Genomic DNA, 144,179 nt, shown 5'->3' on the forward strand with positions numbered 1-144,179 from the left:
ATTAATTTACCAAAAGAGTCGATGGATAGTGTGAAATAGCTCCGAAAAGCTGCCAACCCGAATGAGCTTCCAAATTACTATAAAACACGAAAAATAACACGAAGTAAGCATTTAAGCTTAGTAAGTTCGTATAACAAACAAATTAACATACCATTTAATCACATTTAAGGTAAGCATACAAAATATATCCAAACCAATTTGGCCAAAATCCTGAACACATATCCGCAACAAACATGTTAGTCATGTAATTCAACCACTATTCAAATTCCACATACATGTAACATCTATACCATGTATCCATATATCATATATAAATCATTTCCATGTAATTCATGTAAACACCTCCTATTGAACTCTATAAACTCGTAATAGAACTATGCCCGTTGAACCATTTAGAATACCATTGGATACGCAAGTAGTACACACGAGGTGTACTAAACTGTAATTCGTCAATTCATATACATGTATGCTCATACGAGTTATGAATCGGTATGCTCTCACGAGCTGTGAATCAGTCGACTCATATGAGCTGAGAATCGGTAAGCTCTCATGAGCTACAAATCGATAAGCTCATACGAGCTGTGGTATGTCCACAACACATGCAGGACCTTAACCAAATCGGTACCGCTAATGACATGTCATATGTATCCTGCAAATTCTTAAGCTTCAATCAGGCTCGGTAATTCTCGGATATGCGATCGGTATTTATACATGGCAATTATACAAGTAACATACATATAATTTAATTTAAAACATATAAATATACAATTTAATTACACGAACTTACCTCGACGAGTGTACGTAGATATGGAGGCAACTAATCTGATATTTTCTCTTTGCCTTGATCTAACTCTGTACAAGGTCTGACAGGATCTATACGAATGAATTTAACTCATTTCAATATAATTCTCATTCAATTTAATCCAACATGGAATTTTGGCAAAATTACCATTTTGCCCTATACTTTTAATTCCTTTGTAATTTAGTCCCTAGGCTCAAAAAAATAAAATTCATACAATTTAATCCTTACTCAAGCCTAGCAAATTTTTATACATATTAATAGCAGCCCATATATTTCAAAAAATTCACAAATTTTACCATAAATTTATCACCTTTTCAATTCAGCCACTAATTGATGATTTCACCAAAATTCTCTTTACAAAAGTTGTTTATCTAACAACAAACATTCATTTTCTATCATCAAACTTCAAAACTCAAGCATTTTCATCAATAGCAAAACCCTAATACTATAATAGTTTTGCAAATTAATCCCTGGGCTAGCTAGATTAAGCTACAATAATCCCGAAACATAGAAATCATCAAAAAAGGAACAAAAATACATACCTAATTGAGCAAAATAAGTTTGCCTAAATTTCAAGCTTCCATGACTAGGTTTTTTTTTTTTGGTGGAAGATGATGATAATAGATGATAACAGTTCATTTTATTTTATTTATCATAACTTTAATCTCTAATTTCTAAAATTAACCTTAATAATTCATTCAATTTCCAATAATGACTACTCATGCTTATCCACTACCAACTTTAATGGCTAATTACTATATAAGGACCTCCAATTTAAAATTATATAGCTATTTAATACCATTAGCTATTAGAACTCAACTTTTACACTTTACTTAATTTAGTCCTTTTATCAAATTATTTATAAACGGTAAAATTTCTTAACGAAATTTTTATATGGTGTTTCTATCATATTGTAGCCCATAAAATAATAATAAAATAATTTTTTTGATTTTATATTTGTGGTCCCGAAACCACTGTTCCGATTTCACTAAAAACGGGTTGTTACAACTCTCTCCCTAAAGGAATTTTCGTCCCCGAAAATCCTACTAGTAAAGAGATTCGGATATTGCTTTCTCATAGTTTCCTCAGGTTTCTAGGTAGCTTCTTCTATTCCGTGTCGCTGCCAGAGAACTTATGCTAAAGCTACGTTTTTATTTTTTAATTTTTTCACCTCTCGTGCCAGAATTCTGATCAGTTCTTCACTGTATGTCATATCAGGTTAAATCTCGACATCTGTTGAGGAGATAACATGTGATGGGTCAGATCGGTACCGTTGTAACATAGACACGTGAAAAACATTATGAATCTTTTCTAGTTCTGACGGTAAAGCTAATCTATACGCAACAGGTCTGATTCTCTCAGTAATCTCATATGGCCCGATAAATTGCGGACTTAGCTTTCCTTTACGATCGAACCGAAGAACTTTTTTCCAGGGTGAAACTTTCAAAAATACCCTGTCACCGACTTGAAATTTTATTTCTTTACATTTAAGATTTGCATAAGATTTCTGACGATCTGAAGCTGCTTTTAAGCTATCTTGGATCACTTTCACTTTTTCCTCAGTTTCACGAATCAAATCAACCCCGTGTATTTTTTTCTTACTAAGCTCAATCCACTATAATAGAGTTCGGCATTTGAACCATACAAAGCCTCAAACGGTGTCATCTTTATGCTCGACTAAAAACTATTATTATACGCAAATTCGACTAATGGTCGAAAACTATTATTATACGCAAATTCGACTAATGGTCGAAAACTATTATTATATGCAAATTCGACTAGTGGTAAGTATTTCTCCCAGTTACCTTCAAACTCTAAAACACAACATTGAAGCATATCTTCAAGAATCTGAATCACACACTCGGAATGACCATCGATCTGAGGGTGAAATGCGGTGCTAAAATGTAATCGCGTATCCAGACCTTCCTGTAACTTTCTCCAGAATCTCGATGTGAACCGCGGATCTCTATTCGAAATAATGGAGACTGATACTCCATGTAATTTAACAATCTCCGAAATATATAACTCAGCTAATCTTTCAAGTGAGAAATCTATAAGTACCAGAATAAAATGTGCAAATTTCATCAAATGATCGACGATAACCCAAACGGCATCTTTCTTTTTCGGAGATAGGGGTAACCCTGATATAAATTCTATAATAACTCTATCCCATTTCCACTCCGGTATCATTACTGGCTGTAACAGTCCCCAAGGTACCTGATGTTCAGCTCTAACTTGCTGACATATCAAACATCTAGATACAAAATTAGAAATGTCACGTTTTATTCTTAGCCACCAGTACATCTGTTTCAAATCATTGTACATTTTATTACTCCCCGAATGAACAAACAAGCTACCACTATAAGCTTCGTGCAAAATTTTTTGTATAAGTTCTGGATTCTTTGGTACACAAACTCTACCTCTGAATAACAAAAAATCATCAGGTTCTATCTAAAATTCTGAATCAGAAGTCAACTCACTCTGTACCAGTTTAGCTAACATCTTACTATCATATTTCTAAGGTTCGCAGATTTATTGTAAAAATGTTGGTGTAGCTTTTAACTCGACTAAAATTGAGCCATCATCAGATAGCAATAGTCGGGTATTCATCGCTCGCAGAACAAACAAGGACTTTCTACTCAAAGCATCAGCCACTAGGTTTGCTTTTCCCAGATGATAATCAATAATTAACTCATTATCTTTCAAAAGTTCGAGCCATCTACGTTGTCTTAGATTCAAATCTTTCTACGACATCAGATACTTTAAACTCTTGTGATCGGTAAATATATGACATTTTTCACCGAACAAATGGTGTCGCCAAATTTTCAATGCAAAGACAATAGCTTCCAACTCTAAGTCATGTGTCGAATAGTTCTTTTCATGTGGCTTTAATTGTCTGGAAGTATAAGCTATTACTTTACCTTCTTGCATCAAAACACAGCCCAATCCGTTCAATGACGTATCACTGAAAATCACAAATTCATTACCCGATTCAGGCTGAACCAAAACTAGTGTTTTGGTCAACAAGGCTTTCAACTGGTTACAACTTTGCTGACATTTATCAGACCATTCAAACTTCCCATCTTTCTGTAATAGCCGTGTCATCGGTGTAACTATCATCGAAAATCCTTTTACAAATCTCCAGTAATAACCAACTGTAAACTGAAAAATATATAAGATTTTTCCTATATAATTCATCACATTTTTACTTAAATTTATTGTTAAAACCAAGTAATTGTTTAATAAATTGATGAAATATGAGAAAATATGAAATTAGGACATAAAATTATTAAAAGGTGATTTTATACTTTATTATACAGTTTTCATGCACAAAATGGCTTAATTTATATTAATTTGGGCATATTATATTTTTAAGCTATAAAGTGGGTCATGCATTATTAAATAATAAAATATAAAGTTATATTTAATAATTAATTTTTAATATTTCATTAATAAATTGGGTTTTAATTAATTAAGTAAATTGATTAATTAAAGTGGTTAAATTATATTATTTGATCCTCTAAACTATCTACTATTTTTGGACAGGTCTGAGAGTTTTCTTCTAATTGCAAAACCGTCCAAATTGGGGACCAAGTCAACCTAATTTTTGGCTAGACATAGATGTCATAAACCATTTTTTGGTTTAATTATACAAAGTCATTGAAGAGTTAAAGAAATCGGTGATTTTCCCGAAGATTTGCTGATGACCGAGTCTCAGTCCCGAGTTATTGTGGCACTCAAATTGACCAAAAATCAAGGAAAAATCAGTCACCTTTCCTCAATTCATAGCTAGCCACTCTTGGAGGAAGTTTCAAAGGATGGACACTCCTACTTTTAGCAAACTAGTTCCCTTGCCTCACCTATAAATAAGAGCTCATTTCTCACTTTTTCAATCATCCATCATCCTATCATCTCTCACTCATTCGTCATTCTCTCAACTCTTTTAGCTATCTTTCCCCTTAACCATCCTTGCGTAAGGATTTTAGCAATTATGCTTCTTAAAGAACCCTTGTTTGACCACCTTGGAGAGCGATACGCAAAGAAGCAAAGGAGCCTTGTCAGTCAGAGTCTTGGGTGAAAGCCACTCTGAATTGGGTTTAATCTTTCTTTTCTTTAAATTTAATTTAAATATATTTGCTATGTGTTCTTTGTTTTTATTTACAACAATGATAGCTTAAATTTATTTAATCTAGGATGATTATTTTGATTAAATAATATTTATTTGATTCATGCTTATAATGTTTGTGCCTCAATCGATCATGTTTTCAATTAAAATAAAGTATGTATTTCGTTCATATGTGATTGAAATGTACCTGAATTAGTTGAGCGATCCTAACCAGATGACGGCTAATGGATGCATAATTGAAATGTGCATGCTCAATTTAGATCCTAACCCGATTGAATTGTAGGTTGCATAACAACTTTAACCAAGCTCTGTTATCTACATTGTTTTTTAGATTTGTATGATTAAATTGTTTCAAACCTAACACGTCCCTATTACCTCACACGAATGCTAAGAAACCCTTAGTAAATAAGGATCAGTAAAATGCGTATTTACTAAGTAAAGGATTCCAAAAGGACCTAATGTGGTTTCCAAATTCATGAAAGATCAAGTTGCCATGAAATGTTTTTCCGAATGTTATTAAGCATGTTGATAATAAATTGAGTTTAATTAAAGTAATTGTCCTAGTTTATTTATGTTATAATTGTTGCAAATTGTGTTTAATTTACTAAAATCTATTTCATTCATATAGTTTGCATACTTAGGATAATTTGCATTAAGGATCATTGCATTTAGTTTAATATATTTTAATCACCACTTCTCAACTATATTGTGTTTTTATTTATCAAATTGTTAATATAATTTTACAAGTGACTTAGCACAAATACAATCCCTGTGGAGACTATAACTCGATACTTACTTATTGTTGACACCAATTTTTTGATAAAACGTGGTCAACTTAGATTTTGAAAATGAAAACGAAAATGGGAGTCACCACTGATCCTTTTTGATGAGGTGTGATCGGGTCACCTCGAAAAGTGGTTGTTTTTAATAAACAATTTAATTTTAATAAAACAACGATTTTGGTCCACGAAATTTAAAAAAATGGGTTCAGGAGTCGGTTACGTATGAGGAAGGATTAGCACCCTCATAACGCCCAAAAATTGGTACCTAGTTGATTAATTAATGTCTTTATGTCGAAAATGAAAGTTTGAAAAGATTTTGAAATACGATCCTCTTTTATTAACATGGACTTTAAAACACTTTAATTAAATCAAAATGATTGCTAAAGATTCTCTCGTCTCGATATATTGGAGTATCACATCCCGTGAGTTAGGACATGATACTTTGAATTCCCGAGCACGAGTTTGTCTTTAACTTCTAATGAAATTTCAAGTATTTTGAAACTCAAAAGGATATTTGGCCATTTAGGTTTAACGAGAAAATCGAAACCCCGTAAGTTAGGGCACGATTCTTCGAATTTCCTAAAACGCGAGATATTGCCTTATTTTAAAATTTTCCTTTTTTGAATAATGACAAGTGCAACACTTGAACGAGGTGTATTTGTTTTGTGATAAATAAAATGGTTCATTATATGTATACAAATCAAACGCAATTTTCAACGTGATGAAACGAAACGGGATAATAACATAGCACACATTCAATTTATGAAAAAATGTAAATAAACAAATTATAACGTTCATAATGATAATGACCACACCACATGCATCATTTTAACATACCCATATTGATAATCCAAGTAAACGAAACGAAATAATAGGAAACAATTCTACGTAACTAATAGTCTAAAAGAAGTAATTTACAAGAACTTTTCAAAATAAATGATAAAAGATTTCAAATAAACAATATATAAGAACTTAAAATGAACAATAAAAGGTTAAAAATAAAAATAAATAACAAGAATAATGTATAAAACAATTTTTAAATTAAAGATAATATAGAAAAATTTTAAAAGATAATATATATATGATAGTTTGAACTAAATAGTATACTATAAAAATACTAGATAACAACTTAAAGTAAATAATATATATATAATTTAAAATAATAATAATAAAAGAACCCCCTTTTTAAAACGAAAATAAATAAGTTAAATGATCTAAGGACGAGATTAAAAACGAAATAAAATCCGGGGGGTTTAAATTGTAAAAAAATAAAAGAGGATTGTTGGGGACCGAAATGAAACACGCGCCAGGAACAAGGGACCGATCGCGCAATATTTCCAGTACCAAAACGCGGCGTTCAGCGCGGATTAAAATGAAACCACCAGAAAGTTTTGTGACCGCAATGTAAATAAAAAAAGGGGACCTAATTGCGCTATGTTGCAAAAGCAGAGGGGCTGAACATGCAATTAGCCCCTCCAAGCAAAAACACGCAAATCTGCTACTGGGTCGGGTCGCATACGCGGGTCAGACGTGAAACGACGTCGTTTTGGCCATTGTTGCCTAAACCCAAAGCGGCGTCATTTTATTCACAATATAAATGCTAAAAAAGAAAAAACGGTTTAACCCGTTTTTTAAAAAAACAGAGAGCTCAAACACTCTCTCTCTTGTAGCGCCAAATTCGACCGATAGTGCCGTCACCTGCGCCGTCGTGAGCCTGCCGTAGGTGGTGGTCAGAAGCGACACGGAGGTCACCTTTTGGCCCGTTTCTCAAACGCCCGAAGGCTTAGGCTTCTGGCCCTAAGACCGCAGGAAAAATAAGCCTTTCTAGCTCCCCTCCGGTTCTGATTTCAGCGGCCAAGATGGCTTCGATGACAGAGAGAGAGACTCCGGCAATGGACAGTGACGCCGAGGTAAGCTTTTTGCTTTTTTTTTTAGATATACAAAAATGAAAAAAAATAATGCTAAAACAAATTTAAATATTTTAACTGAGAATCAAGATTTCACCTTTTATTTTTTTGCTTTTTATTTCTTAATAATCGTAAAAAAGGAAGAAGTGTTATAGTACCCCTATTCGGTTTTTATAACCGATTTCAAGAAAAAACTTTAAACTTCCATTTTGTTGTTTTCGATTTATTTTTCCGCTCTTGTCCCTTCGTGTGTTGTTTTTTTCTATTTGGTTTTTTTCCGTTGCGTGTTGCCTTGGTTTTGCAGGTGTCAGACGCGTGGACAGTCGGTGATTGGCGAGTCTCGAGCGGCGGTGACGTGCAGTGCAGGGAGCGTATGCGGCGCTAGTGGCTTAGGGCTAGGATTTCTTTGGTGAAAAATTTTAGTTTGTGGGCTTGAGTTTGGGCTTAGGGTTAATAATTGGGCTTGGGTTGTTGTTTGGATTTGTAACTGGGTTTGGGCTTTCGAGTTTTGGGCCCTGGGGAAAATGGCTATTACAGCTGCCCCTCTTTGTTCATTATCGTGTAACGAGAATGGAGCAAAGACCTTAAAAGAGCCAATTTTGCTCGGCCTTGCCTAGTCTTGACTTATTTGGGTGCTTCTCTTCTTCAAGTAGCCTCATTCCAGCCCACTGCGTCTTGTTGCTTGGATCCACTTCACGGTATCTTTAGAGAGATATGACTTCAATCTACTCTACTGCAACTCCGTGGGGATGAGATTTGTGGTTTTAGTCTACTCCACTGCAACTTCAGGGAGATAAGACTTATTGCTTTACCCTGCTCCACTGCGACTTCAGGAAGATAAGGTTCGATTCAATAAGACTCGCTATCTACAGTCTGCTCCACTACAACTTTAGGGAGATAAGGCTTGTTATGATAGACTTAATCCAACCTACTGCGACTTTGAAGGTATAAGATTCATCGTTTTAATCCGCCCCACTGCAACTTCAGGGAGATAGGATTAGTAACTTCAATCTGCTCCACTGCAATTTCAGAGAGATAAGATTGGTATCTTCAACCTGCTCCACTCCAACTTCAGGGAGATAAGGTTTGTTATGGTGTGATCTGCTCTACTACAACTTTAGAGAGATAAGATCTGTGATTTTAATTCGCTCCACTGCAACTTCCGAGAGATAGGATTGGTTTCTTTTGTCTACTCTACTGCAACTTCAGGGAGATAAGATTGGATGCGATCTGCTCTACTGTAACTTCAGAGAGATAAGATCTGTGGTTTTAATCCGCTCTACTGCAACTTCAGGGAGATAGGATTGATTTCTTTTGTCTGCTCCACTGCAACTTCAGGGAGATAAGACTGGATGCGATCTGCTCTACTGCAACTTCAGAGAGATAAGATCTGTGGTTTTAATATGCTCCACTGCAACTTCCGAAAGATAGGATTGGTTTCTTTTGTCTGCTCCACTGTAACTTCAGAGAGATAAGACTGGATACGATCTTCTCTACTGCAACTTCAGAGAGATAAGATCTATGGTTTTAATCCGCTCCACTGCAACTTCAAGGAGATAGGAGTGGATGCGATCTGCTCTACTGCAACCTCAGAGAGATAAGATCTGTGGTGTATGGCTTCAATCTTTTAAAATGCAATGTCAGGGGAAGCAAGATTCACCGTCGTAGCTTCAATCTATTCCACTGCGAACTCAGGGAGGTAAGATTCATAGTCGTGGCTTCAATCTTTTAAATTGCAATATCGGGGAAGCAAGATTCACCGGCGTAGCTTCAATCTGCTCCACTGCACCGCTAGGGAAGTAAGATTCACCGTTGTGGCTTCAATCTTTTAAAATGCAATGTCGAGGGAAGCAAGATTCACCGTCGTAGCTTCAATCTGCTCTACTGCACCGCCAGGGAAGTAAGATTCGCCGTTGCGGCTTCAATCTTTTTAATTGCGATGTCGGGGAACAAGATTCGCCGTTGTAGCTTCAATCTGTTCCACTGCACCGCCAGGGAAGTAAGATTCACCATTGCGGCTTCAATCTTTTTAACCGTAATGCCAAAAAGATAGGACTGGTGTCTTCGATCTGCTTCACTGCCAATACAGGAAGACAAGATCTACCATCTTCAGTCTGCTCCACTGCGAACTCAGGGAGATAAGACTGGATATGATGACTTCAATCCATCCCACTGCAACTTCAGGGGTATGGGTAACTTCATTGATCTGTTCTCTGGGGAACATGACCTGCAAAATCCATTTCATGGACCTATTTATGCCTAGTGTTTAGGATGTCATGATTAGAATGAATCAAATGCTCCTAACTAGATGTGTATGTATGATATTTGTTGAATGTCATGAGAATGATCCCTTTTTAATGCTTAGGTTGTCATTCCTCATTGTTCATCAAGGTTTTATCACCGATATTTTCTTGTTCAGCTGGTATCTTTAACAGAAAAACCAAAGAAATAGTCGCAATTTAGACTATTCTTTCTCCAATGCTTCTAACCTTTAAGTTGGTTAGTTCTAAACAGTAGCCCTGCTTCAGGTCCTTGTACTATTTAGAAGCTTCTAGAGTAATATACAAAACTTCTTTTGCTTGAATATTATTAGTCCAGTAATCATTATTTCAAAGAAAAATGCTTGAAAACGATTATCAAAATAGATAAGATGAAATTTTGTTGAGAGCAAATGCTCGAAATGAATGAATCAATCAAGATAGCAAATTTTTCTAGAATACAAAATGAGAATAAATTAATCAATATGGTGTATTTTGTTAAAAATACAAAAAATGAATAAAATGGAAATAGGTGCCCTAGATATCGTAGCATGAGCTTCTCTGCCCCAAACTTCTTGATGACCCTTTTGAACCTGATATGTGTTTAGAAGTCCTAGAAGACTTTGTTGATGCCCCAAGATATAGCATCTCTCCTTCTTATTAATTCAGGGAGGACAAGACTACCGCATGCCCCACATTCAATAAAAATTTGAACTGCCTATTCTTGGGTTTTCAATTCAAAACCCCTTTGGTCTCAAGGCGCCCTTTGCGGGTTTTCACCTTGGCCTCTCCTTTTTTGTTTTTTTTAGGTGAAGTACTTCTTCACTGAATCTGAATTCACAGGATTAGGTAGGCTTTTCCAGTCCATCCCAGTCAATATCGATGCTTTCTCAAATAAGGCCTTCTACATAAGGTCATTTCCAGTTTGGCATCCACTTTCTTCTGAAGTCATTTTGTATTGTAACACCCCTTACCCGTATTCCTTAACGGAATAGAGTATGAAGTATTACTAAATTTTTTTTAAAAAAATTCGGCAGCATTTCTGCTTATTTTTACATAAAACCCCCTGCAAGTTTTCAAAACACAATTTCAAACGATTTCAACATTTCAACCAATTGCAGATATATATGTGTATACACAATTAATCCATTAATAAACCCCAACCTATTAAACCGAACAATATTGTATATACATATTTATACCACATTACATAAAGTCGTCTATACATGCCATGTTTCCAAAGTATTAATTGCAAAATACCCAAAAAGTTGATGATAGTGTGGATGATTATCTGACGTCGTCCAAGTTCTGAGATGATTGATGTCACTATAATCAAGGGAAAATAAAAATGAGTAAGCATATAGCTTAGTAAGTAAACATATGACCAATAAATAAATTCCTCACATGATTACATAGTAACATAATTTTAATCACACATAAATTTCATTATTTGTTCAATTTCCAGTAAGCTGTTTTTCTGCGTCATGGTCACTAATTTACTTCTATCTGGAGCTATAGGGAAAAAATTAAGTTCCGTAAAATTTCCCCAAAACTAGATTCATATACCTTTCCACCATAAAATTTTAAAAAATTTTGGTTTGTCCAATTAGTACAGTTTATTCTCTAAAGATTCCCATGTTTCACTGCTCGACAGTTATGACCTCTTCTTACTAAAATTTACTTAACTCCCTGTACAGAATTCAAAAAATGTTCTCGATTGTTTATATTAAAAATAGACTTATTAAGGAATCCAAACATATAAATTTCAGGCCATAATTATTTATGGTGATTTTTCAACCTCTAATTCATTTTCCACCATTTATGGTGATTTTTCAAAGTTTCCCAGTTGTTATTATTCAAAACAGTTTTGTATTTAAATTGTTCTTTTGTATTTTTGATATTTCCTCCCATCTTACATATGGGTTGATTAAGTATCAAACCCAATATTCCTCCCATAAACTTGTCCACCATCTATAAATATTCACCTTTCCAATTTCCTCGTCGAACACTCGGAATGTTATCCGTTATCGGTGGATTCAGCACTTAGCAACCACCAATCAGTCAGGGAATCAGCACTTAGCAACCCCTTTCACATTTAAGATACGGTGGGATCAGTACTTAGCAACCACCAGTGATTCGGGGAATCAGCACTTAGCAACCCCTCGGGGGAATCAGCACTTAGCAACCCCCTTCACATTTAAGATACGATGGAATCAGCACTTAGCAACCCCTTTCACATTTAAGATACGGTGGAATCAGCACTTAGCAACCACCAATGAATCGGGGAATCAACACTTAGCAACCCCTTGGGGAATCAGCACTTAGCAAACCCCTCTATATTCAATGTAATCTGGCCTATTCCGAGTGCTCAACCGGAAACCGTGTTTTTCAACACTTTACCACCTTTCCCAACTTAACCACACTTTTAGAATCTTTGCCAAATATTTATTCTGTGTTCAAATAAATCTCAACATATACCAAATAATATAAAAAATATGCATTATTTCACATGTTTACTTACCTCGGTGCAAAATATCATAATTTTGCAATTTACTCCACTATCTTCTCTTTTCCCCGTCTGAGGTAATCTTCTCGTCTTTCTTGATCTATAATAGCAAATTTAACTCATTTAATGCTCAAATTTAATAAAATAGTCCTCCACCCAACTTTTTGAAAAATTACAATTTTGCCCCCAATCTTTTGTATATTTACACTTTTGTCCCTAAGCTCAGAAATTAAATTTCATCTCTTATTATTATGTTTTACAACATGCTGAACACTTTTCCATTCTATGGCAACATCAAATTCTCACTCTAACACATACTTTTGAACATTAACTATTTTTACCGATCATGTCAATTTACCCGTTTTCGTTTAAAATCGCTTAGCAAAAGTTGTTTAACATAATTTCTAGCTTCATGTTCCACCATAAAACAGAAAAATAAACACTTTTCACCTATGGGATTTTTTCCAAATATAAACCCTAGGTTAAATTATTGCTAGAATAAGCTAAATTAAGCTACCGGGACTAAAAAACGTAAAGAACATTAAAAACGGGGCTTGGAATCACTTACTATTGAGCTTGGAAGCTTAAAAACCCTAACTATGGTTTCCCCCTTGCTGATTTCATTTACCATGGAGAAGATGAGCACATCTTGCCATCTTTTTCCCTTTTTAATTCTTTTTTTACTAAATGACTAAAATGCCCCCATTTAAAAAAATCTATTTCACCCATTTCTTATGTCTATTTTTTTCCATCAATTAACTAATGGTCTAATTACCATATAAGGACTACCAATTTATAATTTCATAACAATTAGACATTTCTAACATGTAGAACTCAACTTTTGCACTTTTTACAATTTAGTCCTTTTGACTAAATTGAGTGCCCAAACGTCGAAATTTTTGAACGAAATTTTTATGAAATTTTTCCGTGAAATTGTAGATTATAAAAATATAATAATAATAATATTTTCCCTCGTCAGATTTGTGGTCCCGAAACCACTGTTCTGACTAGGCCAAAAATCGGGTTATTACATATATAGGAAGGATCTTCTTCGATATTAGGTCCCCCTTATAGAATTCTCTAGGGCGAACCTTTTTTGGTGAGCTCGCATCATTTTCTTTTGGTACATTTGATCATGACGGATAGCTTTCAACCTTTTTTCCTCAATCAACTTTAACTGATCATATCGGGCCTGGATCCATTCTGCTTCATCCAACTTCAGCTCTGACAAGACTCGAAGGGTAGGAATATCAACTTCGATGGGTAAAACTGCCTCTATTCCATATACCAATGAGAAATGAGTTGCCCCGGTAGAGGTTTTTTTTCTTTTTTATTTTCTTTTTTGTTTTTTTGTTTTTTGCTTTTTTGCTTTTTTGCTCTCTTTTTTTGCCTCCACTATACCGTTCATTTTGGGGCGACATGGTGTTAATCTTGAACAGACTGCAAACTTCTGATGTGGTGCCGTTGTTCAAATTCAATACATGGTCTAATATGATCCCTTTTTGGCATTCCATACTAACATATGATTTTCAAGAATTTGCTGACTGCTAGCTTTGTGATATTGGCATATGAAGCAGCTTCCACCCACCTAGTGAAGTAATCGATGACCACAAAGATGACTCGATGACCACCAGAAGCTTTTGGTGAGATCAGCTCAATGACCTCCATGCCCTACATAGAGAAAGGCCATGGAAAAGTCATAACATGAATAGATAAAGGAGGCACATAAATATTGCCTCCATAAATTTGGCACTTATGACATTTCTTGGTATAACTGATGGAATCCTCTTCCATGGTGGACCAGCAGTACCCATATCTCATGATTTACTTGGCCATTGCAAAATCAATGTATGTGTTCCTCAGACACCATTATGGACCTTTTCCAATATTTCTTAGCCTCAACAGTGTCCACACGTCTTAGTAGCTCAGGCATATCTCGATCATGCGAAAATATCCTTAAATTCTTGAAGTAACTCAATGGTGTCTCGCTTTGTCTTTGCAGTGATACATACTCCAATCTTCACCTCTTTCTTTTCTCCTAAGCTCACAATTTCCACCTAATTTTTTGTAAAGTAGGATCTGTTTTTCGACTTGCTCTACCATCCTTAATAAATTAGGAGATAAGCTACAGTCTCGATCATCTTCAAAGTCCTGAGGTTCCTCTGGACACACATCTTGCTCAAAAGGAGATTCTGAGTCAATAGTAGTGTCGCTCATATCATTGATATCTAGAGACTTGTTATAGGAACGAAAAAAGACTCAAAGAACCAATGAATCAAAGGGAAATTATCTGTGTGGTATGAATATGGATGAAATGGGAGGAATAAAAAAATGTTTGCCAAAACAAGACACAAAGATGCATTTCGTTGAAATAAAAAATAGTGGACATGTGCCTTTTTCACAAAAGGATTTTCTATTGCTCCTAGGCTTAGAGCAATAAGAGCGTTCCAAATATTACTCTGAAATGTTCCTAAAAATTACAAGAATCTCCTCCATAGTCCCGTTGTTCAAAATGCCTCTAGGGATGTAGAAACAAATTCCTGACGGTTTTTGTTTTTTTTTTCAATTCCTTCTTCAAAGGCACAAACATCTTTACCTTTCCATACCATCAATATCTTCAAAGAATTAATTCTTTATCATCTATCTAGCTTTGTACTAGAGTTCTAAACTCAATGCACTTTTGGATTTTAGGAAATTTATTGTATGTAATGAAATGTAATGTTAATGAATGAAAAGATGCATGCAATGAAATGCAATGCAGATGCATGAATGCAAAAATAGACGTTGATTCTTGATTCAATTCTATTAGAACAACTTTAATAGAAAACAAATCTCTTTACATAAAATGGATATTTACATATACGACCTCGACCTAACACTCGAAGTAGAGACATCGATCATTTTCTTCAAATCCATATGTTAAGATTGAATCTCGAAAACTCTTCAAAAGGGGCACCTCCTCTATCTCCTTTTTGTTTGATCTGAGCTGCGACCCACTGTTCACTCATCCTCATGATGCTCATTGGCTTCTTTAAGAAAGTTCGCGTTAGCGGCTCTCGAATTGTCTTCGTCAGCTTGAGTCTTTGGGCAATGAGGCAAAGTCGTGTACTCATTCACCAGACTATCACTTCTTCCATCGTTACGTTTTCTCAGACCATATTCGGACGACCGCATAGTCTTCTATTTTATCAAGAAACTCATTTTCTTATGACAAGCTCTCTATTTAGATACTGAACTTGAATCAACACCTCTTTTATGATGAAATTCCAATGCAATCATAACTAAAACAAAACGAAATAGGTTAGTACAAAAGTAAGCAATAAAGAAACGAATTGGGCAACTACTCGGGAGATCACTAGAGTTTGGTGTAATTTTTCCTAAGGCGGGCAACTAAGGCTCACTATATGCAGTTCGACTCTAAAGTAAAGGTACCTGAACCGGCAGATTCCTCGATCCTCACCCATTATAGGCTCATACGGACTGAGTTCAGTTCAGGGGAATACATTTCCCTATGGCTGTACGGAGATGAAAATCTCACGAAGACATAGGGCCAGATGTATCCCGAAAGCGATTCACTATCCTGCGCAGAGGTGAAGACCTCACGAAGGAAATAGCTTCTCACTCCCACTTAAAAGGAAATAATTAAGCGGTTATGTAATGCAACATGCAGAAACATATCAAAATTCTAAACCAATAGAGTAATTACAAACCGAAGTAATGATAATCGTAACAAAAACAAACAAAATACAACAAAATTATCGTAAATTTAAACCAAGTTTTCGAGTGACCTCGGCATTCGGTGTGGTTCTACCTAGGGTTGGCTCTTAAGGCTTATTATATGTGGTTCGGTTGTAAAGTAAGGGTACCTGAACTAGCAGATTCCTCGATCCTCACCCGACTGAGTTCAGTTCAGGGGAATACATTTCCCCATGGCCATGCGGAGATGAAAATCTCACAAATACATAGGTACGGATGTATCCCGGAAGCGATTCACTATCCCATGTGGAGGTAAAAACCTCACGAAGGCGTAGCTTCTGACTCCCTCCTAAAAGGTGTGACCCTCGGTCATGCAATGCAATGTGCAGAAATATCAAAAGGCTAGAATAAAAAAAAGTAAACATATTAAAGACCACAAAAATGACGGACAAAATGTAATGAAAGAATTGTTCATTTAAACCAAATTCTTAATTTTCGATAAAAAGAAAAAAAATTAATCAACTCGTGGCTTTACTCTCTTTTTACATCCCCAGTGGAGTCGCCAAGTTGTTGACGCTATTTTTTTGATAAAACGGGGTCAACTTAGATTTTGAAAATAAAAACAAAAATGGGAGTCGCCACCGATCCTTTTTGATGAGGTGTGATCGAGTCACCTCGAAAAGTGGTTGTTTTTAATAAACAATTTAATTTTAATTAAACAACGATTTTGGTCCACGAAATTTAAAAAAATGGGTTCGGGAGTCAGTTACGTATGAGGAAGGATTAGCACCCTCATAACGCCTAAAAATTAGTACCTAGTTGATTAATTAATGTCTTTATGTCGAAAATAAAAGTTTGAAAAGATTTTGAAATACGATCCAGTTTTATTAACATTGACTTTAAAACACTTTAATTAAATCAAATGATTGCTAAAGATTCTCTCGTCTCGATATGTTGGAGTATCACATCCCGTGAGTTAGGACATGTTACTTTGAATTCCTGAGCACGAGTTTGTCTTTAAATTCTAATGAAATTTCAAGTATTTTGAAACTCAAAAGGATATTTGGCCATTTAGGTTTAATGAGAAAATTGAAACCCCGTAAGTTAGGGCATGATTCTTCGAATTTCCTAAAACGCGAGATATTGCCTTATATTAAAATTTTCCTTTTTTGAATAATGACAAGTGCAACACTTGAACGATGTGTATTTGTTTGGTTCATTATATGTATACAAATCAAACGCAATTTTCAAAGTGATGAAACGAAACAGGATAATAACATAGCACACATTCAATTTATGAAAAAATGTAAATAAACAAGTTATGCCGTTCGTAATGATAATGACCACACCACATGCATCATTTTAACATACCCATATTGATAATCCAAGTAAACGAAACGAAACAATAGGAAACAATTCTACGTAACTAATAGTCTAAAATAAGTAATTTACAAGAACTTTTCAAAATAAATGATAAAATATTTCAAATAAAAATATATAAGAACTTAAAATGAACAATAAAAGGTTAAAATCAAAAATAAATAACAAATAATGTATAAAACAATTTTAAATAAAGATAATATAGAAAAATTTTAAAAGATAATATATATATGATAGTTTGAACTAAATAGTATACTATAAAAATACTAGATAACAACTTAAAGTAAATAATATATATCAAATTTAAAATAATAATAATAATAAAAGAACCCCCTTTTTAAAAAGAAAATAAATAAGTTAAATGATCTAAGGACGAGATTAAAAACGAAATAAAATTCGGTGGGTTTAAATTGTAAATAAATAAAAGAGGATTGCTGGGGAAAGAAATGAAACACGCGCCAGGAACAAGGGACTGATCGCGCAATATTTCTAGCACCAAAACGCGGCGTTCAGCGCAGATTAAAATGAAACCACCAGAAAGTTTTGTGGCCGCAATGTAAATCAAAAACGGGACCTGATTGCGCTATGTTGCAAAAACAGAGGGGCTGAAAATGCAATTAGCCCCTCCAAGCAAAAACACGCGGATCTGCTACTGGGTCGGGTCCCATGCGCGGGTCAGACGTGAAACGACGCCGTTTTGGCCATTGTTTCCTAGACCCAAAACGGCGTTGTTTTATTCACAATATAAATGCCAAAAAAATAAATAAAAAAATAGTTTAACCCATATTTTTTTAAAAAAAAAACAGAGAGCTCAAACACTCCCTCTCTCGCAACCCCAAATTCGACTGATAGTGCCGTCACCTGCGCCGCCGTGACCCCACTGTAAGTGGTGGTCGGAAGCGACACGGAGGTCACCTTTTGGCCGGTTTTGTCAAACGCCCGAAGGCTTAGGCTTCTGGGCCCTAAGACCGTAAGAAAAAGAAGCCTTCTTGGCCCCCCTTCGGTCCCGATTTCAGTGACCAAGATGGCTCCGGTGATGGAGAGAGGGACTCCGGCGATGGACAGTGACGCCGAGGTAAGCTTTTTGCTTTTTTGTTTTCACATATACAAAAAGGAAAATAAAAATAATGCTAAAACAAATTTAAATAATTTAACCGAGAATCAAGATTTCACCTTTTATTTCTTTGCTTTTTATTTCTTAATAATCGTAAAAAAGGAAGAAGTGTTACAGTGCCCCTATTCGGTGTTTATAACCGATTTCAAAAAAAAATTTAAACTTCTATTTTGTTGTTTTTGATTTGTTTTTCCGCTCTTTTCCCTTCGTGTGTTGTTTTTTTTCTATTTGGCTTTTTTCTGTAGCCTGTTGCCTTGGTTTTGCAGGTGTCAGATGCGTGGATGGCCGACGATTGGCGAGTCTCAAGTGGCGGTGACGTGCAGTGCAGAGAGCGCATGTGGCACTAGTGGTTTAGGGCTAAGGTTTCTTTGCTGAAAAATTTTAGTTTGTGGGCTTTAGTTTGGTATTAGGGTTAATAATTGGGCTTGGGTTGTTGTTTGGATTTGTAACTGGGTTTGGGCTTCCGAGTTTTGGGCCCCGGGCAAAATGACTATTACATTTATTACTTGATAACGACTGTGTACACTTACACAAACCCCAGCATTACACCAGCTAATCCCAGAAAACTTCTGACTTCAGATACGTTTTTTGGTGGTTTCCAGTTAACAATCGTTGAAATTTTATTCGGATCAACTTTGATGCCTTCAGCCGATACTATGTGTCCCAGAAAACCAAATTTCCAAAGCCAAAAATCACATTTGTTAAATTTAGCAAATAGTTATTTATCTTGAAAAGTTTGCAGAACAATTCTCAGATGCTCGGCATGTTCAGTCTCATTTCGAAAATATATCAGAACATCATCAATAAATACCACAGCAAATCTATCTAAATACGGTCTGAAAATTGTATTCATCAAATCCATAAATACTGCAGGTACGTTAGTTAAATCAAATGGCATCACAAGAAATTCATAATGTTTAAACCTAGTTCTGAATGTCGTTTTCGGCACATCTGAATCTTTCACTCGTAACTGATAATAGTCAGAATGAAGATCAGTCTTTGAGAACACTGCGACACCTTTCAACTTATCAAACAAATCATCAATACGAGGCAATGGATATTTATTCTTGATTGTAACTTTGTTAAGCTGACGATAGTCAATGCATAATCTCATCAATCCGTCCTTTTTCTTAACAAAAAGAACCGATACACCCCAAGGTGAAAAACTAGGTCGAGCAAAACCTCTATCAGTCAACTCTTGTAACTGTGCTTTCAACACTTTTAACTCTGTAGGGGCCATTTTGTATGGTGCTATCAATATCGGTGTTGTTCCCAGTATAAGTTCTATAGCAAATTCGACTTCTCTGACTGGCGGTAATGCAGGTAACTCCTCTGGAAACACATTAGGATACTCGCAAACCTCTGGCACTGATTCAGGCTTCGACTCAGGCACTTGGGTATCCAATACATAAGCAAGGTAAGCATTACAACCTTTTCTCACATATTTCTGAGCTGACATTGCTGATATCACAATAGGCAACCCATTCAATTTATTTAATTTAATATGAAGCATCTCACTATTCTAACATTTCAATATGATAAGCTTTCGTTTACAATTTACCACAGCATCATGCAGAGTTAGCCAAGTCATGCCTAAAATCACATTGAATGCATCGAACGGTAATAGCATCAAATCACCCAGAAAATTATAACCCTGAGTCATTAACGGACAGTTCTTGCAAACCTTATCAAGTAACACATACTGGCCTAGAGGGTTTGATACTTTAACCACGAATTTAGTGGACTCAATTAGTAAATTTTTACTAGACACTAAATTCGTACAAACATATAAATGAGCCGATCCGGGATCAATTAAATCAGTTACATCAGTATCAATAATAGAGAACGTACCGGTAATAACATCTAGCACAGAAGCGTCTTCGTGTGCACGAATATCATAAGCCCTAGCTGATATTTGTGCCTCAGACATTACACTAGAGTCTTTTGTCACACTACGGCTACCAGTTACATTTCCAGGATTAGGAGGTGGTCTACTTCTCGCAGCTGTGTTGCTTGGCCTCAAATTTTGAATATTATATTTCTCATATTTCTCTGGGCAATCTCTAAGATAGTGGTCCAATGAACTACATCTGAAACATGCTCCGCTCTTCATTCGACACACACCATAATATGGCTTGTTACAGTGCTTGCACTTGAGTCTGGTGTTTCTAGCATTACCCACACTAGCTACAAATGTAGCCTAAGATTTAGGACTAGAGCGTCGGGTACCTCTGTCTCTACTGGAGTATCCCATAGAAGTAGTAGAATGGTAGTGATGTTTTTTAGATTTCTTCGATGCTGACTGGTATCACTTTCCCGTCAATCTCTTGCTTGAATCTCTGGCTTCAGTCTCAGCATGTCTTTTCTCTTTGCTCAACTCTTCAGCTTTATATGCCCGATCAACTAGTACAACAAATTCTTTCAACTCGAGGACCCCAGCTAATAGTTTTATATCTTTGTTTAAGCCATCTTCAAATCGCTTACACATTGCAGTCTTAGTCGGAATACATTCTCGAGCATATTTGCTCAATCGAACAAATTCTCGTTCATATTCAGACACTATCATACGACCCTATTTAAGTTCTAAAAACTCTTTACGTTTCTGGTCGAGAAACCTCTGACTAATGTATTTCTTGCGAAACTCAGTTTGAAAGAATTCCCAAATAATCCTTTCTTTCGGCACTATAGAAGTCAATGTATTCCACCACTGGTAAGCTGAATCTTTTAATAGAGATATCGCACACTTAAGACATTCAGCCGGTGAACAAGATAATTCATCAAGAACTCTGATAGTATTCTCTAACCAGAATTTAGCTCTCTCAGGATCATTATCGGCAGTAGCTCAGAATTCTTTGGTACTATACTTATAGATCTTATCAACAGGAGGCTTACCAACTCTGATAGGTTTCGTACTTTGAGGAATAGCGGGAACTGGTTGAGGAACAGGAGGGGGTAGAGGTTGTTGAGCAATCGGATTCGTTCATACAAACTCGGTGAACCACTCATTCATCATCTGCAAAAAGGCTTCTTTAGCCTCTCCTTCCTGGCCTCAAATACGGGCCTCGTACCATTTGAAGCTACTCCTTGAACAGAGGCTTGAGCGTCACTCTCTACTTCATCGGAATTAGCTCAGTTAGATGTCATTGCTATATAAAAACATGTTTTAAAACGGTCAGGGGATATCCCACTATCGCAGGTTATATAATGGTATGTATAGCTTGACTCGTATACGTTACGTTCAGTCTGAGAATCGACTAAACCGTAGCTCTGATACCAATAAATATAAACTTTTAACCCGTATCCATCACCAAAAAAGGGTTATTGAACATTACCAAAATTTACAGATCAAATAAATAGACATTTCATATCATATAACATTCATGTCAGAAACCAATTGAAATAAAACATATTGTCCCTTATACGAGCCCTCGGGGCCCGAAATACATGTTAGAACAAGTTGGGACTAAATCGGGTATTCAAAGAATTTTTTAGAAAACATTGAAATTTTCAAAGCTGCAAGGGTCACACGGCCGTGTGGCCAGACCGTGAAATTCACACGGCCAAGAGACACGCCCATATCTTAGGCCATGTGGACATTTGAAATAGGGACACACGGTCGTGTTCGTACCTGTGTAACTCTCTGACTTGGGATACACGGCCAAGCCACATGACCGTGTGCTAGGCCGTGTGAGCATACTAACTTGCATTCTTCAGAAGATACATAGGACACACAGCCGTGCCACTTAGTCGTGTGTCACACACGGCTGAGACACAAGTATGGATGAAAATAGACCATTTTCCAAGCCATATTTCTCACCCAATTTGACACCTACCTAAACATGACATATTGCACACCAACAAGCCATAACAAGGCATTCGAAACAAGCTAAAAATCAAGTCTTAAACATGTATTATCACCACATACAACCAATATGCCCTTAGGCACCTCAAATGACAACTTAAAAACATGTCAACCAAGTACCCAAACATACGTAAATAACCAAATATATATATGTATAATCCCAAATAGTACCAAATATACCATTCTAACAAACATCAATATGATAATACCACATAAATATATACATCAAAATATACCAAACACAAGTCATTTAAGTGGCTAATCTCAAAAAAACACTTATATGCCAACATTGGCCAAATTAACCTATACATGCCATTATAACCAATATTAATTTACCAAAAGAACCAAAAGAGCCAATGGATAGTGTGAAATAGCTCCGACAAGCTTCCAACCCGAGCGAGCTTCTAAATTACTATAAAACACTGAAAATAACATGTAGTAAGCATTTAAGCTTAGTAAGTTCGTATAACAACCAAATTAACTTACCATTTAATCACATTTAAGGTAAGCATACAAAATATATCCAAACCAATTTGGCCAAAAGCGTAAACACATATCTGCAACAACCATGTTAGTTATGTAATTAAACCACTATTCAAATTCCACATACATGTAACACCTATACCATTTATCCATATATCATATATAAATCATTTCCATGTAAATCATGTAAATACCTCATATTGAACTCTATAAACTCGTAATAGAACTATGCCCGTTGAACCATTTAGAATATCATTGGATACGCAGGTAGTACACACAAGGTGTACTGAACTGTAATTCATCAATTCATATACATGTATGCTCAAACGAGCTATGAATCGGTATGCTCTCACGAGCTGTGAATCGGTAAGCTCATACGAGCTGAGAATCGATAAGCTCTCACGAGCTGCAAATCGGTAAGCTCATACGAGCTGTGGTGTGTCTGCAACACATGCAGGACCTTAACCAAATCGGTAACCCTAATAACATGTCATTTGTATCTTGCGTATTCCTAAGGTTCCAACGGGACTCAATAATCGTCGGATATGCAATCGGTATTTATACATGGCAATTATACAAATCACATACATATAATTCAATTTAAAACATATAAATATACAATTTAATTACATGAACTTACCTCACGGGTGTACGTAGATATGGAGGTAACTAATCCGGTATTTTCTCTTTGCCTCGATCTAACTCCATACGAGGTCTGACGGGATCTATACGAATGAGTTTAACTCATTTCAATATAATTCTCATTAAATTTAATCCAACATGGAATTTTGGAAAAATTACCATTTTGCCCTATAGTTTTAATTCATTTGTAATTTAGTCCCTAAGCTCAAAAAAATGAAATGCATACAATTTAATCCTTACTCAAGCCTAGCCAATTTTTATACATATTAATAGCAGCCCATATATTTCACAAAATTCACAAATTTTACCAAAAATTTATCACCTATTTCAATTTAGCCACTAATTTATGATTTCACCAAAATTCTCTTTACAAAAGTTGTTTATCTAACTACAACCATTCATTTTCTATCATCAAACTTCAAAACTCAAGCATTTTCATCAACAGAAAAACTCTAATACTATAAAAATTTTACAAATTAATCATCGGGCTAGCTAGATTAAGCTACAACGATCCCGGAAACATAGAAATCATCAAAAACAAAACAAAAATACATACCTAATTGAGTAAAATAAGCTTGCCTAAATTTCAACCTTCCATGGCTAGGTTTTTTTTTTAACTTTGGTGGAAGATGATGATAATAGATGATAATAGTTTATTTTATTTATCATATCCTTAATCACTAATTTCCAAAATTAACCTTAGTAATTCATTCAATTTCCACTAATGACTACTCATGCTTATCCACTAACAACTTTAATGGCTAATTACTACATAAGGACCTCCAATTTAAAATTTTATTGCTATTTAATACCTTTAGCTATTAGAACTCAACTTTTGCACTTTACAAAATTTAGTCCCTTTTATCAAATTAAGTATGTAAACGGTAAAATTTCTTAACGAAATTTTTATAAGGTATTTCTATCATGCTGTAGCCCATAAAATAATAAAATAAATTTTTTGACTTCATATTTGTTATCCCGAAACTACTATTTCGATTCCACTGAAAATGGGTTGTTACAATATATGCTCTATAGGCTCAAAAACTCACAAAAAGTTATGGTTTTGATGTCAAACTTGCAAATTCAAACTTTCAAGATAATTCTTCAATTTAGGGACACAACCTAAAATATGATTTCTTAAAAACAACTTATCATACTTGACTCTCTCATGTCTTAAAGATTGAATCAACTTATGCACAAACATCCAGAAATAAATCCAAACAACATCAATAAAAGTTCTAAATTTTAAAACAATTCACTCTAATGGCGGGTATGAGAAAATTACTTAAACACAACAAATAATTCAAAGATTTTATCACAAATATAAACAACCTCCCCACGCTTAAGATGTACATTGCCCTCAATGTACAAACAGATATAAGTACAGAATAATCACAATATCAAAAAGAAGGAGAACTAAAACTGCCCTGAATATGGACGAGATCTCCAGAATAGAGAAAACCAAAAGTGTGAGCAAATCTAAATGTAGTGCATGTTTCCGAGCAACTAATAAAAAGAAAACCACAAATAAATAAAAAGATTTAGAGGTTACAAACTCGAATAAAAACCACCATCAAAATAAGAAAAATAAAAACATAGTTCAAAATAAAAATAAACTAAAGAAGTCTAGCAAATGAAAATAAAACAACCGAAAATAAAAATAGAAGTTCAACTATAAATAAAATAAATAAAATGAAAGTTGATCAGTGATCGTCATCGTGAGATGCGTCGAGAACGTAAGACGCAGGATCAGTAGGAGAAATATGAATATACTGACATATCTGCTACACAGTTGCATCAATGCTGTCAAATCGCTCAAAGCATCATTGCTCGAAACGGGTGAATCATTCAGAAAGATCATTGAGTGTAACAGTAGAAGCAGCGATAGGGTGACTCAGAGAAGGAGAACGAGGTGGATCCTCATGGTGAAAAGGATCATCGTCGGGAAAGTCCCTATGCTCACTCTGAGGGTCAGAATGAAATAATCTGTATCGAGAAGGACTCATGTCACGCTGTCCCTCGATCATTCTTATGTGACTCATAATTGATAAACCTTGCGGGGTCATCTGTCTAACCAATGTAAGTGAGGATGACTGTACCGGAGAATCAATGAGGCCAAAATGTTGTACAACACGAGTCACATAAGGGCCCAAACAGATAGGACCATTCCTATTGCAATCAGACTGATGGAAAAACGATAGGACAATGAAGTAGCAAGATCGAAAGTGCGTTGCATCGTCATGCTCCAAAGAAAATAAGCATTGAATGTACCAACGAATTCGGTGCTCTCCTTCCAACCAGTCAACGTATGTACCAAGATAACATGAATATAGTGTAATGGCGTCCCACTAGCAGCAAGTTCTGTCCAGCCTAAAGATGGTGAATGATGGATGTGTCGGTATAAGGTGAGGAACCCCTCGACACTCATGAACTCCTCAAAATAAAGTCTAAAGGCAACTTTGAAATTTGAAACACTCGGATAACGTGCCATACCACTAAGTCGAAAAGAAATAGTGCGTGGTTCATCATGTCTCGACATCACATGCTGCAGAATAAATGTCAAACAAAACTCTACTGTAAGCTCCAAGTAAGTGGGCTCGACGATAGAAAAGAATGTCCCAAGAAGATGTCACGATCAGGGCGCACACTCTATCGACTAAGTGTATTATCTGTAATGCCTCCCAGTCTATGCAATGCTCTAAACCCAATGGTCTCCGCCTAGGAAGTTGATAGAGGTCCTCATGAGGGCCTAGTGGAAACCGCAGGCAAGAATGGCATGTGTCGGCGGATGGGCCTAAGGATGATGTCACGTCTAGAGTTTCCTGCTTTTTCGAAGTGTAGAAGGCGGCACTGCGTGTATTTGGCATTATGTGCTTGAAAAAAATATAACGACCCAATATCAGAGAAACAGTAAAATATGCACCACTAATGAATATAGCAGAAAAAAAAATAGGTCAACATGCAGAGATTAAAACATAGCAACAGGAATAATCACAATACGGAAACCAAAATATAATACTAATAGAGCAATAACCTACTCCTAAAACGACAAGGAAAAAAAAACAAAACAGAATAAAACAAAAACTCTACTAATATTAAACTACAACTGTTAAACTAATAATATTATTATTCTAATGAATTAAGGAAAAGCAAACCACAACTAATGATAATAAACAAAACAATAATATTAATAATAAAACTATATTAAGCACAATGATAATAATAAACATAAGAAGAAGAATAAAAAGAAAAACCTAACAATAACAATAATAATAAATAATAAATAAATAAAATAAGAAGGGGAGCCAAATAGTGGGGGAACGACGATGAGCGGTCGATGGTGATCGACATCAGAGGACGAATGGCGACGAGGCGCTGGTTGAAAATGGCTGGAAATAAATACTATGAGGGTTGAAAAATGGGGATAGGGTAAGAGAATAAGGGATGGGTCGATGGGCTATGGTGTTCAGTGGCTCGGGTGTAGATTAAGAGAGGATGCAGTAGTGAGTATGGAGGGGATAGGGTTGTGGTTGGTCAGAACGGTGAGGGGGTAGGGAAAGGAAAGGAAAGGTGGGGAGGGAGATGTTCAATCGGTGGTGCAAAAGGAGAAGGGAGAATGGAGCAACGAGGGGCGAGGGGCGAGGGGAAAGGATAAGGGAGAAGGATGAGTTCGGAGATAGGGAGGAAAGTTGAGGGGGAAGGACGGGGGAGGGGGGTTTGAGCGACGATGAAAATGAGTAGGGAAAGGAGATCGACGAAGAGGGGTTTTGACTTGGTTAGGGGAGGAACGGCGGTTGGTAGATGAGGAAGAAGACAAAACAAAAATAAATAAATAGGATTTTTAAGGGGGCACGGTCATGTGAGGGCCTGTGTTGGGCCACACGATTGTGTCACACGGCCGTATGTGCACTCTCAACCCGTGTGTTAATTAAAAATTTAATAAAGATGAAGCTCAGTCTCAATACGGCCTGAGGCATGCCCGTGTGTCCAAGCCGTGTGTCACACACGATCGTGTGTTAGGCAGCCTGTGATCATCTTTCGCTTCTCACACGCCCGTGTGTGACGCTGTGTGAAGAATACGGTCTCACACACTCCAATGTGGAAAGCCTTGTGTTTCACACAACCGTGCCTTCCTCCTATGTAACTCACTGTTTTGAAATGAAATTGAAAAATATACTCCAATATGGACACGACCTAAGGCATGCCCGTGTGTACAAATCGTATGTCACACACGGTCGTGTCGCCGGGCCTTGTGGAACATCTTAGATCGCGTAACAATCGAAACCTGGAATAATTACGTCCCAATATATATACAACCCAGGACACGCCCGTATGTCCAAGCCATGCGACCCACACAGCCATGTCTTTGTTACTATGTGTGTCGCAAAAACTTTGGAAAAAAATTAGCTTCGGTATGCATACAGCCTGGGACACGGTCATGTGTCCCAGCCGTGTCGCCAACCCATGTGTACCACTCTCAACCGTGTGGTTCACCTTTTTTAAAAAGAAAACTAAACATGTAACAAAATTAAGGGAATTAACAAAATTGAAACACTCAGGTTGCCTCTCAAGAAGCGCTTATTTCAAGTCGAAGCTCGACTTTCCCTTTTTGCCCACGACTGATTCAGATTTTAGAGTCGGAGCTCCTCTCTCTCGATATTAACACCTCTAATATAATATTTGAGTCGATGACCGTTTACCTTAAGTCGTATTCAGGATGTGTTACCTCTATTGTACCATAGAGAAAATTAGTTTTTACCATATAAGGACCTAACCATCTCAATTTTAGCTTTCCTGGAAACAATTTAAGCCTTAAATTATATAAAAGCACTTGATCTCCAACTGTAAATTATTTGGGCTGCTTTAAACGAGCGTCATGGCATTTTTTGTTTCTTTTTGTATAATTTCAAGCTCTCGTAAGCATTTGCTCGTCATTCGTCTAACTCATTTAATTACAACAGTCACTTATCACCTGCAAGTTTAGGAACAAAATTCAAAAATTTTATTGCCCAATATACTTTATGTTTGAGTTCTAGTGGTATGTGATAGCTCTTCCCATAAACAAGTTTGTATGGGGATGTTCCTATAGGTGTTTTGTACGTAGTCCTATAAGCCCATAAAGCGTCATCTAATTTTAAAGCCCAATTATTTATATTGGTCTCTACGATCTTTTTTTGGATGCGTTTCAGTTCTTGATTCGACACTTCAACTTGCCCATTAGTTTGAGGATGATAAGGGATAGTTGTTCTATGATGTACACCATATTTCTTAAAAATCTTATCAAATTGAGTGTTACAAAAATGTGTACCCCTATTGCTAATAACTGCTCGAGGTGTTCCAAAATGAGTGAATAGTTTCTTAAGAAATGTAACAGGTCGTTTTCAGTTAAATCGGAACAATGGTTTGGGGACCACAAATTCGATGAGTAAATTATTATTTTACTATTATTTCAATTCCTATGGAATGCTAGAAAGGTCGTATAAAAACTTTGTTAAGAAATTATGACATTTGCATGCTTAATTACATAAAAAGGATTAAATCGTAAAAGGTACAAAAGTGGAGTCCTAGTATCTAAAGGTGTTAAATAGCAATGAAACTTCAATGTGAGTGAATTAAATGGTAATTAGACCACTTAATATGTTAGTGGACTTCTATGGACATAGAATTAAGTGTTTTTAAAGTTAAAAATGAAGGTTAATTTGGTAAATTAATAAATAAGTTAAAGTAAAATAATACAAACAATTGTATCATCTTCCTAAACAACCTTCTTCACCAAAATTAAGAAAGAAAAACCTTCATTTTGTACCTTGAAGGTTCAGCTATGTCCAAGTATTGCATGTAAGTGATTTTTTATCCTGTTTTTAATGATTTCTATGTTTTTGAACTCGTTGTAGCTTAAACTAGCTATCCCGAAGGTTAATTTGCAAAACTGTTAAAGATTTAGGGTTTTTCCATGAATATTCTTGCATGATTCTTGATATTTTATGAAAGATTATGAATCCTTGTTAATAAATAAACAAGTTTTGTAAAGTGATTTTTGATGAAATTGTCATTTAGGGACTTATTGGTAAAAATGATAAAAGTTCATGGTGAAATTGTGAAATGATGGTTTGTATGAATTGATATAGGTCCCTGGTGGATTCAGCTAGCATGAGTTGAGGATTAAAATGCTTATATTTCAATTTATGAGCTTAACGACTAAATTGTAAAAAGTTAAAATGTTAGGGGCAAAATGGTAATTTTGTAAAAAATGAAATATAGACTGAATTGAATAATAGAAGTATTAAATGGATTGAATTTGCCTATTTAGATCAAGATAGACCTCATATGGATTTAGATCGAGGAAAAGCTAAAGCCTCATATTAGTTTATCTCGTTCCTACGTCTTTGTCATCAAGGTAAGTTCGTATGATTAAATATCGTTTTAATATTATAATGAGTTATATGTTAATGTGTTAATAGTCATGTAACCAAATGATGTATATCCAACGATGTCACGACGATTATCGAGCCCCGTTTGAACCTTAAGAATTCGTAGGATACAAATGACATGTCATTAGGGTTTTCATCTTTCGAGTGTTGGTCTTGAATGTCCTACTGATGGCTGAGGTCCTGCATTTGTTGCAGATACTCCACAACTCGTGTGAGCAGCATCGTGTAGCTTACGTTTTGACCCATAACTCATGCAAGCAGACCCATTTCACATCTCGTGTAAGCAATAATGTAAATGAAAGTTTATGATTATATGTTTTGCACACTTCATGTGAGCTTTCTGAGTATCCGATGATATTCTAAATAGTTCATCGAGCATGAAAAAAGGAAAGAAACGATAAGTGTGCAAATTAACTAAACCATGTATTATGAAAAGGATTAAAATGGTAAGCTTCAATGGAAGTATACTTATGTTTATGAAAATGATGAGTTCAAATGAAATATGTTCATGTATAATGACTTACCTTATGTTAATTCAAGTGAATTATGTTTGAATGCACTGACATGTATTGATAATGGTGTTTAGGCTTGTGCCAGGCTTGTGGTTGGATTATGTTGTGCTTAATCTTAATGTTATATATTAAAATGGTAAGTTATGTTCATGGTTTACTAACTTACTAAGCATTATGTGCTTATGTAGTTTTCTTCCTTATGTTTTTTTTATAATCAAAAGCTCGATCAATTTGGAAGTTTGTCGGAGATCTATCACACTATCCCGCGAATATATCGGTAGTTTTTGATGTTTTGGCCAAGGTTATAATGGCATGTATAAGTGGACTTGTGTTTGATTTTTAGTTGAATGCTTAGATGTTGATTTCGGTATGTATAAGTTGGTTGTTCTGATACCATTTTGATGATGGTTGAATTGTGTCAATTTGGAAAATATGATGCATGAATGGTATGGCTCAAATGGTAATTTTATGTTAAAGTGATATAGATCAAGTTATGATATGTTTTGAGATGGAAATGAACTAGATGATTATGAATGACATGTGGTCAAGTATATGTATATGTTTAGATAAATTTGTATGTTTGCATGTGAGGTGCCTTGTATGGCATATTGCTTGAATGGATTTGGTCATTTCATGCATGTTTTGGTAAGGTTTTGATGCTTTGGCCATGTACACAAAAATGTTTTTAGGTACATCCTTGATTTGCTGATGGAATGGCTTGATTTTGGCCAATTTCATGTCCACACGGCCTGAGACACGGGTGTAAGACTCAACCGTGTGTGACACACGGCCAGGTGACAAGGTCGTGTCCCCTGTAGGTTTTAATGCATGCAAGTTAGGCTGTTACACAGCCTAGCAGACGAGCGTATGGAGCCATTTTGAGAGTTATACGACCTGGCACACGGCGTGTGGCTTGGCCATGTGACCCAACTCAGAGAGTTACACGGGTGAGGACACGGCCTAGCCACAAGTCCATATGACCCCTACAGTCTAAATTTTCTAATTTTTCTTTTAACTTTCCAAATGTTTCTAATTTAGTCCCGAATTGTTTTTAGGGCCTCGATGGCTCAATTTAGGGACGATATGTACATGAATGAATGTTTTATATCATGTTATGTCAATGTATAAAATGTACGATTTAATGTTCAAATTGTACGGTAATTCTCCGTAACACTATTTTGACGACGGATACAGGTTACGGGTGTTACAGGAAATCTAACGACCACCCTAGCATCATTAGTTGGTAAAGCTTGAGCTTCAACCCATTTCGATACATAATCAACTGCTACCTGTATGTATTTATTACCATAAGAAGTAGGGAACGGTCCAATAAAATCAATACCCCAAATTTCAAAAATTTCACAAGAACGCATATGAGTTTGAGGCATTCCATCACATTTGGAAATATTACCTGTTCTTTGGCATCTATCACAAGAAGTGACATACCTGTTAGCATCTTTTAATAGTGTGGGCCAATAAAAACTTGATTCAAGTGCTTTATATGCTGTCCTAATCTCACTGTAATGTCCTCCTGTCGGTCCCAAATAATAATTTATTCACTTCTAGTTTCGAAACACACCTTTGAATTACCTGATCTGCACACACACGAAAAAGAAAAGGATCATCCCAAAAATAGTTTTTCACATCAACAAAGAATCACTTCTTTTGATGATGAGTCAACCCTTTTGGTAAGATGTTAACAACCAAATAATTCGTGATATTTGCAAACCAAAGGCCTTCAGAATCGGTTATAGCAAAGAGTCGTTCTTCAAGAAATGAGTCATTTATCTCCTCCTCATTAAGCTATTTAAGATGGGGGTTCTCGAGTCTCGAAAGGTGGTCTACTGCAAGATTTTTAGCCCCTTTCTTATCTTTAATATCCAAATCGAATTTCTGTAATAACAAAATCCACCTTATAAGTTGATGTTTTGCATCCAGTTTAGTGAAAAGGTAGCAAAGAGCGGAGTGGTCAGTGTACACAACTTTAGACAGTATTAAATAAGGTCTAAATTTATCAAATGTAAAAATTACAGCTAGCAATTCTTTTTTGGTAGTGGTGTAATTATCTTGTGCGTCTGTCAAAGTTTTGCTAGCATAATAAATTGGCTGAAAATTCTTGTCTCTTTATTGTCCAAGAACTGCACCTACTGCAAAATCATTTCAACACACATTAATAAAAAAGGTAAATTCCAATCAGGTGCGACAATAATTGGGGCATTAATTAACTTTTCCTTAAGAACATTAAATGCCTCTAAACATTTATGACTGAAATTGAATGGCACATCTTTTTTCTAGCAAATTAGTTAAAAGCTTATCTATTTTAGAAAAATCTTTGATAAATCTTCTATAGAATCCAACATGTCCTAAGAAACTTCTAATAACTTAACTAAATTAGGGGGAGGTAACTTTTCGATAGTTTCCATTTTCACTTTATCACCTCGATCTCTTTACTAAAAATTTTATGGTCTAAAACAATCCCTTCTTGAACCATGAAGTGACATTTTTCCCAATTAAGCACAAGCTTCGTTTCCTCACACCTCATCAAAGCTCATTTTAAATTATTAAGGTAAAGATGGAAAGAATTACCTAATACCAAGAAGTCATCCATAAATACCTCCATAATGTCTTCTACAAGTTCATCAAAGATGGCTAACATGCAATACTGAAAAGTAGTAGGAGCATTACATAATCCAAAAAGCATTCTTCGGTAAGCAAACGTACCATATGGACATGTAAATGTCATTTTCTCTTGATCCTTCAGAGCTATTGGAATTTAGAAGTAGCCAGAAAGCCCATCTAGGAAGCAATAATTCATGCGACTAGATAATCTGTCTAACATTTTATCTACAAACGGTAGAGAAAATGGTCATTTCTTGTAGCATCGTTCAACTTCCAATAATCAATACAAACTCTCCATCCCATGACTGTTCTTGTTGGAATCAACTCATTCTTCTCTTAGCCACAACAGTCATGCGTCCTTTCTTAGGAATAACCTGTACAGGACTCATCCAAGTACTATCAGAAATAGGATAAATAACTCCAACATCTAGAAGTTTAATTACCTCAACCTTGACAACTTCCTTCTTGTTGGGATTTAGCCTCCTTTGAGTTTGCACACATAGTTTATTCTCATCTTCAATTAAAATTTTATAGGTTCAAAAAGAAGGGTTGATCCCTCTAATGTCTGAAATTTTCTAGGCTATAGCTCTTTTGTGTTCCTTTAACACTTGCAGTAACTCATCTTTCTCATTAGGCTTTAAATCTGAAGTAATAATCACAGAAAATGTAGAATTTTTCCCAAAGAATGCATACTCCAAATGGTTTGGAAATTGTTTCAGTTCCAATTTGGGAGGTTCTTCAATAGAGGGCTTCAATTTCAGTTCTTTACTTACCTCAATAGCTGCTTAATTTTTCTGTCTTAGTAGAGACTCATTAGTATCTAGGTCAATTTTCATCTCATTTATCACAGCATTATCTCTATCGACCTCTTCTCCTTGAACAAAACACAGTTCCAACATGTCCTTATTAATAATTTCCTGCAAACAATCTTGAATAGCATGATCAATAAAATCGATAAATAACAGGAATCATCTTACTTTTTAAAAAATAGCATGGCATCATAAATTTGAAAAATGATCTCATCATCACCCACCCTAAGCACAAGTTTACCATTACTCACATCAATTATAGCTCTAGCAGTGGCTAAAAAAGGTCAACCTAAAATTAAAGGCACCTCAATGTCCTCATCCATGTTAAATATAACAAAATCAATAGGGAATATGAATTTATCTACTTTCACAAGTACATCTTCAATAATACCCCTAGGATATTTAACAAATCTGTCAGCTAATTGAATACTCATCCTAATGGGTTTTGTTCCCCAAGACCAAGTTGCTTGAACATTTTACAAGGCATCAAATTAATATTAGCACCCAAATGAGCCAATGTTTTTTCAATGTTTAAACTACCAATAAAACAATGAATAGTAAAACTTTCTGGGTCTTTCAGCTTGGTGGGCAATTTATTTTGGAGAATGGCTGAACACTCCTCACTGAGTTCCATAGTGGATAGCTCTTCAAACTTCCTTTTATTTGTAAAAAGCTCCTCTAAAAAATTTTACATATGTGGACATCTATGAAAGAGCTTCAACAAAAGGTAAGTTAATATGTAATTGTTTAAAAAGTTCAAGAAATTTACCAAATTGTTCATCCATGCGGTCTTTCTTCAACTTTGCTGGGTATGGTATCGGTGGTTTGTATTCTTTAAGTACCGGTGTTTTAATTTTTTCAATTTTTTCCATCCCATCATCTTTCTTATCAGTTTCTTATTTCAGCTTATTTTCGAGTTCAGACAACTCTTTCCCATTCCTTAATGTAACTGCTTTAACATGCTCTTTGGGTTGGGTTCAGTGTTACTAGGTAGTTACCTTATTGTCTTTCCGAAACCAGTTTAGCAAGCTGCCCAATCTGATTTTCGAGCCCATAAATTGATGCTTACTTATTTTTCAAAGTTGTCTCGGTGTTTTGAAATTAAGTTTCTAATGCCAAAATAAATTTGGCTAACATCTCTTCAAGGTTCAATTTTTCTTTCTTGCTAATAAAGTTGCTGGAAACCTGGAGGGGGTTGTGACGTTTGATTTCCTTGACCACCCCATGAGAAATTTGGATGGTTTCTCCAACTTGCATTATACATATTGCTATAGGGATTATTTTGAGATCTAGAATTATTACCCATAAAGTCCACTTGCTTATGCTCCATGTTAGACTTGAAGGGTGAATATTCTGAATTAAGCATCCCTGCTTCATTCGCATCGCACTGCATCACCGAATTCACCTGTTTAGACAAATTTAAACCATCAATTTCCTTACCAAGACCTTCAACCTGATTACCTAGCATAGAAACTGCATCAATATCAAAAACTCTGGCTGCCTTACAAGTTTTACTCTCGTAACTTGCCACTAATAATTATTCAGTGCCATCTCCTCAATAAATTCTTGAGTTGCCTCAGGTGTTTTGTTCTTTAAAGTTTTACCAACTGTTGTATCAATCATATGTCTAGTCGAGGGGTTCAAACCATTGTAAAAAGTTTGAACTTAGAGCCACAAAGGTAATCCATGGTGAGGACACCTTCTCAACAAATCCTTGAATAACTCTCTCATGTATCATGAAGAGTCTCAATATCAAACTGAACAAAAGAAGAGATTTCATTCATCAACTTAGTTGTTTTAGCCGGTAGAAAATATTTTAACAAAAAATTTTCAGTCATCTGCGCCCAAGTAGTGATAGAACCTTGTGGTAAAGAGTTTAACCACAGTTTTGCCTTAATTCTCAATGAGAATGGGAACAACTGTAAGCATATGGCATCATTAGTAATGCCATTGATCTTGAAAGTGTCGCAAATCTTAAGAAGTTAGTCCAATGAGCATTCGGACCTTCATCTTACAAACCATCAAACTGAGCATATTGTTGCACCATTTGAATTGTGCTCGGTTTGATCCCAAAGTTGTTTGCATTAACAGTCGGCCTAACAATAGTCGATTCAACTCCAATCAAAGTGGTCTTAACACAATCATCCATGGTATGAGGGGCAGGACCTGCAAGAGGTAGCTAATTATTTTGATTATGACTCATCTCTACAATAATATTCTTTTCCTCGTGATTGTCTACTGTACTCTATTGATTTTCCCTTGCTTCTCTAATCTCTTTACGATTTTTGCGAGCAATTCTTTCAATCTCACTATAAAAAATTATTGGTTCCAATGGGTTTCCTCTAGTTATAAACCAAAAGAACCTGTCAAAATCAAACAAAAATATTAAAAATATAAAAATTAAATTAAAAATAAATAAAATAAAAAATGGCTAAATTAATAAAAATAAAGCTTTTCTAATATTTCAGTCCCTGGCAACCACGCCAAAAACTTGATGTCCACGAAACCAACTAAAAATATGACAAAGGCAAGTGCATCTATCGATAAATAGTATAGCTACGGTGAGCAAATATACCATTCCCACGAGGACTAAAAGTACTAGTAATTACCGTCTTTCTATTATTTAACCGACAAATTAAAGTGATTGAATTAAACCCAAATTAACTAAATTAATTAACTAAGAACTCGGCAAAGAACAAATCAGAAAAATAATTGAATAATAACCAAGAAGCGAAACAATACCCAAGAAAGAATCCACCTAGACTGCATCTATCATTATCAATCTGAATTAAACAATTTATTCACTTAATATCTTGATCCGTAGAAATCCCTAAATTATACTAATATCTCTCTTCAAGACTAAGAGCAACTGACTTTAGGTTGATTAATTGAAATTTCTTTCTAATTAAAGCACTATTATCGCATTAACTCGATCTATGAATTCCCCTATTAGATTTGACTCTAATTCGGTAGATTTATGTCTTCCTATTTCTCGGATTGCATGCAACTCCACTCAATTATGCTAGATCTACTCTAAACAGGGTCTATTCCTCCTCTAAATTTAGCACATTAAACATGAATTAATAATCCAAAAATATTAAATCCAGAATTAAACACACATAACTAAGAACAAGATTCAAGTATTTATTGCGCCAAACAGAAATCAAAAGACAGAATGCATCATAGGGTTCATCTTCCCTAAGTATTTAGAAAATTAGTTTATAATCGCGAATAAAAACATCTCAAAGTCAGTATAACCACAAAAAATAAGAAAACTCATAATAAACTTCAAAGAAATCAAAAGGAGATCTTTAATCTTGGTGAAAATATGCTTCAGAGTCGACTTCAATGGCGTTTTTCGAGTTATTTTCTTCAATCTTCTCCGACGGCCTCCTTTCCTATATTTGGTATTTATAGTTCTTAAAATGCCGAAAAGACTTAAAGATTGCGTTTTTCTACATGTCCGGAGTGCAAATTGCGAAATCCACACGGTCTGGCACATGGTTGTGTGACAGCCCGTGTGGCTCACAAGACCGTATGCCCAGCCCGTGTAGGAAGACCTAGCCCGTGTGGCTCCTGAAATCTGCTCCAATTGTTTGATTTTTGCTTCGTTTTTACTCATTTTGCTCCCTAATGCTCTTCTAAGTATAGAAACACGAATTTAAAGAATTAAGAACATAAAATTCACCATTTTGCATTGATTAATCACCCAAAAACACATTAAGAATTGGATTAAAGTATCTTACTTTTGACACTTATCATCGGACAAAATTGAAAATTTAGTTTACTTAAAAAGTTGAAAATTAAGTCTCACTTTTTATTTAAAAATATTAATCCAATTGTTAGAATCATAAATGTTTTTTTTGTCAAAATTTGTTAACTTGAATTTTGTCAAAATTTTTGAAATTTTGATCAAACTACCCTCATATGATATGATATATGATTGGCTGAAAATAAATATGTTAAATTAAAAATTTTGATAGAAACTACTAATAACAATAACAAATAAACCAGGATTTTAAAAGTAAAAAATAAAAAAGATTAAATTTTAACTTTTTAACTTGCAGGATCTCAAATTTTATACAAATACATAGTCTAACAGAACATTTTAACCTTTATTATTCTTCCTTAAATTTAAAAATAACTTAATTGTTGTTTTCCAGGATCCCAAATACAACCACTGCAAAAATTTTTTTTATTTTCTATCTTATTTTAAAAAATGATTTTCATATTTTATTTTTGAAAATGAAAATCAAATGTAATGCATAGAACTTAAAAGTTTGATAATGAAAATATGTATACTCGTTTTTCTAGAAATAAAATAGAATAATTTTACATTGATTCGAATTACGATATTCGATTAAATATTTGAGAAATTGTTGAAAACAAGAATATTTTTATGTTTATATATTTAAACAAAGGTAAATTATTTTTCTCATTTACCTAAAATAAAATTTATTTATTAAAATAATAATTTTATAAATAAAATAATATATAAAACAATTTAAAGTGAAAAAAAATACCATGAACAACACTCACAGATTCAACCGACCTTTTCCTTTCTTTAATATGCGGTTAGATAAAACACTACAGCCTGAAATCCCCAAGTTAAAAAAGTCGAGAATAGATGTCTTTAAAGAAGCATGATGGAATACATAGATGAAGACAAAAAGTTGGGACACTAATTACGTTAAAGGCTATGAGCCTATATTGACTCTAGTGATTGTGGTTAAGATAGTTCCCATACAATTATATGTATTTTAATTATTAAATTTCATGTAAAAAAGAGAAATGAGTTCAATTTTTTTTATATAATTTTGTACGTATTTTATAAAACATTATGATTAAATATTTTTTATATTTTAAAGTTTTAATTTATTCTAAAAATTTTAAAACAAAAATTAAAACACTCTAATAGTTGGATAACTATTTCTATAATTTGACCCTTTTTTTCCAAATATGCTGCATGAAATTAAAATGCTGGATTCGCCGTGATGCAGAAACAAGGAGGGAGGATTCACCATCAATGTCAACCACTAGTACTAATGATCACGATTGAAGAAGCACTTTAAATCTTTATTCAAGGGTGCTAATCTCTTTACTCTCCACCCTCCACATGGGGCACATTTGACAGATTTCCATTACTACAATCATTCTTCAATGTTACAGAGCTTTGTACCTCTCCTACCAAGTTGTTTCAGCTTTGTTTCTTTGGCTGACTCCGCTCTGCAACATCTTAATACAACAGTGGACAAAAATGCAACTACAACAATAAAACCCACACAATAACGCAACATATGCCACAGCATATTTGTCTCAACAGTAAACCAACTACATGCCTAAAATAATATTTTACCGAATTGCAAGCTCGCCTAATAACATTCATACCTTGTCCCGAGATTGATGTGAAAATACCCGATATTATACTACATATTCAAGTATCTATTGAACCATGGAGCCTCAAGCCTAGAAAGACTCAAAAATGTCCAAAACTATGCTATTCTGACTCCGACATTATATTCAATCTTTTCCAATTTTTTTCATGTATATGGAGAGCTTAAAAGGTCCATATCTCAGGTCAGATCCATGCTCGAAGACAGAAAAGAAGCTCCGAGCAACACAGCTTGAAAGAATTCCATAACCCAAAACTAAACTATTCACTTGGGGTAGAATTTTTTGCGTCCAGGAACATTATTTAAAAAAGTAACTGCAACATTGCCAGTGAGGAATAATTTTATATGAAACTATAAAATAGAATTAAAGTCCATTCTTTCCAGTAAACATGATCCTGATATTTCCTTTTTCCAAGTAGACATAAGTAATGCGTTCATAAATTGTAGTAGAAGGGACTCTGCTTTGCAACCCAGCTAATGGATATAAAACTACCAACAAAAGGCAGATGTTGGTCCTCAGGACAAACTAGTTAAATCCTATTAATTGACCACAAGCACTACTCACTACTCATTCATGAATCACTACACGATATTTCAGTGGAATGTTGAAACCATAAGTGTGTGCTTGTACATATACACGCATTTATACACACAAAATCTCCTCTATAGGCATGTCATTCAAGCTCCATCCTAGAAACTATCACATAGGTCATCCATGCATTAAAAAGAGAACACTTCTATTTACAGAAAAGGCATGGAAGAGTATGCCACCAAATGAAAATAGATCAGATTGGTTCCAACCATATAAGACAGAGAGAACAGGAGGTGACAGAACATAATTCAGACATAAATTTATCCTTACTATTCCATAAGTTTTGACAAACTGTTGAGGGAAAACACAGAATTCTTGATTCACTTATATAATGCATTTCATTATAATTACACAGAATCAAATGCAGCTTAAAGGAAAAATATAGAATTCCTTGTTGAGTCACTTATTTCACTGCATTTCATTCCAATTACATAGACTGAAATGCATATTAATGACATGATAATAAAACAACAAAAAATGCTAAGTACCACAAAAGATACAAACATTAAAGTTAAGTAGCGGACAAGTTAATAGAAGAAATAAAAATATTATTAAGAGAAAAAGGCAATCTAAGATATTGTAACAGGCCAAAGTTTGTACAGTACCTCTACTGAGCCTGAAGAAACAACTAACTGGAAGTTACATAAAATCCACAATACGAAGGTAACCTCCTCAACCTGCTTGCTTTGAGACTGCAGTGACATTCGCAGATATGTCATAAACTATTCCAGAGCTAATTACAGCTTGAATCTCTCAGACCATAATTGAAACATAATAAAATGGAAATAGAAAATTATGCATTAACTTTCACATCTCTAGGGGATGTGTCAATAGCTGAACAATTTGCATTCAACAGGTATAATAGAATCAACGAAGTAAAAATAGTGGAGTTGATATATATAAGAAAGTCAACTAAAGGCTAAAAATCATCGAGTTCAAAATTAGCAATACTAAAAAAATTAACCAATCTCTTTAACTCATGGACCTAGCATCACTGCTTAACCTTGCTGAACTCAAATTACTTACAAAAGCGTAAATTGAATGAAATCAGCATCCCTGCCATAACTCATTTCCTTCTATTATTCCGTTCATTTTATTTTCTGTGGCTGTGGTTAGAGGGAATAAGCATCATTTTTTTCCCCAGAAAAACAAAGGCCAACTTAAGCATCAAAACAGATCAAATTGTTCATCCATGGAACAGCACAAGCTCTACCGTTTGGTATAATCAGATAACGGGAAAAAAACTATATGTTCTTTTACTTTATTAGCAATAGATACCTTCCTCTGATAAGTTGTCCAGTCATAGACAGTTACTAGAGTCAATTGAACTGTAAAACTGGGTTGACAAATCAACACATGAATAATGAAATTAAAAACTTATGAAAAATAGTACAGAAGCCAACTCCTTTGACAACAATAAATAGAGTTTAATACACTTTTTTCCAAACGAAAAGCAAACACAAGCACAAAATAACAAATCTTGAACAAGTCCATAGGGAAGAGAGGAATCATTTGCACATCTCAGCTACTAAAATTTTCTTCCCAACTCGAGAAAATAGTATTCTATGAAACCATAAACATGAACATTATCCAAGCGGCAATTTTTTATCATGGGAACCCCCTACAGCATCCCCAATAAAGTTACAAATAAGAACTCCATATGAAAATGAGAAAAATAAAAACCAATAATATAAATAAGACGGCACCACTTTCTTGTGTACTGCAGAGGAAATCCCTCAAGGATGGACAATATAACTAACCCCATAAAGCCATTCCAGAGATACTGGATTAATAAATTACCTTTGGCGTACAATGGTTACTATCAATATCTTCGTCAATGAAAAGCAAAGAACGTCCCCTCCACACCAACCGTCTCTTGCAAACACAATGTAAATATTAAAACATGGAAAAGAGTGGGAAGAAATCCAATATTATTTTAATATTCAAAACTAGCTATAAAGGGAGAGTTTACATCATTGTTCTAATAAAAATATGTTACACAAGTTTCAGCTGAAACTGATTTCTAAAAGAAGAAAGGCTGATATGCCACACCTTGCAATACCAGCGGTGTCAGATGCATTTCTATATCAAGATCAAAGCTGGAAAACAAATTAACCTGCGAAACATCTGGTTCACATGAAGAGGCAAACACTATCTCCGACCAAATCAACAAGCAAAGGTTGCAACTTCGTTGAATGCAAGTCCCTCACCTCAATTAAGGCCATTTAACAATAATGTGAAAAACTAAAACATGAACATTAAATGGCACTGATGGATGAACTTTCTCTCAGCAAAACAAACCACCAGTCCCAAATTCCCCTTGCTGCAACTCCTTTCTACATTGCTCTTCCAAAGGATCTGGACTCTTCAACATTCTTCTCATGCGCCTAAGCATGATAATAAAAGCCCTTATTTATTACTTTAACAATAAGTTGAAACAAATTTACTTATATAATATAGCACTTGTGATGTTTTTCTTGTTTCTGTCGCTCAATACCTGTCTTGAGCATGCTGAGCAGGGAAAGTGGGCATGAAAGCTTTGGTCTTGGGAAGAGGAACTTCGCGAAACCACTCATGGTTTAGAGCAGCTTCAGCTGTAATACGCTGAAAGCAATATCACAAGGCTCAATTAATCACCCACACGAATAATGATAAGGTAACCAAAATATTTATGCAAGCCAAACGATTTACCTTCTCAGGGTCATAAGTTAGAAGTTTATTCAGTAAGTCAAATCCTGCATCAGAGAGAACAGGTGTTCCTGTGAATGATGTTGCTGGAAATTTCTTGCGCAATAGATTATACCTGAAAGGAAAATATCAGTAATTAATACAAACAAAAATAAATGCAGTGTTACTGAACTGTCACCAATGGAGGCCAGAAAGCCAGTCCAGAATCACCCAAAGCTGGAAGCCTGGGAAAACAGTAGGAAAAATAAGAAGACCTGAATATTACACACAACTGAATCTAAAATCAAATTGTAAAAGATCTAATACTTACTGATGCTTGACAAAATTGACCTTGACTCCAGGCAACATAGAAAAACCAGGCCATATTGTCTCATTTGGCGTGCCAAGAGTTCTGAAAATCTGCAATCAGTAAAAAGCAACATAACTAATCCAAGATCATTAAACACCATTGGAAGATTAAGTTTGAACCATTTCAGCAAGAATAGGGTCTAATGTTAATGATTAATGAAATACAAGGCCAGCTAATGCAATTTACCTTGTCAAGTTGATCAAATTCAGTTTTCCCGTTGAAAAGTGGTTCTTTTGATAGTAGTTCAGCCATAATACAACCCAAAGACCACATGTCAATTGCAGTGGAATATTGTCTTGCTCCCAAAAGAAGTTCAGGGGCCCTGCAAAATCAGCACTACTTGGATCACGAAAAAGCTAAAAGCTCAGATAACTAATCAGGCACACTTGAGAGAAAATGGCAACGCAAAAGTAAAGCCTTAAGCCTTATAAGTTACGTCAATACATGCAAGCATCAACGGCAAATGGGGTTCATTCTTTTAGCAAAAAAAAAGTGAAGTTCAAATCATATTTTATCAGTCAACATAAACATAACAAACATTGAGGTATATGTATTCAACTTTGAATCAGATAAGCATAACAAAATTTAACCAAGCAGGGATGTTTTTACCAATAATCCACAGTTGCCAACCCAAATGCACAATTCAGAGTTACTTTCCAAACACCCAATTGCAAACAACAAATGAAAATAAAAATATGAAAGACGAAAGATCTCTGGTACATTATTTTATTAGAAAAATGAGGATTTAACTGTGACAACTGACATTATGGAAAGCAATCAATGGCATACATAATGCACCACTCACCTGTACCAAAGAGTAACAACCAAATGAGTATATGGTTTTAATGGGCTTCCATATTGACGAGCCAACCCAAAATCACAAATCTTCAATTCACCTTGGTTATTTAAAAGAAGATTAGATGTCTTCAAGTCCCGATGGAGAACCCAGTTATCATGAAGATACTTGACACCCTCCAGCAGCTGAAGCATCAGGCATTTAACTTCACTTTGGCTAAACGGTTGTTTCATCGTCTCCATCAGCCCTTTCAGATCATGTTCCATGTATTCCATCACCATAAAAATGCTATCAAGGTTACTCCCTACAACTACTTCTTTAACATCTACAATTGATGGATGATGAAATGAAAGAAGAATATTTATTTCCCTCAGAGAGGTCAAAGGAAAACCTTCTCTTTCTTTCTCCATCTTTACCTTCTTCAACGCCACAATTTCCCCAGTTTTCTTGTCCTTAGCTCTATATACAACACCATAAGTACCTTCATCTATCTTGTTTAGCCTCTCAAATTCGTCAACATTTCTGCATCCCTGAAGCATGTTTACACTTCTTAAAGGAGGAGCTGAAGGTTCAGGTGTCCCACGTGAATTAGTCTCATTCTCAGATTCTGTATCAGACTGGCTAAGACTGCCGTCATTTCTATCACGTTTAATGTCAATCACCATCAAGTCATCATTCTCTGAATCATTACCAGGGTAATCATCCCCACTTCTGGACTTGGAACGAGCACCTTGTTCATCAGATTCAGATGATCTGGCTCTAATTCCCTCAGAGCCCTCCCTCTTCAGTTCCCCAAGCTCTGGAGTAGCTGACTTATTCCGTAATCTGTTGTGAGATAATTCTAAAAGGGGCAACTTTTTTCTCCTTTTAGGGATTTCCTCATCTTCTAAAATTTCACCCTCGTCACCTGGAGAGTTATCACCTGCTGCCCATCTAGAGGAAGATATATGTCGAGCCGGCACATAATCCTCATCTTCTAGATGCCTAGCATCCTGAAAATTAACATGCTCCTTTGGTGGTGAAAAATCCAAATCCTCTGGAGACTGCAGTGCAGAGTATCCAACAGGTCCATCAGCTAGAACTGGTGAAGGAGAATGTGGTTTCTGGCTTTTATTTTCTATAACAAAAGATGTCTGTACAGCCTTACCAGATATGCTGTTAGGTGACTTGTGGTAAGCTTTTGGCCGTGGTGGTGGATGATGAACGACTGAAACTACAGGTGAATTCTTACTTTTGGACATACTTACATCCTTGTCACTTCTATCCCACACAATAGGTGAAAACTTCCTCTTCCTCCCCACAGGAGATAAAGCCCCATTCTCCATTACCTTCTCAACCTCACTATCTTTAACCACCGACTCAGACTCAATGGCATCCTCTGATCCACTCTCACTAGACAATTCACCAGGCTCCTTGTCTACCACCCTAAGAGAGAATTCACGTCGCCTGAGGCCATGACTACCACCACCACTACTATTACCACCAGAATCACTTCTACTCGAAGAGGAACGATACCCACCATTTATCACGTCCCTCTCTTTAATATCTTTCTGTCTAGCCCTAGCTCTATCTCTAGCTTCCCATAATCGAGCCCTTGCAACATCACGGCTACCATTCCTAGATAACTCATACTCCCTAGAATTAGGAAATTCCTGCCTTGTCATCTCAAAATCAGAGTCTCTGTCTCTAAACTTGGAATCACTATATCCCCCATGTCTCCCAGCAGCCATGTAGAAATTTCAAAAACACCTAATTCCCAATTCAATAAATTCCCGCTATTTTGTTTACTTATAAACCCTAAACCCTTGAGGTAACCACGTTCAGGCCCAAATCGAGAGAGAGATAGAGAATTTAACCCCAGATTCTAGGGTAATAACCAATACGAAATTAACCAATAAAATAAAAGCAGTAAAGCAAACTTAAATAACCAAACAAAAAAGTATCAGATTCTCGATTCGCGGTATGTAGCTCGAAAATTTTAGGGGGAAATAATTGTAGAAATTAAAGCAAAAGATGAAGAGAATAAACCCTAGAAATATTGGTGAAAAATCGAGCGATGCACGGATTTCTTTTCGATCTCCCGACGCAATTAAGAGAATTAAGAGTGGCTAGGGCTTACCGATAGAGACGAAAAATAAAATTAGTAACAGGAATTGAGAGATAAAGTCGACGATCCCAGTTGCGAGATATACAAAAAAAGAGAGCCTTAGAAAATAGAAACCGTGAGATACCGAGAAGAGAGCGAAGGCTTGAAGCCTTTACGGAACCAAACGGTGTGTTTTATTCTTTTTAAAATATTGAACCCTGCCTTAAAACATCACCTTCGAGAAGGAATAACGTATTTGAAGATAGAAAACCAAAAAAAAGGTTCATTTTTAGTTATATCCAAGTGTACTCCTTTTTTAGTTATCAAACTATGTAGTATGTACCAACTTTTCATTTTTTTTCTCCATTATTTTTGTTTTATCATTCGTTGTTAAATTTTAATAAAAATAATTATATTTTTTAATTGATATAATAATACATTTAAATTTATCTTTTATATTTACAAATTTTATCAATTTAGCCTATAAACATATCAAAAGTTGAAATCTAAAATCAGAAAATGTTGTTCACAAAGCTCAAGCAAAATTAGGAGTTAATGTCTATTTTTTTAATTAGGAGTTTAGGGTAATTTTTAAAAATTTAAGAAAATAGATCGTTTTTGAGAGAGTGTCCTTTAAGTTGTATTTTTAATTTTTTAATATAATTAATTTCTTTGGTTAGATATTTAAAGGTTAGTAGTTTTATCCTTTAAATCTCAAATTTGATTCTTCTCTCACTCACATTCATATTTTTTATTTCATTTTGTTTTAAGCTTTTTATATTTTTAATTAATATTTTTAACATATTAACTCATTTGGTTAAATGCTTAAATATTAATCATTTCAACCTTTAAACCTAAGTTCGGTTCCCTCTTTTAAACACATTTGTAATTTTTATTTCATGTTCTTTTAAGCTTTTTATTTTTAATTAATAAATTTATTGTTTTTAATTAATAATTCTTTTATTCATAAAATAAAATTATTATTAAAAATATGATTATTTTTGGTAAATATAATTTTTATATGTGTAATATTTATTTTGCAATCTATATAATAAGTGTAGTAAATTTTAGTATTATATATTTTTGTATGTGTATTTAAAATATTTCACTTATAAACATAATGATATTTGAAGTAATTATTTGAAATATTTCATATATAAAAATATTTGAAATATCATACTCACAATGTAGATGAAAAAGCAATGATATTTGAAATATTTTACATATAAAAACAATAATTATTTCATTTTATAATATTAGAAATCACCATACCCACAATATAGGTGGAGAAAATAAATATTTGACATATAAATACTATATATAAATAAAAATATATTAAAAATTAGTTGATGTTTATATTATATATAAAGGAATTATTAATTTCAAATATTTTAACATAATTATATATGTAAAATATATTTTTTATTATATAATTACATATTTATTATTTGATTTTATGATAAAAGAGTTATTAATTAAAAGATTAATAAAAACAATAAATTTATTTTCCTAAATTAAAAATCAACATAAAAACCAAATTAAAAAAATCGACTTTCCCCAAAGCTCAACCATAAAAATTCAAGAATCGTCTTTAAAAGTTTCATCTATCATTTTTACTCTAAAATGCTGCTTTTCTTTAGAGAGGCTGTAAGCTTGGAATTCAGGTACTTTAACATTTGTATTTATTTATTTTAGCTTATCTGTAATTGTTATCTCAAAGATTCTGTTAGAAAAAACATTGCCTTTCTTTGGAGAAGTTGTAACCTTTATTTGTGTTTTTAAGGCTAAATTTATGGTTTTTGTTACTTACTTATGTATGTTTTTATATATGAGTGCTGTTTGGTTATTGTAACTTGGCTTCTTTACTTGTATATTATAAAATAAAATAAAAAATACTTAAATGGTATATCAAACAAATTATGTATCGAAATGGTACATCCAAGCAAGTGGAGGGTGGTGCATAGGCGGCACCACCCTAAAAACTTGACATGTTTTACTGCAAAAAATATATATAAAATTGGAAATGTCATCTAAATATGCGCACCAAAAGGAATATAGGTCAATTACGACCCGTATACGACCAAAACCCGACCCATCCAAACCCACTGTCGACCCACTGTCATTGATGGGACAGGACAACTGGTGAAGCCTTAGAGAAAGCCGGCACACCCACTAGTCATGCCCATTTCACAAGCGGCACGGGTTGGTGATGCCAACCTCATAGACGACACACCTCTGGCTCCTACACCAATGGCAGTGATGGGACGGGACTATGCCTATGACTTGTGTTTTGGGAACCATTATAAGGTCCCCAATGTCTCATTTTGGCCGGAAGGGAAAAGAAATTTGAAGAAGAGAAGAAGAAGAAGAAGAAGAGCGGGAATGGGAAAAAGAAAAAAAAAAGAGAAACAGAATAGAGAGAGGGAAGGTGAAAGAGAAGCAAAAAAAATAAATAGAAAAGGAAAGGAGAAATTGTGTTTAGGGTTTAGAAAGATTTGGTGTTAGAAAAAATCATAAAAGGTAAATTTTTTTATTTAGTAATTTTTTTTGTTATAAATAAATGTTAATTTGTTTTTGTTGTTATTGTTGATTTATTTTAGATTTAATTTTTAATTTTATTTTGTAAGGTATTATTTGGTTAAAAAGAGCTATTAAGGTATGTTTGTATTTATTTTATATTTTCATTCATTCATAAGTTATTTTTAATGTTTATTGAAGTAAAAAGCCTATTTATGTTATGTATGAAGATTTTTTTATGTAATTTATTTGTTATGTTTGTTTTAGGTTTATTAGATTTATTTTTATGTAATTTATTTGGCATGTTATTTTTATTATTTTAATATAAAATTTTTATTTTTATGTACGTAAAAGATGAGACCATTGAGATGGAATTTGTGAATATGACCATTGAGTTGGAATTTATGAGATAAATTAGGAATAATAGTTTATATGTTCTAATTTTTTAGATTTTATAATTAGGAATAAGAGTTTATGTTTTAAATTTTATTTTATGTTTTTACAATATCCTTTTTATTCTATCTCCGCTCAGTTTTTGTTGTCTTACATTTATAATTTATACATCTCCTTTATACATGAAAACTACATCAAAATAAAAGTGTAAATCCCATTTTATCTACCTATGCAAACTTGAATTTGATTTTTTTCCATAAATTGGTAATTGGTTAAGCTCGAGAGAGGGTATGCCCAATTTTATTTTCAACCAAATTCAAATGAGACTCGTAGTTAATCATTAAAGGATACATAATTTTGAAAAAAATATTTTATTATATTAATTGTCATTTTTGTTTTAATTATATGTAAATATAAAGAAAATATCGGATAGTCTTTCCTACAAGAAAAGGTTCATTTATTGTAGTGGAAGACAATCAATCAGTTCCGCGATGAAAATGAACTAGTTAATAAGTTCGAATAAAAAATTCAAATAATTTGTTTTTCTTTTAAGTTCTAGTGTCACGGGGCAAGACCTTTCGTCTCGCAAACCGTGTGGCCTTAGGCGATCCGTTTGCTCCAAACTCGCCTAAGTCAGCCTTTACGCCCATAAGTGAGGATTCCTTAGAACTCCTCCAAGGCACCAATTTGTATAGCGGAAGCGATTGTGCCAAAAGAAGCTACAAAATAACAACGGAAAGAGCGCTCGCAAAGTGTTTGAGTAAATGCTCTCAATTCTTATTCACAAAGAATAATGAAACAATTCAGGAGTGAGTACAAATGAGGGGGAGGCTCTCTATTTATAGTTGAGCTCCCCCAAAACTGACGGTCAAGATACAATTACATCGACGGACGAGATTAATCCATATCCCTTAATTTTAGGGATTTACAAGATATGCCTTATCAAATCTAATCTAATCTTTACAATATATGATTCTCTCTATCTTCTAAGATTAGTTACCATATTAGCCTAAGTTGCCATCTCTTCGCTATTGGGCCAACCAGGCTTTAATCTGACAGGCTTCTCAAATATCTCTTTGAATCGGGCCAGTTCTCGTGGGCCAAATGATCCCCATCTAAGCAATAGACCCCCATTGGATGCATTTGGTGCGATGGTCACGGGCTTTGAACTGCGACCCGTGACACTAGGACATCCTATGATTTATACCATACTTTTTTGGGGGGAATTCTTTATTTTTTTTATCAATGTATCTAACTTATTGTAAATAGAAATTATTTTAATATGTAATAATAAATAATAATTGATATTGTAATAGGCCAACTTAGCCCAGACTCAAAAAAAAAATAACAAACCCAAAATAATAAAACAAAGTCCAAGTCTAGTCCAAAATTATATCATTTGGCTCGGTCGGAATGGCCCATTACTTGAAAAGGTTGAAGATCCATCCACAAGCTTGACGCATATAGAAACATAATCTTCAAGGATATGCAATCTTAGATATGATATGCAATCTTAGAAGATATGATTTTGTAATCTTAGAGATTTAATTTGTACATACCCTTTAATCTTAGCCGTTGATGTAATTGATCTGTACCGTTGAATTTGAGGAAGCTCAACTATAAATAGAGGCCTCTCTCTTCATTGTAAAACACTGGAGTTTGGAGCAATAATAATTCTTAAGAGCATTCAATCAAATTTCTCCCTCTATTGCGTTCTTATTTTCTGTGGCTTGTTCTTATTTTGTTCTTCGTTCATCTTCGTTTCTTTTTAAGTTGCTTTCATTTGAGTTGGATTTTGGTGGAGGAATTTCGTTGAATCTTCATATTGTGAGAGTTAGGCTGACTTAAGCGTTTTTTTTAACCTTTTTTATTTATCCATTTAATTGTTTAATCATTAATTATTCTTTTACTTTTATTCATTTATTTATCCATCAAGTTTTTTATTTACATATTATTCATTCATTTAGTCATTCTTATCATTCTTTTATTTTCTTCCATTAATTATATACTTTATTTGCTTTTAATATTATGTCACACTTGTTGTTTATTTTTTAAAAATTCGTGTTATAAATCATCCATTTTAAATTGTTGATTATTTGCTTTAATTTTTTTCCATATATTATCAATTGCAAATTTTTTTATACTATCTGTAATACCCGATTTTGGCCCGGGTCTAAAATGCCCAAATTACAAGCAGGCCTCTGTGGCCCAAAATGAGATAAAACAAAGGCCCAAATACAGTGGCCCAAAATAGATTCAGGAAACCCTAGGGTTTCAGGGGTGAACTCGCGCCGCAAGCCAAGCCTCGCCCTCCGAATCTCCCGTGATCGTGCCTACACAACAAAGGAAAGAAACAAAGCAAGATAAGGCAAAAAATCTAAAATCAAATCAAGCGAGATCTTGGAAGATTTACATTTATTTTTCTTTATTTTTCTTCTTGTTACACGATTGTTATAAAAGCAATCTTAAAACACTGTAAAACAGATGGGATTTTTGAAAAAATAAATAAAAAAGAGAGCTATTATTCACAGCAAAATCCCGAGAGTCTAATACGAATAGCAAATCGATCTAAAGGTTGATACTTGTAACTTTGATTTATTTTCTTCTGTTATATTTATTTTTTTAAGCGAATAAAACGAAGTAAGGGGAAAGAAGAGGAAATTACCTGGGTCTTCAGATCCGCGTGAAAAAGAGCCGAAAAGCCCTTTAGGGTGAGGTTCCGACCATCGTTCACGGTGGGAGCATGGCGGAGATTAGGCGGCTGAAACAGGGTATAAAACCCTAGCAGAGAAAGTAGAGAGTTTTAGTTTTTATTTTTTATTTTTTTTATTTTTCTCTAGTTACAAATGATTTTTTTTTTAAAAAATCAGTTTAAATAAAGATACCAAAACGACGCCGTTTACTAAGGCAGGATCCGCGCATTGACCCGACCCGCGAGCAGGATCCGCGCGTTCCTGCCCTTAAAGGGTAATTTGCGCAGTTGGTCCTCCCTTCTCGCTGTGTTGTTTAATTAAGTTTTTTTTCTTTTTTTTAAATTGGGCACAAAAATTTTACCATTATGGCATTTTAGCCCACGTTGCTACGCAGCGTTTTGGGAGGCGAAGTATTTTCCAACCTAGCCCCCATATAATTCGCATGTTGTAGTTTAATCCCCCATTTTATTTTAATTTCATTTGTTCCCTAGTAATTCTGTTTTAGTTGCAATTTAATCCCTTTTGTATTTGTGCTTTTACTAATTAATTTAATAATATTATTATTATTATTTATTAATCCTATTATTATTTGTACTATTATTGTTATGATTATTTTCATTATTTCTTCTTATCAATTTACTTAAATTTCATGCGCATAGCTTTATCTTACTATGTGTTTTTTTATATTACTATTATATGTCATTATTTAATTTTATAATATATTTTTCCTATTCCTTTTATATATTTGCCTCCAAATATGGTATATCTTCAACGATTTTGGTTTTTTATTCATTTAAATATATTTCTATATTTTAATAGATTTATATAATAATATTTTTACGATACCATGCTTTGTATATATACATGATTGATATTAAATTATTCTTGTTATAAATTATAGATTTCATTTTGTCTTATTACCATATATAACTTTCCTCTTAAAAAAACTATTTTATTATATTTTACCTATTTTAATGTATTTCGTTTACATCAAATATTTTACATATATTTTGTATATTATTATTAAGCCTTCTACTTTTTAAATATACGTATTTTACATATATCACTTATTTTATTTTCTTCCTATATAATGTTTAGTTAACGGTTTATCAAGATATTATTATTTCACGTAGGGTTTATTTCTTTTGAAAAATAGCTTTTAATTCATTACCTTTCGATTGCCAATATGGTGCAAGATTGTTGTACTTGTTATTGCGATATTATTACACACATTCAATATCATTACATCATCTTCTTATTCAAATTTAAAAAATAGAAATTATCAAAATTGAGATAATGCTCGTATTTAGGATTTTTAAGGAAATTGAGCCCTAACGTATTGGGTTCCGATTTTCTTCGTTAAATCTAACGATCGAGAGTTGCTCATTAATCATAAAAAAAATAAAATGAAAAGCTTGTTGTTGGGAATTTAATATGTTGTGTCCTAACGTATTGGATGTGATGTATTGTTTTCTCGAAATGAAGATTTTTTCTAAAAAATAATAAAGGAAATATTCCGAGTTTGGGATTTTGGAGGAATTGTGCCCTAACGTATTGGGCCGCGATTTCTTAAATCTTGAATAAATGGATATTCTTTTAAATTTTTATTACACGAGTATTCTGGCCTAATTCATTTTTGAGGAAATTAGAATGTCGTGCCCTAACGCATTGGGTGTGGCATTTTCTTTCTCTGAAATAATAATGGTCCTAATACGTAACGTTTTTTAAGTTTTTGCTAAGGATTATATTTTTCAAATTCTCGACATTAAGACATTAATTAATTAACTAGGTACCAATTTTTGGGCGTAATGAGGGTGCTAATCCTTCCTCATACGTGAATCGACTCCGGACCCGTTTTCTAAAATTAAGTAGACCAAAGTCGTTTTTAGGTGACCCAATCACACCTTAATAAAAGATTGGTGGCGACTCCCAATTTTTCCAAATTTTCATCGAAAACTAATTTTTTTCCAATAAAATAAAAAATGGTTTCGACACTATCTATTTTATATACCATTTATTTTTAAGATGTTTTGTGTATAACTTGTTCTAAATTCCTTATTACGATATTTATTTTAAACTCATTTATATATTATTACTTTATATATTACCTATTTTCATTTTTTATATATTATTTATTCTAAACTTATACATATATTACCTACTTTTTTATATATATAATTTATTTAATGATTTGTATATTGTTGATTTCAAATTTCTTTTCCTTATTATTCATTTTCAAATTCATTATTTTTAAATTTGTTTACATTTTATTTTGCCTTATATTTTTTATACTCTTTGTTTTAAATTCATTGGTCTTTGATTATTGATGCTAGTATTTAAATAATTGTCATTATTTTTATAAATTGTTTATTTGTATTTTCATATTGCCTTTTTTTATCAAAGTTTTTACGCATCATTTTAATATTGCGTCAATTTTCCCAAATTTTAAAAAAGAAAACTTTTAAAAATAAGGCAATATTCGATACTTTGGAGCTTTGAGAAAATCGTGCTCTAACTTACTGGGTTTCGATTTTTTTGATCCAAATAACCGAATATCCTTTTTAAACTTTAATGCATGAGACAAGCTTAATTTCGAGGGTTAAAATGCCGTGTTCTAACTTACTGGATGTGACATCTTATTACTTCGGGACAAGGAGGTCTTAACATCAAATTCAATTTATTCAGGTTTTTAAAGAGGATTGTATTTTACAATCTTTTCAAATTTTCGACATTAGGATGTTAATTAATCAATTAGGTACCAATTTTTGGGCATTACGATGGTGCTAATCCTTCCTCATACGTAACCGACTCTCGAGCCCGTTTTCTCGAATTTTGTAGACCAAAATCATTATTTTAATAAATCAAAATTTTTTATTAAAATGATTAATCTCAAGGTGACCCGATCACACCTCGAAAAAAGATTGGTGGTGACTCTATTTTCGCTATAAAAGTCGACCGCGTTTTTTAAAATAAAAATGGTTTCGACAGCTATTTTCAGAAAAATATTACTATAATGAAAAAAAAAGAATTCTTTTGTTTTTCATTTTAGTAACTCGGCAAGATCATTTGATTACTTCTAACATCGAAATTTGAATATTTTTGAAATAGTTGCGAAAGATTAAAAAATTAAGAATAGAAAATTCCAGTTAACTTTGTAATCTCTCTATTTTTTTTATTGCTCCTTTTCAATCAAAAGAGATAAGAGCCAGTGAATCAGAAACGATTAATTAAGAAAGAATAACAAAAAAAGTTTTTATGGAGCATGCTTATCAATATTCATGGATCATACCTTTTGTTCCACTTCCCATTCCTATTTTAAAAGGAATGGGACTCCTACTTTTTCCGACGGAAACAAAAAATCTTCGTCGTATGTGGGCTTTTCCCAATATTTTATTGTTAAGTATAGTTATGATTTTTTCGCTCGATCCGTCTATTCAAGAAATAAATGGAAGTTCTATCATCAATATGTATGGTCTTGGACCATTAATAATGATTTTCTTCGAGTTTGGCTACTTTATTGATTCACTTACCTCTATTATGTCAATATTAATCACTCTTGTTGGAATTTTTGTTCTTATTTATAGTGACAATTATATGTCTCATGATGAAGGATATTTGAGATTTTTGCTTATATGAGTTTGTTCAATACTTCAATGTTGGGATTAGTTACTAGTTCGAATTTGATATAAATTTATATTTTTTGGGAATTAGTTGGAATGTGTTCTTATCTATTAATAGGTTTTTGGTTCACACGACCCGCTGCGGCAAATACTTGTCAAAAAGCGTTTGTAACTAATCGGATAGGCAATTTTGGTTTATTATTAGGAATCTTAGGTTTTTATTGGATAATTGGAAGTTTCGAATTTCAAGATTTGTTCGAAATATTTAATAACTTGATTTATAATAATGAGATTCATTTTTTATGTGTTACTTTATGTGCCTCTTTATTATTTGTTGGCGCAGTTGCTAAATCTGTACAATTTCCTCTTCATATATGGTTACCTGATGCCATGGAGGGGCCTACTCCTATTTCGACTCTTATACATGCTCCACTATGGTAGCTACGGGAATTTTTCTTGTGTCCCGCCTACTTCCTCTTTTTATAGTTATATCTTACATAATGAATCTAATATCTTTTATAGGTATAATAACGATATTATTAGAGGCTACTTTAGCCCTTGCTCAAAAAGATATTAAGAGGGGTTTAGCCTCTTCTACAATGTCTCAACTGGGTTATATGATGTTAGCTCTAGGTATGGGGTCTTATTGAACCGCTTTATTTCATTTGATTACTCATGCTTATTCGAAAGCATTGCTGTTTTTAGCATTCGGATTGATTATTCATTCCATGGAAGCTATTGTTGGATATTCTCCAGAGAAAAGCTAGAATATGGTTTTTATGGGCGGTTTAAGAAAGCACATGCCCATTACCCAAATTGCTTTTTTAGTAGGTACACTTTCTCTTTGTGGTATTCCACCCCGTGCTTGTTTTTGGTCCAAAGATGAAATTCTTAGTGACAGTTGGTTGTAAAGGACATTTAAACATTCATTTTCAAAAATATAGTGGCAAAAAAAGTAGCTCTTTCTATTTAATAAAACTATTGGGTAAAGAAGAACAAAAAATAATTAACAGAAATTTTCATTTATTTCCTTTATTAACATTAACAATGAATAAGAACGAGTAGCCATATACAATTGGTGGAAAAAAGAAGCTCTTATTACTATTACAATTTTGGCTACAAGAAGGCTTTTCTTATCCTCATGAATCGATAATACTATGCTATTTCCTATGCTTATATTGCTTCTATTTACTTTATTTGTTGGAGCTATAGCAATTCCTTTTAATCAAGAAGGAATGCATTAGGATATATTATCAAAATTATTAACTCAATCTATAAATCTTTTACATCAAAATTCAAATGATTTTGAGGATTCGTATCAATTTTTAAAAATGCAACTTTTTCAATGAATATAGCTTGTTTGAATATTTACAACATTCCTTTTATATAAACCTTTTATTCATCTTTACAAAATTTAAACTTTCTAATTGTGAAAAGGGTCCTAAAAGAATTTTATTGGATAAAATGATATATTTTATATATGATTGGTCATATAATCGTGGTTACATAAATATGTTTTCTTCATCCTTAACAAAAGGTAGAAGAGGATTGGCAGAACTAACTTATTTTTTTGATAGGCGAGTAATCGATGGAATTACAAACGGAGTAGGCATTACAAGTTTTTTTGTGGAAGAAAGTGTAAAATATCTAGGGGGAAGTCGCATCTCATTTTATCTATTATTGTATTTATTTTATGTATTAATTTTTTTAGTAATTTACTACTTTATTTTATTTTAATTTTATGCAATTTATATATTAATGTTATATTTATAGATTTTCATTTTTATTTTTAGAATATTTAAAAATTATTATTATATAATTCAAATAATAATAAAATTTAATATTTAATTAAAATATTTTATCCGTACGTAACGAATTTAATTGATTATCGTCATGTATAAGGATATTAGATTCCCTAGTATAAAAGATTTTAAAATCATCATTAACCTCCCTTTTTTCTTTTCTATTTCTGGATTATTATATGATGATTTTTAAACTTTCCATATACATATATAGAAATAGAAAAGGATAGACTAGAATCGACATCTCTTATGTCATGTCAATGACAATATAAAAATGGAATTGAGATTTGGATGGAATATAATGAAATAAAGCCACTTTGAGGTTCCCTATGAAATGAGGCATGGAACGGTGCCATTACGAAGAAGTTCTAGGGGTTACGAAGGAAACTTCGAGTTCATAGTGGTTATAGTTGAGAACAGGAATTGAACTCTATGAGATTTAATCTCTCGTTGCTTCTCAGTAGCTCAGCAATAGAGCAGTCGATTGTTAACTGACTGGTCGTAGGTTCGAATCCTAGCAGTCGATTGTTAACTGACTGGTTGTAGGTTCGAATCCTACTTGAGGAGATTTGATTCATTCTGAATTAAAGAATTTAGAATGTCAGAATGAAAGGGTTCGCTTTGACTGTTAAGAGCAGGTAACTCGTTCCCTGTGTCTTTGTTTCTATTACATTCTATCTCACCGTATCACATTCTGTTCTGCTATATTTGAGAATCACCGTCAATACCTCAGTGTAGGTGTCCGAGATAATCCTTTGCTCTATAGTCCCAGGGCTATTTATAACTAGCCAATTAAGAATTCTCAAATGGACTAGTACTAGCAAATGCCTCAAATATGCAGTCATCGATTTTCCCGAGAGGCCACAATTACCGCAAGTAAATACATTAATTTAATGACGAGGAGCGCATTTTTTATATGCTACTAATACTTGTACTTGTTCTGCTATTCTGCCCAAGCCTGGCTGAGGAAGATTTACGGGGAGTAAAACAAAAAAATATGTTTATTTTATTTTGTTTTGGTCGGTAATACTATATAAAAATATAAAACAGAAAAGTAAATATACGATAAATAATAAATAAAATGCCACTCCATTTCGACAAAAGACTCACCCCCAAGTTCCATAGCTTTGGGTCCGCTATCCCGATCATGATTTTCCTACCCCTAGAGGGAAAGGTCCTTCCCTTTTGGGCCGATTGTGGGCGAGGAGGGATGCAAACCCCCGACACTGTGGTTCGTAGCCACGTGCTCTAATCCTCTGAGCTATAGGCCCTACCTCGTCTCCATTGGATCTGTTCCTAAGAGTACCCTAAAAAAGGAACCTTTTCTCTCCCCAGCCATTTTGGGTTAAGAAGTTGTGAAAGTGCCTTTCTCTCTATAAGAACGGTGCATTCCAAAGTGTGAAGTGGGAGAGAGGGGATTTCATAATTGGGGTTTTGAATAAGACGACCTTTTCATTTTTCATTCTTATTACTTTTTTCAATATGAAAAAGTAATAAGAATGAGAGGTGTTAAGCTTTTTATCATCCTGGCATCGAGCTATTTTGCCACAGGACCTCTCCTACAGTATTGTCACCATAGTAGAATTTAACCACCAAGTTCGGGATGGATAGGTGTTGTTCCTCTACGCCTAGGACACCAAAATATTGAACCATGAATGAAGAAAGGCATGCGAGAAAAGGAAAAGCATATTGGCTAGTGATTATGATACCCCAATTCTTGACTAGAGTAGACACCAAAAGCCTCCGCCCTTCCATCCTATGGATAGATAGAAAGGGAGGGTAGAGCTGTTGGTTTTTTCATGTTGTCAAATAGTTGAACAATAAATTTTTTGTGTTGTCAAAGAGTTGAACAATGAAAATAGATGGCGAGTGCCTGATCAAATTGATCGGGTCAAGTAGGAACAAGTTCAAGTCTACCGATCTATTAGGATGCCTCAGCTGTATACATCACTGCACTTCCACTTGACACCTATCATAATGATAAAAGGCTCGACTCACTGTGACCTTCTCTTGAATTTTCAAAACTTCTGTCACTCGATCTCTGCAGGTAAAGAGGACCCATTGCCGTCTCGGCTGTGCTACGGGAGGCTTTGGGAAGTTGAAATAGGAGAGCACTCATCTTGGGGTGGGCTTACTACTTAGATGCTTTCAGCAGTTATTCCCTTTGTACTTGGCTACCCCGCGTTACCGTACGCACGATAACTGGTACACCATAGGTGCGTCCTTCTCGGTCCTCTCGTACTAGGAAAATGTCCTCTTAATGCTCTAACGCCCATACCGGATATGGACCGAATTGTCTCACGACGTTCTGAACCCAGCTCACCTATCGCTTTAATGGGCGAACAACCCAACCCTTGGAATATACTACAGCTCCAGTTGGCGAAGAGCCGACATCAATGTGCCAAACCTTCCAGTAGATGTGAGCTATTGGGAAAGATCAGCCTATTATCCCTAGAGTAACTTTTATCCGTCGAACGACGACCCTTCCACTTGGCACCGTCGGATCACTAAGGCCAACTTTCGTCCTTGCTCGATGGATGGGTCTTGCAATCAAGCTCCCTTCTGCCTTTACACTCAATGCCCAATCTCCGTCTGGCCCAAGGAAACCTTTGCACGTCTCCGTTACCTTTTGAGAGGCCTACGCCCTATAGAAACTATCTACCTAAGACTGTCCATTGGCTCGTAGGTCCTGACACAAGGTTAGAATTCTAGCTCTTCCAGAGTGGTATCTCACTGATGGCTCGGGCCCCCCGGAAGGAGGCATTCTTCGCCTTCCACCTAAGCTACGCAGGAAAAGCCTAAAGCAAATCCCATGGAACAGTGTAGCTTCATAAAGTCTTTCTGTCTAAGTGCAGGTAGTCCAAATCTTCACAGACATTTCTATTTCACCGAGTTTTCTCCAAGATAGTGCCTAGATCGTTACACCTTTTGTGCGACTCGAAACTTACCCGACAAAGAATTTTGCTACCTTAGGACCGTTATTGTTACGATTGCCGTTCACCAGGGCTTCGGTTGTCGGCTACCTTGTCATCAGGTCACCAACTTCCTTAACCTTCCAGTATTGGGCAGGTGTCAGCCCCCATACATGGTCTTACGACTTTGCGAAGACCTGTGTTTTTGGTAAACAGTCACCCGGGCCTGGTCACTGCGACCCTTTTGTGAGGAGGCACCCTTTCTTCCGAAGTTACAGGGCTATTTTGCCGAGTTCCTTATAGATAGTTGTCTCATGCCTCTAGGTATTCTCTACCTATCCACCTGTGTCGATTTTGGGTATAGGTACCTTTTTGTTGAAGGTCGTTTGAACTTTTCCTAGGAGTATAGCATGGGTTACTTCAGCGCCGTAGCACCTGGTACTCGAACATTGGCTCAAGGCATTTTCTCTACCCCTTCTTACCTTGAAAAAGTAGGGGCACATTGCTCCTTGAACCGATAACCATCTTTCGGCTAACCTAGCCTCCTCCGTCTTTTAGGTCCAACAAGGGGTAGTACAGGAATATTCACCTGTTCTCCATCGACTACGCCTTTCGGCCTGATCTTAGGCTCTGACTCACCCTCTGTAGACGAGCCTTGAGGAGGAACCCTTGGGTTTTCGGGGGCATTGGATTCTCACCAATGTTTGTGTTGCTCAATCTGACATTCTTGCTTCCACTTCGTCTACTTCTGCTCATGCAGATGCTTCCCCCTAAGGCGAAACGTTCCCCTACTTGTACATTTTTACATCTCATAGCTTCGGTAGATCACTTAGCCCCGTTCATCTTCAACACAAGAGTGTTCGATCAGTGAGCTATTACGCACTCTTTCAAGAGTGGCTGCTTCTAGGAAAACCTCTTGGCTGCCTCTGCACCCCTACCTCCTTTATCACTGAGTGATCATTCAGGGGCCTTAGCTGGTGATTTGGGCTGTTACCTTCTCGACGATGAAGCTTATCCCCTATTGTCTCACTGGCCGACCTCAACCCCTATTATTTTGAGGTTATATCTAGTATTTAGAGTTTACCTCGATTTGGTACCGCTCTCGCAGCCCGCACCAAAACAGTGCTTTACCCCTAGAAATCCAGTCAACTACTACGCCTCAATACATTTTGGGGGAAACCAGCTAGCTTTGGGTTTTAGTGGCATTTCACTTCTAACCATAACTCATCCGCTGATTATTCAACATCAGTCAGTTCAAACCTCCATTTAGTTTCACCCAAGCTTCATCTTGGTCATGGAAAGATCACCCAGGTTCGGGTCCATAAGTAGTGACAATTGCCCTATGAAGGTTCGCTTTCACTACGGCTCTGGTGGGTTCCCTTAACCAAGCCATTGTCTATGAGTCACCGGCTCATTCTTCAATAGGCACGCGTTCAGAGCCCTGGGCTCCTCCTACTGCTTGGGAGCTTACAATTTCATGTTCTATTTCACTCTCCGATGGGGGTTCTTTTCACCCTTCCTTCACGGTACTACTTCGCTATCGATCACCTAGGAGTATTTAGTCTTACAAGGTAGTCCTTGCTGATTTATACGGGATTCCACGTGCCCCATGCTACTTGGGTTAGAGCGTAAGCTAGTGATGCTTTCGGCTATTGGACTATCGCCATCTAGGGTTCGGCACTTCACCGCTTCGCCTAGTAGCACGACGCTTTTATTGCTCTCCCACAACCCCGTCTTCACGGTTTAGGCTACTCCCATTTTGCTAGCCGCTACTACAGGAATCGCTTTTGCTTTCTTTTCCTTCTGCTAGTAAGATGTTTCAGTTCGCCAAGTTGTCTCTTGTCTGCCCATGGATTCAGCTGCAATTTGAAAGGTTGACCTATTCGGGAATCTCCAGATCTACACTTATTTTTAACTCCCCGAAGCATTTCGTCGCTTACTACACCCTTTCTCGTCTTTGCGTGCCTAAGTATCCACCATAAGCCTTTCCTTGTTTTAACATCGGCCTTAACTTTACTTTACTTTAATTTAAGGTTATGCCATCATAAGGTGCTGCTAAATGAAATAGAAGGATCTTATCAACGTCCATGAATGATAAATCATAGATGGAACTAACTACTGAATTGAAAAAATTGGGTACTATCATACAGCTTTATTTCGGCTAAATTTACGAGTTGGAGATAAGTAAACTCAAACAACTGACATCCGCCACAGGGTAAACCACTATCTCTAAGGTCCTCGACTGATTCTACCGTAGAGGCTAACGATAGACAATAACTCTCCCCCGAACACAGCTTACAACTTTCATCGTACTGTGCTCTCCAAAGAGTAACTCTTCTCAAAATCTTAAAAGGTGCTGAGTTGGAATCCCATTCTAACTAAGGATTCTTGTGGTTCTAGAGGATCCTGCTACAGGAAAACCAAGAACGGCAGAGAGCTTTCCCTCCTCCGACTCTTTGGACTTAAGAATGCTAGTTTTAAGAATGAGTGATTTCCCTTCTTCGACCTTTATTGCCCAACCTAAGAGCGGATAGCTAAAGTATTCCACTTATTGAACAGGGTTTTATGATTGGCCCGTGACCTCTAGATACCGAAGGCATCCTTGGGGTGCTCTCGTAGTTCCTACGGAGTGGAAACGATGGGGTTGGTCCATGGATTTTCCTTCATTTCGCCTCATTTCACTCAAAAGGTTGAAGGGAGATAGTGCATCAAGCTGTTCGCGAGGGCCAACTTGATTCTTTTCCCCAGGGATCCCAGATGGGGAAACCTAGAGGACTCGCCGACTCTAACTACCGTCCATGTACGATCCATACTAGATTTGACAAACCGCCCATTCTACCTCTTCTACGTTTTTGACAGCCCATCTGTGTCTCAATAGAGTCTTTCAGTGGCATGTTTTGGTCCTCTTCTCCATTACTTAGAAAAAGTGAGCCACTGGTTCAGGTACAAGATACTATCATTACCGCCTGGACAATTAAACATCCAACCCGTAGTCGCAACGACCCAATTGTAAGAGTGGGGCTCTACCAACTGAACTATATCCCCCGAGCCAAGTGGAGCATGCTTAAAGGAGTAAGATGCTTCTTTTATTCATTTCCTTGGCGCAGCTGGGCCATCTTGGACTTGAACCAGAGACCTCATCCGTGAAGTAAATCATCGCACCTACGGTTCAACCAATTGGGAGAGAATCAATAGATTCCTTTTCAGGAGTGATTCATCTATCCCGAATGCAACATACAACTCTCCATTGTACTGCACTCTCCAAGTGTGCTTGTTCCCCCATTCTTCCTTACCATGGCAAGTATTTGTGAAATAAGAAATAACTCCAATGAGAAGAACAAAAAAAAGAGCGTCTAGAGACCATTTTGGCCCAACCCTAAACACTCTAAGATCCTTTTTCGAACCTGCTCCCATTTTAAGTCAAGAGATAAATAAATATACACATCCTATTGCATTGATCGGGGGAGTTCGTAGTGACTAAGAGGGTCGAAGACCAAGAAGTAAATTATTTACCAGCCAAACATTCTTCTTACGGCTAAATCCGATCTCCTGGTCCCTGCGAAAAGGAAAACAAATTTCACGTTCTTCCTTTCGGGAAAGGAGGATTAGGAAAATCCTATTGATTGTAGCTTTCTCCAAACCTCCGGGAAAAGTATGAAAAAAAGGCTTGAATGGTACGATCCCTCCGTCACCCCAGAATGAAAGAGGCGATCTCATAGTTCTTGGTCTATAAAGATACGTTGTTAGGTCATTTTCCCATTGAGGCCGAACCTAAACTTGTACTCGAGAGATAGCTGTCCATACACTGATAAGGGATATATGGATTATCGAGAAGAGAGGAGCTGTAATGGTCCCCTCAGACCGCCTAGATCCCACGAGTGAATAGAAAGTTGGATATACATTGAATCTCACATGAATCGCCCCATCTATCCCCCTGAGGAGAAGTTTGGTTTCAAACTTAGATTCGAACAGGAGAAGTACGCCATGCTAATGTGCTTTGGATGATCCACATCTCAAGGTCAAGCGCTGATGCGCACATTAAACTATCCATGTGGTTGTGAGCCCTCACAACCCAGGTAGAACGACGAAATTATCAGGGGCTCATTCTATCACTGAGCTAATAGCCCGTCGTGTGGGCCTCCCACTGGGGCCCGCTATGCCAAAAGTGAGAGAAACCCCATCCATCTATTTCATTTTTAAGCCCCTATGTCACCACATGGGAGGGACCCGAAAGCGTAAAAGGGGATCCTATCAACTTGTTCCGATCTAGGATAATAAGCTCATGGGATTGGTCTTACTTCACCGTCGAGAAACGAAAAAAAGCTTCTATCTTCAAGTTTAATTCAGACGTAGCTTGCTTCTTTTTAGGTGTGAAGTAGTGTCAAATCAAAGTACCCAACAAGCATTAGCACTCATTTAAAAGAAGGTGATCCAGCCACATTTTCCAGTACGACTACCTTGTTACGACTTCACTCTAGTCACTAGCCCTGCCTTCGACATCCCCCTCTTTGCGGTTAAGGTAACGACTTCGGGCATGACCAGCTCCTATAGTGTGACAGGTGGTGTGTACAAGGCCCAGGAACGAATTCACGGCTGTATGGCTGACCGGCGATTACTAGCGATTCCGGCTTCATGCAGATGAGTTGCAGCCTCCAATCCAAACTGAGGACGGGTTTTTGGAGTTAGCTTACCCTCACGAGATTGCGACCCTTTGACCCGTTCATTGTAGCACATGTGTCGCCCAAGGCATAAGGGGCATGATGACTTGACGTTATCCTCACCTTCCTCTGGCTTATCACCAGCAGTCTGCTCAAAGTTCCCAAATCAATGGTGGCAACTAAACACGAGGGATACGTTCGTTGCGAGACTTAACCCAACACCTTACGGCATGAGAGCAGCCATGCACCACATGTGTCCACGTTCTTGAAAGTACCCCTCTCTTTCAAGAGGAGTGTGATATGTCAAGCCCTGGTAAGGTTCTTCGCTTTACATCGAATTAAACTACATGTTCCACCACTTATGCGGGCCCCCATCAATTCTTTTGAGTTTTATTCTTGCGAACGTACTCCCCAGGCGGGATACTTAACGCATTAGCTACAGCACTGCACGGGTCTATACGCACAGCGCCTAGTATCCATCGTTTACAGCTAGGACTACTGAGGTATCAATGTCAATGTCGGCCCAGCAAAGTGCTTTCGCCGCTGGTGTTCTTTTCGATCTCTATGTATTTCATCGTTCCACCAGATATTCTCTCTGCCTCTACCATACTCCAGCTTGGTAGTTTCCACCGCTTGTCCAGGGTTGAGCCCTAGGATTTGATGGCAGACTTAAAAAGTCACCTACAAACGCTTTATGCCCAATTATTCCAGATAACGCTTTCATCATCTGTATTACCGCGGCTGCTGGCATTGATTTAGCCGATGCTTATTCCCTAGATACCGTCATTACTTCTTCTCTGGAAAAAGAAGTTCACGACCTGTTGGCCTTCTAACTCTACGCGGTATTGCTCTGTCAAGCTTTCGCCTATTGCAAAAAATTCCCCACTACTGCCTCCCCTAGGAGTCTGGGCCGTGTCTCAGTCCTAGTGTAGTTGATCATCCTCTCGGACCAACTACTGATCATCGCCTTGGTAAGCTATTGCCTCACCAACTAGCTAATGAAACGTGAGACTCTCATCGGGCGAATTCCTCCTTTTACTCCTCAGCCTACGGGGTATTCGCAGTCGTTTCCAATTGTTGTTCCCCTCCCAAGCGTAGGTTCTTATGCGTTACTCACCCGTCCGCCACTGGAAACACCACTTCCCGTTCGACTTGCATGTGTTAAGCATGCCGCCAGTGTTCATCCTAAGCCAGGATCGATCTCTCCATGAGATTCATAGTTGCATTACTTATAGCTTCCTTGTTTGTAGACAAAGCCAGTTCAGAATTGTCTTTCATTCTAAGGCATAACTTGTATCCATGCACTTCATATTCGCCTGGACATCGCTCCTAGAAATATAGCCATCCCTACCCCCTCATGTCAATCCCACGAGCCTCTTATCCATTCTTATTCGATCATGACAGAGGGAAACGCAAAATAGAAAAACTCACATTGGGTTTAGAGATAATCAGGCTCGAACTGATGACTTCAACCACGTCAAGATGGCACTCTACCGTTGAGTTATATCCCTTCCCTGGCCCTATCAAGAAATAGAACTGACTAATCCTAAGTCAAAGGATCGAGAAACTCAACAACGCCACTATTCTTAAACAACTTAGAGCTAGGCTTTCCTTTCGCACTATTACGGATACGAAAATAATGGAAAAAGTTAGATTTAATTGTCAACTGCTCCTATCAGAAATAGCAGTAACTACGGATTTGAGCCATATACACATGGTTTCATAAAACCATATGATTCTTCTGATCTAAATCAAGCAGGTTTTACATGAAGAAGGTTTGCCTCAGCAAGTTCTACTCGATACGAGTAAGAGAAACGGTATTCTTAAAAAAATAGAGAAATCAAAACTAAGTCAAGATGATACGGATCAACACCTTCTTCTTGCGCCAAAGATCTTACCATTTTCGAAGGAACTGGAGTTACATCTATTTTCCAATTCCATTCAAGAGTTCTTATGTGTTTCACAACCCTCTAAAAGCCTAAAATTTTGACAAATTTCTTTTCTTTTCTTAGGAACACATACAAGATTCGTCCCTACAAACAGGATAATGGTAACCCCGCGATTAATTACATCATTTATAAAGTTCATAGTAATAGAAATACATGTCTTACCGAAATAGAATTTCTAACTTGCTATCCTCTTGCTTAGCAGGCAAGGATTTACCTCCGTGGAAAAGATGATTCATTCGGATCCGCATGAAATCCCAACTCTATTGCATTACCATAGCCCGTGTTGTATATTTGAAAGTGGTTGACCTCCTTGCTTCTCTCATGGTACAATCCTCTTTCCACTGAACCCCCTTTGTCCTCGGTCCATAGAGACAAAATAGAATGTAGGACTAGGAATGGCGCCAACAGTTAATCACGGAAGAAAAGACTCACTGAGTTAGGATCACTAACTGATACTAATCTAATACTAATAGATTAGAATACTAATCTAATACTAATAGAATAGAAAAAATATAATAGAAAATTCTAATATAATAGAAAGAAAAAGAACTGTCTTTTCTGTATACTTTCCCCGATTCCGTTGCTACCGCGGGATTTATGCAATCGATCGGATCATATAGATATCCCTTCAACACAACATAAGTCGTTGAAAGGATCTCGGAGACTCACCAAAGTACGAAAGCCAAGATCTTTGAAAAAATGGATTCCTATTCGATGAGTGCATAACCACATGGATAAGCTCACACTAACCCATCAATTTGGGATCCAACTCGGGATTTGCCTTGGGGGTATCAGTAAGGAAATGAAATGTAATAATATTGATTCACATAGGAGGAAAAGGTTCTCTATTTATTCAAATGTTGTACCTATGGGATAGGGATAGAGAAAGAGGAAAAACTGAATATTTCACATAGTGTTTTTGATCAAAAAATTAATCTGATTTATTTTGTACCCTTCGCTCAATGAGAAAATGGGTCATATTCTATAAGATCAAACCTATGAGACTTAGGGAATGATGGAAGGGAATAAAATTTTAAAAAAATAAATAAATAATAGGGGAAAAATAATATAAATAATAAATAAGTAAATAAAAATGAAGTAGAAGAACTCAGATTCCAAATGAACAAATTCAAACTTGAAAAGTATCTTTCTGATTCTTGAAGAATGAGGGGAAAGGGATTGATCGAGAAAGATCTCTTGTTCTTATTATAAGATCGTATGATTGGATTCGCAGAAGTTTGGTAAAAAAAATCTTCTATTTTGAAAATAATCAAAAATGGAAAGTGTTCAATTAGAACATGAAAACGTGATTGAATTTCTCCTAGTTACTCTTCGGGACAGAGTGGAAGAAGGAAGGAGATTCTCGAATGAGGAAAATGACCCAATGACTTCGAAAGAATTGAACAAGGATCCGTATGAGGTGAAAATCTCATGTAAGGTTCTATAGAGTGGTAGTAAGGGTGACTTATCTGTCAACTTTCCACTATCACCCCCAAAAAACCAAACTCTGCCTTACGTAAAGTTGCCAGAGTACGATTAATTGGGTTTGAAATCACTGCTTATATACCTGGTATTAGCCATAATTCACAAGAACTTTCTGTAGTTTTAGTAAAAGGGGGAAGAGTTAAGGATTTACCCGGTGTGAGATATCACATTATTCGAGGAACCTTAAATGCTGTCGGAGTAAAAGATTGTCAACAAGGGCGTTCTAGTGCGTTGTAAATTCTTATCCAAGACTTGTATCATTTGATGATGCCATGTGAATAGCTAGAAACATGTGAAGTGTATGGCTAACCCAATAACAAAAGTTTCGTAAGGGGACTAGAGCAGGCTACCATGAGACAAAATATTGTCCAAGGTCCAATATTGCAATAATTTCAAAGGTTTTCTCTGATTTTGTTTGTTTCAACAAATAATTTGATATGCCTTGACTCTTTTAGAATAGGTTAAGGTCAAATAGCAATGATTCGAATCACTTCTTTTTACACTATTTCAGAAACCCAAGGACTCAATCGTATAGATATATAAAATACAGGATTTTCAATCCTTGCAGGAAATGGAGGGAAACAAATATTCAATTTAAAGTGAGTAAACATAATTCCATACTCGATCTCATAAATACATATAGAATTATATAGAAAACCGTATTCGATGAAAGTCGTATGTACGGCTTGGAGGGAGATCTTTCATATCTTTCGAGATCCACCCTACAATATAGGGTCAAAAAGCCAAAATAAATGATTTTATCCCTTATAAAAAGAAAATAGATTCTTGAACCCCTTTCATGCTCATGTCACGTCGAGGTACTGCAGAAGAAAAAATTGAAAAATCTGATGCAATTTATCGTAATCAATTAGTTAACATGTTGGTTAACCGTATTCTGAAACAAGGAAAAAAATCATTGGCTTACCAAATTATCTATCAAGCCTTCAAAAAGATTCAACAAAAGACAGAAACAAATCCACTATCTATTTTACGTCAAGCAATACGTGGAGTAACTCCCGATATAGCAGTAAAAGCAAGACGTGTAGGCGGATCGACTTATAAAGGTCCCATTAAAATAGGATCCACACAAGGAAAAGCACTTGTCATTCATTGGTTATTAGGGGCATCCTGAAAACGTCCGGGTTGAAATATTTCGAATTAGTGGATGTTGCCAAAGGGAATGGCGATGCCATATGCAAAAAGGAAGAGACTTATAAAATGGAAATGGCAAATAGAGCTTTTGCAAATTTTCGTTAATCCATGAACATGATCGATATAGACACTTAGATTCATGGATTCATACATCTCGATCAAAAAAGAAGCCATAGAAAAAAATCAAAATTGATCGATATATTTCTCGAAACAAACGAAAAGGAAATGAAAGCTGAAACATAAATCATGGATCAACTAAGCCCTCTCGGGGACTTGCTTAAGAATAAGAAAGAGGAATCTCATGTAAATACCATGGAATAAGTTTTGATCCTATTCATGGGGATTCCGTAAATATTTCCATTCCAAAACTAGAAAGTTTGAAACAATTGGGATTTTTTTTGGAGATTGGATGCAGTTACTAATTTATGATCTGGCATGTACAGAATGAAAACTTCATTCTCGGTTCTACGAGAATTTTTGTGAAAGCCTTTCATTTGCTTCTCTTCGATGGAAGTTTTATGTTCCCAGAATGTATCCTAATTTTTGGCCTAATTCTTCTTCTGATGATTGATTCAACCTCTGATAAAAAATATATACCTTGGTTATATTTTATCTCTTCAACAAGTTTAGTAATGAGCATAACAGCCCTATTATGCCGATGGAGAGAAGTACCTATGATTAGCTTTTCAGGAAATTTTCAAACGAACAATTTCAACGAAATCTTTCAATTTCTTATTTTACTATGTTCAACTCTATGTATTACTCTACCCGTAGAGTACATTGAATGTACAGAAATGGCTATAGCAGAGTTATTTAAAAATAAATCTTCCGCTAGAGCATCTATCAAGTGCTCTATTCTATTTTTTAGCATTTTGAGAGTTATTTGACTTGAGTTATGAGAGCACAAATGTTTTTTTCCTCTTCTTTTTTTTTTTAAAAAGACGGGGTTAAAATTTCTAATTGATTTGCTGGTTTATGGATCTTTTTGACATTTTAATTCCATACATAGACATAACTTTTAATTAATCATTTTTTCTCAAGCCGTACGAGGAGAAAACTCCTTATACGTTTCTAGAAGGAGTATTATTTAAGTACATCTATCCCAATGAGCCGTTTATCGAATCGTTACAATTGATGTTCGATCCCGAAGAGAGGGAAGATATCTTCGAAAAGTGGGTTTTTATGATCTGATAAATAATCAAACCTATTTAAATGTTCCTACCATTCTTTATTTCCTTGAAAAAGGAGCTCAACCCACAACAACTGTTCATGATATTTTAAGGAAGGTGGGGTTTTTTTTACAGAACTTAGTCTTAATCAAACAAAATTCAATTAATGAAATCCAAAAAAGAGGGTGTGGATAATTCATATCTAGCTTTGTATAAATTTTTCTTTATTATTTCCTCCCCCCCACTTTTGGTCTATTCAAACTTTTATTTTAAAAAAATATTATTCGTATTTTTATTGCTTTGCTACTATAGAATATTGCTACTATAAAATATAGAATATCGTGTTCTATAACAACAAAACCTGATTTTATTGAGCCAATTTTATTGATAGAAAATAGAGAGAAAAAGATCAACAGAATAAATGAAGTAATTGCATTTAAATATTTACAAAACAACATAAAATAAGATAAAATAACATATAACATATAAAAGATAAAATATTAATAAAATTAAAAAAATGAATTCTTTTTTTTCATTGTATTTTTGTTGTCTTTTTTATATTCTTTATTCTTTTCTCAAATCTCAATATTTATATTCAAAAATTAAAATCATATTGACAACGATTGTATCGAACAAATATAATTTAATCATAGATAAATAGATTCATTTATCCTCGTTTGACACTTCACTTCATTCAAATAATGGGTTCTTTCTATGAATTTGTTGTGATAAAATAAGTTTTTTTTATTGTAATTGTATTGAAAAAAAATGGATAACAATGGAATGAATAAGACAGGAGGCGGTCCGCAAATTTTCACTTATTCTATTTCTATGGTTTTATCTGAGAATTTCGTGTCTTTTTTTTATTCCAATTTTTTCTAATTTCGTCTTTTGATTGCCTAGCACAATTCCATTTTTTTTATTTTGGTTGTATCCACATATTCTAATTTTTTTTCGGGTTGCTAACTCAATGGTAGAGTACTCAGCTTTTAAGTGCAACTAACATCTTTTACACATTTCTATGAAGAAAGGGATTCGTTCAGACCATCGGTAGAGTTTATAAGACCACGACTGATCCTGAAAGGAGTGGATGGAAAAAAGAGCATGTCGTAACAATGGAGAATTTTAAGAATCCTTTTCTTTTTCAGATCATTCTAAAAAAACCGTTTTTGAATTTTTGGTGCGGAACAAAAAAATGAATTGAATTCAAAGTTGGGTCGAGTGAATAAATGGATAGAGCTCTACGGCACCAATTATAGGGAAACAAAAAGTAACGAGTTCTTGTTCTCAATTTGAATGATTACTTGAGCTAATTAAACGTTAAAAAGAAATTAGTGCCTAATGTGGTAAAGGTTTTTCTCATGAGTAAATTATCGATTTTTTTATGAATCCTTATTATTATTATTATTATTAGGCATTCCCTTTATGGGTTAGCCATGAATGTGTAGAAGAAGCAGTATATTGATAAAGAAAAGATATTTTTTTTCGAAATCCAAAGAGCGATTGGGTTGAAAAAATAAAGGATTTCTAACCGTCTTCTTATCCTCTAATGAACATAAATCAATTAGATGGCAAAAGATAGGATAGAGAATCTGTTGATAAATCCGCCTGTCTCCGAGGTATCTATTCTTTTCTTACTATAATACATTGTTTTGACTGTATCGCACTATGTATCATTTAATAACCAAATAGATCCCATATCTTTGGTTCAAATCGAATTTGAAATGGAGGAATTTCAAGTATATTTAGAACTAAATAGATCCTGCCGACACGATTTCTTATACCCACTTATTTTTCGAGAGTATATTTATGCACTTACTCATGAGCATGGTTTAAATAAATCAATATTTTTTTTGAAAATCAGGGTTATGGTAATAAATTCAGTTCACTAATTGTGAAACGTTTAATTCTTCGAATGGATCAACAGAATCGTTTGATTAGTTCCGCTAATGATTCCAACCAAAATCTGGTTTTTGGACACAACAATAATTTGTATTCTCAAATGATAGCGGCAGGATTTGTAGTCATTGTGGAAATTCCATTTTCCTTACGATTAATATCTTACTCACAAGGGGCAGAAGCCGCAAAATCTCATAATTTACAATCAATTCATTCAATATTTCCTTTTTTAGAGGACAAATTCTCATATGTAAATTATGTGTTAGAGGCACTAATACCTCATCCCATCTATCTAGAAATCTAAGTTCAAGCCCTACGCTACTGGGTAAAATATGCTTCTTCTTTGCATTTATTACGGTTCTCTCTCTATGAGTATTGTAATTTGAAGAGTTTTACTACTCCAAAGAAATCTATTTCGATTTTTAATCCAAGATTATTCTTGTTCCTGTATAATTCTCATACATGTGAATATGAATCCATTTTCCTTTTTCTCCGTAATCAATACGAATCTATTTTCCTTTTTCTCCGTAATCAATCTTCTCATTTATGATCAACATCTTCTAGAGTCTTCTTGAATGAATTTTTTTCTATGGAAAAATAAAGTATCTTGGCGAAGTCTTTTATAACGATTTTCAGAACAACCTATGGTTGTTCAAAGACCCTTTCATACATTTTATTAGGTGTCAAGGAAAGTCAATTCTGGCCTCAAAGGATACGTCTCTTCTGATCAATAAGTGAAAATATTACTTTGTCGATTTATGGCAATATTATTTTTACATGTGGTCTCAATCAAGAAGAATCCGTATAAATCAATTATCTAAATACTCTCTCGACTTTCTGGGCTATCTTTCAAGTGTGCGATTAAATCCTTTAGTGCTACGGAGTCAAATGCTAGAAAATTCATTTCTAATAGATAATGCTATGAAGTCGTTGGATACAAGAATTCCAATTATTTCGCTCATTGGATCATTGTCTAAGGCGAAATTTTGTAACACATTAGGGCACCCCATTAGTAAGCCGATGTGGGTCGATTCCCTTAATGTTGATATTCTTGACCAATTTGTGCATATATCTAGAAATCTTTCTCATTATCACAGTGGATCTTCAAAAAAAAAGTTTGTATCGAATAAAATATATACTTCGGTTTTCTTGTGTTAAAAATTTGGCACGTAAACACAAAAGTACTGTCCGTGCTTTTTTGAAAAAAATTAGGTTCGGAATTTTTAGAAGAATTCTTTATGGAAACGGAAGAAGAACATGTTTTTTCTTTGATCTTCCCAAGAGGTTTTTTTGCTTTGCGAAAGTTCTATAGGGGACGAATTTAGTATTTGGATATTATTTGTATCAATGCTCTGGTCAGTCATTCATGATTGGTTATGAAATTATGTAAATTCAATTACAATAAAAATGAGAATTTTCTGAAATGATGAAGAGATAACAAACGAATTTATTCATTTCTAGTATTAAATGTTTAGGCAGTAAGAATAAGAGGGGATTGGCCGAGTATTTTACTTTTTTTAGAGTCCTATTTAGGGAATAAATAGGGTTTTAGATGGATACATAGAGAAAGCCGTGTGCAATGAAAAATGCAAGCACGGTTTGGGGAGGGATTTTTCATTCTTTAACTTTTAAATTAGAATTTATTTAATTTAAACAAGGAAATTATCTACTCCATCTGACTAGTTTCGAGTTCAAGTCCCGGGCAACCCATTTTTATTATCATATCGAAATGTTATTCCTATTTATTATAATATCAAAACACTATTCCTAATAGAAGATAGGGATGATTTGGATATATATCATATGTATATAAATCCGTATTTTCTTTTTCTAACTTAAGAAAAAAAGAGATAAATCTAGATACGATCCTAGATGTATATTTTCTATTTGATATTGGTTCACACGGGTATATAAGTCATGTTATTCTGTTGAATAACAAGCCTTCAATTATCTAGTTTTAGATAATTTGTGTGCTTGGGAGTCCCTGATGATTAAATAAACCAAGATTTTACCATGACTGCAATTTTAGAGAGACACGAAAGCGAAATCCTATGGGTCGCTTCAGAATCGGATAACCAAAGACCGAAAACCGTCTTTACATCGGATGGTTTGGTGTTTTGATGATCCTACCTTGTTAACCTCAACTTCGTATTTATTGTCGCATTCATTCTTTGCTCCTCCAAGAGATCTTGATGGTATTCGTGAACCTGCTTCGGATCTCTACTTTACGGAAACAATATTATTTCTAGTGCCATTATTCCTACTTCGCAGCTATAGGTTTGCACTTTTACCCGATCTGGGAAGCGGCATCTGTTGATGAATGGTTATACAATGGCGGTCCTTATGAGTTAATTGTTTTACATTTCTTACTTGGTGTAGCTTGTTACATGGGTCGTGAGTGGGAACTTAGTTTCCGTCTGGGTATGCGCTCTTGGGTCGATGTTGCATATTCACTCCTGCAGTAGTCGCTCACTGCTTTCTTGATCTATCTAATTGGTCAAGGAAGTTTTTCTGATGGTATGCCCCTAGGAATCTCTGGCACTTTCAACTTCATGATTGTATTCCAGGCTGAACACAACATCCTTATGCATCCATTTTACATATTAGGTGTAGTTGGTGTATTCGACGGCTCCCTATTCAGTGCTATGCATGGTTCTTTGGTAACCTCTAGTTTGATCAAGGAAACCACAGAAAATGAATCTGCTAATGAAGGTTATAGATTCGGTCAAGAGGAAGAAACTTATAATATCGTAGCTGCTCTTGGTTATTTTGGCCGATTGATCTTTCAATATGCTAGTTTCAACAATTCTCGTTCTTTACATTTCTTCTTAGCTGCTTGGCCTGTAGTAGGTATCTGGTCCATCGCTTTAGCTATTAGCACTATGGCTTTCAACCAAAACGGTTTCAATTTTAACCAATCTGTATTTGATAGTCAAGGTCGTGTAATTAATACCTGGGCTGATATTATTAACCGTGCTAACCTTGGTATGAAAGTTATGCATGAACGAAAAGCTCATAACTACCCTCTAGACCTAGCTGATATTAAAGCTCCATCAACAAATGGATAAGACTTTGGTTTTAATGTATACGAGTTTTTGAAAATAAGGGAGCAATAACCACTTTCTTGTTCTAGCAAGAGTGTTGGTATTGCTCATTTATTTCGATTTACTGGTCTTTCTTTTCTTTACTTTACCTTTTTTTTACTTTTTATAAAAAAATATATAAATATATAAAAGAAATAAGTAAAAAAGCTCTTACCAAAATTTTGTAAAGTTTTTATTTTAGGTTAAAAATAAAATATAGATATTGGAATTTTTTATATATTAGATCTCAGAAATAAGATAAAGAAAAGAATGATGACTGATAGAAATAGAAATCGTTGCAATTTGTATCTGAAATATTTAAACAAGTAAACAAAAATACTATAGAGTATAGTAATTGTATGGTGGCGGATGTAGCCAAGTGGATGAAGGCAGTGGATTGTGAATCCACCATGTGCGGGTTCAATTCTCGTCGTTCGCCCATGTCATTTTTTTAATAAATGATTTGCTACAAAAGGATTTTTTTTAGTGAACGTGCCATTTTTTTTACTTTAAAAATATATATATTTTTGTAAATTTGTAAAGACGAAGAAAGAAATAATCTCTCATGTTTACTCCGTCGACGAAGAATCAAATTATCACTATATTTATTCCTTTTTCTACTTCTTCTTCCAAGTGCAGGATAACCCCAAGTGGTTATGGGTTTTTTCTACCAGTTGGGGCCCTCTCTTTACCACCCCCATGGGGATGGTCTAAAGGGTTCATAACTACTCCTCTTACTACAGGATGCTTACCTAGCCAACATTTAGATCCGACTCTACCCAAACTTTTCTAGTTCACCCCAACATTCCCCACTTGTCCGACAGTTGCTTAGCAGTTTTTGGATATCAAACGGACCTCCCCAGAATGTAATTTTAATGTGGCTAATTTCCCTCCCTTGCAATCAGTTTCGCAACAGCACCCGCTGCTCTAACTAATTGTCCACCCCTTCCAAGTGTGATTTCTATGTCATGTATGGTCGTGCCTAAGGGCATATCGTTTGAAGTAGATTCTTCTTTTTGACAGATCAATCAAAACCCCTTCCCAACCTGTACAAGCTTCTTCCAAAGCATACGACTTTTTAGATGTAGATGATGATATCTATACAGATGGATTCGTATAATTCTTATATATTGTACAATGAAGTACCACGTGATTGGATATATTGGAATCCAAATCTATCGAACCACTCATGTTATGATCTTCTACATCCTAAGTCATCCCGTTCCGTCATCTAGCTTATGTTCTTCATGTAGCATTCAGACTGAATGAGTCTATGAAATTATGTCGATACTTCCACATATTATTATGGGTAATGTAGGAGACATATCTATTTTTCCCCTGAGGAATCTTTCGAATTACCACTACTTAGCTTTCAATTCACTTCTGACCATCAAATAAAATATGAATAACCCATCATCCTCTCTTTGAAACAAGGGGTGCTTCTGGTTCTGTCAGTACTTGAAACAATTTTGTCTTTTCAATAATACTATATCTCCAGAGTCAATAATTTTATATGAGGAACTACTGAACTCAATCACTTGCTGCCATTACTCTTCAGTTTTCTATTGAGGTATATCTTGTAGAGGTTCTCAAATTGGATCAGTGATTGATTTTTTTGTTTCGTCGTAAACCTAATTGGTTCTTTCCAATTATGTAAATCAATAGTTCAAACCGCACTCAAAGGTAGGGCATTTCCCATTTTTATAGGAACTTCTGTACTAGAAACAATGGTATCTCCAATTATAGCCCCTTTGAATGTAAAATATATCTCTTCTCAGCATCCCCATAGTGTGTGAGAAAAATGTATGCATTTCAATTAGGATCGTATTCTATGGTTACGATTCTACCATATATGTCTTTTTCATTTCATCGAAAATCAATTTTACGGTATAGACGCTTATGACCTCCCCCTCTCTGCCTTGGGTAATGATTCCTCTGGCATTACGACCTTTACCACAACGATGCTATCTATAGATTAAATTATTTCGTGGATTGGATTTCACTTGACTGTCTATGGCTCCATTGCGTGTGCCCGGGGTAGAAGTTTTGTATAAATGTATCGCCATGCTATTAAGTATTTTGATGTAAGTCCTTTTAGTTCTAAGAGGTGGAATAGAATAACCCGATTGAAGCGTAATGATCATACGCCTGTAATGCATTGTATGTCCCATAATAGGTCCCATTCTTCTATCCTTTTCGGGTACTCGATGACTATCCATAGCTATTACCTTGACACCAAAGAAGAGTTCGACCCAATGCTTTATTTTTGTACTAGTTGATTCAGATTCGACATTAGAAGTATATTGATTTTTCACCAATAACCGAATACTTTTGTCTGTAACTACTACATATTTGATTCCACACCAATTCATATGTTATGATATGAATGCTAATTCTTCCCTATGAGTTCGAGTCTCAATAAGAATGCTAGTTCTTACTGTTCATATGTTATGATATGAATATACCACACCAATTTGTTATGTATAGGTGATAAGATTCCATTGATACAAAGCCAATTCCAATAGACTTATTGGAGGGTCCCATTGGCATGCATCCAATAGGAATTGAACCTACGAATTCACCAATTTTGAGTTGGGCGCTTTAACCATTCAGCCATGGATGCTTAGCGGGGATCCTCGTACATGGTGAATAACCAAATTCCAATTGAAATGAAATCTTTAGGATAAATCAATGCAATTTAGGAGGAATCAATGAAAGGACATCAATTATCTAATTGATTTATATATTATATTTTAAACCAATACATTTTACTTATTATCATTTTAAAATAATAATAACAATATTCGTATTTATTCTATTGAGATAGTTTATATTATGTTTTTGTTATTTTTTTTATTGGCATGTTATTTTTATTATTTTAATATAAATTTTTTGTTTTTTATGTAGGTAAAAGATTAGACCATTGAGATGGAATTTGTGAATGAGACTATTGAGTTGGAGTTTGAGTTGGAATTTATAAGATATATTTATTTTGCTAATGTAGTATAGCAAAAAATATGATGTGGACAAAACTATTTGGTATTTTTTGCAATTAAAAGCAATATATAAAATGTAACTGCTCGTTTCTGAGTCTGGTCGGAACAGTGGTTTTAGGACCACTTAACCGAGTCAAAATATTTATTTTACTATTTTAATAAGTCTTGCATCATGATAGAATGATAGTATAAAAATATCGTTAAGAAATTTTACCGTTTAAATGTTTAATTTGATAAAAAGGACTTAATCACGTAAAATGCAAAAGTTGCATACTATTTGTTAAAGTTCATTAATTGCTATGAATTTAAATGTGTAAGTCCTTATGTGGTTATTTGACATTGGTTAATGGGATGGAAAAAAATAGTCATCCATTAAGTGAATTTTTGTGTTATAATATAAGGTTAAAATAGTAACTAGTGAAATTAAGGAAATTATATTAAAACAAAACAAAATGATGGCCATTTTATCATCTTTTATAGTCGAATGAAACAAGGAAGAAAGCTAAAAATAGGGTTTTTGATATTCGGCAACTTGGTAGCTTGATTAGGTAAGCAATTTTGCTCGGTTTTTGATGATTTCTATGTTTTTCTGATCGTTGTTTTGAGTACTAGCTAGCCCGTGCCTTAATTTTTGAGTTTGTTAGTGATTTTGAAAAATTTCATTGATGAATCCATGAGTTTTATGATGTTTGATGATGAATTATGCAAGCTAGGTGTTTGATATATATGTTTTATAAAGAGATTTTTGACAAAAATGTCAATTAGGGATTTTAATTGAGGAATTTGTAAAATGTTGAAATATTGTGGTTGAAAGTGTGAAATAAATAGAAGTATGGGCTGCTAGTACTGTCATAAAGATTCGTCTATGCATGGGTTATGGCTTAAATGCATAAATTTGTCATTTTGTGTAATAAAGACTAATTTGCAAAGTAGTCAAAAGTATAAGGGAGAATGTGTAAATTGCTAAATATAGGAATTGTGGATTAAATTGTATTGAATAGTTTCTGAAAGTACCGAATTTGATAATATTTAGATCAAGATAAATAATTACCGGAACTAGATCGGGGGAAACGAAAAGTAGACGAGTAGACGACGGTTTATCCGAGCAATACGAGGTAAGTTCGTATAGCTAGAATCGAATTATTAAATATTTTTAATTGTCCAAAAATGAATGTTTATAAGTTGAATGAATAATCCATTTGAAATTTAAATTACCGGTATACGATTATATTACTGTTTACAGGAATGAAAATAAAATGTTACAAATGCTATATATGTTACATGGATTTGGTATAATCATATGTAATGAATATGCAATTTGACTATTTAATTGTATGTATGTCATTAAATTGAATATATATATATGATTTGAGAAATTGAGTTATTGATTATTGAATGCTCAAATGATGAAGTTGGATAATACCGAGCCCCGTTCGAACTTTATAAAATCATCGGATACGAGTGACCTGTCACTAGGGTTACCGTTTGGTTGAGCTCCTGCATTTGTTGTGGACTCACCACAACTCGTATGAGCTTACTGTTTCAGCTCTATGAGGCTTACCGTTCAGCTCGATAGAGCTTACCGTTTACCGGCACAAGAGGAGCAAATCGATATGGCTCGAAAGAGTGTAAATGATGAGGAATTGACTGATTTCTTATAAATACACTGATAATGTATCACTTGTGTATCCCTCGATGTTCTAATAGGTTCAACAGGCATAATTACTGTTACTGATCATATAAATAAGCTATATAATTATATGGATGAAACACTATTGATATGTATAAGTTAATGTCGATACGGATAAATTTCTGTTATTACTGATGAGTTACAGGTTATACAAATAGGAATGAATTGATATAAATGTTATATGATTTACATGGTTTATAAGTTACATGGATATATGAATTATAGAGATGACATGAGATATTTAGCTATATGACTTGGATTGATTTTATGATATATGATTATATGTATTGAGGAATGAATTTGAATGTTAAAAGAATGTTATATGTTTGGTTTCATCTTTATGAATGGATGAATATATGGATGTGAAATGACTAACTTGTGAATGGTGATATGAATAGGCTTTGTGGACAAATGAGTTTAATTGATAAGTTTAATGTTAAACTGATAAGTTTAATTCTATATTATACGACTTACTAAGCTTAATGCTTACTTCGTTCATTTTCTTATGTCCTATAGATTTCAGAAGCTAGCTCGATTTTGGACTAGGTCGGAGATTTGCTATCACACTATCCAGACGATATTCGATACTTTTGGATCTTATGTAATTATTGTAAATATGGCATGTATAAGCTAGTTTATGGGTTGAATTATTTGGTCACTTATGTTGGTGAATGTGGTATGAATTTTGGGGTTTGATCAAGCTATATGATATGGCTTGAGATGGAAATGTTAGGTTTGGTATAGAAGCATTATGTGTTATGCTCATTTTGTGGTGAATCTGATAAATGGTATTTTGGCATAAATGAAGTATGATTATGGATATGTTAGTATGAATGGTGATATGGTATAACCATGTTTTCGTATGTTTTATAATGTATTGAAATGAGATATGTACACATGTTTGGATATGAAATTGATATATAAAATTGAGATTGAGTATGTTTGAAATGGTATTTAGTAAATGTCCAATGTTTTACTATTCCGAACTGAATTAAAGGTCATGTAATGCCCCTTACCTATTCCGGCGACGGTTACGGGATAAGGGTGTTACATTTAATTGGTATCAGAGGTATGATTTAGTCGATTCTAGAACTACCATAGTGTATACGAGTCTAGCTATACATGCCATATTTAAACTGCGATAGTGTGATATCTCCTGACAGCTTCTGAATTATGTTTTATATAGTAAATGGATCCAAATTGAGCAATAGCCGATGATGTAGAAAGTAACGCGCCAGCTTCCACTCAAGGAACTGCGCCATCCGAATCGAGCCCTGCCATGGGCGGTCAGGGAGAAGCTAAACAAGCTTTCTTCCAAATGATGTGTGAATGGTTTTCTGAATTTGTTTGAGCAAACCCGGCTACCCAACAACCTCCACCCCCTCCGGTTTCCTAACCAAACCCTAAAAATATACGAGGTATGGATCCTTTGCGATTGAATGGACCTCCTGTTAATAAGATATGAAAATACAGGGCTAAAGAATTTAGAGCTTCAGCTAGTGATGATGCTGAGAGGGTCGAATTCTGACTCGAAAATACGATCAGGGTTTTCGATAAATTAGCCTGTACACCGGAAGAATGCTTAAAATGTGCTATTTCATTGTTGAGAAATGCAACATACTAGTGGTGTAATACTTTAATATCTTTTATTCTGCGAGAAAGAGTTACATGGGATTTTTTTCAGATTGAATTTTGAAAGAAATATATTAGTCAGCGGTTCGTCGACCAGAAAAGAAAAGAGTTTCTTGATCTGAAACAGGGCCGTAGGATGGTAACCAAATATGAAAGAGAATTCGTACGACACAATAAATATGCTCGTGAATGTATTTCTACTGAAGCTATCATGTGTAAAAGGTTCGAAGATGGGCTGAATGAAGATATTCAATTTTTAGTTAGAATTCTTGAGCTGAAAGAGTTCGTTCTCCTGGTTGATAGGGCTTGTAAAGCCGAAGAACCTGCCAAAGAGAAACGAATAGCTGATTTTGAAGCAAGAGATACTAGAAAGAGATTCGCGAGTAAATCGCATCAGTCTGGATCAAAGAAATTTAAAGAGTTCCATCCCTGTTCCACTGCTTCTGCGGGTATATCAATCAGAGAAAGAGATGCTAGATCATTCAATCCAAAGCCCAACGACATCTGTTACCAGTGTGGGTAGCATGAAAAATATGGGACCTGATTGTAAACATTGTAACCGAAAGCACTATGGTGAATGCCGATTGAAAAATGGGGCATGTTTTAGATGCGGATCGTTAGATCATTTCTTACGAGACTGTCCGGAGAAATCTACTACGGATAGAGAGCAATCAGTTAAAGTGAGTAATATTGTTACCAGGAGTAGACCACCTCGAAATGAATGGAATCAGAGTGGAAACTGCAGTGCTGCACGAGATTCAAATGTGAGATCGAATACCCGAGCACCTGCTTGAGCTTATGCTATACATGCACACGAGGAAGCCTCGTCTCCTAATGTCATTACTGGTACTTTTTCTCTTTTTAACACTGATATAGTTGCGTTGATAGATTCAGGATCAACCCATTCGTATATATGTATGGAACTAGTGTTTAAAAAGAGTTTACATGTTAAGTCTACATAATTTGTAGTTAAAGTATCGAATCTATCAGGTAAGTCAGTGTTAGTTGATAAAATTTGTAAGAAATGTCCATTGATGACTCGAAGATACTGTTTTCTGGCTGACTTGATGCTCCTACCATTTGACGAGTTTGATGTAATATTGGGCATGGATTGGCTGAATATGCATGATGCAGTTGTAAATTACAGCGAAAGAGTATAGAACTGAAATGTCAGAACGGTGAAATTCTTCGGATTGAATCTAATGATTCGAATGAATTACCGGTTGTGATATCTTCTATGCGAGCTAAAAAATGCATGGAAAAGGGCTATAATGCATATTTAGCATATGTACTGGATACTAAAATGTTAGAATCGAAGATTGAATCTGTACAGATTATCAATGAGTTTCCAGATGTATTTCTAGAAGAACTACCGGTGAATCTTATGTAAATATTGTAAAATGTAAATATTATGTAAATATTGTAAGTAAGATTGAATCCTATGTAAATATTGTAAATATGGCATGTATAAGCTAGTTTATGGGTTGAATTATTTGGTCACTTATGTTAGTGAATGTGGTATGAATTTTGGGGTTTGATCAAGCTATGTGATATGGCTTGAGATGGAAATGTTAGGTTTGGTATAGAAGCATTATGTGTTATGCTCATTTTGTGGTGAATCTGATAACTGGTATTTTGGCATAAATGAAGTATGATTATGGATATGTTAGTATGAATGGTGATATGTGTTTACTTGTGAGTTCGGTAAGATTTTGATATGGTATAACCAGGTTTTCGTATGTTTTGTAATGTATTGAAATGAGATATGTACACATGTTTGGATATTAAATTGATATATGAAATTGACATTGAATTTGGTATGTTTGAAATGGTATTTAGTAAATGTTTAATATTTTACTGTTCCGAACTGAATTAAAGGTCTTGTAATACCCCTTACCTATTCCGGCGACGGTTACGGAATAGGGGTGTTACATAAAATTTAGGTATTTTGAGAAACATTTAAAATGCATCAAAGTTAGAAATTAATTATCAAAATTTATTTTGAAATTGCAGGCATCAAAATGGGTTCATTGCTTAAGAACGATAATCACATATCAAACACAATTAATAATATAGTAATATAGTAATATAGTAACATATCCAACACGGAAATAAATTATGTTATAACTATTTTCTATAATTTAATAGTATCAGGGCCCGTACCGCGTATTGAGGGGTCGGGTGAATGGTTTAGGATATCCCTTGGATGAACGACTGATGCCATACTTGGAGTTAGCCAGATTCGAGTCAGCAGTATTGATCTGACATTCGATTTGCTGAACAATTTAATATTCGCATTCGTCGAGCGTTGGCGCCGGGAGACCAACACTTTCCATTTGCCATATGGGGAGTGCACTGTCACGCTGGAGGATGTTGCATTGCAACTTGGGCTCCCAATCTACGGGAGTGTCGTAACGGGCGTAAGTACGATACCTGAGCCGGCCGTCCTTTGTTATAGCCTACTAGGAGTCTCGCCCAATGATGCTGAGTCCAAATTTACAGGTTTGAGATTTTCATGGATGAAAGCCAATTTTGAACATTTATCAATTAATGCCACTGATCAGAACGTGATGTGCACAGCTTAAGCATACATTATGTCGGATGCGAACAATAACTGGGTTCATTTGATGTATTTACCTTTATTAACTGATTTACAGAATGTTCGTTCGTATAGTTGGGGTTCCGCAGTTCTGGCTATGTTGTATCGTAAGCTTTGTCAGACGATAAAGCCTGATGTCGTAGACATAGGCGGATGCTTCATATTGCTACAATCATGGGCTCTTTACCGGATGTCATTCTTGGCATCGGTTAGGCACCAAGCATACGTATTTCCACTGGTGAACAGGTGATAAAATTTTACTTGTTATAGCAATTAATTGTCATTTTTTTCTAATGATACTATTCTAACATGTAATTTATTTTTGTAGATGGAGTTAGGGGTGTGCAAAATTCGGGTAAAACCGAAAAAATTCGGTTAACCAATTGAATTCGGTTAATCGGTCGGTTAACCAAATTTTTTGATTGAAATCGATTAATTATTTTTGATTTTTCTGTTAACGGTTAATTGGTTCAAACCGGTCATTAATCAATTTTTCGATTTAACCGAAAATATTAATAAATAAAATTATAATATATAAATAGGCCCACTATTCACCTAAACCCAATCCAAACCCAAGTATTCAATCCAACCTAATTACCCAACCCAATTACCCAACCCAACCCAATCATAAAAATTACAAATAATTTAATAAATAAAAATAAAAATCTAAACTAAAACTAAAACTAAAGTATAAAAGTCTAAAAATAATTTAATTATGTATGATTCAATTAGGTTAATTCGGTTAATTCGGGTAATTCGAGTAATTCGGGTAATTCGGTTTATTCGGGTAATTCGGTTAATTTGGTTAATTCGGCTAATTTTTAACCAAAAATAAAAAACATATAATTTTCGGTTAGTTCGGTTAACCGACCGAATTAACCGAAAAAATTTCAGTTCGGTTAATTTTTTTGAAAAAATTTCGGTTAGGTTAATTTTTTTGAAAAAATTTCGGTTCGGTTAACGGTTAAAAATTTTGAAAGGTCGCTTAATTCGGTTAATGCTATTTCGGGTCGGTTAACCGGTCGGTTAACCGAATGAACACCCCTAGATGGAGTATTAATTTGGGTATCGGGAGGTCATACACTGTCCCGATATATCGCCCGATGATTGAACAACATGTCGGGGAAGGGGTAAGCTATTCCAATATTCGTGACATGTAATTACTTTGTATATCTTACTCGAACCGTGTTAAATTTTAACCATGTTATTAATCGTGCAGTTCATCTAGATGCGGTATTGGAGACTGGAAATTACGGCTGTTATACCCTTGTCTGCCCACATTTATTTACATCTATGGTGCATTAACGCACCAATTATCAATTTTCAAATAGTCAAGTGGTATAACGGGGATCGAGTACTCTAGCAGTTTGGTTGTATCCAGTATATCCCGGTTCTGCCAATGCAGTTGGGGAAGATTCACGGGATTAACAAGAGAGGAAAACATGGAAATAATTAGGGGGTTGTGCACCAGAAATATATTGCAATGTGGGATAACCGGATGGCATGGAGACCTCAGATGGATATTTCTTTCGATTTGCAACCATCGTTAAAGTACATACAATGGTACTCTAGTATGGGAAAACCATATTTACTTGGTGGGCAGTCGACTGTAGTCCCTCCGCACATGCATCGACTTGGGGCATATGAGCCAGAGCCCGAGCGGTCGTATACACATTCTGGGGATATTTCCTCTCATCCGGAATTGTGGGTTAATGACTATTTCCCGAGCTCGTCAGAACATGGTTATCATTCTGATCTTCAGTCCAGTACTACCGCAATACAGCAGTCCTCCCGGCCCATATCCACCGCATTACTCCACTCCTTCCGACCTGTATCTACCGCATTACTCCAATCCTCCCCAGTCGTATCCATTGTAGTACAGCACTCCTCCCGGTTGAAGTTCATCGATGGTGTTTGGGGCATATGATTTTTCTTCTATGTTTCACACCCCCCCACCTGCGACTGAAGAGAATGTTGATCATCACGATTACCCACAACGTGAACATCGACCCCAGCAGAAATATACCCTTAAGACCACACCATCAAACCATCAATTTTAGGGGTTTCTTGTAATTTAAATATTACAAAATTTGTACCTTTTTTATTCTAATAAAATACAAATCAAGAAAAAGACAATCTTTGTATTTATTTAATTATATTAATTGCAACATTACAACATTACAATATTACAACATTAAAACTTGGAACAAACTTTGTAATATAAATTTTGTAATATAAATTAAATACATTACAATATTAAAACTTGGAATAAAATTTGTTATATAAATTAGGTACATTGGATTACATAAGCTTATTTCTTACCCGATCATGGCGATTGTCCAATATGGTAGTTTCGCTGAGGGCATTTAGTCTAATTATGACCAGCTAATTTGCATAATCTACAACGTTTACCGTCAGATTTTTTCCTAATGTCCATTTCATTATGGATTTTGGATGATTGCAAACGACCTTTCGAATTCCTACATAATCGCTGTCTGGGGCAAGCTCGAAAGTCGTTAGAGGCACCTCCCACGTAGACAGGTCAGGCAGGACGGGGAACTCGTTCTCCTGAACACGCAACATGCACTCGAGGGTGTACATATCATCGATAAATTGTTCAACATTAAGCAAGACTTTAGCATACACTGCCACGACATACGTACATGGATAATGAAGTGTTTGGAACCTCTTGTAATCGCACCGTCTATTTCAGAGATCAACTCCGTAGAACCTAGGTGGTATACTGGGTTGACGACCGATGGTCTCCGTAACTTGAAACGTTTCAAGTTGTCGTGAATATACTTCTACATTAATCGACCTCGCCATCTGATGGTTTGCAACCATTGCATCCCTGACATTTTGGACAAACACCTGTCCCGCCTCCATCTAGTTGACTTGTTGCTGACCCATTCTTGGCATCAAGGTAGCCAACCTGTAGAATGTAGCTGAGAAGACAGATGAAATTGGAATATGTTATGTTTTCAACAACACAGAGTTAATCCCTTCCACCAAGTCTGCGATCATATGACTATAGCGAAAGCCCTCGTCGAAACTTTGAGCCCATTACCATGGCTCCAAGGTACCCAACCACTGCCAAAAAGATGTGTTCGTTTGACCCTTCATGTCACTCTCAAGTCTAGTCATTCTTTGGCAGAAAATGTGTGGCTCTACCTCGTGCACTGTGTATGTATTAAGAAAAGATAAGTTACAGTACTGGCCTAAAACATTAAAACTTATATTGAAAAGATAAGGTTATCCTTTACCCATTCTTACAACTTGTCTCTGCCAGTCTGCATTCTTATAATCTCGATGGAAGTTAGCCGTGATGTACTGGATGCAGTAAAAGGATCTCCATGGCACACCGGAACACCTAATGGTGGCAATTAATCCTTTCCATCTATCGGAGATGATGCAAATGTTATCGTTGCTAATAACATACCTTCGCAGGTTCGTAAGGAAGAATTCCCACGATTCCATGTTCTCCTTATCTATAATGGCAAATGCTATAAGGAACACGTTCTTGTTCCCGTTTTGAGCAACCGCAAGAAGTAAGATCTGTGTATATTTTTTGTATAGCCAGGATTCCTATACTTGCACAAACAGCTTGCAGTAGGGAAATGTGCACACACATAGATCAAATGTCTAGAACATCTGATGGAAAATTTTTTTTCCTGGTTGTAATTGGTCATCCAGGCCGTAATAAGGTGATGTCTGTAACTCAATGACAGTTCCCGGTACGTACTCCTGTATAGCGACTATCCATCCCTATAGCTTATTGTATGACGCATCGAAATCCCCGTAAAATTGCTCTATTACTATTTGTTTAGCTATCTACACCTTTCGGTATGATACTCGATACTAAAATCATGCTTGCATTTGGGCAATCAGTACCAAAACTTTAATGGTCAGCATGCCTTTCACCATTAGCATGATACACGTACAGATAGTTTTGGAATCAAGTTTTTTATGATCTTCTGTCATACGTGTTGACGTGCATGTGTGAGGCCCAACAAATTTTCATATCTCCTCTGTAACTTTTGAATAAATGCGACTTGTACATGCCAATTGCAGCCTTCCGCCGACTTCCAACACTCCCCAATATATAATGTCGGTTTAGACACTGCGACTTTGTAGTCTACTGATATATTCATGCTATATCGCTTAATAGAAAATACGCACTCTTCTTTACTTTCAAATCTCTGGCCCACGAACAACTCCTTAGAATTGAAATCTACGGCTAGTTATTGAGCAGGAAGTATTTCAGGGTACTCCGGGAACTCTGTTACGTGCTCGCATCGAAGTCAATGAGCGACATGTGTGCCCCAGGATTATTGTGTATTTCAATACATCGAATATGGTTCCCGACTGAAAACGCATTAATGTTTCCATTGTCATTCACATTTTCATCTTCAATATCATCAAGGACCTTGTCCACATCAGGATCACTACTATTGTATCCATCATCACCAACCACATTAATATCAGTGCAACATTAAGATCGATATCGATCCTGCGTATAGTCGATTGACTATCAACATACAATATTGGAGCCACCATACACGGTTCTTGAGTTCCATGTTCTTCACCTAATGCAGTGAGATCTTCAGTTGGCTCCACACCAACTAACTCAACAAATAACTGAATCAGTGCATTTTGGTCACTCTGATTCCCACAATAAAAAGCGATCATTGTCTCCACATCTTCATCGTCTACAAGTTCTATTTCGGTGAATTTGATGGGATCTGTCGAAACTGGAAACTTGTAGAAAAGTTTCGAGATCCTTTTCCCACAACGTCTAAAATTTTTGCGCTAATCCTTTCCTTTATATCATCGAATGAGACATTTCTATTAAATCTTATTACTATTTGTTGGTGACATTCAAATATACATCCAACGGTTATTTTCAAGATTATTCCATCAAAATAAACACATACTAAAACTGATTATCCATTTTCAATGTTCAATCTGTTAAAAATAAATAAAATTCTCAAAACAATTTGAACAAAAAAAAATACTTACATAAAAATTTAATGAGTAAAAAGAAACCAAAATTATATCAATATGCAATTTTTTTCATTCATAAGCTCAGACTTTTTCAGTTCTTATTTTGTACATGAACAACATTTATCTTTACATTTAACCACTTAAATTCATTTCTACATTTTCTTCCATCTCCGATCATGTTTCTTCCTCTAGGAAATTCTCTATAATTCTCTTCAAATTCATCTTCTACAATCCAATTTGGAAATTCCTCATGATCTTCCTCCTCTTCAATCTTTATAACGGGTATTGAATTTAGAAATTCTCTTGGTAATTTTCGAACAACTAATTTATCCATCCATGGTATGTCAAACACATTTTGCTTCCCAGTCAACTTTCGTGAACTTACACTTTGTCTCGCTATTTTCCTTACTCCATAAGAGATTATAAACTTCACGAAGTATATAACTAGATTCCAATAGGTCCGTGGTACCAATGTCTTCCCAAGTTGGTCTAAAATGATTTGATGCTCCTGTTCTATTAATGTCCCTCTAAGGGTTAAATATTGCACTTTATTCTTTTTAATCAGCTCATGACCCTTCCATAACACTTCTTGCATCTTTTAATTTACGGTAATAAGGTGTTGAACGATGTCTTCTTCTGGTTTCATTATGTAATCTTGTAATTCTCTCATCATCTTATCAAATTTCTCTCTTTGTGCTGAAGTTATTATTTCATCAGGTAATATCAAATTTATTGTCATTTCTAACAATATCTATGACAGAAAATATTTTTATTTCGATTTTCAGATTTATCTTCTTCTTTTTCTCATTGTTATCACTAATTAACAATTACTTTATAATAGTTTCTAACAAAATAACTTTCAAATATATTAAAAAATTTAAAACATAACATTCATAACCTAACAAATCACAATAAACCTTAAACAAATAATTAATCTAAACACAAAACTTACTAACAAAATAACTTAAAATTAATATAAATTTACATTTATAATCTAACAAATCACAATAAAAAAATAACTTTAAAACAAAACATAAAAATAACACTAAACAAACTATATAATACTAACAAAATATTTTTTTCTTATCATAATCTATTCTATTTGCAAATAACAATAACAATTTAAAATACATTTTCTTTCTTTCTTTCTTTCTTCTCCCTCTCTTCTTCCTTGTGTTCTGCTATTTTTCTAACAGATATTTAGTATTGAGCCGGATTGGGGGAGGGAATTGGTACTGGTGCCGCCTATCAGATGCATCATACCCATACACTACATCCGTATAAAAATACGAGTTCTATACCATTCCGGTACAAATGTGGTGCCGCCTATCAAGTAGGCCACTATTAAAATACTATTTTTTACAGTCAAACATGTCAGATTTTTAGGGTGGTGTCGCCTATGCACCACCCTCTACTTGCTTGGATGTACCATTTCGGTACATAATCTGTCTGACATACCATTTAAGTGATTTTTTTATTTTATAATATACAGGTAAAAAAGCCTTGTAACTTTCAACAATTTTTAAAATCTTTGTACTGTTTAACGCTTTCGAATTTACTTTTTTTTCGTAAATAGTTTATTTTTTACTTCAGTTGTAGATTAATTCAAATATTTTGAAGTTTTTACTATTATTTAAATTGTGTCAATTCCGTAAACATTAATAAGAGTTGATTTTAAGGGTAGAGACATAGATTTTATGTCTCGAGGCAACAAAAACATATATCAGTAGTTCAGGTATTGAAACTTAGTTCCTAGTTTTGTATTTTGGGCCCCAAATATTGTTTTAAGGCTTTTTTTAGTTTTATTATTTATAGTGGTTCATTAATGTATATAATGATTGTTTGCATAATATTATTTGATCGTTTAAGTCGCTTTGGTGATCAATGTGACGTCTCTTATTTGATCTGATCTTCAGATCAGATAAAGGTTGTTACAAGCAATCATAAAATTTGAAATATAAATTGAATAACTATAAAAAAAGATAAACGATTTGCATAAAATAAGATTACCAGTACCAAATGGTGAGTCGCCTTATTTGCATTTCTTCGTGTCTGCAGAAATTTTAACTTTAATATAAAACAATCTTACAAATTAACCTAAATTTCAAAGAATAAGATCTCGTGTGCAATTTTAACGTAGTTATAAGTAACCTCCAGACTCCAAAACTAAATTGTCCAGATTTTAATCAAGATAATACTTCTCTAATAGATAAAGCATCCGCTACATGTGGTTCCATCAACATGGGAAAATGACTAGTGAAGGCCTTCAGAAAAATACTATTCTCGTCTCATTCAACTCATTTATGCACGAAACATCTGCATTAAATTTTAGCCAGGCCGCAGCTGGTCTTGTCCAAAACTGTCGAGAATGAACCCAATCGGGGGGACGAGATTAGACAGTGTCAAAAGCATTTTACGAGTCCCTCCAATCTTGAAGGAACCTATCAGCGAATGCAATTATTTGTGCAGCAGCCAACTCCTAGTTCTGCTAGCAATAAAGGTTGCGAAAATACCAAACACTCCACCTAAGAGTCGACGATCTCTCCATTACTGCAGCAGTAGAGGATGATAAGAAAGGTATTATAATGTCAGTAAGAGACTCCTGAGTAAACTGAAAATTAGAAAGAGACCACATTTCAACAGCTTTTTCACTCTAAAAAACCATGGTGAAGGCTTTTTATCTCACTACATTGTGGGCAGCAAATCGTATAATTTTACTATTTTAATCAAAGTTTTATTTATTTTATATATTATTTTTTGGTAAACTATATAGATAGTTACTCAACTATAAAAAATTTTCATTTTAGATACTAAAAATAAAAATTTATTAATTTAAGTGTCCATGCTATATAGTTCGGTCATTTTTGCCACTCCCGTTAAAATCACAAACTACAAGCAGACGTGATAGTTAAAAAATAGTATAACAACAAATTCAACTCTTAAATTTTACATATTATATCAATTTAGTCATAATTTTAAAATATTAACCCTTAAAATTTGCAAATAGTCTCGATTTGATCCTAATTCTAAAACTTCAAAGAAATGTATAAAATACATAAATATTTTCAAAAAATATAATAAAAAATTTAAATTTTATATTAATATTAAATAGTATAATCATACTAATATTAAATAAAATAAAAAATCTCCCTACCCCAGTCCCTCTCCCTCCCCACCATCATCCCTCCCTTCTCCCCACCCTCGTCCACCATCGCTCTCCTTGTAACACCCTAAAAATCTCAGCATCAATAATAGTAGTATTTCAAAAGATAAATAGTAATTTTTTTCCAAGAAGTAAGAGTTTATCAATTGAATAATAATAGTAAACTCAAAATTTTATGTTGAAAAAGAAAGTATGAATAGTAAATTTTAGTGAAGATTATACTGAAAATTTGAGAAAGATAAACTAAAAGTTCAAATTTACTATTTTAGAAAAAGGGGCAAAAATTTAAGAAATATTTTTTTATGAATGTGACATGGATACGAATTACAGGTGGAGCTAGAAAATTGAGATATGAACTATATTGAAAAGTAGTGAAAAGTATAGGGACTAAAGTGTAATTTTACTATTTTGTGAGAAAAGGGCTTGATTGCAATTATACCATTAATAAATGAGTAATGGAAAAGGGTCAAATGACTATTTTACTTAGGACACACAAGTATGCCATGTGGCAAACAAATGAGTAATTGAAAAGGGTGAAATGACTATTTTACCCTTATGTCTTAAATATGACAAAAGATATTTTAAAGGGCAATTTGGTCATTAAATATTATTTTGAATTTTAACTTATAAAAAGTGTAAGATTTTGATGGTAGAAATTATAACCATTGAATTAAAATTACGTGATTGAATGTGAACCGTTGATAAAATTAATTAAGTAATTAAATGACAAATAAAGAAAAGTAAAGAAAATTCTAGAAAGACCCTAACGTGGGATGCATGAAAGAAATAAGAGAGGAAAGGAAAAAGTTTTATATTTAATTCAATTTGGTCCTTTTTTTTTTTGTTCAAGCATATTTCTAACCTAAAATTCTTTGAAATTAAAGTGAGATATCACATCCAACGTTAATTTAAGAGTGGTATTTCATGTGAAACCAACCATAGAAGCAAGAAGAGGAAGATGGAAGTGAGAGAAAATATGGGTAAGTTGCTTAAGTTATTATCTTATATTTATTTAATTGTATATTTTGATGTGAAATTGTAAGAAATAGGTATGCATAATTATTTTCTATATTTAAAGCGATGAAAGTATTATGTTTATGCATAAAGTGAATGGTAAATGATATTATGAAAATTTTGGTGGGTGATTTTATGTGAATAATTGAAAGTAAGAAAGTGGGGTGATTGAAATCGAAATAATTATTTTGAATGATAGGATTGTGTAGTTATTATGTTGGAAGTGTTAAGTATTTATTTTGGCTAATTTGATAAAATTGAAATAAGGATTAAATTGTAAAAATATGAAAAGTTTGAATTATGAGAATTGAGATGTGAAAATCTAGAATTTAGATGCATAAATTAATTTGTATGATTTCGGGATATAAGAATTTGAAAAGAGAACATTGATTGATTATATTTGAGGTTATAGGGAAAAATTGTAAAGATTTTAAAATTGAAAATTTGGGCTGTTTTTATAAGGAATAAATTCTGTTTTAAGGATTAAATTGTAGAACAGTGAAAATTTGGGTTTTAAGGACTAAATCATAAAACTATAAAAATTTGAACTTCAAAGACTTTCTTGTCAATCCTGAAACATTTAGTTATAAATTTGGACATAATAATTTTATATTTTTAATGAAATATTGATAAATAATTATGTATGAAATTAAATAATAGAAATTTGTAATTGATAAGTTAAAATTGTTATAATTTGTACATGATTTGGAATATTTGTTTAAATTGTGTAATAAATTTTTGAAGAATTAGTGAGAATAATTAAAATTAAATTTTAAGGCTATGAAATAAGTCCGGATGGTGAATATATGTATAAATTTTTATATCGAACACAAAATTAAAATTCAAAGGTTGAAATTAAGTGTAATAATGGTAAATTAAGAGTCTAAATACTATGAAAAGTTCTGAATTTTTTTGTAATGTGACTTCCTTTATCCGAATCTTTTATGGGATCGGATGGGGATGTTACACTCCCTTTCCCTCTTTCCATCTTCTCCCTTGTCCCTCTCGGCTTTGGCTCTTCCTTAATGGTAGAGTTAAACAACATCGATTTTTGCTTTTTTTTCTTAAAAAAAATACACGTGGAACTTCTGTTTGGAATTTAAGCAGAAAGAGATGGTTGAATCCAAAGAACAACATGAAGAATTGACGAATTTAGATCCATCTGTCAAGGTAAACTCAATTTAGTTTAACATAATTCTCATAGTTTTAAAGCTTTTAGCATATTTCTATGAACTTTTTTGGGGTTTTCTTTTAATCTTTAGCAAATTTGAAAACTGAGGGCACGTTTGGTTCGCTGTAATGGAATAGAGGTGTAATGGAATAGAGGCGTAATAGTAACTCAATTGTTTGGTTGAATGGAATGGAATAGAACTGTAATAGTATTCTTGTGTTTGGTTGAATGGAATGATGCTGTAATAGCATAAGGAAAAAAACTAAAATGACTAGAATAGCCTTAGCAGAATTTTTTTTAGGTAGATGATTATTGTTATTGTTATTAAATTTTAATAAGATTATTAATATAAATAATAAATGATTTAATCATATTTTAACATAATTATTATTAAATATAATTTAATAAAATTCTTAATATTAAATATTCTTATATGAATTTACTAAAATCATAATATATAATACTATAAAATATAATTTAAAATAATTATTATTAAATATAATTTAATAAAATATATAATTTAATAAAATTCTTAATATTAAATATTCTTATATGAATTTACTAAAATCATAATATATAATACTATAAAATATAATTTAAAATAATTAGTATTAAATATAATTTAATAAAAATATATAATTTAATAAAATTCTTAATATTAAATATTCTTATATGAATTTACTAAAATCATAATATATAATACTATAAAATATAATTTAAAATAATTATTATTAAATATAATTTAATAAAATATATAATTTAATAAAATTCAATATAATTATTCTTATATGAATTTACTAAAATCATAATATATAATACTAAAATATAATTTAAAATAATCTACTTTATTATTTTTAAATTGCAATACATATTTAATGTGCTAAAATATCATTAGTGAAACAAAAATTTAATTATTCTACAATAAAAAATATTAACAGTAATAAATAACTTGAGAATTATATTTTGCATAAACATAATATTCATATATTAACAAAAGGTTACATGAAATTCTATCTCATAATCCATATGTTATACAGTTTTTCAACACCAAAAAGTTAGAACATTATAATGACATACCATTCCAAATGTTACAAACTTTATTCGGGTCAATTCACTAATCAACAATGATTCATATGATTAGAACACCGATGAAGTGAACTAAAAAAATAATTGTTGATGCTATTCTCTCTGGTACGGTTCAACAAGAAAGGGCTTGAAAGTCAATAGCAATCCAATAAATTGAATCACGATTAGCGCAAAGAAAACCATTTGATCACCTGTTTTCAAAATCCAAAAATCAAAGAAATGTCTTGTATTAAATACCCACATGTATATATAGTAAATCGATCCGAGCCTATTTTGAAGCTGTATTATTAGGATTCAACTACAAACCTAGAAGAAAAGAGGCAACTTGTCGCTCTTGTGCCCAAGAAAATCTACATTTTCATGAACGAAAAAAGGTTGATAAGACCCTTATTGAGTCAAAAGAAAATAGTAGTTCTGGTATATAAATTGGCCTTGCTAAATTTAAGATTGAATTAATCTTTGGTTTTGTCTCTCTAAACAAGGAGTATAAAAAAGGTTGCGGCTTGAGGTTAAGGGAAGATGTTGCACATTCTAGGAATCGAACACTAAATCTACTGTATTACTTTTTAAGGGTGACCACATGCATCAACTTGACCTAGTTCAGGTTCTATAGATTTCATTTTAACAATATAATCAACCATAATAAGAAGCCCTCGCATTTGGCCCTTCAAGACCTTTGAAATTTAAGAATTAATTAAGTTCAGCGTTTTATCAACAATGTAAACTAAGACCTCTCCATCAAAATCTCGAATATGTCGACGATATTGTGGCACAAAAGCATTGTCAGTTTGTAAAAATTGAAAGTGCTGAACTGTGCAGATTTTGCTGCTCGAATAGACTAGTGTGATTCATATATAAAAAGCTAAAATACATACAGAAAATGGAAAGAAAAAAGATACTTACAGCGCTCCTCCTCCTGCTGGACCAAATGCTTTGAAAATAGACATTGCAGTTATTGAAATGGCATTAGCAGCCCCTCTCTGACTTTGAGGCTGAAACAAGAAAAAGAATAAACAAACAATGTTGAAACCAGAGATAGGAATGATAATTCATGTATATACAATCAAAGTCAATTAATACAATTGTTTTTCTCAGTGTTTCTATGTATTTGGAGGGTTGTATGTCAACCCCCATGTCTGAAAAGAAAAATGAAGGGTTCAACATAGATTTAACATGAAATATTTCACAAAATATGGGCAGAAAACATTACCACTGCATTGTTCAGCAATATGAATAATCCAGTAACAAGTGAAACCTACACGATACCAATGAATTTTCCCCATAAATCAGACGGTTTCAACCGAAAAGAACAAAGAAAGAAAAACAGTTTAAAAGAAACGTGTCTGATTCATTTCAGTGTATTCATAGGATTCAGAACCTGGAGTTCATAACCAGAAATTTCTCCATGTATTTGTAGATTTAGATTCACTTACAGATAGAGTGTTTCTTAATATGGCTGCACAATTTATCACCAAATGTAGGACTACCCCTGAAAGCATTGCTATATGGGGGAAACATGACAACAATGGAATTGATATTACCTAAAGATTACAAAAAAGTAGCATCAACTAGCTATTTTACTAAAAAAAAAATCCATCACATAAAATGGTGATGTGGAATTTTAACCAATACTGATCCGCCATAAGTCAAGTCAAATATTTTCTAACATTGATCCAAGAAGTGAGGATTTACTATTGGTCAATGAAGTTACAGGTCAGCATTTTATTTAACAACATCAGTCAATTTGGTTTAATTTACTTGATGAAAACAAAATATAATAATTTGTTTATAAATTTTATTTTTCTCTTTAGGTGCCAAATGGTTAAAAATTAAAAGGTGTATCTATAGATTAACCCAAAGAAAAGAAGGGTTTTTTACAATAATATTATAAAAAAAATAAAAAATAACCAAAATATTATAACTTTTTTTATTTACCAAAATATTATAATTATTTTTATTATTTACCAAAATATATAAAAACAAAAAAACCGCAAAAAGTCAAGACCGAAATGACAGAGCTGATCAAATAATGGCATTGGCGGCACCAAAGGTGCCAAAACCATTGGCGGCACCAATGGTGCCAAAGCCATTGGCGGCACCAATGGAGCCATACAGATTAGCGGCACTACTCGTGTTATAAACACGACCTCTGTCCAGCTGAAAGGAGAAAAATCAGAAGAAAAAAAAGAAGAAAAATAGGTGTTGCGGAAAAGAAGAGAAAAAGAGAGAAAGAGAAGAGAAAAAGAATGTATTTTTTAAAAAATAATTGATTATATTGTTGTTATTGTTTTGTATATTTTGTAATATTTTTGTTTTAGGTTAGTTATTAAGATTAATAAAACTCAAATTGATAGTTTTAGTTATTATTATTATTGTTGTTGTTGTTGTTGTTGTTGTTGTTGTTGTTGTTGTTGTTGTTAGTATTAAGATGTTATTGATGTATTAAGATGTAACTTAGTAGTATTATTGTTAGTAAAAAACTAGTATTATTATTATTGTTAGTTATTATTTTATTTACCAATATAAACTAGTTAGTAAAAACTAGTATTATTATTATAGTTAGTTAGTTATTATTTTAGTAAAACCCTAATTAATAATTTTAGTGTGTATTATTTTGAGTATAAAATTATTAATATTATTATTGTGTTAGTTATTAGGATTAGTAATTTATTTACTTGTTCAAGAATTTTATGAGATTTTTTTTTTTTACAGATTAAATATTGAAGATGGATGCTAAGTTTCTTGTATGCGTTTATTTCGATGGAGTCATCTTGACAACAAGTGTTGGATGTGTATTTGAATGTCGACAACAAATAGCAATGAGATTTAATAGAAATGTATCGTTCGATGAAATGAAAGCAAGGAGTAATGCAAAAATTCTTAAACGTTGTGGGAGAAGGATATCAAAAATTTTCTACAAGTTTCCAGTTTCGACAAATTCGGTCAAATTCGTCGAAATGGAACTTGTAGACGACGAAGACGTGGAGACAATGGTCGATTTCTACTGTGGGAATGTGAGTGAGAAGAATGCACCGATTCACTTATTTGCTGAGTTAGTCGGTATGGAGCAAAATGAAGATGTTAATGCATCTGATGAAGAAGACGGGGCTGAAGAACCATGGATGGTAGCTCCAATATCATACGTTGATAGTGAATCAACTATGGGTGGGATCGGTATCGACCTGAATATTACACCCGATGTTGATATGGTTGGTGGTGAAGAAGAAGGTGCTGGCGAAGAAGAAGGTGGTGGCGGTCATTGGGATGAAGAGGTCGATAGTGACGGTGATCCCGATGTAGACGATGTACCTGATGATATTGATGATGAAGGTATTAACGCTTCTTCGGTCGGGGAGCAGATGCGGTGTATTTTGATACACAATAATTCTGGGCCACACATGTCGTTCATAGACCCCGACGCAGCGTATGTAGCTGAGTTCCCGGAGTACCCTGAAATAGTTCATCCTCGCAGGCTGGCTGTAACATCTGATGAGGAGTTATTCATAGGCCAGAGATTCAGCTGTAAAGAAGAGTGCGTATATGCCATTAAATGGTACAGCATGAATATATCGGTGGATTATAAAGTCTCCGTGTCTACTCTGACAATATATGTTGGGGAGTGTTGGAAGGCAGCGGAAGGCTGCAATTGGTGGGTACGAGCTGCATTCATTAGAAGTTCTCAGATGTGGAAGATACGAAAATTTGTTGGTCCTCATACATGCACATCAACACGTATGACAGAAGATCATAGAAAACTTGATTCGAAAACTATTTGTACGTGTATCATGCCAATGGTGAAGGATATGCCGACCATTAAATTTTCAGTACTGATTGCCGAAATGCAAGCACTATTCCAGTATCGAGTCTCATATCGAAAGGCATGGATAGCTAAACAGATGGCGATGAGTAACTATATGGGGATTACGATTCGTCGTATAACGAGCTTCAAAGTTGGATAGCTGCTATGCGAGAGTACGTACTGAGGACTGTGATTGAGTTGCAGACAAGGCCATATTACGGCCCGGATGACCAGTTACAGCCGGCAAAAAAGATTTTCCATCGGATGTTCTGGATGTTCGATCCATGTGTGCGGGCATTTCCCCACTGCAAGCCACTTGTGCAGGTGGATGGGACCTGGCTGTATGGAAAATATACACAGATCCTACTTCTTACAGTTGCTCAAGACGGTAACAGAAACGTACTCCCGATAGTATTTGCTATTGTAGATAAAGAGAATATGGAGTCTTGGGAATTCTTCCTCACAAATCTGCAGAGGTATGTTATTAGGAACGATAACATTTGCATCATCTCCGATAGAGGGAAGGGTTTAATTACAGCTATTAGGCGTTCCGGTGTGCCGTGAAGATCCGTTTACTGCATTCGTCACATTGCGTCTAACTTCCATAAAGATTATAAGAATGCAGACTGGAAGAGACAAGTCGTGGCAATGGGTAAATGATAACCTTATCTTTTCAATATAAGTTGTAATGTTTGATGTTATCGACTTACTAGAACTTATTTTTCCTTAATACGTATGCATCATACGAGTTAGAGCCACATATTTTCCGGCAAAGAATGATCCGACTTGAGAGTGACATGGTGGGGCAGACAAACACATCTTTCAGACAATGGTTGGGCACAATAGAGCCGTGGCAGTGGGCTCAAAGTTTTGACGAGGGCTTTCGTTATGGCCAAATGACCACAAACTTAGTGGAAGGGATCAACGCTGTCTTGTTGAAAACACTTCATCTTCCGATTGCATCGGTATTTTCTGCTACATTCTACAGGCTGGCTACTTTGATGCCAAGAATGGGTCAGCAGCAAGTCGACCAGATTCAGGCGGGACATGTGTTTATCGAACATGTCAGGGATGCAATGGTCGTAAACCATCGGTTGGCGAGGTCAATGAACGTGGAAATATATTCACGACGACTGGAAACGTTTCGAGTTACTGAGACCATCAGTCGTCGACCTGGTATACCAACTAGGTCATACGGAGTTGATCTCCGGAATAGACGGTGCGAGTGCATGAGGTTCGAAACACTTCATTATCCCTGTGCGCATGTCGTGGCAGCGTGTGCTAAAGTCAACCTTGATGCTGAACAATATGTCGATGATGTGTACACGTTGGAGCGCACATTGCGTGTCTAGGAGAATGAGTTCCCCGTCCTGCCTGACCTATCTACGTGGGAGGTGCCGCCGATGACTTTTGAGCTTCTCCCAGACAGAGGGCTACAGAGGAATCTAAGGGGTCGTCCGCAGTCAAGCAGAATCCGTAATGAGATGGACATTAGGGAGAAATCAGACGGAAAGCGTTGTGGAATATGCAGGTTAATTAGTTATAGTCGGAGTAAATGCCCTAACCGAAACTTTCATGTTGGACAGTCGTCCGGATCGGGTCGGAATTGACCCAATGCTGTAAAATTTTTATGCATATTGTTATAAAAAGTATAATTGATTTGAAATAATTTTTATTATTCGGCTTATGCTTACGCTTAAATTGTATCCAATTTGTATTCAAATTAAGTTATAAAATACCATGTGCGCATTTGGAATGCTTAAAATTATATCGAAAATTGAGGCATTCATAATTGGATTCAGCTTTAATGCCAAGAATAAATAAAATAATTTCTATTTATACAAAAAAATTCAGAAGTAAGAAAAAATTAAATTAGAAATATTAAATTTATACAAAAAGTGCATTAAACCCCTAAAATTGATGGTTCGATGGTGTTGTCCTGGGGGTATACCTATGCGGAGGTCGACGATCACGTCCTGGGCGACGACCAACATCATCATCTGGTGCAGGTGGGGGTGTGGCGTACATAGAGGAAAAGTCTTGTGGCTCGTTCGCTGCCGACGAACTTGAACCAGAATGAGTCTCATGATGCTGCGGATACGGGTCGGACGGGCCGGGCATACCGTACTGCAGCGGGTAGGATCCAAACAGTTCATACTCGTAGGCGTATTCGCCCTCTGTGAAGCTCAGAAAATAGTTACCGACCGCCAAATCCGGACGATAGCCATGTGAATCTACATTTGACTGTGACTGTTTGGGATCTGGCTAGGGCTCCTGCTCGAGATTTGTTGGTTGCGGAGGATAATATGCCATCGGATCCGGATCCACCGGGCTCCCTGCGTCCGATCCCCCAACTTGCTGTACGTGCGGGGGGATTGCAGTCGATTGGCCTCTAAGTAAATATGGCTTCCCGCAACCATAATACCATTGTATATACTCTAATGATGGTTGCGGGTCGGTAGCCATAACCATCTGAGGTACTCGACGCAATCTATCATTCCACAGTGCCACAAATTTCCGGTGCTGAATTCCCCAATTCAATTGAAATCTTCCTCTCTTTGTCATGCCGTGAACTTCCTCCAACTGGCACGGCGGATCCGGGATAGGTTGGATGCATCCAAATTGCCGTAACACCCGGTCTCCGTGATACCACATGACTACGTTGAAATTGATAATTTGTGCGTTAGTGCACCATATGTGGGAATCAACGTATGCAGACAATGGTACAACATTTGTAATTTTCGGCCTCCGATATGGCATCCATATAAACTGCATGATTAATAACATTGTAACAAGTTAGAGCCATAACATGTGAGTAAGATATAGAAATAGAATAGATGTCATGAATATTAGAATAGCAGGTTACCCCTTCCCGGGCATGTTGTTCAATCATGAGGCGGTATATTCGGACATCATACGACTTCCCGATGCCTGGACGAACAGTCTACCTACAAAAAATAATATAGGGTTTAGGGTTGGTAACATTAGTCAATATATTATGACTACAAATAATGACAATTTATATTTTATCACCTGAGTGGCAGTGGATACAGATACGGTTGGTGACTAACGAATGCCAAAAACGGCAGCCGATAAAGTGTCTAGGACTGCAGCAGTATGAGGCATCCACCGATGTCGCGCACATCCGGCTTTGTTGCCCGACAAAGCTCTCGGTATAGCATTGCTAGGACGGCGGAACCCCAGCTATACGACCTAGCAGTGGACAAATCAGCTAGCAGGGGCAAGTACATCAAATGCACACTGTCGCCGTTTGCATCAGGCATGAGTACTACCCCTACCATATGCATGATGTACGCTCGAGCAACGCACATCAACTCACCTTCAGTGGCGGTCGCTGATAATTGTCCAATTTTGGCTTTCAGCCATGTAAATTTTATGCCGAAAAATATGACTCACCGTCCCGTGGCGAGTCTCTTAGGAGCTGATAACAAAGTGCAGCCGGATCGGTAAATGAAGATACTCCCGTTACGGGACTCCCGTCAATTGGGAGCCCAAGCTGCAATGCAACATCCTCCAAGGTAACCGTGCACTCCCCGCAAGGAAAATGGAAAGTGTGGGTCTCCAGGCGCCACCGCTCCACTAGCGCAGATAATAAATCAAAGCGCAAGTCGGAGGACCGGATCAATGCTACTGACCCAAATTCGGCTAGCTCCAAGTACGACATCAATCGTGCATCCGGAGCTTTCTTTAAAACACTCACACGGCCCCTTAATAATCGGAACGAGTCCTGATAGTGTTAAATTACAGAAAAAATATTACGATAACATAATTTATTTGTATATACTGCGTATATCCTTTTTAAATAAATAGAACTCGTGATTAACAAATAAAAAATCATACCTCGTTATTAGCCGCATCAGATATGTGTTCATCGTTTCTAATCAATCGAGCCATTGCGATGCCTGCAAGTTGAAAAAAATTTAGTAAAAAAATCTTACTTCGACCATTTATTCGTATTTTTTTCTCTGCATTTTATTCCTTTAAAAAATATCATAATTTCTAATTTTATAATTTTACATTATTTCAGTGCATAATGTTTGAAATTTATTAATTTAGTGTGTTATTTAAATTAATTTGGTGTAAGAAAATAACCCTTACCCCCGCCCTTTGCTCAGTATTATTTTCTCGATTTTATTACTTTAAATAAAAATATATTATTCTCGTATTTTATTATTTTATATTATTTCAGTACATTTTCTTTGAAATATTTTGTATTAATTATTTCTGAATTTTAAAAAAGTTAGTAATACACTCTTACTTCCGCCATTTGTTCGTATTTTTCTCCGCATTTTATTATTTTAAAAATCTCATAAACTTAGTCTTTTATAATTTTACATTATTTCAGTTGCATAATGTTTGAAATTTATTAATTTAGTGTGTTGAAGGGGAATAAAAGAAAATAATAAATAAGGAGGGATTAAAAGGCAATTAGCCACATATTAGTGCCGCCTTTTTATTCCTCTCCATTGGTGCTGATTTTTTATTCCCCTCCATCACCCTATTTTTTTTCCTCTATTATTTTGGTAAATAAAAAAATTGTTTATAATATTTTGGTATTTTTTATTTTTTGTAATATTTTGGTAAAAACTCGAAAAAACCTTTTCCCTACCCTTTGCTCGTATTATTATTTTCTCGATTTTTATTACTTTAAATTAAAATATGTTATTTTCAGTATTTTATTATTTTATATTATTTCAGTACATTTTGTTTCAATTATTTGTATTAATTATTTCTGAATTTTTAAAAATTTACTAATACACTCTTACTTGACCATTTGTTCGTATTTTTTATCCGCATTTTATTATTTTAAAAATATCGTAATTTTTAATTTTATAATTTTACATTATTTCAATTCATTATGTTTGAAATTTATTACATGTACATTTTTCGCATTTTTTCGCATTTTATTATTTTCGTGAATATACAATTTCCGTTTTTTCTTTTCATATTTTATGTTTTCTTAAACATATTTCTTTATCATTTTACTTTTAATGCTATTTTCCTAAAATAACTAATTTCAACTTCCTAAGTAAATTTCAAAAAAAATCCTAATCAACATCAATGTACATACCATTAATTTTTTCATTCTAAATATATTTCATAAAATATATATGCTAAATAAAATAATAAAATACGTATAATGTACATAACATAAATTTTAACACACAAATATTACAAAAAATTAAATTTATAAAAAAATTACCTTTTTTTTTCCTTCCTTCCCTCTTCTTCTTCTTTTTTTTTTCTCTTCTCCTTTCCTTTTCTTTCCTTCTTTTTCTTTCTTTCCTCTCCTTCCTTTCTTTCTTTCCTCTCCTTCCTTTCTTTCTTTCCCTCTCCTTCTCCCCTCCACCACCGACCCCCCTATTATGGCATTGGTGCCGCCAATGGTTTTGGCACCATTGGTGCCACCAATGGCTTTGGCACCTTTGGTGCCGCCAAGTATTGGCCTGATCAGGCTCCTGTCATTTTCGGTGCAGCTTTTTGCAGTTTTTATTTTTTTGATATATTTTGGTAAATAATAAAAATAATTATAATATTTTGGTAAATAAAAAAGTTATAATATTTTGGTTATTTTTTATTTTTTTATAATATTATTATAAAAAACCTGAAAAGAAGTATAGGAATACAGTGATGTGGAGGTAAGAATTTACAGCTGAAAGGCGTGTAACCATGAGAGGCCCAAGGCGTCTCTAAACTGGTGGATACAACAGCAGTTGAAACAGTAAAAGACCAAATCCTGGAAATGACGGAAAGCATGCTATTAGACTAACGCTTTCTGAAAAGAAAAATTCAAATAGGACATTATTGCAACATTGAAAGTTATGGATATACCAGAGATAGCAAGAACTTCACCAACATCTTGGGATGAAAAACTTAATCCTCCATATTTTTTATCACTAACTGCCCAAAGTGAAAAATATCTGCAAATATCTGCAAAGTGAAAACATCAACTTAACAAAAACCAAAACATGAACCAAAACAATAGAGATAATCCATAAACAGAAACGGAGGAAAAACACACTAATCATGTTGTCTTCAAAGCGTGAGAGTCTTGTTTTAGTTTCAGACTCGAAAGGCAAAGATGAGCACGTTCACTGTATTTCCCTCTATATTAAAATCACATTCTGCAGATTTACCAGCAAACACTCACTCACTCTCATAGCAAAACACAACAAGGAAAACAATAGAATCAGACAAACATGCAATAGAATAAACAAATAATAGAACATGATGAATGAAAAAATTTTCATCTGTTCAATCGAACGTGCAATACAAAGAAAAGCCAAATGGAAAACGCTAGAAACGAATCAAAATTAGGAGAACAAAAACAAATACTCCAGATTTGAGCATAAGCAAAAGCAAAACAAAATCAAAATCAAAATCGATTTAACAGAAAAGAAAAGAAAAGAAAAATAGGGAAAAATTTGGAAGAAGAAGCAGAAATCTGGAGAAAAGAAAAGAAATGTGAGAAGAAAAGAAGCGTACCGTACCAGAAGAAGAAGTAGAAATCTGGAAGGGAAAAAATTGGGAAACGTCGGGAGAGGATGAGGGCAGAAAACGGAAAATAAAATTGGGAATTGGTGGGGAATCCCTAATCGCCGCTTCAAACTCAGAATAGCTATTACAACCAATATCAGTAATAGACACGAAAGGCAATAGAGGTGTAATACGATTACACCCAACCAAATGTCTATTTGGTGGTGGGCCCAGGGAATAGGGGGAATGCATACTGATTCCCCCCAACCAAACAAGCTTTGAATTTGCTTTCTGGTTTAACTTAGTTTTCATTTTTTTTCTTTTAACAAATAGGAAGTCCATAAATAGTCAAGAAAAAGAAGTGGATTGAACAGTGAGGCAAGCACAGTGTAACATAGTTAAGGATCCCATTGCTCCAAGATAGAGTGTTGGATTATGAAAAACCAAAGCTGAAGGGACGGCGGAGAAGATGAATGGGGGGAAGTGGGGGGACGGAGTGGTGGAGGATTTTTTTTATTAATATTAATATAAATTTTAAATTTATTATTATATTTTTGAAAAACATTTTTTTATATATTTAAAATATGGGTAAACTATTAAAATAGTTACTTTTGTTTAACTCAAGTTATATTTTAATTACTTACATTTGAAATATTACATTTTAGTCACTTACGTTAATATGTTGTAACATTTTAGTAATTGAGTCGTTAATTGTTGTTAGAATAAACTACCAAAATAGTCATTTTATTTGTCTCAAGTTATATTTTAGTCACTTATGTTTGAAATGTTAATGTTTTAGTCACTGAACCCTTAATTATTGTTAGCAATGTAACAGTAAATTTACGTGACACCTTAAACCATTATTTCAAACGAAAATTTTAGATTGAATTATACAATTAGACTTATATTTTTTCATTTTGTCTTAGCCCGGTATATGTCGCTGCTAAAACATAACTCACAAAAAATCAAATATAGTTCATGATTTGTCTCATTCTTCTTCTTCTTCAACGACAAGAACAATGGTTGCAGCAGCAACAACCAAGTTGTCGACGAGATCCCTTCTCTTTTTTCCCATTCTACTAATACGACGACGGAGAATAAAACAACGATGGTGCTTCCTAAACGGTCTCAATCCGTGGACTAGAACCAAATCCCCAAATTCCTTCATGGTACTTGTCTCCTTCTCCTTCTTCAACGACAACAACAATGGCGGCAACAGCAACAACCAAGTTGCCGATGACGGTGTTTCCTAAATGGTCTCAATCAGTGGACGAAACCAAATCCCCAAGTTCCCCTTTTGTTTTGGTTGTTTGTTTATGGTAGAATTAGGCTAAGAAATTGAAGGATAATTAGCTTTGTTTAGGCATTAAAAAATTAAATATTTGAATTAGATCTTTTTTTTCCCCTTTTGTTTTGGTTTTGTACAATTTTTTTATGCTTGATATTCTCAATTGCACCTATTGGTGGCTCTCCACTTAAAGACTTCATGGGTCCTGGAGCCTTTAAGTCGTCGTCACTTGGCAGCACTAGTGATGCTGTCGAGGCATCCAGAACAGCAAAACCAGGTGAAATTGTTTCTACTGCTAATAGGATTGCAACTATGAAATTGTTTACTGTGCACCATCGACACAGACGTTTGAAGAGAGGTGATGGAGAGGAGTGTTCTGGTGGTGCCTGATTGGAGCTCCAACAACTGTAGACGGTGATGGCTAGGATTCATTCAGGGAAGAAGAAAAAATAAAAGAAAAGAAATTGGGATGAAGGAAAATAGGGAAAAAGAAGGGAAAATGGGAAGAAAGTAGAAATAGTGTGGGTTTGGATGGGCGATTAGGTGCGGTGCAGTGCGTTTAGCTTACTTTTTGTCTCACGCTACAGTATCTAATCTCACCGCCATCGCTATTTTTACACTAACCGCGGGTAAACGCACCGCCCATCCAAAACCACCCATAGTTTTTAAAATAACTTTATTGATTTTTAATATATTTTTAAAAAAAATATACAATCGTGAGCCCTCATCCCAATATATATTTTAGCAGCGATAGCTTTTCTCATTCTCCCCCTCTTGTTGTTCTTTCTCTTCTTCTACGATGACTTTCTTCTCGATTCCGGCGTCGACGTCGCCCCATCAGCTTACTGGTGCCGGTGTCGACTTCCACCAGAAGCAGAAGATAATGGAAAATAAAGAAAAAGAAAAATATAAAAAAATTACTCAAAACGAAAAAAATATAGGGACCAATTGTATAATTTAACCTAAAGTTTTTATTTGAAATGATGATTTAGCGTGCCATATCAGCTTACTGTTATATCGTTAACGGTAATTAACGGCTCAGTGACTAAAATGTTACAACACAATAATGTAAGTGACTAAAACATAACATTTCAAATACAAGTGATTAAAATGCAACCTGAGGCAAACAAAAGTGACTATTTTGGTAGTTTACCCATTGTCGTTAACGGTGTGACGATAAACTAACATGGCACATTAAATCATTATTTCAAACAAAAATTTTAGGTTAAATTATACAATTGGTCTTTATATTTTTTTTATTGAGAAATTTAATTTTTTTTCCTTTTATGTTTTTTTAACTTTCCTTTTTTTCTTTATTTTCCATTCTCTTTTACTTCTCCCTCTGTTTTCCTCCCTTCTCCATCTCTTTTAACATAATTTTTCTATGTTTTCCATTTGTTAGAACTTTTTTATGTTTATGAAAAAAAAGAAAAAGCGAAAGCTGAAACCAAAATAAAACTTGCTTCGTATATTCTCACCCCACAATTACAAACTCTCATCATCCATCATCACTTTAATGAACCAATTTGGATCTCTTAATGACCTAGTCTACAAGCTTGCCTCACTTAAAGACCTCACCAGTCGTGACTTATGACAGTTCATTCTCAACAAAGTTTCCCGAGCTCGTTCCCCTAACCTCCTAACCAACCTCCATAACCACCTTATCTATCTTACCTACAACATTCCCGTCCTCTCGAAACTACATGGTTTCATAGATTCTACAAACGAGCTTATACTCTCAATGACTAAAATGACAACCATACGAAACTTACCATCAACTTTACCCAAACTAGTTTGGTTCCATGCTCTCTTTAGTTCATCCATTTTTGGTTTTCAATCAAGCTTGCTTGGGATCCAAGAATGTTTAGATCAATTTTATCGTTTGCTTAATTTATTCATTAAAAAAATAAAAGAAAAGGAAATGAATAATCTACACGATTCTGTAGAAGTTTGGAAATGGAAAAAATTATTTTGAATACAAAGAATCCAATCTATATTTAGATTTGATTAATGATATGTTTTTATATTGATTAGTTAGATTCAATTTTTGTTTTAAATTTAGGATATATGCAAATCTCGATTTGATTAAGAATGATTGATATTCAGTTTTGAGTGAAATTCAATTTAGGAATCATGTGAAAGAAACAAGGACTTGATTTATTTGGTGGGCAAAGATTATGCTTTTGCAATGAAGAATATGAGAAGAGAGAAAATAAAGGGAACAAAGAAAAGGAAAATAAAGAAATAAAAATAAATAAATTGTTTAAAAAATAAAAAAAAGTATAAGGACTAATTTTAACAAATGAAAAACATAGAAAAACTTCGTTAAAAGAAATGGAGAAAGGAGGAAGACAGAGGGAGAAGGAGAAGAAAATGGAAAATAAAGAAAAAAAGAAAAGAAAAGTTCAAAGAACATAAAAGAAGAAAAATAAATTACTCAAAATGAAAAAAATATAAGGACAATTGTATAATTTAACCTAAAATTTTCATTTGAAATGATGATTTAACGTGTCACGTTAGCTTACCATTACATTGTTAACGACTATTAACGATCAGTGACTAAAATGTTACAACACGATAACATAAGTGACTAAAACGTAATATTTCAAACATAAGTGACTAAAATGTAACCTGAGGTAAACAAAAGTGACTATTTTGGTAGCTTACCCTTAAAATATTTATGTATTTTAAACCCATTTTAACTGCCATGTCGAATTGTCATTTGCAAGGTAACAAATCTTAACAGCAAAGTGGCAATTTCGTAATAAATGATAACATAAGTGACTAAAATGTAACATTTCAAACATAAGTGACTAAAATGTAACCTGAGGCAAACAAAAGTGACTATTTTGGTAGTTGACCCTTAAATTAAAACCTTTTTTTTTTGGATTTTTCATGTCAATTTATATTGTTTATGTTTGGGGCTTGTAGTTGTCTCTCTCAATAATGTCATTTTCAAAGTTTGAATCTCATTCTTCTATTGGAAGTGCAATGACCCTTGGCATTGCACCCAATATTTATTGGTCTCAATTAAAAGCATTGCTGTCCAAAACATTAAAGTACAAAGGAAAGGTCAAATATACATTTTGGTACTTGAGCTTGGTTTCAAGGTTTAAATTAGCACCTAAGGTTTTTGGGTCCAATTAGGTACTTGAACTTGGCTTTAAAATTCAAATTGGTACCTAAAGTTTATTTTGGTCTAATTAGGTGATTGGACTTAGCTTGTTGGTTTAAATTGGTACTTGAACTTGACTTTTTGGTCCAAATTAGTAGTAAATGACTTATTTGAAACAATTTGAACTATGAAGCCAAGTTCAAGTACTAATTTGAACCAAAAGTTAAGTTCAGATATCAAATTAGACCAAAAAAGACTTTAAGTATCAAATTGAACCTTGAAGGTTCAGGTACCAAAATGTATATTCACCCTAAAAGAAAATCATAACCACTCTGGGTTGGGTGCAAATGCAATGGGTTCGTAATCTGAACTCCTAAACACCAAAAGATTGATTTGGGCTAACCCAAAGAAACCTGCAGAAAAAACACTATTGAAAAACTCAGCATTTTGCAAACCGAACCAACTGTCATTAAAGAACTCGAGTCCTCGTGTTTTTCCCACTTTGCTTCAGGTTCAGCTGCTTCTTGTTCATGGGGGTTTCAGGGTTTATCAAGGGCTTTAACCTCCTCCATAGAACCAAACCCAGAATCAGATTACACCCTTATGGTTATATTCAAAGGAGAGACTTCTCAGACACCAAAATTCTCAACAGCAATGACTCTCTTCTTCCTGTTCTGATCGTTGGTGCAGGGCCTGTTGGCCTCGTTCTCTCTGTCCTTCTCACCAAATTTGGTATCTTCTTTAACCTAAAAGTTTCTTTCTTTTTTCATTATAAACCAAAGTAAATAGAGCACATTTTCAACTTTTATGAGGTTCATTTACATGGAACTTGTCTAATTGTTTATAGTGCTTTTATACGTTAATTCACCTTTTCCATTTGTTAATCGATTTTTAGGTCGATCAATGCAACTCATTATGAATTTTTTTTTCCTTTTAATATGTTTAAAGTATGTAGCTAGTGACTAGTGATGCCTTGTAGGGATAAAATGCACGGTTTTGGAGAAAAACAAGGGGTTTTCAAAGCACCCACAAGCTCATTTTATCAATAATCGAACTATGGAGGTTGGTTTTATTTCTCTATGGAAGATTTGAGTGTAATATGTTTAGTGGAGGTATATTGAGCTTAATAGTAACTGTTCATTGTTAGGTGTTTCGGAAATTGGATGGATTAGCAGAGGAGATTCAAAGGTCACAACCACCTGTAGATTTATGGAGAAAATTCATATATTGTACTTCACTAACTGGCTCTATCCTAGGTTCAGTGGACCATATGCATCCTCAAGGTTCGATTCGATTGACTCCATAGTTTTTATATATTGTAGGCTTGCTAGTTGCTGATTCCAGCTCAGCTCCATTAGTTTTAACACTTTTTCTTAAATTTCATGCATGTTTTATTACTATTTTAATGGAATAGTTGTCTAAAGACTATTCTGCATCCATTGTCAGATTTTGAAAAAATTGTTAGTCCAATCTCTGTTGCACACTTCTCGCAATACAAGTTAACTAGGTTACTTGTTAAACTGTTGGAGAATCTTGGTTTCGGTATTCACACGTTAGAAGGTCCTGACAGCCTTGATCATGAGCCACTCAGGGGAGGGGAAATCTTGATGGGGTATGAGTGTGTCTCCTTTGACACAACTGATGAATGTGTTACTGCAACTGTTTCCTTTTCCAAGGAAGGTAAGTTGTTGACAAGAAAAATTCAATCTAAAATTCTTATTGGCGCTGATGGTGCTGGAAGTATGGTACGGAAGCTCGTTGGAATAGATTTGAAAGGCGAAAAAGACTTGCAAAAGCTTGTGAGTGTTCATTTCTGGAGCAAAGACCTTGGAAGATACCTGCTTAATGAGAGGCCTGGGATGCTATTCTTCATTTTCAACACCGAAGTTATTGGGGTTCTTGTTGCTCATGATCTTACTCAAGGGGAATTTGTATTACAGGTATTATAGGATTTAGGAAATATTCAGTATCTCTGTTACTTTAAAATGCACTATATACTGAATATGTTTTATTGATCATCATCTTGCAGATCCCGTTCTATCCTCCTCAACAGAACCTGGAAGATTTCAGCCCAGAGGTATTTCTTTTCACCTTAGATTTGGAGAATACCAGTTGAATGAAGAATAGCTTACATTTAAGGGGCACTGGCTAGTTCCGCCAATTTAGGTCATTGGGACTGGAAATGTAATAAGCTATAGAAAACTAAAAAGTAATGTATCTCGTTGTAGTATAATTTTCTCTGGTAGTTATCACTTATCAGGTGATTTAGGCCTTATGGGATATGCTTACATGGACATCTTGATTAAATTAAGTGCATGGCTGACTTGATAAGATACAATGCGTAAATAACAGCCACTTCACAAACTTTGATAGCAATTTCTTTGAAGTTTGCAACTTTTTGTAGATATGCAAGAAGTTAATACTCAAATTGGTTGGTCAAGAGCTTTCAGATATAGATGTGATTGACATTAAGCCATGGGTGATGCATGCTGAAGTTGCTGACAGATTTGTTTGTGGCAATAATCAAATAATGCTCTGTGGAGATGCTGCCCACCGTTTCCCTCCTGCTGGTGGTTTTGGTGAGTAGCACTCATTTATGCTGACCAGAAAAATCTGCATATCTATCATTCAGGATTGGCATTTTTTCTCACCTGCAGCTGGCTACTCTATAACATTGATTATGAAATAATCTCTCTCTTTTTCCTGGTTGAATGGAGGGAGTAAACAGAAAGAACCTGTTAAGGTGATGGCTTTTAGTGTAGCACAATCTCCGCGTGTTATAAAATAGTTGTATCACAAATAATACTTATTAGGTTTGGTAAAGTGATGTCCCCTTGCATGCTAGTTATGGCATGGAAAGAACTATTTATAGGATTTCAACATGGACTCTGCAGGGATGAATACAGGAATCCAGGATGCTCATAACCTGGCTTGGAAAATTGCTTCTCTACTGAACGGTGTTGCACCAACTTCCATACTTGCCACATATGAAACAGAACGTAAGCCGGTATTGCTTCAGCCTTCTTAGCTTTTCTTCTCATTTTATTTTATTTGCAAGTTCATTGATCATTGACTTCCATGTTTATTGCATTGTCAGATTGCTGTTTTCAATACAGCTCTTAGTGTTCAGAACTTCAGAGCAGCAATGGCAGTTCCTGCAACTCTTGGTCTTGATCCAACTGTTGCAAATTCCGGTAAATTAATGTAGCTATTGCGCTGAAAATCCAATTGTTTATCTTGAGCCGTTGCATATCTTTTGAGGGTAGATATTTCGGTGTCAGCTCACCAGTAATCATTGTTCTTTTTGCTTGTGATGCAGTTCATCAAGTTATTAATAAGGGGTTTGGTTATATTTTACCATCTGACATGCAGAAGGCCATTTTGGATGGAATTTTCTCAATTGGCCGTTCACAACTTTCAGAGTTTATTTTAAATGAAAATAACCCACTTGGGTCATCAAGGCTTGCTAAACTAAGGCATATTTTTGAAGAAGGAAAGAGCCTTCAACTCCAATTTCCTGCTGAGGATCTTGGATTTAGGTATCAATATTGTTTTATAAAATTAATTGAAACTTACAACTATCATAGTAGATGGAATTAAACAATTTCTGAGATTTTTATTACCATATTAATCTTTTAAAGAATGGGTATAGTGTCTCTCTTAATCCATGCATGGGTGTCAGATACCTTGAAGGAGCACTTGTTCCAGATGGTGACGATGTTGTGCCTGCTCCAGAGTTGCCAACTGGTCGTAGAAGGGATTATGTTCCCTGTGCAGATCCAGGGTCAAGGCTACCCCATATGAATGTTAAGGTTTTATCAAATTTTCCAAGTGAGGTATATATTCTCACTATGCTCATTTTGGTTTTTGCCTTTTCTTGTTTTCTTCTTTTGCTTATATTTGCTTGTTAAGTTGGAGTTGCTTATTGTGATCTTATCTTGACACTGAGACATAACACAAAGCCCATCTCTCCATCATCCATATAGAAGTATTCTATAAAATCCTATACAAAATTCTCGTAAGTCAAATTTGCATATGAAAATAAATAGAAACTTCCATTATGTTTACACTTTTAAATAAAGTAGTAATGTTCAATACTAGAGTAGATTCTAAGTTCATCTGAGGGCTCCTGCATTCTAGATTTTTGAGCTCAGGTTATTTGTACAAGTACAGGAAGGAATGAACAGCCACATTCAGTAAATATACACACACATCAGATCAAGCCTCATTTCAGGGTATCATATAAAATCATCCGATAACATTAATCGATCAATAAGACATGTATGCTAACTGTTAAAGAATAATTATTATCTCAGTAGGGAATTTCATAAGTTCTTAAATCATTGGAAAACATGTGTAATTCTTCAAATATCATATCAAGCAAATCATGTATTCAGTATTTGGTCTTTAAAACTCATAAATCTTCATAACTTCTAGCTACTATCACTGTTATAACCCGTGGCCAGAGCTATAGCAACAATATCATTCTCATTATTACTACTGACTATTATAATCCCTTAGAGGAGTTTGTGATAGGGAGTCTTTTGTTATTGTTTAAAGGTCAATATAGAAGAGTAGAATTGATCCCTAAGAACAGGGATAATTACACTAAAAGTAGTTCTGTCTTCTATGGTTTTGCTAATGGGTTATCGTAGTTAGCACATGACCTTGGTAATTCACCACAAAAGATGAAGCTTTATGAGTTGTAAAGAATCTATGATTTGCTTGGTATGATAAATTGTTGGTGAATAATCCATGTTTTTCATTGATTTATGAACTTCGAAGCATGATTGCTGGATGATTTCAAAGCATGCTGCAATTTTGTTTTTAGCTAATTGGCTTAAAATTATTGCAGGAAACCATTTCTACACTAGATCTTGTATCTGAAAACAAAGTCGAGTTCCTTCTTATTATAGCACCAATGGAGGAGTCTTATAATCTTGCTCAAGCTGCCTTTAAGGTTGCCGAGGAATATAAAGTTTCGACCAAGGTATGCGTACTATGGCCAGCTGATACTGTTACCAGAGTTCAGCCTGGGAGCAAAGCAAAATTAGCACCTTGGAAGAATTACATAGATGTTATAGAGGTCAAAAGGTCATTGGATTCATCGTCATGGTGGAGTACTTGTCACATGACGGAGCAAGGGGCCATTCTAGTCAGGCCAGACGAGCACATTGCTTGGCGTTCAAAGTCAAGAGCTGTTGGGGATCTTTATTCAAAGATGAAAATAGTTTTTTCTACTGTTTTAGGTTTCGAGTCAATGAACAGTTGAAGACTCCAAGACTTGGAATACCGGTCAGTTGTATTGCTTCATGAAAATAAAATACCTCAGCTAGAATATTCTTTATTATTTATAGGGTTTAGAGCTTATTTTGCTTGTGGCAACTCTAATGTAATAGTGCTGCAATGGATCTACCCTTTGCTTCATCTGTTTTAATATTATGAGGGTACCTGCAGGTACATTTCCTTAAGAAAATCAAAGCTCAATCACACTTGAGTATCAGTCGAGTCCAGCATTGGAATACTTGAATTCAGTTTTGCTTGAACTCGAATTCAAATGTTTTTCAAGCTGAACTTGAGTAGCTTGCAAGTAAAATAATCTCATTTCCATCATTAAAACTGTTGAAAGCTTCTGATTTTCATTTCCCACTGCCATTGCTCATCATTTACGACTGAACCACAGGTCCCAAATTAACAAATAAGTTGATGTTCCAGTAAAATAACCACGCTAAAAATTGGTCAAGAATGAAAAAGGCTAGTGCTAGAACCCTAGAACTGATAGAGATATACGGCAGAAACAATTTACATTTGATCAGATTTAGCAAGTCCCAGGGTTTCCATTTACATGTAACAAGCTATCATCATTAGACCACACAAATCATTTAAAAGTTGCAACTGCTACTGGTTAAATGAATTAAAACTCCTAAGTAACAACATGCTTTTATAAGCACCTGAAAGCTTAGCATTCAAATCCGAGAAATCACCCTTTGGGGGAAAAGGTCAGGGGAGTTGAAGTTTCGCTTGTGTGGCAGTCCAAATTCAAACATCAACGCAATTGCCAAATGATATCTATAACATGCACGCGCATCAACTTTTATCTAGCATCCAGGAAAATAAAATAGCCAACAAAAGATGTAACAATACCAAGCAATCCACCAGCAGCAACCTGGAATGGGAATGGAAGGTTGAAATTGTAAGTAGCTATCCTTGTAGATAATTCTTACATTATGAACAACTATATCGGATGATATTTCTCGTAGCGCCTGATGTTATTAGAAGCATATACTGGAGATTATTGCTGTTTAGCATCCACATGTAGATCAGTATGTTAAAACATAACCCAGATTTTATAGCAATTACGACCTTTGAAACATCCATTGTTCCGAAAGAAAACATAATAAGTCAGGGATTATAACATCTCGATAATTTGAAGTTATTGCGAGGATCAAGTAATTATTGCCAATAATCTGCTAAGCAAGTGTACCTGGGGAGGGGTGTGACCAAGAAGTTCCCGTAATGGTCTGCTCTCAGCCAGAGGATGCTCAGCAGGCAATTCGTATACAATTTGATTCAGGACCTGAAGAACATATAATTTTGGCAATGATACATGAAGGAAATCAAGTTTAAACCAAGCGATTATGCATCTAAATTTTGTAAAGAGAGAATGCAATATACAACTAGAGCTTCCGTAATATCCTAATTACTCGAAAAAGATAGCTAGAGGCATGGCGGAAACTTGAGTTTTGGAGAAGAGATGGAATGAGAATATAAATAGAAAACACCAGCAATAGAATCAAACCTCTGCCTGCCGTCCAGCATGTAATCTCACACCAGTTGCATCATACATTACCTGCAAATCGATCCACCACATCAAAATTCAATCTATGATGTAGGCAGTACAGTGCTACGAGAAACCTACTCATATGATTGTAACTCATAATGCATTTTGCTCAGGTATCAGAAATCGATATTAGAAGAGAACCTAGCTTAGCACTAGCAGGGATGAAGAAAGCAATATCTTAAAATCATGTCAGACTACACAATTTGATATTTATACAAAGAGTATGAGCCAACCATAAAACAAGAAACAAAAGAACATACGATGCAGGCTAAGATTAATGCGGTCGCAAATAATGCTCCTCCAAAACCTTCTTGGAACCCAATAGCTGTAGCAAGAGCAGTGACTGTAGAAGAATGGGATGAAGGCATCCCTCCAGATCCCACTAGTTGCTTGAGATCCCATTGTTTTTCCTTGTACCTGCAAAACTTTAAAGCTTTAACATTTGTACCACAAAACTAATTATAAAGTGTACAGAATAACAGGTGCGAATAGCAAAGCAAAAACGGCCACAATATTAATCAGCTCCACAAGCTTGCCACCCCCAAGTCTATGTAATCTATCAATTTTCTGCATAAGTAGCCAAAATGGTTCTTTGTACAAAGTTTTTCTTCCCTATTTCATAACAAAATGCTACCAAATGAGTGATGAAAAGAACGTAAAAGAAAGCATTAAAACTAAAAAAAAATTCTATCATTACAAAATAGGAATTGCATCAAGCAAGAGCAGACCAGAATCACAGCTTGAAAAATCAAAGAAACCCCAATCGAAGATATATATATAAATGCCTGAAAATATAGCTGAATTTTGGGTGTATTCCTGAACCAGATCAAATCAATGAAACACCCCAAGATCTATATATAAAAAAAATAATGTCGACATTGGCATATTTGGTAGTTGAAATCAATTAGTTATTATCTACAATTACATAAGCCAGATATAAGAACCAAATCAAAATATGAAGTAAACAAATATGAAGACCCTTTATTCCATCAAAACAACAATTATCCAATTTAAAAACTCCTTCAAAGATTGTCAAATATTGGAATAGAAAAGGTGGAGAAAGAAAGAAACCCATTAAAGAAACAAACAAAGATCTAAGATTCATTGAAGCCAAAACAACTGTGTGCAAAAATATATATAATCAATAGAGAGAGGGGGGGTACCAGGAGGTGAAGAACTTGATGGTTTGGGCAATAACAAAGGCAATAAAAGCAGAAATAAGAGGGTAATTGGTAAGAATGGAGGACCAGGAGGAAGACATTGGGAAAGACAACAGCTGTTATTTCATTCAAATTTTAATTGTTGGTTTGATTTGTTTAATGGAGATTCTTTCCTTGTTATCAAGGGAGGGGGGCAATATTGAAATCTTATTGATGAAACAAAACAAAACCAAACCAATAATTAAATTCAGAAAAAAAAGGAAGAAATGGGGAAAAATCAAAGGTGGGATGTTGGGAAGGGAATATGTATAGGAGGAATGAAGAAAGAGCGGATTAGGTGGCGACTTTGATGAATCCTTTTGAAAGCAGGAAAGAGAAAGAGGGGTTTGCTTGAATTGAATGGAAGGCGAAATGTGGGAAATAATGGCATGTTTTTGCAGTGGGTTTTCAATGTCAACAAACAACTAACGGTCTTTGCCATCTCCAAGGTTCCAACTGAATATGCCACTTCTTGTTCCTAATCATCTCTGGAATATACCCCCTCCAATCCATTACTCCATCCACCTCAAGTTTTTACCAATTTGGGTCAAACTAATCTCGCGGAATAGTCTTAACCATTCTACACTCTTTCAAATCATTACCGTCCATATCTCAATTATATGAACACTTCCTTATTCTATTTCACCAAAAAAACATCTCAATTATATTTGTGGGTTAAAATTTTAGTATACATTTTTAATAAAATTTTATCTCCCACACTTATAAAGGTTTTTATACTCCATCAAAGATTAAGGATATGACATATTTTATTATGCATAATAAAATAAATAAAAACTAAATATGTAAATAAATGTTAAATTTTAAAAAAAACTGTTAAAATTGTAAATTTAATCATTATCATTTTAATATAGTATTATAAAATTATATATTTATATGTATGAGCACTATTGTATTATTTGTTTCAAACTAATTTAATTATAATAACACATTAAATAGGCATGATATTAAAAATAAAGGGTAAGCTACCTAGTTGGTTACCCAATCTTTAAAGCGTTTTCATTTTGGTCACCCAAAATAAAATTCATGCAATTTGGTCAGCCAACTTAACTAAACATTAATCTCTAACCGCAGTTAACTGTACATTATTTGTACTTTCATTTTGGTCACCTAAAAAAAATCTTTTTTAAGTATTGATTCGGGTAAAAAATTTCAAAGATTAAAGGGAAAAAAGGGTAGAAATTAAAACAATACACAAAAGTTATCAAATTGTACTTGTTTATCCCGGTGCCAAAATTCTAAATTTGAGTTTTGAAATATAAATTTTAAATATTAATATTCAAAATTATAGTAGCAAATCGGCTAACATTATCAATAGATAAAAAAAGGTCAATAATTGATTTAATTTATTTTGATGTTTTCAAATTATTTTACAAAATTATCAATGAAAATTATTGTATTTAATACTTGTCTACAAAACTCAATTTTCTTTTGACTATATATCTTGAATCTTCCATGCTAAGCTAAAAGTAAAAAAATCATAGCAATTATTTAATTTTATCTCCCATTCTAAACAAAACTCATATTTTTTCCATCACTTATTTACCCAAACGAAGAACAAGCAACTAATTTAATTAATTAAAAGTAGATTTCCTTTATTTTTAGCTTAGCATCAAGATTATATAATCAAAAGAAATTTAAGTTTTATATTTTCATCACTTAAAGATAATTTATTTGAGTTGATTTCGTAAGGTAGTCCAGAAAAATAAAATAAAATTATAAAATTTAAAAGGATGTTAAATTAATTAATTTTAACATCATAGTAACAAATTGGTTGACATTATCAATGGGTAAAAACATTTTAACAATTTATTCAATTTATTTTGATATTTTAAAATTTAAAATTCAATATTAAAAAATTTAAAATTCAGCAATAGGATAAATGAGTACAATTTGACAATTTTGTGTATCATTTTAGTTTCTAACATTTTTTCACTTTAATCCTTGAATTTTTTTACCTAGTCAATACTTAAAAAAGATTTTTTTGAGTGATCAGAATGAAGTGAAGTAAAAGTTAGGTGACCAAAATGGAAGTGCAAACATAACGTGGCATGTACAGTTAACTAACGTTAAAAATTTAATGCTTGAGTGACTAAAATGAAAACACCCTAAAAGTTGAGTGACCAGCTAAGTAGTTTACTTAAAATAAAAGAATAAGATTAAATTATGAATAAAATGAATTCTAAACACGTAAATATATAAGATTACCAGTACTAGATATACTACAATTGCTTACCATGATATTGTCATCAATTGTGAATTAGTATTGAGTTAACAACATTATTTGTGCATACTAAAACATATTAAAATAAAATTTTGGTTAAGTTTTACTAATCCTGAGATCAAATTCAGTTTTTTGTTTTTTAAAAATTAAAAGACATAAATATTTTTCATTTTAATTTTATAATTTTTCTAATTGATTAAATAACATTACATACCAATATTATAATTTATAATACGAGAATGAGTTTTAAAATCGAGACGAAACGTCGCTGAACAAACCGCACTCTACACGCAATCCCTGAACCCATCTTGGCTAAGAGATTATTACTTTATAAAAAAAATTACTGTTACTTGCAATAGGTATTTCATTGGAATGGATTTTGATATTTATCTCATAAAATAAACTTAATCTGCGTTTTTGTTAATTAATGATTCTTCCAACTCTTCAACATTATAAAATAAGGAAAAGGAAACTGATCACATTTAAAATTACATGAAGACGGATCTACTCCAAATCTATAAAATCCAAAATCAAATAATTGAGTGAGCAACACACTGTCCGCTTGGACAAACGTGAATGTCAATCTGCCATATCTTCCAACTCTTAATCTATACCTATATGATGTATAGTAAAAAAAAACAATAATAAAGGTGATTGTATACTAATACACTAAAACCTGTATGAAAAATCTAGATTCCTTTGCTACCTTCTTAAAGTTTATTCAACGCTATGCTAGCCAAGTAAGATCTGATATAATCAAATAAAGATCATATATGATGGTCTGAGCACTCAATTCACTCTGTCTCAAGCCCCGCAACAGAGCCAGAACAATATCATATAACGAGTGTAAACCCTACTCTCCACATTCAAATAACTCTAATCATATATATCATATTATAGCATGGCTGCAGGAAATTTCAAGTTTCAAACTCCAATCATTTCTTTAGATGTCAAGATGTTCAACTGGATTTCCTCTAATGGCTGCTTGTTTATAATGCTGTTAGGTTCCATACCCCACCCCCCAACATAATAAAAAAACCAATTTATGGAATGCCATGTCAGATACCAGAAAAGAGTATGTTGACCTAGTTGAACGAGGATGGACTCGCGTAGTGGGGTGGGGTCCCAACAGCATTCATTCTCCTTGCATTGTAATAGCTCTTAAGAGTAACTCTGCAAAAAAAAAAACGGCCTATTTGATTAAACCGGATGAAATATAGTGAAACTACAAAACAAGGCAAAAGTACCCTTGATTTTCACAACAAAATTATGCACTGACTGTTATAAATCTCAAGCTTATATCTGCTTCCAGAAAAGGGCTGCGACCATAGACGATACGTTCTATGGGTTCTGATAAACTCATAATACAACATGAATGCAAAAGCTTTTAAAAATAAATCATACCGGATTATCATTAAATCCCCTTTTCCATCCATTTTGCCTACATAGATTAAGCCAAGGCCAAAGCTTTTGTACATACCTGTTGTGTTGTGATGCAAAATCCTCTTGTTCATGGACACTCTTTGCAGGAGAGCTATGTGTCAGTACCTGTTGCCAAGGAGATGGGAGGAGAGAAGCTAACCAAATTGAGCTAATATTATTTTCAATAGTCATAATAATTGAATAAGAATGAGGGGGGAGGGTCTTAATTCATACTTTCTCCAACCAAGAACAGGACCCAAAACAAACAGTATTAACTAACAAAGAATTTGGTGAACGGAGCAAAAACACAAATGCCCCCACGCCCCCCACACTGCCTTTTACTAATATCAACCTAAACAACTTTACAATTTATGTCACCACCAACATCAGGTGGCGTTTCTTACAAATAAATTGAAACCAAAGACAACCCATTGCCAACAAATTCAACCACAAAATCATTTTAAAATACAAATCACTTGCCAATCTCTCCAAATAAGAATGGAGTCTGCCTGGAGGAGTAGCACCGAAGTCATGAGGAGGCTGGTGAAGCCCAGTTTGTTCAGTCTCACATTATTGAGCAGTTACACTTGGATTCTAGCTTTGGAGGGTTCATACTGTCCATCTTATTAGGAATACCAACATTGTGAATTGAAGGTTCGTAGGCATTCTCATCATTTACAGCCTTGGTAGGCACAGATTTTACATCAGTTTCTACCCGCCTCTGCCTGACCTTATGAGATTTTGAAGTCCATCTACCAACAGTTCGCCCCCGTAGGTCTTTCCTGTCAGAAGTGGAATTCCCCAAGATTGTCACAGTTGGCCTGGAACCTTCCAATGGCACTGAACTTTCCTTTTCAATGGCAATGGTTGCAGCCTGGTAGGCAAGATCATGGATAATGGAACTGCAGAATAGTATTGTGTCTGTTGCTTCTTCAAGTGTCAGGCTTCTGCCCTTACTTCCTCCACGGCATTCTACCAAGACAGTCGATTCCTCTGTAAAAAGGCATAAAAGTTTCATCAGAGAAAGAAAAATCCCTCTGCCAGTCAGTCACAATTCAGAACCAAATTTTAGCAAAGAATCATATACTGGCTGTCGGTACTACATTCTAAAAGCCATGGACATCAAGACACAGCAAATATAAACATTATCCAATATACAAACTGAGGAATAGAATTTTTTACGTAAACACAGAGGTCAAGTCCATTCTATTTCTTAGAATGAAATGAAACAGCAAAATAAAATTAGTTCGGCAGTGCAAATATAGATAAAAATATGTTAGCAAATAATACGAAAACAAGCGGACAGAATCAATCAGCCCAATGCCAATGAAAATAATCACTGCAAATGTTAGTAGCTTTTGGTACAAATATGTTTGATGCACCATTCTCTACACCTGAGAAGTATTGCACTAAAGTGATCTAAAAAACTGGGCTTGTTAATACAAAATGGTCCACTGTTTAGATATTCAATGTGCAAGTTTGTCCTTTTTACCTTTTTCGGGGTACTAAGGAAAAAATTTACGGTAATTCCTGACTTTTATGACCATGACTCCATGATAAAAAAAAGATTTAGAGAATGACAATTTTCATGCATATAAAATTATTGGTAATAACTGCCAAGTAAGAAATTTCGCTGTAGATCACAAAATGGCAACATATCTACGAGGGTAATCTAAACTCAAGATGCTTCAAACTGCACATCTCTTATCTCTTGTTGAAGCCACAAAGATTACATTCAAGACAAACAGAGCTTGGAAACAGGCTATCCTCACATCCATAACCAGAACCAGTATCTGCCTTATGCATAGCTTTCCCAAAATATGAGTTAAAGCCTTACAAAGTATGCGACTGAACTCAATCTGAAATAAACAGATTTGAAACTAGAAACCCTGCAAACCATGTCTACCCAGAGCATAACTTTTATTAGGAAGGCCAAAAAGATCAAAGTAATTTGGCTGTTCCCATATGTTTATCATCATTGTTGAGCTTGATGTGAAACAGAAAAACAGAGATGGCTTGAAAGTGCAAAAGGAACAAGATAAGGTCCAAATTTACAGATCTACTTAAAGTGATGGATAAAATTTTCCACCATCCCAGAACAAATGCAAATTTACCACTACTTTAGTTCTATTGAAAATGAAAAAGAACTACAAAAATTATGTATTCCAATATTCCATGGCTTCATGGAATATATCCTTTATGAATTAACTTTTGACCAATTTTAAACAAACCTAAAAGTACAATGTTAAAATTGCTCACATTAAAAGATAAGTGGTACGCTTGATTTATAGACCCGACTATAATGACAAACTTGAACCTTAACCCCAAAGAAAAAGAGAAAAATGGTTAATCATGATGGATAGTCCATGAAAGATTGAATCTTAGTGTTGCTAATTAATGCTCTTATAAATAAAACCGCAAGAAAGCAATCATAATTGAAGAAAGAGTAAGTACAGCCAGCTATTCAAAGGACTTGCATGAATAGTTCATGAAGGATATAGATGCATCATAAAATTGTTTATTAGAAATGGTAGATGAAAAGACCTCTTGGGAATGGAAGTGAAATTTTACTTCCAAGTTGAATGCCTAAAGTGCATGGAAAACAATAATAAAATAATTACATACCTAAAACACCATCTGTGTGATCTGACATATTACGCTCCTCAACAGCAGTAATATCCACATCTAAAGGTATAGCAACTGACAGGTCCTCGGATCTCTTCTTTTTCCTCTCAGAATTTGGAGACAAGCCATCAAGTTCTGAACTGCAGGAACTCTGGCAGGAATTGTCGATTTCTATTTCTGAGATTGTAGTCAAAGAGTTGTGGCCAGCAGCCTCAGCAGCATCTACTCCATCAGGAATATCATTTCGCATACCATGTTCTTCAAGAGTGGTAGCTAATGCTTCAACACTTGAGGCAATCCTGGAGTTACTAGGCAAGCTATCTCCATTTTCATATGAAACACAATCTTCATTGGGAGGAAGTGGTGCTGCTGAATTGTCCTCTAATAGCTCAGAGGTTAAAGTATCAATTACTGTACTACTTTTGTTCCACTCGATACAATCGTTCTTGGGAGCAGCAGCAGTAGTTAATGACAGATCTGCTTCTAAATTTTCTGAAGTTTTGGCTAGAGAAACTACAACTGTTTCCTCTGCTTCCTCAAATTTCAGATTACGAATAGAACCCTCAAAATTTTCATCATTTGTGCTAGATGCAAGACTTAAAGCTTGGTAATTATTGCTTGAACTTTGAGACAAAGTAAAGCTTTGAGGCTTTGCATTCAAGTCATATCTGTAATTATCCAACTCAGATTTTCTACCATTTAATTGTACACGCGCATCTGTTTGCCTAGATGAGCTGAATTCAGTAGAGGATGATGCAGATACACTCCCATGTCCAACAGAGCTTCTGAAACTGTTAGAACTGTCTCTTGCATAAGAAAGATCTTCAGATGGTATGGTAGCAAAGGTCCTGCCTAGAACAACAGGCCCCTTGCTGCTGCCTGACCTCTTTAACAGCACAGAAATACCTACAACTTCTGATGTGTTAACCTTCAAACTGGAATGTTCATCAGAGTAACTCAACTGCTGACCTCCAGTCTCCCTATCAAGTATAGAATGATCAACAGTTGATTGAGCCATCTCTTGCTGATAACCAAGCCTCTGCTCACCTCTGTCCGTTAGAGAACCTCCAATAGAATTTTCTTGACTGAAATTTTCACTTAGTTTGATATTTTTTTCATGCTGAGAAATCCAGGGTTCAACTGCATCAGTAACTTGTGATAGAGAATCAGATGGAGGAATTGAGGTTTCCAATTCAGGAAAGGGTTTATCCTCTTCAGTAATTTTCATAGACAACCCTGGACAGTTCTCTGCATCAGAAATGTCGCCAGAGACAATATCATGTTGCCTACTGCAATCTGTGCAAAGACTGATTTCTTCTTCAACCTGTTCAATAACACGATACCTACAACCACATTTAGAACAAATTTTTGTGTTTTCGAAACTATACACTTCTGAAAGATCACCCCTGTCACATAGAGCATCAGAATTTGAACTCATTTCCACTTCAAGACTACGGTGACCTAACTCCTCAGAGTGGTCAGGGTCACATCGGATCGCGGAGTCTCTATCAGCATCTTCAATAAGACTATTAAGCGAGTCATTACGCCTTTCATAACTAGCATCCTGGTTTATTACATCCATCTTATCGAAGGCAAAAACCTCTTCTAGAACATTGCCGTAAGGTCCCTTTCCAGATTCACTTGCCATGTCATCATGTTGATGGTCACTTCCTTCAATATCAAGCACAGCACTTGTACCTTGATCAGAATTTGCATTACTGCTGGTAGTCAAAGATGAGTTCCTTGACATCAACGAACGATGTACAGAACTTACCTTCCCAGCATAAAAACCAGTACTTGGAACACTAGATAATAGAGGCCTGAACATATTTGGAGGGCTCTTCCGATGATCCTGTATCAAAAAATTGATTATAATAAACTACAAGGTCAGCATCGATGACCAAGCACCTTTGATATGCATTAATTGTGCACAAAAAGTTTAAATGAGAACAAGAACATGCATGAAATACAACAAGAAACCATGTGAATTATTTCATGACTATCTTAAATTTATTTTTGCTTAGCAGTAAAGATAGACTACGCAGATTGCACTGAAGTTTGCGAGGTATTTAACACATTAAAACATGTCAAAAGAAACCTTACTGCTCCAAAAGCTTACTTAATATGAAACATGGTCTATAGAATGAGCTTTAAACAGGAGATTCTAGAATTTTGACTTTCCTCCCCCACCCCTTCTAGACATACCAAATTAATATTAAACACTAAGTTGTCAACAGTCACCACCAAAAACTTCGCAGTCATATCATTTGGCAATTAATTCCAGCTGTAATTCTCACAAACAATGCTTACTAACTAGTAGGAGTACATCAAACCCATCAATCTAAATAATACCATCAAGATTGCCACCTCTAGATTTATAGCACTTACACAGTTTCACACTCCAATAGAAATGAAAAGATAGTTAAGCGCTTGCATTGACCTTCCATACCTCTTTTTCTATTATTACCAGTCTAAATCTATACCGTATTGGTAATAAGGTCTGGAAGGAAAATTAGTGTTTTCTTTACTTTCCTCTGTTGCATGGCATTCGAAAAGGAATTAAATAAACTAGTAGCAAATAAGGCAAGGTAGATTCAGAACATTAGAGCAGACAAATTAACTACTTATATTTTAACACTTGTATAAGGGCAAACTGCCATAACAGATGCATATTGCCTTAAAAAATGTAATAAAATACCATTTGACGAAGAGCAGAGTCAAAGGAACGTTTTGGAGCAGAACTTGGCGACAACACTCTAGCTGATTTCCTGTTAAAGGTTGGCCCCTTGTTGCTTGGGAATGCACCAACCCTCCTTGAAACAGAATGGGTTGATCCACCAAGAGGAATAGAATGTATAGGGTCTACATCATCATCACCAGAAGATGCTACAGACCCTTTACTGTACAAACTAAATTGGTCTCTATCATGACTATGAGATGAACTGGCACTTCTAGAGGCAGTCGGGGACATCGATTTCCTGCCAAATCTTGCATCCCTCCCATTTCTAGATGCAGGTGAGGAACCCCTCACATATGATGCTGGTCGATCAGCCAGAGAAGTACGAAGATTAGGCGGTGCATCTAAGGAGAAACCTGGAATGTTTGCCTGCCATGCCCTTATTTTTGGTGATGTAGAGTTTCCCCTATTTGTCCTTATAGGGGAAGTTCCCCTTCCCCCTGTGCTTGTCCTTTGAGGAGTAGGAGTAGAAGACCTTCGAGCAGGCGTTGAACTTTTACTAGGGGAAGGAGATGGTCTCCGAGTCGGAGTAGCTTGCCGTATTGGACTGGACTGAGGTGCTGAAGATGGCCTTCCTCTAGATTGGAGTGTGCTACTCCCAGACCGAGGCGATGGACTTAAACGATTTGGACTCGCGCTGCCCCTACTGCTTCTGTAGCTTTTGTCCATCTGCATATTGTACATAGAGGATAAAGGGCAAAGTTTTGGAAAGAATAAGTTACAACCTTCAGGATAAAACCTAGAATGGATGTTAATGAACTATTTCATTAACAAACATTTTTCATTCCACAAGAGTGAAATGATAACTTACCGTGGATGATCTTGATATGGAAATGGGTTGAGTACGGGGTCTACCACTGCGGGCAACATTAGCTGGTGGTGGCTCATCATCCAACGAAGGAAAAAGAGGGGTGTCAGGTGGAGTTAATAACCTTCAAAATCACCAAGAAAGACAATGTGTGAGAACCAAACAAATTCAAGAAGTACAGATACAGATACCATCTCAATAGAATACAATTAATGAAAAAGAAATAATCACATGATTCTAATTTCATGATTAGGCCATTGGCAATGACTTAATTCTAACATACACCAAGCATGAACAGACAGATTTACATGCCAGCTTATATTACTATTTCAACTTAGTTCCAAGCAAAAAGTACGTCATATCACAGTTCTAAAATAAAAGTTCAAAAATAACTATGACCTACCATTCATAATCATTTTTCTCTTCATCTGCATCAAGGAGTTCACTAGTCTCCCCTCGAACAGGAACGGAAATTCCAAGCTTGAAATCTGAAAAATATTTCAGTTTTGTAGCTGTAGAAAAATTCAAAACCAAAGAAACCAAACATTAATGTTAGTTAGCAGACACTAGTTACATTCCTCTATTCAGGAGCAAATACACCCAAACAACTTAGACGACAAGGCAAAGCAGAAAATTACAAAATGAGTCCTCTGCATCATCTGATGACTGAAGCAAAAAATTCTCCCTTTCTTTGGACTGCATTTCATTGAACAAAGCAAGGTCATCATCTTTTTCTTGTACATTCAGCCCACTCTCCAAACTACGCCATCTTTTGTGGTTTTCCCCTCTCAGCTCCCTCCCTGGAGAGTATCTTAATGCTGGAGAAGGAGGCATCTCTCCTGCCCTAATCTACACTTCCCAAACAATCACAGCAATCTCTCCAGCAATCCAGTAAGTAAACAGCTAACTTGCCCCATAATTTAACCCCAATTTGCCCCTTCTGTGTTTCCAAGTAACAAATGTAGCCAACTTCAATATAACTCAAAACAAGGGTGCAAGGCCCGGTTCCCAAAATAGAATACTTGATAAAAAAGAGCTTCAGCACCAGTAACTGAGCAATAACCACCACCAAACTGAGATGCTCATGATGGAAAGCAACTTCCAAACCCTAAATTTCCATCAAAACCTTCATTGACCAAAACCCAAAGTCAAAGTCAAAATTTTCAGCCACCAGAAACCGCCAAGCAAAACCTTTTCAGCGCCGTTCAAAATCAGTGACCGAATTAATTCACCTGTAGGCACACAATTTTATCCATATCATTTGAAATTCATTTCACTAATGGGACTCGGTCAAGTTCATCATACTAAATTACAATTTTGTTTTTGTTCTATAAAAAAATCTCATTTCCTTGTTTGGGTTTTCAAATTTTGATCAATAGGCTCTTGAATTTTGTATTGCACCTGTTACTAATTTTGTTCAATGTATTTTTTTTTCTCCCATATTTAGGAGATTCTAAAAACAAAAACAAATTAGAAGTTTTAATATCTTAAAAAAATGAAAAATCCAGAAAAATAAAAAAATAGAAAGAAAAATTTTTTAAGGGAAGTTGGAAACTTGAAATCTGAGATCTGAGATTGTAGTTGAAATAGGGATTTTGTTTGGAATTTTTTGAAGCTAAAAAGGGAACCCGAAAACTTAGGATCAAGAAATTACAAGGAGAAAAAGGAAATAAAACCAAGAAACGGACTTGCTTGGCAGATTCGATCTTCATCAATTTATGACAAAGCCGTTATTTAAACAAAGAAAAACACAAACAAATTCTTATGACCAACATCAACAATGGAAACCAGAAAAGGTCACAATTTCCCAGCAAATCACAAGAAAAAACTAGACATTATTTTTTTAAAAATTTCCTTCCCCTGCCTTCCAGAAAATTAAACACAGAAAATCAACAGAATATACACACACATATGAATGCGCAAAGAAAAGGGAGAAGAGAACACTATTTCTGGCAGTGAGTTAAGGTTTTTCTTTTGGGATTTGAAGGATAATTGGGGTTAGGTAGTTGTTTCCAAAATCAAAACGGTTAATACCTCGAGGAAGACCGAAGGGAAATTCGTCTTAAATCCGGTGACCATCTAACGGCAGAATGTGGCGGTTAAAGTGTTAGAAACCGCAGGATTCGGGCTTAGATTTAGAGCTTTCGGTGTTGATTTTGAAAAATCTAAGCTGATTTTGGGGTTTACAAGTTCAAAAGGAATGTTGTTGTCAAATTTGGGAAGTTTCTACGCTTACTGACAGCCGTGAACGGTGGTTGCCGCAACGGACGGCTGAAGCTACAGTGACAGACACACTAGAGAAACTTAGAATAGTAAGCTTTTCTCTTCTTTTTTTTTGTTGGTTAAGAGGTAAGAAATAAAATAAATAAAATAAAAATGAATGTTATAAAAGCTGCTGGAGTCGGTTCGCACAGAGTCCGCGCCAGCACCGATGCTCCACCCGACCCGATTTCTTTATTCTTCTTCTCTTTCTTTATTTTAGGTTAATAAATAACACTATTATTTTATTAATGAATGATAATTCGCATCTTATAACTAAATTGGTAGTTGACATTCACGGCAAAAATAAAAGAAGTACACGTAAAGCTCCTTTGACCTACCATCAAATTCCTATTTTTGAAAACAACGTTTTAATAAGTAAGGCAAAATTTTATTTTCTCTCCTTTTCTCTCTAACTTTATTTAATACTTTACTATTACACCCAAAATAATTTTTCTAACTCTAAAATCTTATCAGATTAGTATTTGATACACTGAGAGTATTTTTTTTATTCCACAATCATGTAGCTTGGCAGGGAAATTTTGAGGTATAGGTACAGGATCATTTACATGTAATGCCGATTGCTCATGCAATTTGAGATCCTTATTTTGGCTAACCAGCGATAGAAGCTTTTACTAGAGGGGACACTCCTGATCTAGTGAATATCGCTTACTCTGGTGTTTATCAGTGGTGGTATACAATTGGGTTACGTACTAATGAAGATTTTTATACTGGAGCCCTTTTTCTATTATTTCTTTATGCTCTATCCTTAATAGCAGGTTAGTTACACCTACAACCAATTAAAGAATTATCATGTGTCTCTTTTTTAAAAATATATATATTTAAATTTTACTATACCTCTATAGGACACTTGACATTGCTTGTGGAAAAAATTCGTTGACAATATATCAAATACCATTCCTTTTATATTATGTTATTTATAAAAATAAATTATATAAAATCAAATAAAATATAAAAATTAGATTATGTCTCGCTCACAATATAGATGAAAGAAAATACTTTACATAAAAATTATTCAATAATGATCATTGGTGGATTGGTAAATAACTTGTGCTTAAATCTATTAAACAAATGTTCAACTCTTGATTTTGTTGCTTTAATAGTTTCATTTAAAAATCATATAAAAGCATGAAAATACAAAAGTATCACCATAATAATACTGATTATCATTTAAAAGAAATATGAAAATAAATCGCATGAAAATACAAAAGTATCACCATAATAATATTGATTATCATTTAAAAGAAATATGTAAATAAATCGTTTTCAATTAAGTTGGTATCCTGTTAACTTGTGACACAAATTCAATCAAATAATTTATAATAAGTATGGATAAATAAAATTTTAATAGATGTGATAAGAAATTATGATTTAAAATAAAAAATAATTATAAAATTAAAACAAAAGAATTTTAATAAAATATCTCAAATAAGCGAGAAAGCGATTTTATCTAAATCCAATCCAAAAATTTGATAAATCGATCCTTTTGTAAAAGAAAAGAAAAGAAAAGCTCAATTTTTATAAACTAATATACTAAAAAGCTCTTCAACTATTATAATTTGTTTAAGCAAGCTCTTATACTATTTTGTAGTTAAATGAGCCTTAATATATATCTTTTACTCATGAAAGTCCTTCATTTTAATATTCTAATATTAAAGTAAATATATTTTAAAATTTTAAATTAATTTGCATTTAATACTTATGTGAATTTGATTAAAATAGCTTATTAAGTAAAATAAAATAATATTTTAAAATTCTTAATCAATTTTTACAAAATTCGATTACTCTTTTAAATTTTATGTTGACTTAAAAAGTGTATATATTTTTATTGCATCAACAAGAAATTAAGATAGATGTTTAAAATTCAAAATATTTTTACTTTAATATTAAGATGAAGGTCTTTTATGGGTAAAAATCATAGGTCAGGGGTTTATTTAATTACAAAAATAGATTAGAGTTATTTTAGCATATTAGCCATTTTATAAAAAGGGAAAAACAGCGGATCGAAACCCGTGGATATTAGATTTTTTTTTTTTTTTTTGTCATCCCTAGCATTGATTGCGATTTAGATCTTAAATTGCAAAGAATAAAAAAACAATTAAAAAGCAAGTTACAGTGCGGAGAGTCTGGCGCAGCTCAGGGCGGTGGCATTAAAGCAAAGAGCGATGGGTTTGGAACGGAGACACCTCGAATTTTCTCACATTTCTCTCTTCTCCAAGAAAAATGAGAGAGAGTAACTTGGAAGAGAGAATAGAACAACTCATGTTCGCCTTTCCTTTTTGCTTTTTATTTTCTGGCTGTTGTTCAGATTTGCTTCTTTCCATTGCATCAAGCTTACATTATCCCTTTTCTTTTGTCAGTCTTTCTCTTGCTCTATGATTTCTTTTCCTCTGTTTTTTTTTTTTTTACTCTATTTTGATTTACCACTTCAGTTCCTGCCATGATCGAGTTTAAATTAATTATTGGCTAATATAATCTACACAGGTTTTTCTTTTAATTTCTATTAAAAATATTGTATGTTCCAATTTTTATTTTAAATATAAATTAAATATGTATAATAATTTTATGCCGAATGAAAAATAAAAATCTGAAAGATTTAAACAATGATTTTGAAAATTTTACTTATTGTTAAAACTCTAATTTCTTATGTTAATTAGATTTTGGTTATGTTGGTAAAATTTAGATTTTAGTCAATTTTATAACATAATCAAATTTAAATGACGTGTAATCTAAATAGTTAGGTTTGAGACCTATTGATATAATTTTCCCCAAGTACAGAAATAATCATTTCAATGGTGAAGCCAATTTGTTTTTAATTAATGAAGCTAAAATAAAATAAATATACTAGTGGAGTGGAGCCAAGGAGTAGATTTTGTATTTAAAAACTTAAAATTGAATTATATATTTTTGCATAAAAATATTTGAACCAAGGGCCAAAAACTCCTGCCTATTCTTTCCTTCAATTTTTTTTTATGAAAATTAAAGGAACCTCAAGAATTCAACATTATTGTAGCTATAATCAGTGCCAATTCGATCCTGTTCTAAAATCTGCATAATTTCAGTAAGTGGAATAACAAAAATCCTCATTTATATATAAAATTGATAAAATAAAATAAAAACACCAAGGTATCCAACTAGAAAAAAAAAATCATTATATTTAGGTTGAAGCTCGTCGAATATCGCCTTTTGAAAACAATCCAAGTTGTAATTTGCTAAAAACATGAGGCATAAGAACAAAAATATTGTAATAATTAGGCAAAAATAATAATGATTAAAAAAGAGAAAATAGGTTATGACTAAAAAAAGGGTATTAGAATTGATAATGATTACATGGTTATTGGTTGGTAGGTGCGTAGGACAAATCTTAGATGCCTTTTTCTTTAGTTTCGTCTTCCAATGATGTCCTAACTGCTCTTATATTCCTTCCTATTTATCTAAGTCATCCATTAAATTATTTTTAAACAGCAATTTATTTTATTCAATTAACAGATGTTGATAGTTGGATTAAAATTAAAATTAAATGAATTTTTTGAACTATTAAAAAATGAACATAGGCAATGTGTTTTTAATATGTTTTATACTTATTTTAACTAAAAGACAAAAATATATAAATTCCGGTTAATTCGATTAACCGGTCGAATTAACGAAAATATTTCAATTTAGTTATTGTATTTGAAAAATTTTCAATTCGGTTAACGGTTAAAGATTTTTACATTTCGAATAATTCGATTAATAACAATTCAGTTCGATTAATAACCGAACCGACTGTTTGAACACTCCTAACTTCAACCCTAATCTATTAAATAAGTAATCCAATTTTTGTCACTTTATTTGCTCTTAAAAATCCCTATAATCTTTTAACCTATAGGTTGGTTTCATTAATTAGTCGAATATTAATTCAATGAAAAATAATTAAAAATAAAAAATTGTAGGTTTTATGCTTTTCATTAATTTTATATATTTTAAAATTAAAGAGCTTAACTTATAATTTAAAAAAATAATGGTTAAGTTGAAAGATTTAAAATCGCGAATTTGATCTTTAATCTTGATGGGTTTATATATTCTTTTCTTCTTCTGTAACGTACATCTTGTAATCTAACATATATATATATATATATAAAATAAGTCATTTAACCAAAAACAACGTTAGCCATTAAACAACAAAGCAATTGAAGTGCATTGCAATTCTCAAAGTGAGCTTTGTGGGTCTTTCTTAGGGTTTATTCTAATTAGGTTTAGAACTGGATGGATTGACATTAAAATAAAATAAGAGATTAGTTATGCAACTTTGTTTTAATTAAATATTTGAAGACCAATCACAAAACCCACTACTTTAATCATTATACATATTCTAATCTCAAATTGCCTGAATTCTATACAATGATTTTTGCTCAAAACATCCTTATTGATTTATTCAATATTAAATCAGTCCAAATTTCACTTAAATTCCAAAAAAAATAATTTACTCTAAATTAATTATTACAATAATACATGACACATGTCAAATGGTGTTTTGTTGGATTTTATTTTTAAATAAAATTTATATAAATATTAAATTTTTTTATAAAAATCAAAAACAAAATAAAAGTCTATTATAAAATAAAAGGATAGAGAGAAGAGTAAAACAAGAGAAATAGGACAACAAAAGAGAAGAACGTATTTTATTTGTCAATAGGGATATATACAATGTTTCTCTAAAGTCTATATTTATAGATATAAGAAGCATACATGATATAAAACTCTACTTCTAACGGACATTAGAGTCCCGAGTACGTCAAACTTATTATTCTAATGAACATTCACTTCTATGATAATGATAATATATTTATAATACTCTCCCCTTAGATGTCTATTGATAGGTAATGTGCCTCGTTAAAATTATATTAAGATAAAAAAAATCTTATGGGAAAAAAATTCTTAGGGACGGAAAAAGAGTACACTTATCCATAATACACAAAACATGATGTCTCATTAGAAACCTTACCAAGAAAACCTAATGGGACAAAATCTCGGTTAAGAGAAAAAAAGTACCATACATATTTACTCTCTCTCATGACAACATCACATGATATCTCATATTCTATGTATTCTAATATTAAATACTAGTTTTTCAAATGACTTCTTGAACAAATTTGCTAAAAATTTATATCATCATTCTTCTGAAAGTCACGAGTGAGGAAAAACTTGGGGAGATATATTTTGATCTTTTCAGGAGTTCCAACAATAATCATAACAAACTTTGATCACAATCTTTCTATAAAAATACATATTCAATCAATTGAATAAATATTTACTCAAACGTATTGAGCAATTTCTCAATAATTTCTATATACTTCTAAATCTTTCGAGGATTTTAATATAAACCTCACTATATATTGATTCATATAAAATTGTAACAATAATCACTAGACACAAATTAAATTTTCATGAACGCCTAACTAATGAGATATCTAAAAGTTTATTACATCCACCACAAAAAATACTTTTCAATGTCATGACTTAGTGTAAAACTTCATTTTCTTATTTCATTTTTGTAGAATTGCTCATTTGTACCTTCACTAGCCCTATACCTTTATATCTTTGAACTACTGATCCATAAACTCCACATATTTTAGTTCTACCTGAATTACATCTTTCTACTTTGATCAATCTATTCCATATCTATACTTCTTGACAAATTTATTTAAGATCCTAATTTTCATTCATTGTTCCAACAATAATATTACATGCAAAACCGTTGTTGACAACTTTACATTTCACAGTTTCATATTTTCTTATATTGGGGAGGAGTTGTAACACTTGATTCCCAATTAACCTGAAAATTTGAGGTTTAAAGCGAAAGAGACCGCAAGTTGGGAACCTCTATTGAAAGAAATGGTCTACTGTATGATAGGAATATCGTATAACAAATTTTTTACCGATTACATGATTAATTGATAAAAGGAACAAATTGCATAAAATGCAAAAGTTGAATTCTAGTAGCTAAAAGGATCAAATAGCTATGGAATTCAAAATTAGAGGTCCTTATATGGCAAATACACCATTAAGAGGAGTTAGTAGATAAGTTTGATGATTCATCCATGGAAAATTAAATAAAAATGACTAAATTGGAAATAGAAATAATTAAAGATGATAAAAATCTAATATCATCTTATATCATCATCTTTCCCAAATCAAAATACATGGAAACCCTAGCTAAGAGAAAAGAGCTCAAGCAAGCTTATTTAGCTTAATTGGGTAAGTAATCTTGTCCCATTTTAGTAATTTTATATTTCCAAGATCGTAATAGTTTAATCTAGCTATTTTGAGGATTAATTTGTAAAGTTATCAAAGTACTAGGGTTTTCCATGGATAAATATGCATGAATTATGAAATTTATGGTAGAAAATGAAAGATTGTTGATAGATAAACAACTTTTGTAAAGTAAATTTTGATGAAATTGTGATTTAGGGATTAAATTGTAAAGATGTAAAATTCATGGAAAAATTCTGAATTTTATGAATTACATGGGCTGCAAATGTTATATGTAAAAATCGACTAGGCTTGGAATAAGGATTAAATTGCATTAATTTCATTTTCCAAGCCTATGGACGAAATTATAATTAATCAAAAGTATATGGGCAAAATGATAATTTTGCCTAAGATGTGAATTGAATTGAATTGATTATCAATTGTATTAAATTGAGTTAAATTTACTCGTATAGATCCAGATAGATCAAATGTGGAGCTAGATTGAGGTAAAGAAAAAATAACGGATTAGTAGCATACAAGTTCACAACATTGTTGAGGTAAGTTCGTGTAACTAAATTATGCATATTTACATGTTTGAATTAAATTTTGTATATGTGAATTGTGTAAATTGTCATATATATGAAATTGATCACATATCTGATAATACCCGACAAATAATAAGTCTCATTTGGATAAATAAGATTCGATAGATACAGGGTTCCCGAATTGGTTGTGGTCTTGCATATGTTGTGAACACACCATAGCTCAAAAAGAACGTCCCGTTATTAGCTCTCATGAGCATCCCGTTAATAGCCCTCTCGAGCTTCCCGTTATATAGTTCTTGCGAGCTTCCCATTAATAGCTTTTTGGAGCATCCCGATTGGTTGTGACTCTACATGTGTTGTAGACACACCACAGCTCTTATGAGCGTCCTATTATATGGCTCTTCGTGAGCTTCCTGATTAAAGGCTCTTTGTGAGCTTCCCGTTAATGGCTCTCCGGAGCTTCCCGATATGGCTCGCTTGAACTTCCCGATATATGGCTATCCGGAGCTTCTTGTTAATGGCTATTCGGAGCTACTCGTTATTAGCCCGCATGAGCTTCCTGATTATGGCTCTTATCAGCTTCTTGTTATATAGCCCGGATAAGCTTCCCGTTATATGGCTTACATGAGCTTCCTGTTATATGACTCGAGAGAAGGCTCCCCGATTATGTGCTTAAACGAGCACTTTCGAATATGAATTGATGAATTTCAGATTCATACACCTCATGTGTACCACCCTTGTATCCATCGATATTTTAAATGATTAAACGGGTAAAGTTTCGATATAAGATGATATGAATTCAAGAATGAATAACTATGATAAATACGAAATACTTGAAATACAAAGATATGATATGTATATGTTCATGGATACTTGAAATGATAAATACCTGTATGTGGAAATTGAATATTGATGAGCTCATACATTTTTCTTTATATTCATGTGAATTACATGACTAACATGCTTGATGAGGATATGTGTTTAGACAATTGGCCAAATTTCTTTGGATGTATTTTATATGCTTACCTTTAATGTAAATGAATGGTAAGTTAAATTCCAGTTATATGAACTTACTAAGCTTTAAAGCTTACTCTGTTTTATTTCATCTATTTTATAGTACTCGGAAGCTCATAAATGTTGGAAGTCGGTCGGAGCAACATCACACTATCCTTCAGCTCACTTCGGTATAAATAACAAAATTTCTTTTAGGTATAATGGCATGTATAGGCTAACTTTGGCCAAATGATGGCATATATGTGTGTTGGTTGTGATTTGCCAGTGTATGGCTTAAGTGAACATATTTTGATGTAAATATATATCTATGTGTGTGGTTTTATCATGTTTGATATATGTTTGTATAAGTAAGCAAATATGAGTTTTGATCATCATAGTAAATGTGAATGCTAAGATATATGTGACAAAACGACTTGTTTAAAACTTGGGTTGTGTTAATTTGAGTGATTGGTATTGCCTTGTGAATGTATTTATGTGTTGATGTAGGTGTAAGACAAGTTGGGTGAGAAAAGTGGCCTTGGAAATGGCCTATTTTCGTCCACACGAGTAGAGACACGGGCGTGTGTCTCAGCTATGTGTGACACACGGCCTAATGCATGAGCGTGTGTTTTGGCCGTGTGTCCCCTACCTCTTAAAATTTCAAAATAGAATGCTCAAGGTTTTTCACACGGCCTGACACACAGGCGTGTGGCTTGCTGTGTGACCCCTGCACCTACACACGGTCTAGAACACGAGAGTGTGACTTGGTTGTGTGACCCAAGTCAGAGAGTTACATGGGTACAGACATGGGCTGGGACACGGCCGTGTACCATATTTTGAATGCCCACACTGCCTGGCCACACGGGCGTGTGTCCCCTGCACCTAGAAAAATTTTTGAAATTTTGTGAAAAATTCTCTGAATACCAGGTTTAGTCCCGAGTTATTTCTAATGTATGTTTTGGGCCTCGAAGGCTCATATAAGGGACTTTCTGAATAATTTTCTGACATGAATGTTAAATAATCAGAAATGTCCGTATTTAGTCTGAATATTCTGGTAATGCTCCGTAACCCTATTCCGGTGACGGATATGGGTTAGGGGTATTACATGAATAACCATGGAAGGTCTTGCATGGAGTAAACTTCATGAGGAGGGAGATAGATAAGTAGGAAAACCAACAAGTTAGTAAGGTTCGTAGCCTTTCTATATGTGTAAAAATAGGTAAATATGATTACGGACCTTCAGAACCATTTTAGGGGTTCCGCATGCCTATGAAAGTTTAAGCTTTGAAGATGAAGTGCAAGTCTAACCAGTAGGTTTTGGTTGTAATAATTAGCCACCAAGAGAATGGAAACTTTGACGTTCGAGAAAGCTAAGTTGTGGAAACAATGAAGCTTCAGGTGAGTTTTAGACTCTAAACCTATTGTTATGATATATGTTGTTTGAGTATGTCATGTTTGCATAAACATGAGATATGATGATATGTGCATGCGTTGCATGAAAACTGTGGGGAATACCTTTATAGGATGGATGAAGTTAAGAAGGGAAATATGGAGTGATCCTATTAATTACTGCCACAAGCGAAGCTCCAAGCCTTGCTGGGGGAAACCTGCGATGTTTGAGCATCAATGTTAGGTGGTGTAAATAAGGTAATAGGAGGAAGATTAGGGAAATTTGTATTATGGAAAAGTATTTACTGCGACGATGGTATCGATTGGTCCTTCAAGGCTACACCATGACGACGGTATATGACGTAAGACTATAGATAAAATACGCTATGGCAGTCTAGTATCAGGTATGTAGCATAAGACCATGGATGAAAGATGTCATGAAATCATAGTACAAGGTATAAGGTATACGGTGTAAGACTAGAAATGAAAGATGTTATGGCAGCTAGGTATAACGAGTAAGACCATGAATGAAAGAGTTCATTGCATCATATTATAGTATGCCAGGATGGTAGATTGGTGTAAGACCATGGATGAAAAACTCCATGGCATCCACATAATAGAGATAGTCCGTTGGGACAGTAAACACAGAACATAGATAGTTCGTTGGGACAATAAACATGGAATAGAGATAATCTGTTAGGACAATTAACATGGATAAAGTCCGTTGGGACAATAAACATGGGATAAGTTCGACGAGATAAGGGAAACAAGGTAAGAAAGATGTAAAACCATGTTCGACTAGGACAACCCATAAAGTCCGCTATGACCACAAACGCAGGGTATATTGCCAATGTGTCAAGCATGAGAAACCATGCATGCGGAAGAAGAGTTAAAAGAAAGCATAAATATGGCAAGTGGATCATGAGGAATCTGTCAAAAATGATGAAAGCGGTAATGATAGATGTGAAAGCTGACAGGTCATAGACAAGGACCCGACAAGAACTAGAGGAAGATAGGCCGTGTGAAAGCTAACCTAACCATGGGAAAGTAATATGGGAAAAGTGTTCGAGGATCACAAGTAAGGATCCGTCATGAAGAGCCACAAGAGGAAAATCTCATGGAAGGGATAGAAGTTTCACTTCCAGGATAAGGATTTTGTCATGAGGACAGAATATCTGTCAAGACTATTCCTCTTTGAGGAAAGTCTAATGCGGGTACACTGCCGCAATGATAGCTTGTAGGGAGGAAACGAGCAAGTGGGATGTCAAGCTCGTATAGCCGCAAGGATAACCTATTAATTCTGCAAGTCAGACTGACCATCACTTTATGGGACGGGTAAGTTCCCAAGTAAAGGTTGGAGTGAGGGGCGGATTATTCGAATTCGAAAATTAAACTCGATTCGAACTCGAAATTCGAAAAAAATTTGATTTGACTTGAATAACTCAATTAACTCAAATAACTCGATTAGTTTAACTCAAAATTCGAAATTATTTTTAATTTTTTTGAGTCGAATCGAGTTTTGCTCACCCTTAAGATTAAATCTTCCTTAGCTTTTTTTTAAAACAGTTTTCTTTTTTCTTTACATTTGTTTTATTTAATTCTTATATTGTATTGTCTTAAATATTGGGGTTCTCCATCATAAACCATCATCTTAATGCCTCTTTAGACCACTTACAGTATAAACCACAATTATTTTCAATTTCAAAATCATGCATTACATAATTGTTATAACAAATATAAAGATGGTTATAAAAAGAATTTTCAATTATAAAAATTTAGAAATACTTTTATTAAGTTTGAAAATTAAAAATAACAAAAATGAAATAAAAGAAAATATTTTGACAAATTGTTTCATAAATGGTAAAAAAAATGGAAAAAGAAGTTCGATAAAAATTATAAATTAATTGAAATTTCAAAAGTTTCAAATCAAAATTAATTATTATTTGGAACGTTTGGAAATTTTAATTATTCCATGATATTTTGAAATTTATAAATTTAATCTGGGTTTATTTTTTAAGGTTTTGACAAATTTTATTAAATTTTAAATGTGACACTCTACCTTTTTGGAAAATAATTAAAAAAGTTTTTTCACCATTTTTTTGTATTTTTCCAAACTTTTTATTTTAAAATTTTTATAACATTTTGATTAAATTTTATCACCTTTTTTAATGGATACCTTATTCATTTTTAAAATTTTAATAAATTGTTGGCAATTGTTTTGTATTTAAAAGAATAGGAATTTTATTATTTATTTGAAAATTTGAATAAAATTTTAAATATTTTTGAAGTTTATAATTATATTGACCTTTTATAATTTTAAAATTTTTGGAATTCTAAAATGCTTTAGTTTTTAATATTATATATATATTCCCAATTTTAAATTCAAAATGCATCATATATTACCAGAAATAATTAATGATGTTATTGATTATCTTTATCTGCTCATTTTAAAAATAAAAGATTTTAAGGAACTGTATTTCAAAATTCGAGGGACTTAAAGAGATATTTACTCTTGTTAAATCTTAATCGGTTTCTATTACTGTTCAATTTGCAACAACTTGAGAAAAGGTTAAAATAATACTTACTGGAAAGTAAATTTATATGATTGTCTCGTCTCGTTGAAGTTCGAGTTTGCTTTACGGTCGGTGTTGCACGTGAGGCTTGTGGCTTTCCGTTCATTTATTACATATCACAAATATAATATAATATATAATTTTTCTTTATTAATATTAAACTTTTTACTGACTTCAGCATCATGGACACAAATTCAGTTGAATAATAATAAAAATATTTTTATTTTATAAATTCAAATATATTATTTTAAATATATTTTTGTCATTTTATATAGAAAATAGAAATATATATATACATAATAAAATTTGAACCCAAATCTCTATATATTTTAATATTTATACTTTACTAACCAACCGTAGTCTTATTTGTTATTTCTATCGGTTTTTATAAATATGTTTATTATATAATTTTATTTTGCACTAATATTGTGAGTATCACATAATCTAGTAATTCATAAAATTACTATTTTTATATGATATCTTTCTATATTCGTAATCATATTAGATCTAATCAAATTAAACTTCTAAAAAGATGTAAACTTTTGTAACATTGTTTTCACTATTTACAAAATTCAAACTTGAGATCTTATCTAAAAAATAATCAAACTCCTTAACCATACAAATTATGTAAAAGAAAACAAACAAATATTAATAAAAAATTAAAATATTATAAAAAAACGAGATCTTTAGAACTCCCATGATTGACTTGGTAATCAAGGGATGTTCACCTATAGAACCCACCCAAGTTAAAGCCTTCGGGGAACAAGTGGTAGGCCTTTGTTTGATAACTCTCTTTAGACGTAGTGTGGATATGTCCATATCGTATGTCTGGGTACTAATCATCCTTAAATACAAGGCGTAAGAGTGATGTTTGGTTTCATTTTCTTCTGAACTCTCAAAATGTTAGTGCTTCAATGTCAATATAGGGGTCTGAGTAGATTTATTAATTTTAATATGAACTTGAAAATCTAATACGATTAACTTGTAATTGAACCCAATTTAAACTATGAAAAGCCAACAACTTGATCCAACTCAAAAATTAACCTAAATCCGAAATGATCCAAATTTAAAATCAACCAAATAAATAACCCAATAGGACTTAAACTTATATTAAGTACAATTTAAAATAAAAATAACAATTATATACTAAATTATTAAATTGTTTTAATTTATAACTTGTAAATTTCGCATTTCAATTTTTATTATTCTAAAATATGCAGTTTCATGCTATACCATATGATCTCGATAACAATTTGTAAATATAATAATTATTTAATTAAAATATATATGGTCTCTTTATTTGCAAGTCAAATTAATAAGTGAAAATAAATTATTAAAATGCAATGTCATTTTGATTCTATTTTAGTTCAACCTTTTTTTTCTAAAAAATCAATGTTTTATTTTCAATTGATTTTGATTGATTTAAAAACTATTTTGACTAATTTTTATTTTAATTTTTACATTTGTTTCAAATCCTAAAAATCTCATAAAATTTTTATTATTCTAAAAATTTTAGATTAAATAACGTTAATAACAATAAAACTATTAAAAGTTTAGATTAAATAAATTTTATTAACAAAAAATATAAAATTGAAAATTGAAAATATTACTAATAAAACTTTTATAATGAGATTTTAACAATAAACTTTATTCATAATAACTATTTTCCTCCATTCAAATACATTTTATTGTTTCATTATTATAGTTTAATTAATTTAAATTTATAGTAATTTATAATATTTTATATTAAAAATATTTTCAGTAATTATTAATTTTATAATAAATATACATTGATTCAATAATTTATTTAATTTTGATTTAATTTTATTTTAAAATTAAAAAACAAATATTATCGATTTTAATAATCAAATCCAATAAATAAGAGTAAAAGTGTAAATAATTTAACCCTAAAATAATTCAATTAAAAAAAATCTATACACTAAAATAAACTAAAAACCCAAATTCAAATGATTTAAAAACTCAAAAATCTAAAATAACCCAAGCATGAAACTGACCTAACAGAAGTAATTCAAAAATTTTAAAACCCGACTCCGGGTTCTAAATTCACTGCCTG

General features: G+C 34.2%; 5 protein-coding genes, 2 non-coding genes and 3 pseudogenes across 13 annotated transcripts; 4 read left to right on the forward strand and 6 right to left on the reverse strand.

Annotated features, from left to right (window-relative positions):
- Window positions 1-35,610: 35,610 nt before the first annotated feature.
- LOC128040141 (small nucleolar RNA R71) lies at window positions 35,611-35,719 on the forward strand. The gene has a single exon (XR_008194801.1). It is a non-coding gene; the product is annotated as a small nucleolar RNA R71 (small nucleolar RNA).
- Window positions 35,720-40,445: 4,726 nt separating this feature from the next.
- On the reverse strand, window positions 40,446-46,036 carry LOC105794531 (cyclin-dependent kinase G-2). 4 transcript variants are annotated; one of them, XR_008194513.1, is made up of 7 exons: window positions 43,757-46,035; window positions 43,138-43,273; window positions 42,913-43,001; window positions 42,606-42,717; window positions 42,412-42,518; window positions 42,125-42,301; window positions 41,829-42,030 (listed from the first exon to the last, which is right to left on the reverse strand). XR_008194513.1 is itself a non-coding variant. In XM_052628449.1 (6 exons), the coding sequence occupies exons 1-6, from the start codon at window positions 45,475-45,477 to the stop codon at window positions 42,202-42,204; spliced, it is 2,265 nt and encodes a 754-aa protein (XP_052484409.1). In that variant the 5' UTR covers window positions 45,478-46,035; the 3' UTR covers window positions 40,446-42,201. The 4 variants fall into 4 exon arrangements, 1 of the variants encoding a protein (XP_052484409.1); XR_008194514.1 differs by lacking the exon at window positions 41,829-42,030 and adding an exon at window positions 42,775-42,826 and having other exon boundaries at window positions 42,259-42,301; window positions 42,606-42,649; window positions 43,757-46,036; XM_052628449.1 differs by having other exon boundaries at window positions 40,446-42,301.
- A 16,108-nt stretch (window positions 46,037-62,144) lies between these two features.
- LOC105795933 (uncharacterized) lies at window positions 62,145-65,179 on the reverse strand (annotated as a pseudogene).
- A 5,971-nt stretch (window positions 65,180-71,150) lies between these two features.
- LOC128039827 (maturase K-like) lies at window positions 71,151-73,475 on the forward strand (annotated as a pseudogene).
- Window positions 73,476-74,026: 551 nt separating this feature from the next.
- On the forward strand, window positions 74,027-75,150 carry LOC128039828 (photosystem II protein D1-like; annotated as a pseudogene).
- Window positions 75,151-77,714: 2,564 nt separating this feature from the next.
- TRNAL-CAA (transfer RNA leucine (anticodon CAA)) lies at window positions 77,715-77,788 on the reverse strand. The gene has a single exon. It is a non-coding gene; the product is annotated as a tRNA-Leu (tRNA).
- Window positions 77,789-95,372: 17,584 nt separating this feature from the next.
- LOC105794534 (probable peptide/nitrate transporter At3g43790) lies at window positions 95,373-105,949 on the reverse strand. Of its 4 annotated transcripts, none has more exons than XM_052628452.1 (8): window positions 105,832-105,949; window positions 105,173-105,271; window positions 104,992-105,077; window positions 96,954-97,061; window positions 96,731-96,775; window positions 96,424-96,512; window positions 95,827-95,870; window positions 95,373-95,711 (listed from the first exon to the last, which is right to left on the reverse strand). In XM_052628452.1, exons 3-8 carry the CDS (start codon window positions 105,010-105,012, stop codon window positions 95,614-95,616), a joined length of 405 nt encoding a protein of 134 aa, XP_052484412.1. In that variant the 5' UTR covers window positions 105,013-105,077; window positions 105,173-105,271; window positions 105,832-105,949; the 3' UTR covers window positions 95,373-95,613. The 4 variants fall into 4 exon arrangements, with proteins under 4 accessions (XP_052484412.1, XP_052484411.1, XP_052484413.1 ...); XM_052628451.1 differs by having other exon boundaries at window positions 105,827-105,949; XM_052628453.1 differs by lacking the exon at window positions 96,731-96,775 and having other exon boundaries at window positions 105,827-105,949.
- A 4,685-nt stretch (window positions 105,950-110,634) lies between these two features.
- On the forward strand, window positions 110,635-115,647 carry LOC105794533 (uncharacterized). The gene is made up of 11 exons (XM_012623746.2): window positions 110,635-110,952; window positions 111,200-111,282; window positions 111,368-111,503; window positions 111,667-112,160; window positions 112,250-112,297; window positions 112,625-112,799; window positions 113,115-113,227; window positions 113,318-113,414; window positions 113,540-113,759; window positions 113,903-114,056; window positions 115,076-115,647. Exons 1-11 carry the CDS (start codon window positions 110,751-110,753, stop codon window positions 115,490-115,492), a joined length of 2,139 nt encoding a protein of 712 aa, XP_012479200.1. The 5' UTR covers window positions 110,635-110,750; the 3' UTR covers window positions 115,493-115,647.
- A 360-nt stretch (window positions 115,648-116,007) lies between these two features.
- LOC105794535 (uncharacterized) lies at window positions 116,008-118,800 on the reverse strand. Its single transcript, XM_012623749.2, has 5 exons — window positions 118,225-118,800; window positions 117,322-117,478; window positions 117,020-117,070; window positions 116,705-116,797; window positions 116,008-116,386 (listed from the first exon to the last, which is right to left on the reverse strand). Exons 1-5 carry the CDS (start codon window positions 118,320-118,322, stop codon window positions 116,315-116,317), a joined length of 471 nt encoding a protein of 156 aa, XP_012479203.1. The 5' UTR covers window positions 118,323-118,800; the 3' UTR covers window positions 116,008-116,314.
- A 3,280-nt stretch (window positions 118,801-122,080) lies between these two features.
- On the reverse strand, window positions 122,081-130,453 carry LOC105794529 (uncharacterized). The gene is made up of 7 exons (XM_012623735.2): window positions 130,129-130,453; window positions 128,733-129,326; window positions 128,498-128,606; window positions 128,098-128,218; window positions 127,248-127,955; window positions 124,550-126,401; window positions 122,081-122,917 (listed from the first exon to the last, which is right to left on the reverse strand). Exons 2-7 carry the CDS (start codon window positions 128,926-128,928, stop codon window positions 122,490-122,492), a joined length of 3,414 nt encoding a protein of 1,137 aa, XP_012479189.1. The 5' UTR covers window positions 128,929-129,326; window positions 130,129-130,453; the 3' UTR covers window positions 122,081-122,489.
- Window positions 130,454-144,179: the final 13,726 nt, after the last annotated feature.

The sequence above is a fragment of the Gossypium raimondii genome, chromosome 3, assembly GCF_025698545.1.
Source record: "Gossypium raimondii isolate GPD5lz chromosome 3, ASM2569854v1, whole genome shotgun sequence".
Taxonomy (NCBI): Eukaryota; Viridiplantae; Streptophyta; class Magnoliopsida; order Malvales; family Malvaceae; genus Gossypium; species Gossypium raimondii.

Coding starts and splice junctions, on each gene's coding strand:
- LOC105794531 (XM_052628449.1), bottom strand. CDS start 45,477: ATGGCTGCTGGGAGACATGGGGGATATAGTGATTCCAAGTTTAGAGAC. Junction 42,718..42,912: donor GTCAATTTTGTCAAGCATCA/GTAAGTATTAGA, acceptor TTTTCCTTTCAG/GTATAATCTATTGCGCAAGA. Junction 42,519..42,605: donor TAACTTATGACCCTGAGAAG/GTAAATCGTTTG, acceptor TATTGCTTTCAG/CGTATTACAGCTGAAGCTGC.
- LOC105794534 (XM_052628452.1), bottom strand. CDS start 105,012: ATGGTTACACGCCTTTCAGCT. Junction 96,776..96,953: donor TATTAAGAAACACTCTATCT/GTAAGTGAATCT, acceptor GGTATCGTGTAG/GTTTCACTTGTTACTGGATT. Junction 95,871..96,423: donor CCAGCAGGAGGAGGAGCGCT/GTAAGTATCTTT, acceptor ATGAAAATGTAG/ATTTTCTTGGGCACAAGAGC.
- LOC105794533 (XM_012623746.2), top strand. CDS start 110,751: ATGGGGGTTTCAGGGTTTATCAAGGGCTTTAACCTCCTCCATAGAACC. Junction 111,283..111,367: donor TCAATAATCGAACTATGGAG/GTTGGTTTTATT, acceptor GTTCATTGTTAG/GTGTTTCGGAAATTGGATGG. Junction 112,800..113,114: donor CCCTCCTGCTGGTGGTTTTG/GTGAGTAGCACT, acceptor TGGACTCTGCAG/GGATGAATACAGGAATCCAG.
- LOC105794535 (XM_012623749.2), bottom strand. CDS start 118,322: ATGTCTTCCTCCTGGTCCTCCATTCTTACCAATTACCCTCTTATTTCT. Junction 116,798..117,019: donor ATGCTGGACGGCAGGCAGAG/GTTTGATTCTAT, acceptor TATGTTCTTCAG/GTCCTGAATCAAATTGTATA. Junction 116,387..116,704: donor TTGGTCACACCCCTCCCCAG/GTACACTTGCTT, acceptor TTCCCATTCCAG/GTTGCTGCTGGTGGATTGCT.
- LOC105794529 (XM_012623735.2), bottom strand. CDS start 128,928: ATGCCTCCTTCTCCAGCATTAAGATACTCTCCAGGGAGGGAGCTGAGA. Junction 128,219..128,497: donor GAGAAAAATGATTATGAATG/GTAGGTCATAGT, acceptor GTGATTTTGAAG/GTTATTAACTCCACCTGACA. Junction 122,918..124,549: donor TCACACAGATGGTGTTTTAG/GTATGTAATTAT, acceptor GCCTTTTTACAG/AGGAATCGACTGTCTTGGTA.